At 48.7% G+C, this 138,263-nt stretch overlaps 4 protein-coding genes across 15 annotated transcripts; 2 read left to right on the forward strand and 2 right to left on the reverse strand.

Moving 5' to 3' along the window:
- Positions 1 to 15,086: 15,086 nt before the first annotated feature.
- FNDC5 (fibronectin type III domain containing 5) lies at positions 15,087 to 20,388 on the forward strand. The gene is given in 7 exon segments (XM_061186849.1): positions 15,087 to 15,159; positions 16,730 to 16,845; positions 17,318 to 17,516; positions 17,877 to 17,966; positions 20,050 to 20,205; positions 20,208 to 20,258; positions 20,261 to 20,388. Coding segments are annotated over 7 exon segments (813 nt in total).
- A 7,661-nt stretch (positions 20,389 to 28,049) lies between these two features.
- Positions 28,050 to 56,796, reverse strand: S100PBP (S100P binding protein). 6 transcript variants are annotated; one of them, XM_061186850.1, is made up of 8 exons: positions 56,583 to 56,725; positions 53,722 to 53,763; positions 50,698 to 50,814; positions 49,090 to 49,928; positions 48,016 to 48,101; positions 46,421 to 46,524; positions 30,844 to 30,931; positions 28,050 to 28,312 (listed from the first exon to the last, which is right to left on the reverse strand). In XM_061186850.1, exons 4-8 carry the CDS (start codon positions 49,924 to 49,926, stop codon positions 28,171 to 28,173), a joined length of 1,257 nt encoding a protein of 418 aa, XP_061042833.1. In that variant the 5' UTR covers positions 49,927 to 49,928; positions 50,698 to 50,814; positions 53,722 to 53,763; positions 56,583 to 56,725; the 3' UTR covers positions 28,050 to 28,170. The 6 variants fall into 6 exon arrangements, with proteins under 6 accessions (XP_061042833.1, XP_061042834.1, XP_061042837.1 ...); XM_061186851.1 differs by lacking the exons at positions 53,722 to 53,763; positions 56,583 to 56,725 and adding an exon at positions 56,739 to 56,796; XM_061186854.1 differs by lacking the exon at positions 53,722 to 53,763.
- Positions 56,797 to 57,013: 217 nt separating this feature from the next.
- YARS1 (tyrosyl-tRNA synthetase 1) lies at positions 57,014 to 86,890 on the forward strand. Of its 2 annotated transcripts, XM_061186857.1 has the most exons (13): positions 57,014 to 57,247; positions 60,474 to 60,620; positions 60,757 to 60,932; positions 68,519 to 68,648; positions 71,218 to 71,298; positions 75,098 to 75,190; positions 77,992 to 78,127; positions 78,603 to 78,688; positions 81,585 to 81,720; positions 82,499 to 82,596; positions 83,461 to 83,654; positions 84,195 to 84,336; positions 86,039 to 86,890. In XM_061186857.1, the coding sequence occupies exons 1-13, from the start codon at positions 57,191 to 57,193 to the stop codon at positions 86,147 to 86,149; spliced, it is 1,587 nt and encodes a 528-aa protein (XP_061042840.1). In that variant the 5' UTR covers positions 57,014 to 57,190; the 3' UTR covers positions 86,150 to 86,890. The 2 variants fall into 2 exon arrangements, with proteins under 2 accessions (XP_061042840.1, XP_061042841.1); XM_061186858.1 differs by lacking the exon at positions 60,474 to 60,620 and having other exon boundaries at positions 57,073 to 57,247.
- Positions 86,891 to 87,201: 311 nt separating this feature from the next.
- On the reverse strand, positions 87,202 to 115,528 carry NHSL3 (NHS like 3). Of its 6 annotated transcripts, XR_009700400.1 has the most exons (8): positions 115,181 to 115,528; positions 93,766 to 93,939; positions 93,625 to 93,680; positions 93,209 to 93,332; positions 92,518 to 92,634; positions 89,903 to 92,434; positions 87,634 to 89,472; positions 87,202 to 87,253 (listed from the first exon to the last, which is right to left on the reverse strand). XR_009700400.1 is itself a non-coding variant. In XM_061184531.1 (7 exons), exons 1-7 carry the CDS (start codon positions 115,410 to 115,412, stop codon positions 89,450 to 89,452), a joined length of 3,255 nt encoding a protein of 1,084 aa, XP_061040514.1. In that variant the 5' UTR covers positions 115,413 to 115,528; the 3' UTR covers positions 87,363 to 89,449. The 6 variants fall into 6 exon arrangements, 5 of the variants coding, with proteins under 5 accessions (XP_061040514.1, XP_061040513.1, XP_061040515.1 ...); XM_061184531.1 differs by lacking the exon at positions 87,202 to 87,253 and having other exon boundaries at positions 87,363 to 89,472; positions 93,766 to 93,936; XM_061184530.1 differs by lacking the exon at positions 87,202 to 87,253 and having other exon boundaries at positions 87,363 to 89,472.
- Positions 115,529 to 138,263: the final 22,735 nt, after the last annotated feature.

Below are 138,263 nucleotides of genomic sequence, written 5' to 3' on the forward strand. Positions count from 1 at the left end.
AATCTCCCCCCCCCCAGCTGTGAGACAGAGTGAGGGGGTTATTCCTTGTGTGTGCATGTGCACATGTGGGTGAGCGTGTGTAAGTGCATGTGCTCATGTATGCGTGTGTGTCCCTGGCTTCTGCCTTGCATTTGTCTCCCCGTGTATTTCAATTTATGTCTGTGCATGTGCATATATGTGCGTGTGACTAGGTATGCACCCATTACAGTGTGAGGGGCATGTACCTGTGTGGCCATTTGGGGGACCTGTGTGTGTCCTCAGCAGTGTGTCACATGCATGTTTCTGTAAGTTGGTTCCCCTCCTTTCTAAATCAGCCTCTTTTGCCCCAGGCTGAGGACCCACTGAACAAGTGTGTGGGAGGGCACTGAGGAAATGCCTGGGGCCGGGTGGCCGAATGTGTCCCTTAGTCCCCTCCTCAAGGTCCAAGGAACTGGGTCATCTGGGCGGAGGCAGAGAGACTCGCTGGGCAGGAGAGATCTTCCAGTGCCCCCTCCTCCCTGCACCCTCTGAGTCCCCCCCCCCCTCAGTTGGAAGACTTGGAAACGATGGTGGTAGAAGATTCTGCTGTCTCCGCAAAGACCCCGTCCCCAAAATGTAAAGGACCTAAGCTCGGTCTGAGAAACCCGCCTCGGAGACCCTCTCCAGTCCTCTCCCCAGCTCTCGCCCTGGCCCTCGCCTCAATCCTTTCAGCACTCGGGAAGCGCCAGGCGCGTGGCCCTTCCTGGAGGGGGCGTCCGGAGGCGGCCAGAACGCGACTCCCCAGCCTGGCCACTCGGCGGTCAGGACCCTGGAGAGCGCCACGCGTTTCCCGGCGGGAGCCCTACTCCCTGAGTCTCCGGAGGGAAAATTCCTGGGAGGCACGGGAGCGGCGGTGTTGGGGAGCCCTGGACGTGGCCCCCTACCTCCGGGATGCCCCTTCCTCGCACCCACTGGCCCCGGCCGAGCAGCCCCCACTCACCCAGCGACGCGGAGACACCGACTGCGCAGGGAAGGCGGCGCTGCTGCAGCGCGCGGCGGCAGAGGCGGCCGGAGGGGCGGGCGGGGGGCGGGGGGCGGGACTGCGAGGGAGACGCCCTGCAGCGTTAGCCCGGTGCCCCTCCCCTGGGGCGGGGGTCCCCGTTCCTCCCTCTGCCCTCGAGCCCTGATAGTGCGTGGAGCAAAGGATTAGGCTCCGCCCCCGCCCCTGCCCGGGAGAGGGAAGGGGACGCCCTCACCTCTCCGGCCCCCCTCCCGAGGGAGCACCCCGCCGGGGGAGGAAGGCAAAGGTCCCCATCTCCTCAGCCTCTCGACTCAGGTAGCCCGAATACGGTGGACGGTGGGGGTAGTCAGTGCCCAGACACCTCTTTCCTAAGCCGGGGACAATCCCCGACAGCTCCACCCGCCTGCCTCCCCCATCCCTACCTGGGCTTGGAGCCGCAAGTCACTCCGAGGGCGGAAATCGGATCCTGGGCGGCTCGATAGGTACCCTCCCTGCACCTGCGCCTCAACTCCGGAACTAACTGAGCTCTTCAGAGAGGGGGCAGCGCCCACTCCTCCAGTCCCTGAGGTCTTGGGGGGCAGACACGCCCCCTACCCCGCCTCTGCCTTAGAGAGCCCCACCCCCTTTTCCCGCCCGCCACACCGGATCTCGTGCCCAGGACCCCTCTCAGAATGAATTCCACCTCTTAACGTGGATCTAAATTGCTCCTCCCATTCCCCCCCACTCCAATCCAGAAGCCCTCTCCCTCCCTCCCCAGCCTCCCCAGTGCCTGTACTGGATTGCGATAAGTGAGGGCTGGGGAGCATCTCCAGCCTCGGGGGTTCTGAGGTGTGTAAGCCCCCTGCCTGCAAACAGGACAGCCCCTTTCCAGAGTCACTGAACTCTATCAAAGCTTCTCCTGCCAGGATGGGGGCTGCATCCTCCTTCCCACAGCCTCAGCAACAATCCCGACCTCCTGGGCTTGAATTTTGCTCTTTCTGTATTTCCGGGGGGGAGGGGGTTGATCCTAATTGTCCCCACTTCACAGATGAGAAAACTGAGGTTCAGAGGGGTTAAATGATTTTTCCAATGTCTGACAGAAAGCGAGTGGGCTTGGACTTGAACCCATGTGTCCTCATCCATTCATTGCACAAATGTTTATCAAGCATTAGTTCTGTGCCCAGCACTGTTCTAGGCAGTGGGGTTACAGGAGTAGACAGTAAGGCATGAATATAATATACAAGTCAGTTCTGTAGTGTATTAGATAAGTGTTTTGGGAAAAGTTGAGATCAGTGTGCGGAGGTTGGGATAGTGGCAGTGCTTAGGACCATGCCAAGGACTTTAGGTTTTATTCCAGGTGAGATGGGAAGCTCTTGGGGCTTTGAGCAGACTGGAAGCTTACTCAGATATTCTGTCCTCAACTGACTTTGAGGAGTGGGGTCCAGGATGGGATCAGGGGGCCCTCTCAGGGTGAGAGATGACCAGGGTGGCAGAGATGGGTCTGGTTTCTGGACCTACTTTGAAGGTGAGCTGACAGCACTTGTCATCTGACTGGACGGCTCCTCCCACTTCCTTGGCAGCAGCTAGGACCCTCCTGACTCCCTAGGGCTCAGACCTCCAGGTTCTCAGACCAAGCCTCTCAGGTGGTCCAAATCTAGCCTTAGTCTCTCCTGCTAGAGGACAAGCGGGGAGTCTCAACTGGAGGAACTGGGGAGCCAGGCCGTTGTGGGTGAGGGCAGCTGGACCCTCCAGAACATTAGTTCCTCTCTGTACCTTGGCTCTTGTGTTGGGACCCCCGGGGAGGCACCAGACGTGTGTGGGTGGTTCCCAGCTGCCTCCTTCGAGAGGACCTGGGGGTGGGGAGAGACTTGCCACTCAGGCCCCTTGAGTGACAAGCTCCCTCCCCTCTCCCCCCAGGTCTGGAAGACCGGCTCAGCTTGGGGCTGGGAGAGGGACCTGCCCCTGGCTCCTCCTCACCCTCCTCCTCTTTCCTCTATCCCCTGCCAGCAGCCTGAGAATCTTCCCAGCCAGGTCTGGATCCTCCTTTCCATCCTTGTGGGGTCTCAGTTTTCCCTCACTGGGGACTGCTCAGCCACTCTGCTTCCTCCTGCTTTCCCCCCTCTCCCCCCAGCTTCACCTCCTTCGGGCTGACTCCTGGGTTCAGCCTCTCAGGAGCCTACTTCCCCCACCCCACTGTTTTTCTTCTCTGTGCGAGTGACTCTGCTGCCCTGCCCTCAGGACCCCCAGTCTGCATTTCTGTCTCCCCAATAGATGGGGCTTCTGAAGACGAGGCCATGTCTTGTCCTCACCCTCGGTACCCCACATCCCTTTGACTTTCCATACCTCAAATGAGTAGGGTGGATGGCGGGGACAGGGCAGAGTTTGGGCTCTGGGAGCTCTGCTGATTACTTCCCATCAGCCACCTTTCCTGTCCTGGGGGCCTAAGAAGTACTGGGAGCCCCCCTGAGCCAAAGGGGAAGGCTTGGGGCTCCCCACACTGTACCCCAAGGCCACTGGCCCACGAGGTATAGCCCAGAAAAGGGGGGCAGAGGGCAGTTGTCAGAAGGCCTGGGTCCCTCACTTTGAACGACCTGGAGCAAGTCTCTTCCCCTTTGTGAGGAAAAAGGTTAGACAGGTGACCTGGGTGCTCTGACATCCCTATCAAAAACCCTAACCAGAGTACAGACAAGACAGGCCTCACTTACTGCCTCACTGGCCCCTGGGGGAGTGTGGCAACATGAGTTTTACACAGATGAGATCTCAGTGGCCCTGGAACCCTGCAGATTTTTTTTTTTTTTTTTTTTTTACCCTGCAGATTTGAAGGATTCTCTGAAGGCCTGTTGCAGGGGTGGAGGTGAGGGGTACCCTTGCTGGTGATACTCAGCGCCCCCCCAACCCAGACTGAGGTGTCTAGGAGGGAGGGAAATGCAGAAGCGAGTTATTGAGAGAATCAAGCAAGGGATGAGTGGAGCGGGGACTGCATATCTCTTGAGCACCTACTGTATGCAGAGTGCTTTGCCTACGTCACCTCCTTTGATCCAAACTAATCCTGAGGAGGCAGTAATGTGACTGCCATTTTACAGATGTGAAGACTGAGGCCCAGAGAAATGAAGTCACCTGTCCGAGGTAATACAGCAAGAAAGTGACAAAGCCAGAATTTGAACCCAGTTCCATGTGACTCAGGAGCCCAGGTCCCTCTCTGGAACCTCTCAGTGAGGTAGGTGAACCTAGCCCCTCCCCATCCCCCTCAGAGGCACAGCTCCCAGCCTCCCTCTTAGGTCCCAAATGGTTTGGAAAATCCTGATGGGACCAGATGGTGGGGACAGATGGAGGGAAAAGCATCTCAGGGCTGAATTACACAAACAAACATTGATAAAGTGATTAAAACCTCAAGCCACCCCTTTCCAAAGGGCCCTGCCCACCCCAGCCTGGAGCACAATGGACCCAGAGGTGGGGACCTGGGGGTCTCTGAATGCCCAGCATCTTAGCCCAACTGATCCCAGCTTCTGCTCACCTCCCTCACTGCCGGGGACCACCCCCGGACCAGAGCCCAGGGCGGCAGAGCTGCCAGGAGCACAGCCGGGAGGGGGAGGGGGCGGGCCTGGCTGTTCCCAAGGGAGCTGGGCTGAGAGGAACAGAAAGGCGGGAGGGTGGGGAGGGTGGGAAAGTCCTGGGAGCTGAGAACGAAGACCTGAAGTCAGTGGTGGGCATGGGCGTGTTACGGTGGGGCTGGCGTCCCTCAAGCAAGCCTCACTTTACAGATGGGGCTCAGCTCCCACTGAGCAGGGCCGAACCCTGTCCCACTGCCCACCCCCATGGTGGAGGGGGGCAAGGCCCTTCACCTGCAGAAGGTCTGGTCGGTTTCTCCATCTGTAAAATGGAAACTATAATATTAACACCTCCCTGGAAGGGGCTTGTGAGGATTAAGTGAGATGGAGCTTGTAAAGTTCAGGGCACTGGGCCTGCACACAGGCAGCACTCCAAGCTGCTAATAGGGCCTCCCTGCTGTAGCAGGATTGGGAAGGCCGGGGCTGGTTGGACAGTGTCCCTCTCCAGAGCAGCAGTCAGGGCTTGAAGATCCCGCCGCAAGAGCCCCTAAGGCTGCCGGGCTCTGCAGCAGAGGGATCCTCCTGGGTAAAAGCAGCTGAAGAGCACCAACTCCCTCCCGAGTAAAGGCAGCTGATGACTCTGCCCAGCCCAGAATCCAGGACCCCCAGGGAGAGAGAAAGGGGCTGCGTCTTTGCCGGTCCCTCTCTATGAAGGAACGGACTTCGGAGGGCAATACACCCAGGCTCAGATCTTGATGTGGCCCCTTCCCAGACTAGGGAAAGTTGGCAAAAACAACCCCTCTGACCCTCTGGCTCCTTCTCTGCAAAGCCTGCAATTCCAGCTGCTTTCTGGACTTGTTCCCGCAAACCCACAGACACCTCAGACTCAAGCCAGTCAGTATCCAATTCATCACCTTCCACCACAGCTTGCCCTGTGCCTGGGTCCCCCTCCATCACCAAACAGGCCCGAGATCCACCATCCAGGACCCCGCCCTTCTCCTCACCCCCACACCTGCTTCCTTTCCAAGTCAGCGTGTCTACTAGGGACATCTCTCAGCCCTGACCTCCTCTCTCCTTGCCGCCTCCCCTTCCCCACACCCTCATCGGGTTGGCCCTGTATGATGGCTCTGGCCCTTTTACAGCTCCTGCCTTCAGTTTCTCTAAACCTAATCCCCTTCCTCCCTGCTTAATAACCTTCCATGGCTCCCCACTGCCTACCAAAGTAAGTGGACATTCCAGGCTCTCCATGACAGACCCCAACCCTAGCTTCCCATCTCAGCTCTTCCCGTCCACTTTCCTTCAACAACTCCCCACCAGCCAGCAATCCTCTACCAGACTGTTGGGATCTCCTACACCAAGAGAAGAGATCTAGAGTCAAGGCTGGGGAAAGGGGGTTCCCCGCTCCCTGACCCCCCCCCCATAACGCTGCATATGGGTTTTAACCTAGTTGGGGGTGGGGTGAAGTGAAGCAGGCAGCTGGGATCACGTACCAGCCAACCCTTGTCTGCACAATAATCCCTCTGCTGGTTAAAGCAACTCCTAGCTGGAAGGGCCTCCGGCTCAGCCAGGGAGAAACAGTTACTTGCTTGTGGTCACCCTGCCAGGGCACCCTTTTGTCCCCTCCCCAAGTCATAAGTGACCCCTGCTGTGACAGCTTTCCTGACAGGTAAGCATTCAGATCTTTCTCACACATTTCCATTGCTGGTTCGCTTCTCCTGGTCCATCTCTGATGGTCTGAAATTTGTTGCTGGGTTCACAGCAAATAGAATGGTCACTCTTGGAAGTGGAATAAAGGGCAAGAGGCTGAGTGTTCACTTGTGACTTCATAAGCAGTTCTGCCTGGATGTATTACAACCTGCATGCAGGACATTTGAGACTTGAGTCAAAATCTAAAGAGTCAAGATTTCTTTTTTTAATTAATTAATTAATTATTTTAAAAGCTTTGGCTGCACCGCATGGCATGTGAAATCTCAGTTCCCCAGCCAGGGATCGAACCCGAGACCCCTGCTTTGGAAGTGTGGAATCCTAACCACTGGACCACCAGGGAAGTCCCAAGAGTCAAGATTTTTAAAAGGTGGTTCTTCCTCCACTGGGATCTGCCTCCCAGAAGTCTTCCAGCAGCCCAGCTCTGCCCTAGGGGGTTGCCCAGGCTGAAGGCTGCACCCAGCACCCATGGCCAGTGTGACTCTTCTCCCAGCAGACCTGACCCCACCACTGGCCAGCTGTGTCCTCCTAGAGCCCCGGTTCTACTACTGGGAAAAGCCTCCCTCCCTGAGTTGCTGTGAGCAGCCCACGAGACACTGGGAGGGTCGTGCACATGAAGGAGGCTACTCTGTGACACTCCAGGGCTCTGGGGTGTACACTCATACAACCTTGAGGGCAGGGGCCCCCAGTGAGAGGAAAGGTAACATTCCAGCTCAAGGATTCTGCTGGCACCTGCGATTATCCCCATTTTATAGAAGAGGAAACAAGCACAAAGAGATCGAGTTCCCTGCCTGAGCCTGTGCATGGGGTTAGAGCCAGATTCAAGATGGGGCCTGGCTCTGTTTCCTGAGCTCTTTCCAGTGGGCTGGGATGCCTTGGAGAAGTGAGAACTTCCTAGAGGGTTCAGAGGGACGCAGAGTTCCAGAACCCAACCCCCAGAGGCTGAGGTTGCCAAATCCCAAGGCCCTCATGCTCTGGATCTGTCTTTCTTGCTGGGAAGACTGGGTCAGCTCTCGTTTCTGGCACCTTAGGCTCTTCCCGAAGCTGGGGATTGCCTCTTTGTTTCCATAGTAACAGCGAACAGGGGGGCCTCCCGAATCAGTGCAGGGATACTGCACAGGTACTGGCAGGTATGCATGTGCCCTGGGAATCCCTGGGATGGACAGCCTAAGGTACATGCACACATACCCACGCACACCCTTGCACATGCATGCACACCCAGTGCATGTGTGTGCACACCCACTCCCCCTTGCACATGAAGGCACATGTACGATGTGCCCACTACCCGAGAAATGGGTCAGGACATCACCCTGCCTGACATGATCCACTCTCACAGCCACCCTGGCCCACTCAGGCGCGGGGAGGGTCTTGGGGAAATGAATGACTTCCACTTTATAATAATACATTTATAGATACTTACTATGTGCCCAGTACTGCATTTTCCTTTTCACATATAACATCTCCTATACTCCCCACACCACTCCGAGAGAGGTGCCTGGTGAGGAAACAGGCTCAGAGAGGTAGAGTGATTTGCCTGAGGTCACACAGTAGCCAAGATTTGAGCCGAGGACTGTTTGGCTCCTGCCCTCCCCAATAGACCCCTTGGTGCCAGACCCAAGAGCATTCACCCTGGGATCCACAAACACAGATGGGGGTGCCTGGCAGCAGGTGGAACAAGAGTTGAGGCCTCCCAGCTAGGATGCCAGGGTTCCTGGACTTGTGGCTCTGGGCACTGGGTTCCCTCTCTGGCCTCCAGCCATTCTTGAGACTGAGGAGTGAAGGGAAGCCCAGAGGACCGCGAAGGCTTTCCTTCCACTGATTTCTCCCAGTCAGCAGAAAAGGAGCTTTGAACAGCCAGAGAAAGACCCACTGGGAATCTCCTGCTGGTAAAGCCACCTGGGTTCACTTGTGAGCTCCCTGCCCTTCCTCCAGTGACAGGAATCCAGCTGCCAGGGTCCTGGCTTCTCGACCTCTCGGGCCTCTCAGGCAGAACTTGGGGAAATGAGGGGGCCTGAGGCTGGAGGCTGGGCCAACTGAATCATCCTGAATAGGAAGCTGGGAGGTGGGCTGTCTTGCAGGCGGCAGCTTTCAGCAAAAAGATGATGTGACAGTGAAAATGGGCTGCTGGGGAGGGAGTGAGCTCCCTGTCACTGGAGGCATCCCAAGTTGGTAGGCACTGGACGCTCCCCGGTTAGGAAATTCAAGATAACCAGTGACTGAGTGCTGCGTCGTTCTCTTCATCACTGCCATCATAGCACCACTGATTGGATACCCTTTGTGTCAGGCACTTTAAGATACAACTGCCACCACTGCTAATAAAAATAGCAGCTCCCGTGTACTCAGCCCTTTTGTGCTTGATCATCATTGACTCCTCACAGAACCCTGTGAGGCAGGCACTATCGTTAGGCCCATTTATGGATGAGGAAACTGAGGCTCAGAGAGGCACGGCAGCAAGATTCAGGCTCTGCCTGGCTGCTGAGTCTGTGGTCTGCTCACCTGGGAGCTGGCCTCCTGGCACCCAGGCAGAGGGAGCAAAGCGGGAGGCAGAGCGGCCTCCCCAGCTAGGGCTCTGGGTCCACCCCCGACCCCCCACCCCCGCCCCAGCCTTTCCTGTTCTGGGCAGCACTATGGCCCAGGTGGGCGCCCTCTGCTGGCCATGCCCTGGTTCTGCAGAGCCATGTTGTTTTCAGGCTGAGGGAGACCCTGGGATGTGGGAGGTGGGTGGGCTCTTGAACCTAGACCCTCACTTTAGATGGTGGTACCTGAGGTCACCCAGCCAGTCAGGGTCTGAGCTAAGGTTTGAATCTAAGCGCTGTCTGATTCTCAGCCTCCCGTCCTTCCACCCCTCCCTGGTGGGGAAGGAGTTTTACTCCAGCAGCCTTCGCATCCTGCCAACCCCTCCCCGCATCTGGACCCCCTAAAACAGAGCCTCTAGCCCCACTGCTCCTGAGAGATCTTAGTGACTGTGGTTTGTAGCTGAGAATCTGTCTCCAAAGGCAAATCTGGGGTCCATGATTTGAGGCAATTTGAGGCATGGAGATGCTACTGACTAGCTGTGTTACATTGGGCAAGATTCTCAACCTCTCTGAGCACTGTCAGATGGGAGTCAGTTCCTTTGTAGACTCTGAAGAACTGAAGAAATTGGAGGAGGTCTCTTTTACCCATTTAGAAGGCCTTTACTCAGACCTCTCCTCTACCTCTTCCCTCCTCCCCCCCTTCCCCCCTCCTCCTCCCTCCCCCGCCTTCTTTCTCTCTTCCTCCTCTTCTCCACTCTCCACTATCTCTTCCACCACTCTGTGGTGTGGATATTATCTTTCTTTTCAAGAGGAGGCATTTGAGGCTCAGAGAGCCCAGCGACACCCAACCAGGTGTTTTGGCTTAGAATCCAGACTTTGGCGAGCTGACCCCTCCCCTATTCCTTCTTCACTTCCTCTCTCCTCACTCTTTGCATCTCATCCATCAGCTCCTCCTACAAAAATTTCCCCAAATCCTCCATCAACTTCTCTCCTTGTCCCTTGCCACTACCGAGGCCAAGACCCATCTTTTCTGGCCTGGTGACTGCAGCAGCCTCCTTGCTTCCTCACAGGTCACTCGGCCTGGTTTTCTGCAGTCTGGCTTACACACTGGAGCAGGTGAAGTGACCCTTTTAAAATGTAAATCAGATCATATCACATCTCTTTTTGAAAGTTTCCACTGCAAGTGGAATAAATCTAAGCTCTATTCCACTCCTCCAGGCCCTGTGCTATTGATCCTAGCCACCTTTATTTCCTCCTTCTTCCCCATGAAGCCCCAGTCTCACTGGCTTCTTTAAGTTTCCTGACCATGCCAAGCCTGCTCCTGCCCCAGGGCCTTTGCACTTGCAGCTCCTGTGGCTGGAGCACCCTTCCTGTGATGTGTGTTGTGCCTGCCCCCCTTTCCTTCTTAGTTCAGACGTCGCCCCCTCAGACCACACTACCTAACATCTTCCCACTCAGCCTTTCTCAACCATATTCCCCCATTTTTGCCATAGCCATGTGAGTCTTTGAAGATATTTTACTGTCATTAGCTTCCTTGTTTCTTGCCTGTCTCTCCCACTGGAACATGAGATCCATAGGGACAGGGACCTTGTCATCCTGTCCACAGCTGTGTCCCCAGGACCTAGCATAGGACCTGGCAGTTAGTAGGTGCTCAATATGTGTTTGTTGAATGCAGAAAGCCCTCCCCAGCCCTGACTTCTTTTGCAAGCTCAGAGCAGTCTTTCAAATCCAATCCTACTTTTTCCTGCTCCCACTGTCACAGCCCAGAGCTTGTAGCAACCCCTCCCATCCCTCCCTGCCACCCTACTCTGCCTCCCTTCCTTCCCCTCCACATAGACACTATGCTCTCCCAGGCCTCAGGACAATGATTCCTTTTTCCCTCTGCCCTTTTTGCCTCATTTGACTAATTCCCACCTGACTGTCAATACTAATTAACTCAGGTGTCACCTCCTCCCAGAAGCCTTCCCTGCTTTCCTTTTGTGTTTTTTTTAAATTTTTTTAAATAATTAATTAATTAATTAATTTATGGCTGTGTTAGGTCTTCGTTTCTGTGCGAGGGCTTTCTCTAGTTGTGGCAAGCAGGGGGCCACTCTTCATCGCGGTGCGCGGGCCTCTCACTATCGCGGCCTCTCTTGTTGCGGAGCACAGGCTCCAGAAGCGCAAGCTCAGTAATTGTGGCTCACGGGCCCAGCTGCTCCGCGGCATGTGGGATCCTCCCAGACCAGGGCTCGAACCCGTGTCCCCTGCATTGGCAGGCAGATTCTCAACCACTGTGCCACCAGGGAAGCCCCCCGCTTTCCTTTTAAGTTAATACTCTCTCCTGGCCCCTGTAGATCCTTGGTCCCTCCTGGTCCATAAGGCAGTCCTCTCTTTGTATATTAAGAATATCTCTCTCCTTAAGGAGGTCCTCAAGAACTTGGACCAATCTGGTTCATCACGATGTCTTTGGCACCCAGCCCCAGGCTGGCCTGGCACAGGCATTCAAGAAACATTGAGCTGGGCTGGCCTCATCATTGCTGTGATGGGGACTTTGGGGGATTAGACCAGACCAGTGTCTCCCAGCTGTATGACCCATGGCAAGCTACTTTCTCTCTTTAAGACGCAGTTTCCTCATCCGTAAAATGAGTATAACATTCCCAACTTCTTAGGGTTGTGAGGATTCAAGAGAAGCTTCTCTAGTGTATGTAATGCTCTGGCACGTGGAAACTGTTGGGTGAGTGGTGGGTCCCTTTTCCAGTATGGACTTGGGCCTGGGCTTAGCAACTGCCTCTGTGAGCAGCCAGCCCCCTCAAGCCCTTTAGGGGAGGAAAATGTATATCCTCTAGTGAGCCCTAGGCCCAGGACCCCTGAGGAGCCCTCAGAGCTGAAGGGAAGATATAGGCAGACTGGATCAAGCCCTGAACTTGAAGCTGCATCACTGAATTTAAGACATGGCTCCATAATTCACTGGCTGTGTGACCCAGTGTGAGTCCTCACACCTCTCTGAGCCTCAGCTTCCTGATCTGTAACAGGAGCTAATAACACTTATCAGCCAAAGACTCAAAATAACATGGACAAAAAGCCAAGTCTGGGTAGGTGCTTGATTACTGGATCCTCAAAGCAATCTCCTTCCCTTCTCCTAATTCTTCCTGTGATTTGGGGTTTGTGTATCTAGGGGACCCCCTAGACAGGGCCATGACCATTCTAGGTGGCAAAGAGGAGCCTTCCCATTCTAAATGCTTACCTGCAGCCTGGGTTAGGGGCTGGGACTCTGGACAGCTCGGGACACTCAGGAGGATCCAAATGCTGGTGACCTCACCAGGTGCCAACGTGTAAGTGACCAGTCAGCCCCCTAGGAGGTGTCTGTGGAGTCCTCCAAATGCAGATCATCTTTGGAGGACAGAGGCCGACCCCTCATGCCCCCCATCCAGAACCCCATTCATGCATTTAATCATTCTTCCACTGCTGTATTTCCAGAAGGTTGCACAGAGCCTGGTACATAATAGGTCTCAATAAATATATGTTGGAAGAACAAGTTTTTATGTTCAACACACACTTATTGTCTACTGCTCTTAGCCCTGTGCTAAGAGATGGTGTACAGATGGTGCACACAAAGGAACTGGTCCTGACAGCTCTCTCCCAAGATCACCCAGGGGGCCTCTAAATCCTCCCAGCTCTTCCCACCCCAGACCCAGCTTCCACTGGTTGCCAAGCTCCAGGCATCAGGACTTTTCCCAGAATCGAGGTAATGCCCAAGCACCCCATGCATCATGGGGCCTGGGAAGGCTGCACACCTGCAGCCACAACTCTCCAAATCCTCTCTGTCTTTCATGCCCCGTCCTCCAGCCACGCTTCCCCATCCCTCTCAAAGCCTCAGATACAGCCATCTCCGCCCACCCAGTGCCCTACATCTACCTGGGGTTATACCCAACGTGGCCAGCGGGTGGCGCTGAGACTCCCCTTTCCCCAGCGCTGGACTGGACTCTACACCCCACCAGGACCCTGTCCCTCCCTCATTTTCTCCCCAGCACGGACACGAGCGGACTCTGTGACCTCTAACTGACCCCTCTCTTTCCTGCTGGCTCCTGCGATGAGGCCTGAGGAGACTCCAGTTGCTCCTGCAGGCCCCGGGTTGTCTTTTCCTGCCGGTGGGTGAGGGGGGGGGTCCCCAGGGGCTAAGCTGCAGCTGGTGGGGCGGGGCTGGGCGGGGTGAGGCTGAAAGCAGCTGCCGGGAGAGAGAAAGAGAAAGGAGAGAGAGAGAGAAAGAAAAAGAGACAGAAGGGAAGGAGAGGGAGGGAGAGGTGCTCTGGTTCCCTGGCTCCTATCCCAAACAGGTGGAGGTCCCAGCTGAGGCTCGCCCCAGGATAAGGTATGTGGCTGAGGAAACAGAAGGGGCCAGGGGTGTCAGCCTGCCAAGCAGAGCAGGCCTAGGTGTACTGAGGGGCTAGCGGGTTAGGTTCTGCTGCTCAGCAAGAACCCCTGAGCCCCCTCCCATCTCACCCCTCCCAAGGTGACCAAATAGAGACTTGGGGGGCAGTACAAGGAGTCGAGGGGTGGGCATTAGGAGACGAAGGCTCTATTGCTGCTCTGGACTCCATACGTGAATTTGCACCAAGCTCTTCCCGTCTTTGAACCTCAGTTCTTAATCTAAAATGGAGGCAGAGGCCGGGGGCTCTTGAAGATGTTTTGTGGGATAACTTTGCAAGGTGTCCCTTTTTCAAAAAGAATTCGTTCTTCCAGGGGCTTCTGAAGACCAGAAGGCTTTTAAGACCCAAAGGGATGCCCCCCTAGTGGTGGAATTTCAGGCAGTGGGGGGAGGGGGTCATTTAGAAAGATGGGCGGTCCCTCCATGTCAGGGGCCCTGAGGCCCTGGTCTGTGCCTCTCTCCTCAACCTAGTTTCCCTGACTGGGACTCAGGGTGGAGAGTGACACAGGGTGGCAGGTGGGAGCTTCCCCAGGTGTCTGGTGCTCCAGAGGTCCTCTCATTAGGGAGAGGGTGGTGGGCGCGGGGTGAGGGTATTTCCCTGCCACTCCAAGATCAGAAAAAGAGTGGATTAGGCAGCAGGGTGTGTGGCACCAAGGTAGGGACAGTGGTAGGCATATGGATGTCCCCAGGGTAATGAGGGAGGGGTCACCCGAGCCCTTTTTGAACTGTGGCTGCTGGCCACGTCTCCAGAGTCCCCTGCCCTTCAGAGTCATTAGCTCATTCACTGCTCACATCCTTCAACCAGTCCAGAAGGGTGGGGGCGGGGGGGGGGGCTGGAGCCATTCCTCCCTCACCCTGCTCTTGGGAAGAGATTGTTCCAGATTGTTCTCTGGCTGGGGAGAAGCTGGCACGGGCAAGTTCTAGGATCTCAGGGATCCCAAGGTGGGAGACAGTCCAGTCAAGTACATGATGGGGAGTCAAATCAGCCTGTGTTCAAATCCGGGCTCTGCTGTGGGTCCTTGGGGGAGTCAAGTAACCTCTCCAAGCTGCAGTCTTGTCCTGTGCAAAATGCGGACAACAGAGCGGGCCCTTACAGGGTTGCAGTGAGAAGCAGTCGACATGGTGCAAGCAAAGCCCCCAGCGCGCAGCTGGCACCTAGCAGATGCTGTTGCTCTCATTATGGAGGGAAAAATGGAGGCCCAAGAAGGGAAGGACTGGCCTGGGGTCACAGAGCTAGGCCCTCCAGTGAGTCAGAGCACCCTCTTCTCAGCCCCATGGCAAACGCTGAGCACCTACTGTCTGCACCCCAGCACCTACGGAGCACTCTAGAGTCACCCCCATCCCTACTAGGATTGCTCCCCTCTGCTCACTCCTGCCCCAGCCTGCAAGGCCTCGGGTCTGGGGCTGGGGCGGAGCGAGGGGTGGGGACCCCCAGGCGCGGGAGGGCAGGTCAGCTTTGGGGCGGGTGCGATGGGGGCCCAGAGGAGCGTCTCCGTGGCACTTGTCCTCCCTCTCCCTCGGGAAAGGGCAGCGGTGGCGGCCGGGTCAGGGCTGCGCGGCGGGGAGAGAGGCTGCGTGCGAGGCTGGGGCTGAGCACAGTGGGGCACGGAGAACCCCGCTCGGGCTCCGGCACAGGCGAGAGGGTGGCAGACTGGGTCGGCGAAGCCCCGCGGACCGGGTCATCGGGGGTGGGGGCGGCGAGGGGGCGGCGAGGGGGCGGTGAGGGGGCGCCCTCCGCCCCTCACCCCGCCCCCGCGCCTCTCCCCGCAGCGGGGGCGCCCCGCCCCTCGGGCGCCCGACGTGGACGCGGCCGCTGCCGCCGCCGCCGCCGCGCGGGAGTCGCTGTCCGCGGAGCCGACATGCAGGCGGCGCGGGGCGGCACGGGGCGGCCGGTCCGGGCGGGCCGCGGGCCGGAGCGCCAGCGCGAGCGGCTGCCGCACGCCGAAGCCGCCGCCATGCACCCCGGGCCGCCCCGCGCCGCGCTCCGCCTGTGGCTGGGCTGCGTCTGCCTCGCGCTGGTGCAGGCGGGTAAGGGGGTCCGGGCGCGGGGCGCGGGCGGGCATCCTCGGGTCTCTTGCCTGCTCTCTGGGGACCCCGTCTCAGGCCCGCTCACTGCTCCCCTCGCCCCACGCCCCAGCCCCAGCCCCTTTCTTGCTTGCTTGACCCCCAGACCCGACCTCCAGCTCTCAAACCCCTTCCCACCACCCCTGCTCTGGGATCCACGGTCTTGGGATTCCCCAGCCCCCTCATCCCATTGCCCTGACCCCAGGCCTTTCCTCAGGAGCCCTAGCTCCTTTCTCTGGCCCAGGGAGCAGCTGAGGACACCGGTCCCCCCACCTTGGGCCTCCCTCCTTGACCCAAAGCTCTGCAGGCCAACTCTGCAGGTCGAGCGGGATGGGGTCCCGCTGTGTGAGGGGGATGGGGGCGGGCACCCGAGGTCACGGGGACAGGTGGGGTGGACCCCGAGCCTGGAGTCTGGCCTGCCCCATGGGGCCTGGCCTCCTCCTCACCCTGCCCCTCCTGATGCCCTGTCCCCGTCCCTTCTGGCTGCTGCCACCTTGCTCATCTCTCCTCCTACCCATCTCTCCTTGGCTGCTCAGTGCTGTCTCCCTGCTTCCGTCCTGTGTCTGTCTCTGATACCCCACTTGTCTGTTCTCCGGTTCTGTGTCTGCTGCCCCTGTCTGTGTCCCTCTGTCTCTCTCTGACTCCATGTCTGGCTTTGTCTCCCCAGGCCCCAGACCTATGAGGTGAGGGGTGAGGCTCAGGCTTAGGTTTTCTTCCCCTTTAAGTGCCTGCCTCTTGGGGATACAGAAGCTGTGTGAGTCTGCTGCCCCTCTCCTAGAAAGTTCTTCCTTCCCTGACCCCCACCATCCTCATCACTCTCCTCTCATCTGGTCCCCTCTGTCCTCTCCTCCCATCCAAGAGGCCCTACCCTCTTCTCTTGACTCCACTGAGGGGCCGTGCTCTGAGTGACCCCATCTTCCTCTGCCGCCTTCCCACCTGCCTCTTGGGGCTGGCGGGGTGTGGAGAAGAGGCCTTTCCCCAGGCTTCATCCTGCCTGGGTCTCCACAGTACTGGGGCTTCTTTTCGTGGGCCTCACTCCCATCCCAGGGCTCACCCAGCTAGGCTCTTCTCGACCTCTGGGTCTTTCTCCTTCCCTCAAGGTCACTCACTTGACAGTGCAGTTCTGTAGAAAGAGCACTGGACTGGGGAGCCTTCTGATTGCTTTGCACCAGACTAACCTGGAGCTCCTGCAGCCTGGCCACCTATGTCTCCCCCATGCCAGTCTCCCCACCTCTCATTCCTCCTCCTTTAGACCTGGCCCTGGCCCGGGCTCATCAATTTTAGCTCGAAACCTAGTGCGGCCAGTTGTGGCCAGCAGGCGTTCCCACCCTGTTTACAAGGAGCCTGGGGCCTCTCAGGCCTGGCTCTTCAACCACTAACGAACTGAGACCCAGGTGCCAATCCCCCTGGAAGGCCTGGGTTTCTTCCTTCCCATCTCATGGCCATCCCCAGGTTATCTTGTCATACTGACGAGACCGTGGGCCTGGGCCTCACAACAGGGGGTGCTCAGGCTCAGGTGCCTCCCCACCCCCAGATAGCCCCTCGGCCCCAGTGAATGTCACCGTCAGGCACCTCAAGGCCAACTCTGCAGTGGTGAGCTGGGACGTCCTGGAGGATGAGGTCGTCATTGGATTTGCCATCTCTCAGCAGGTAACCCTTGAGGGTCCCTGGGAGGGAAGAAACACATCAAGAGAGAAGTGGTGGATGGGGGAGGAAGGGGTGCCGAAAGAGAAAGGAAAAAGGAACGAGGAGCAAGAGAGATGGGCAGAAAGCTGCACACATGGCTGGGAAGGGAGGCCCCAGAAGGGAATCCTTTGGTTGGAATCTGGGAATTAAGGGCATGATTTTGATCTTAAACAGATCTGAGTTTAGGACCTTGCTCCAGTTCTTGCTAGTTGTATGGCCTTGGGCAACTTCCCTAACTACTCTGAGCCTGTCTCCTTACCTGTAAAATGAAGATATCGATACCTACCCGCAGAGATGATGGGATGCTTGAGTCAGATTGTGGATGTCCGGGGTTTAGCATGGTAGCCAGGTGAGGCCTTATCACTGCTGGAGAGGTGGGCAGACGTGGGGTCGGGGCCTGGGCACTGAAACCTGGGGCCCGGCTTTTGCTCCACAGAAGAAGGACGTGCGGATGCTGCGCTTCATCCAGGAGGTGAACACCACCACCCGCTCGTGCGCGCTCTGGGACCTGGAGGAGGACACCGAGTACATCGTGCACGTGCAGGCCATCTCCATTCAGGGCCAGAGTCCGGCGAGTGAGCCCGTGCTCTTTAAGACGCCACGGGAGGCTGAGAAGATGGCCTCGAAGAACAAAGGCAGGCCCGGGCCACCGTTAGCAAGGGACGGGGTGCGGGGAGGGGCGGTCAGGGCTAGCGTGGCGGGCGGCTGGAGGAGAGCGTGAGCCCCCCATCCTCCCCCAGCCCCTGCTGCCTAGCCAAGCAGCCCCTGAGAGAGGGAGGTCCACTCTGGTCCCCCAAGCTATGGGATACAAACTTTCAGCTCTGGATTAAGTCCAGTCGCTGCCACCCAAGTAGCCATCAGCATGTTCTTGAATCTCTTTTTGTTAGATGTGTGGGCACCTGTAGAAATAAGCCCTTAATATTTTGCGCTCGGCCCTAGAAATGTGGCTGGCAGGGGCCCAGGGAGTCCTGGAGCTAGTGTCTCTCTCCACACAGATGAGGTGACCATGAAGGAGATGGGGAGGAACCAACAGCTGCGGACGGGCGAGGTGCTGATCATCGTCGTGGTCCTGTTCATGTGGGCCGGTGAGTCTGGCCCCAAGCCCTTCTTCACTTCACCTCGGGGAAGTGGAGGACCCTCACCAGACCCTTTACTCACAGAAACGAAGGGTGAGGGGCTTGGAGGCAGTGAGAGGACTTAGGAGCCTAAGTTCTGCTCTGGGGGCCAGATCTGATCCCTTCTCTAACTGACCTCTCACCAAAAAAATAGCAGTTCGGTAGCTGCCTTGTAGGATTATATGAGTGATTGCCCTCCCTAATGAGTGGCCAAAGCCCCTGGCCTTCCAGCCCTGGCTGCAGCAGCCTCTCCGTATTCTTCTGGGTTGCTGTGCCTCCAGGTGCTTCAGGCCTGGGCAGCTCAGGCTTGGGACACCCTCTTAACCCACTCATCCTTCTTGACACAGCTCAGAGACCGCCTGCGTGAAACCTCCCCAACCCATCCATTAGAATGTTCCTCCTGCCTCGATGCTCCCACGGCACCCCGTGTGCTCCTCTCTAAATTTAGCCTTTCTTAGCTAAGTTAGTTGGGTTCCTGTCTTTCTCTTTTCCCACTTGTCTGTGAGCTCCCTGGGGATAAAGACCATCACCTTTGTACTCAACTCAACCAGAATTTACTGAGCAGCCACTCCATTCCAGAGAGTAGTGCTACAGTCGTGACTAAGAAGAGCCATGTGCTTGTAAGGAACGCAGTCTGGGAGACGCCAGGCCCGTACTTAACAATAATTCAACGTGATGAGTGCTATAATAGCACCATGTATGGGAGCAGAGGACGGGGAATGAATTAATTCTGGGGCCAGGAGTAGAAATCAAGAAAAACACAGAGAGGAGGTAAATGGGGATTGAGCTTTGAAGGATGAGTAGGAGTTCACCAGGCAGCCAAAAAAGGAAGGGTATTCTGGGCATGGTGTGTTCAAGAAGGAAATTAAGCTCAGCCTGACTCAGTGCAGCTGCGACCCAAGAGAGAAGATAGAAAGTGAGGGGTAAAGGATGTTGAGGCTGTCAAGTGGATTGGAGTCCTTCTTGAGGGAATTAAACACCATGTCGAAGTTATATGAGCATCGTGGTTGAGAGGACAGGCTCTGTCGTAGAAGCATATGAAAAAATATGTTCCGTAGACACAAAGAAAAGCAGACACTTGAAAAAAAAAAAGCAGGAAAAACAAAGGATTGTACAAAAGGGGAGGTTTGCTTATGGTGCATTATTAGACTTGGCACAGACAGTATTCACATCATTGTAACAATATAAAATAGTGAATTAACTCAAAATTGTGATGTAATTCTGCTAGGATGATGAGGAAGGAAGTAGAGGGAGTGGTTAGGCTCTATCTGCCATGGTGGGACGTCAACAGATAATCTCTAAAACAGATCAGGAAATAGCACTATAGAGTTCCCTGTGGCCTAGTGGTTAGGATTCCGGGTTTTCACTGCTGTGGCCCGGGTTCAATCCCTGGTCAGGGAACTAAGATCCCGCAAGCCGTGTGGCGCGGACAAAAAAGAAATAGCACTGTAAATCAAGTATAGAGGTAAAAACGGGGAAAACACCTACGAGAGTTGGAGGTGGTTGCCTTAATACTATTGGACTTTCAAAAAATATTAGTTTGATAGCGATAAACATTTAGGAGAGTGCAGGCCCTGGAGTGCACACCCCCACTCCACCATGTGACCTTGAGTGAGTTATCTAAGCTCTTCATCGCTGTCCTCCCTCGTAACCTGGGGACGGTAATAACCAGTGCTCTCAGAGAGCTATGCGGGCTCAGTGAGATGGAATGTCAGGGCCCAGCACAGGGCCTGGCACATGCTAGACGAATGCTATTGTTGCCCTTTGCCCTAAAGGAAAGGGGAGCCTTCAGAGCTTTAAAAGAAGGGAAGGGAGGAGACACGATCAGAAGCATGTTGTAGGAAGATCAGCCCAGCAGCAGTGAAGGGGCTAGTGGGGAAGGGGACAGGTGGACACAGGAGCCAGAGGCCAGAGGCAGCCTCTTGCAGTAGTGCCGGTGAGAGGCCATCTGGAGCCTGGTACCCACGGGAGCTCGGCCTGGTCTAGTGGGCATGAAGTGGAGGGGCAAGGACTGGGGCTCTGGCCTCTGACTGCTCTCCCTTGTCCCCTGCAGGCGTCATCGCTCTCTTCTGCCGCCAGTATGACATTATCAAGGACAATGAACCCAATAACAACAAGGAAAAAACCAAGAGTGCATCAGAAACCAGCACACCAGAGCACCAAAGCGGGGGCCTTCTCCGCAGCAAGGTGAGGGCAAGACCTGGGCCCGGCGGGGGCCCCGTGGCTGGCACCCTGGTAGTCCTCGGGCTGCAGAAGGGGTCAGCTTGGGGCCTGGCATGGCTCCAGCTGGACAGAGCCAAGCTTGGCCGCTGCCCGTGTGACACAGGGGACACTGCAAATTGATTTTGGATCCTCTCCTTTTGCAGGGTGCCAGGAGCCAGTAGGGGTTTAAAAAGAGGGCAGTGAGTGGGGAGGGCAGAGCTCCTGGTAGGTGCGGGACAGCAAGAGTAGGGGTTCTGGGCTCATTCATGCTTCTGCTGTGCTGTGTGACCTTGGGCAGGTGCTTCACCTCTTTGTACCTTCATTTCCTCTTCTGTAAAACAGATATGAAAACCTTTTCAGTGCTTGCTTTGAGCACCTCAGAAGAGAGACATAGAGAATGGAAGAGAATCTCATGGTTCTGACGATGATTATCCAACAAACAAACATCTGGCTCTCTCTACATTTCCTCCTTCCTCAATCTCCTTACACCCTCTGGCTTACTGTCCTCTCTCTTGGCTTCTCTCTGGCGCTCTCCTGAAGCCTCTTATTAATCCACCATCTCCAGAAGCACCTCAGCAATGTCAGTGGCTGAGGCTACACTCAGAGGCAGATCTGCAGGATGTGAGAGAACCAGCCAGCGGGATGCTCGGCTAGGGCCCAGGACCCAGTCCTGGCCATTCAGCTGAGTGAAGCCGAAGGCTGGGTTTGAGAGGCAGAGAGATAAGCCATCCAGGCAGGGCTCCTCCTTTCCTTCCACCTGAGACAAGAGCCTCGCTTTTAGGCTGCAGCCCTGCTGCTCCCTTCCTTCTGGTGTCTTCTCCCTGTTTCCATCCTTGCAAGAAGTCTGTTCAATTTAGCCCTGGCTGCTTCTCTCATTTTTTTTTCCTCCCAGTTTCCAAACAAGCCCTCGGAGAACATCATCGAAGCATGACTGCCTGTCTGCAGGGAGAAGGATTTCATTTTTCTTCTCTGCTGGTCCCCAGGTCCATGGGCACAGGGAGAAAGAGGACTGCCATGGGGGGGGAGGCACAGCTAGCTGCACAGTTCTCCCTCTGCCCCCCGCCCCCCATCCTAGTCTGGTGAAGAAGGCTGAACTGCAAACCCAAATTCTGCAAAAAATAAGCCACAAAACTAAAAGGCCTGGCCCCGTTCTGGAAAAGGCAAAGCTGCATGAGACACAGCCTTCTTTCTGCCTCCTCGCCTCTCCTGGACTGGCTTCCTCTTTGAGAAAACGCACAAAGCTCCTGGGAGATGACAAGCACCTAGACTGACAGAAGCTGTGTCTTTCAGGGAAGCTGTGGGGCTGCCTGCCGGGCAGGGGCCTGGCTGCCATCAAGCCTTTGCTGGATCCAGCTATCAGGGACTTGTTTGTGGCGCAATGCACAACTTTGCGAGTGTGTAAGATGTTATCTGTTCTGTCTCTTTTGGAAAACACAACCGAAGGGCTTCACTCCAGAGGGCAGAGGGATTCCCCGAGCTGGTTGCCTGTGTCCTCTATCTTCTTTGGCCCTTATTTTGACTGTAAGATCATCAGTCTGGGGTCTGAAGGAGACAAAGTGGGAAAGAGACCTGGAAGGTACTGGCCCCATTTCTTTAGGAAAAGTCTCTTGGAGTTGCAACAGTGCTGGCTTGCACAACTGAAAAGGTACATCCACATGGGACACCCTGGGGGCTGCTAAATCACCCCCTCTGGGGTGGATGCTGCTGGAAGGTGGGCCCAAGCCATTCACCATGGACAGTCAGAGCAGTCCTGACCTCAGTGGTCTCCATATCTTACCATCTCATCCAGGGTTCGTGAAAGCTACCCAGGGTCCTCATGTCCTTCCCTAGAGCCTGAGTGGTGTGAGGTGACAGGTCTCTCCCTCCACTGCCTCTTTCTGGCTTAAAAAACAAATGGTGCTTGCTAAGGAAGGCAGACCCTTCCCTAGGACTGACAAGTCGCGGCTGCTGAATGCCTGCGTGGGAAGAGACGGACCTCTGCGTCTTCCATTCGTGGCTGAGGACGAGAGTGGGGGCGACTGCGCTTGGCACAAGCCTGGCACGCAGTCGGCGCCCAGTGAGTACCTGCTGAACTGAATGAGAAGTGCGGTGACCCCCAAGCCAGAGAGCTGAAAGCCATTCCCCAGTGACCGCCCCTTCTTTGCGGTCTACAAGAGCTCTCGGGGCTGGGGCAGCTGCCACTCTGCTTTGCCCGAGTGTGGAGCACAGAGAGGGAGGAGAGACAGGGTGAAAGGCAGATGTCAGCAACACTAAGGGCTTCCTCATGGGAGGGCATGAGGCTCCACTCATTGTCTTGTGACTTCCATCCCTGCTGAATGGGGCTGCAAGGCCAAGGCTCCTTAGGAGAGAGGTCCTTACCTCTGATCCAGTTAGAGCAATAATCACTTTTTAAATGTAAAATAAAAAGACAAATGAAAAGGCACATCCTCGTCTTCTGGTAAATGCCCAAGTGTTGCCCTCTTTTTCTGGCAGTTGGCAGCAAATCAGGACGTGTGGAGGAGGGAGTCAGTTATCTCCATTTTGGCCTGCAGCTTCTTAGGGACAAGCCTGCCAGCCAAGCTGGAGTTGGAAGGGAAATCTCGAACAGATGGGGGTGCACGTGTAGGAGGAGAAAATAGTTGCTCTATCATCCCATTACTGAGCCCCCCCACCCCCAAACCGAGCTTGGGCTGCCTCACCGCATAGGTATGCAGGCTGGAGCTCAGTTTTTTAAAACAAAGGGTTTTCCCCTCTGGATGGGGTTGGTGCTTTTCCTGGCCAAAGGGAATGCAGTCCTGCTTCTCCCAGCGTGAGGGGGAAGTAACGAGGGACTGCAGAAGCTGCTTGCTGCAGCTCAGGATTCACAGCATGCTGTTCGGGGATGTTAAAGGAACATCATTCTGATCCCGCAGCAGGCTGAAAGGTAGAGGAATGATGCCATTAGCCAATGAGCAAACCAGTAAATGGGGCACCTTGAACATTTCTGTCCAGAGCTGGGAGGAGCTTAGGAAATGTCAGGTGAGTGGGGCTTAGGGTAGGCTGTTCTGGAAGGTTCTGAGAGCAGAGGGGAGCAGGTCTTACAGGCTGGGTGGGAGAGTGGGTAATCGATTAGCACGCAGAACTGCCAGCCAGACCTCAGAGTGGTACTTCCCAGGCCCTCTGTGCCTGTCTAGTGCCAGATGATGGAGAAACTCCAAGTCAGCATCAGGTATAGACAGCTGTCAGTGGGGTCCAGGGAGTGCCACTAATGGGAGTTTGCTGTCTTTACCTTATCTGTGCCTGTAGCACATCATCTTAGGGTATGAGGGGAGTGGAGTGAACAACACGCCTCACTAAACTCCATTCCCTTTAATCACCTCCCTAAACCCCCAAGTTTTACAACTGAGCTCTTCCTCAATCAACTGTAGTGACACAGTGGAAGCCTACGGCTGTGACTTGGGCTGTGGTCCTTTCTTCACCCCTCACTTAGATCTGCAGATTCCCCACAGCTTGGGAAGGGCCCAGGCAAGTTGTCTGAGACTGAGAGACCCGCCCTGCAAGACCACAGCAGGTCTGTGGGAGCAACGCTGGACTGAGGCAGGAGACCCTCAGGCCAGTTACTTCTCTGATGGGGTCCTGGACTCCTTATCTGTCAAAAACCAAGGGGTAAGAACAGAGGATTCCCAGACCCCACCCACCACCTAGAGTAGGAGCCAAAGGGCTTCCTTATGGGACAGGAGGGAGACCCCGGGGTCTACGGAAAGGAAGGAGGACTGGTGTTTCTATGAGGCAGGAGTCTTTGCTCTCTCCAGTCCAGTCCCCTCAACCCCAGCTTTTCAGCATGGGCCTCCTTTCGAACCCACTTTTATGATCTCTAGTTCAACCCTTTACAGAAATATTTAACATCTCACCACCCCAGTCATGTAATGTTTCAGACTTCTACTTTCTCACCCTCTTTAAACCTATTTGACAGATTTTGGATTTTGCTTTTAAAAAGTAGCCTCCAAGAACAAAATGCTTTTGTAAATGGGACACCCCACCCCCCAAGCTCCATCGGTACAATACTCCCAAACCCTCAAATGTTATTTGAAGCTGAATTGAAGGAGATCTTTGTATACAAATAATTCCTTAGTGATACAGCATTTCAGGACTAGATGGCTTTAAAGGTTGTCCAAAAGATTACATTCCACCGCTTCCCAATGGGTGCTGGGAGGGTCAGATTTTTCTGTCTGTGGCATGTTCCAGTTGTCACAGGGGGAGGACAGGTGGGGAGGAGTGACAGGGCGGGAGCTTCTAGTTAAGGAATTCCACCGTTGGCCAGCTGATACTTCCTGTGACAAGTGGACATTTTTTTCCTGACAGGTGCTCTGGCCTACAAAACAAGCATACCCTAGAATCAGCTTAGGAATAATTGTTTTCTCTCAGAAAAGCAGGAAACTCTGCTTTCTAGTTTTAGGTGGTTGGGACTTTTTCTTCCTGTAAAAGTTCACAACAGGCTGGTAAGAGAATGAGCTTTTAGAGAAGGTCCATTTCTCCTCCTCCTCACTTCTCCACAACATAAAACAAACTGAGGGTAAAGGACACCACCAGCTCAGAGAATCCAGCCTGGTCTCTGAAACCTTTGAGGCCTACAATAACACATTGCTAAAAAGGAAATAAGCAATTACTGGACAAAGGAACACCTACACCTGAGAGGACAAAATGGGTATGTGTATGCATAGGTCAAGAGACCTCGGATTCAGACAAGAATATTAAACAGCTGAGCATTTAGAAAATTTATATTGAGGCTTTCACCTGTAGGCTACATGTTAAAAACTTACAGGACAGCAGGATAGAGAAGCCTATCCAAATATGTTGCTACTTAATGTCTCAGCACGAGCTGACACTGTAAAGCATTGGCTAATACAGGTGACAAGCTCTTACTGCCTTCCTTTTCATCTTTGCTCCTGGGGTAAGTCTAAGAAGCTTAGGTTCACAAAAGGGATCTAAGGAACGCTGTCTCCCACATCTACCCACACTTATCCAACCTTCACCCCAGGTTCTAGGAACAATTTCTGGAGAAGTTGGGTTAAGAACAACTATCAATTCTGGTTTCTCACATCCCTTTCAAAGGGAGAATGCCCCAGGTAGCTCAGTTTCTTCCTTATCAGTGCTGGCTCTGGAGAAGCAGAGAGACACAGGGGTCAGCCATCAGCCACAGGAAGGAATGCAAGGCAATGCCTATGTGATGGGGCTGAGCCATTTTCCCCCTCTGCAAAAACAGCAGCACAGTGATATTTAAGGCTCTCCCTGTGTCACGCTCCTGATGTGCACTATATGTAGCTGCAAATCCCAATCAATTTCAACATTTCTTAACTGCTGGAACGCCTTTCTTAACACTGTAATTTACCCTCAAAAGAACAGGGAGCACACACCCTCGCCTCCCCGGTACCACATTCTACTAACTGCCGCCCCTCCCACACCCCACTAACCTACCTGCACAAAGAAGGAAGGAACCCTCCTTCAGAGGCCGCAATAGACGGCCACGGTACATAAGCCACCGACAAGAACTTTTATTTCCTTGTAATGACATTAAACACAACTGCTACAAGGGGAAAAACATGATAAAGAGGAGGCACCAAACTTCAGTTTCATAATTGATCCTGACAACAACCAAAGTAAATTGGGGTCTGCATTAGATGCAAAACTACGGTTATTTCAGGCTGTTTACTTACAAGTAAACTATGTAAACAGCCCATTCCTACTCTGCATTGTCAAGACCCCTGTGGCGAGAATGTCAACACAGATAAAGAAAGCTAGGTAGGCAGTTAAATGCACACAACCCTTATGTAAATAAAACAACACGGCAAGAATTCTACATGAAAATTAGACTTAGAGGCCAACACCAAATGTGAGATATGTAGCTTTTAAAAACAGATTAAAACTCCAGATTCTACCCACTACCATCTTTAAGGCGAACATGCCTGATAATGAGTTTTCTTTGGCTTTGTTTTTCTTCTTAAAGAATACCATGTTAACCGCTAGGGAACAGTTCTCTCCTCCCCCAGTCCAACAGATTTAATTAAGCTGCTAAAGCTTGAAAAACAGAATTATTTGAGCAAAGAGGAAATGTGATTGTCACATTTTCTCGTTAACCCGTCACTCATTTGATTTGGCAAAGGCGATGCTCCCATTACACATCAGTCTTAAACCCTCCTGTACCAGGGAGGCAGGAGCATGAGTCTTAGACTTTTGCCTAAGCAAAAGGCTGTCCCTTTACTCCTTGGTTATCTGTGGGGAACAAGACAACTGCAATGCTAATTATTCTAGCGACAATTAATTCTAACTATGCTATAGTTCCAAAGGTGGATGTTTGTCCCACTCCATCAAGCTAATTTACGGAAACCTGGAGAAGTGACTGATATAGGAAATGCCAACTGAAATAACAGATTTTGACTCTTGCCTTTGAACAGAACTTCTCCTTTGCATTTTGGTCCCAGACTCTAAACCAAATGTCGAAGGAAAAGAGAATCCTTGACTGGATAGAAATAGTTAACACTTAGGGACGTCCATCTAAGTTTATTGGTAACTATGACCAAGTTTCTCCCAAGTCAGTTTCTAAAGCAGGGTAGGATGTTTAAGATGGGTTACTTGCATACAAAGATGGGGCTGATGGAACAACAAAACCAGACAGAGGCAGTGAGCCCAGTATCACAGGCTATGCTATAGCAACTAGGTACAACCTTCACACAGAGTGAACAACAACAGCACAAATGCCAGACTGCAAAATCTCCTAAGAGATGTCTAGAGCTGTCTGTAAAGAGAATAACAAACTCCTAAGACATCCATTAAGATAGCTGCATATAGCATTACCCTTAAGATCAGGTAATGCTTTGTGCACAGGCTTAATCAAAACTATTTTAGATTCACTTTAGTAGTTCTGTAAAACTGTACATCAGAGGTTTGACCAAGTAAGGAGATGGTAACATCCTGGATCAAAAGGCACCTCTTATTAACTAATAATGGAGACAAAAGACGGCTTCTCCAAAGTCTCTCCCACAGGATGGAAGCTCACTAACACGTCAACTCATACTTGAATTGGAGTTCAGCAGATGAAACTGAAGACCAACTGACACCTCTCAATAGCACTGCTTTCTGGCCTGTCCTAGAGTCAAGACTCTGGGTGGGCGGCTCTTCAATAAAGAGAGCAGTAAGGCTGTTCTTAAGAGGCATACCTATGTCTAACAGGATACAGGAATATGCCGGTAGAGCCCTAAGGTCACTGGGGAAAAAAGAAGGAATATCCTTGAAGAAAGGCAGAGAAGGCAAACAGTCACAAGATCACAAATCAACAGGGGTTGTTAGTCACCAGTCTTCTGTTAGAGTTAAGATGTACAAGATTTGTAAACACTATTGTGCAAAATAAATTTAATGAAGAATGAAAAAAAAGCCAAAAAATAAAGGCAGCTAGTAGGTACAAAAAGAAGAGAAGATTTACACTTCTAATTTGTCCTTTCAACTACTTCAGATGTCCTGGATTACCAACTTTAAAATACTGACAGGTATTCGGAGATTCAAATAAAAAAGGTAAGAGGGGTTGTTAAAAGTGACTTGTATCCATTTATAAGTCATCAGCAATAATTAACACTGGCTTGCAGCCTGATAAAGAATCTCTTCCTCATAGGAGATTAAAAGATGATTTCTTTTGGGCACCAGAAGTAGACTTCACCTCTGCATAGAGGTGGGTGTTTTGCTTGAGCCTGGGTGTTTTGACTTAATGCTGGCTTTCAGGTGGCAGCCACCTTCAATTTACATTAAAAAATTAAAACTATATCAACTCAACACTGTTTAAATGCATACACACACATAAACAGGAAGGACCTTATACAAAAAATTTCAAGTCAGCAATGGGCATTTCCAAAAGGTGACAAGTTCTTTAAATTAAAATGTTGTGAAAAATAAATTTCAAAATCTACAAAGCACGAAACAGCAGAAGATGAGATGCTGCTCTGGACAGGACCCTGGATAGGGACCTTCACTGCTGATGGGAGGAGACAAATGGACTGTACGGGAAATCTGGTAGACGCTGGAATCGATGGTGGCTTCGCATGTTCTGGTCAACCCACTGAGTCAGACTGTATCTTTGCAGAGATTTCTGTCGGAACCGGGCGTAGTTTCTATCAGCAGAGAGGGAAAATAAAAAGAGGATAGATGACGGTTTCAGCTGGAATGGTTATTTGTATACAAAAAAGGCCAAGAAAACTATTTAAAGAATATTGTTACTTTTGGAAATTGGATATTCATTTTATATTTCGATTCCCATAATTTTAGAAATTTTATATTATTTTCCTTACATGAAAGTCACACTATAAGTTCTATTTCCTTCCAATTTCCAAAGCCACCTAATTCCCATACAGGTATTATGGTGATATGGTCCATATACACGAATGTTCTAAGAAAACCCAATGTATAATGTATAATAATGTTTAAGCAGGAAAAACCCATTTTCTCCCTCTGGAAACATTTAGAACAGGATCTATATTTTATTGCTTGCATCAGACCTGTACCTCCAACAGGACTTCACTGTCTGACACAGCTCAAGGTTGCTCAGGACACAGCAGTTAAAATTAGAATAAAATTCCCAGAGAAGGTAAGCATCACGAGAATCACACTGCGAGTTTAGAAACTGAACAGACTCAAAGTTTCTTGAGAGCCTCCTTTAGTCGTGTACTGGGCTGGGGTTGTGAGCAGGACCCTCTGAGATAATTTCATCCCATTCTCAACTCCAGCTGGTCCTTATAACCACCTGAGAAGCTTTAATTTAAAGATATAGATTCTTGGCCCCTCTCTCCACCCTTAGACTTAATAACTTAGAATCCCTTGAGTCAAGCCCTGGACATCTGCATTTTTAGACATCTCCATAGGTGATTATGGGGAATAGCCCAGGTTGAAAATAATTTTAACAGTACCTGGTGTTTATCTAGCCCTATATGCAAATACTTGCTGAATTCTTTAAACATCTCACACCATTTAATCCTAATGACAATCCTACCACAAAAGTACTCTCATTAACTCCTTATACAGGATAGGAAACTAAGCCTCACGTAAAATAACTTCCCCAAGGTCGTAGAGTGGAGTAAGTAGAAGAGCCTGGATTTGAATTCACATCTGACTGCAGAATTTAATAACTATTACACAACACTGCCTTTCCGAGTACTGCTGTCATTTTGGCAACTATAGAGAAAACACTAAGTTTAAAGGCCCTGATGTGGGAGCACGTCTGACATACTTGAAAAACAGCAAGGAGAGACTTCCCTGGTGGCGCAGTGGTTAAGAATCCACCTGCCAATGCAGGGGACACTGGTTCGATCCCTGGTCCAGGAAGATCCCACATGCTGTGGCACAACTAAGCCCGTGCACCACAACTATTGAGCCTGCGCTCTAGAGCCCGTGTGCCACAACTACTGAAGCCTGTGCGCCTAGAGCCCGTGCACCGCGACAAGAGAAGCCACCGCAATGAGAAGCCCAAGCACCGCAATGAAGAGTAGCCCCTGCTCGCCGCAACTAGAGAAAGCCCGCGCACAGCAACGAAGACCCAATGCAGCCAAAAATAAATAAATAAATAAACTAAATAGTATGAAAAACAGAAGTAGCAAGGAATCCAGTGTGACTAGAGCAGAGTGAGCAAGGTGAATAGTAGAGGAGATGAGGGTGGTGAGCTAACCAAGTCAGCCTAGACCAAAACATATAGGCACTTGTGATCATGGAGATGGGAAGCCACTGGAAAACTCTGTGCAAAGAAGAGAATCTGACTTATGCTTTAAAAGAATTTCTCTGGGGCTTCCCTGATGGCGCAGTGGTTGAGAATCTGCCTGCTAATGCAGGGGACACGGGTTCGAGCCCTGGTCTGGGAAGATCCCACATGCCGCGGAGCAACTAGTCCCGTGAGCCACAGCTACTGAGCCTGCGCGTCTGGAGCCTGTGCTCCGCAACAAGAGAGGCCGCGATAGTGAGAGGCTCGCGCACCGCGATGAAGAGTGGCCCCCGCTTGCCACAACTAGAGAAAGCCCTTGCACAGAAACGAAGACCCAACACAGCCAAAAATAAAATAAATAAATTTAAAAAAAAAAAAAAAAAAAAAAAAGAATTTCTCTGGCTGCTTGAGTTGAGAACAGTACACAGGCAAGAGCAGAAGTAGGGAGACCATTTAGGAGACTTGCAACAATCCAAGTGAAAATGATTGAGAAATGATCAGGTTTGGGATATATTATACGTAGAGCTTATAGAATTTGCTAATGCACTGACTGTGGAGTAAGAGAGAAAGGAATCACAGATGACTCCAAGGTTTCTGAATAATTGGATCAAGTAACTGAATAAATCTGTAAAACCACACTGCATCAAGAAACCAGAAGATTTCAGAACTAGAAAGGCTCTTTGACATCAATTAGTCCCATATCTTAATTTTACTGTTGTGAGGACCAGAGAAGTGAAGTGATTTGATCAAAATCACATAGCTAGTTAAAAAGTGCAAAGCCAGTATTAGAACCCAGGTTTCCTGAATTTCAGTCCAATTCTTATTCTATTATACTATATCACTTCTTTTTCTACCTCTGGAATTAAACAACAATTACAGCCCTACCAAAGCTCTACCAAATTTCTCCTGTAGCAAAATTCTACCCTTTTCTTCCTCTTCTAAACACCCACTCACCGCCTGGTGAGGTCCGAAGGATGCTGCCATTTTGGGTTCTGCATGTGATGAACTTGACCCATCAAGGCACACAGCTCCCCCAAGGCACCTGTGATACAGAGAGATCAGTGGTTAGGAAGCAGCTCAGTGAACTACCATGTCAGCCTAGGTCAAAACATGTGCTTTCAGGGAAAGAGAAAACAGGCACTGGTCCTAATACTATCTATTTATGATTATCACAAGCAGTCAGCACAAAAACTATAAGCCAGAGAAGGGAGCTTGCTCTTGGATGATATGATGATGAAGAAGCAGCAATAATGACAGCCACCATTCATTCATTCAACATTAATTTATTAGCTCCTATAATGTGTGAGAAACTTTACTGGGTCCTAGAATATGGTACAGACAAGACACTGGACCTGCCCAATGAAGTTTATACAGAAGACTGGCAATTCCAAAAACTTTGATAAGTGTAGTGACAGAAGAAATACATGCTGCTATGAGTACAGAGACTGGGGAGTGGGGGTTAGAGAAAGTCCCCTCCAGGGGAAGTAAATTATAAGCAGGGATCTAAAGGATGTATAGACGTTAGTGGGAGGGGTGGGAGGTAGGGGTATCCAGTAGAAATAGCTAATATAAAGGCCCAGAGACACAAGACAGCAAAATACATTCAAGAAACAAGAGAAGTTGAGAATAGAAGGCGGGTAGGGGCTTTTTGCTTAACAAGAAAAATAACTGGAAGCAATTTTTCAAACACCTGGGAGCCAGGCAAGGTGCTAGGCACTTTACATGTTATCTTACTAATTCTGAAAAAATATCTTGTATGGAGATAGATTTTTATTAACATCATTTTAGAGATGGGAAACTATGGCTCAGGGAGGTGAACTTGCCTTAAATGATTATTAAACTGGACTCAAAACTGGCTCTTGTTAGATTCCATGCTTTTGCCACTATTTGATAATGCTTATTTTGCACTTAAGGGCTGAGACTTAGGCTGAAGCTCACAAAACCAAAAATTATGGTTAGAGAGAATAATTCCCCTAGACCAGTGGCTCTCAAATTTTAACATGCATCATAATCAGCTGCAAGTATAAAACAGGTTGCTGGGCCCCAAACCCAGTTTCTGATTCTGTAGGTCTGGAGTGGGACATGAGAATTTGCTTTTGTAACAAATGCCCAAGTGATGCTACTGCTGCTGCTGGTCTGGGAACCACATTTTGAAAACCACTGCCCTAGACAGTGGAGACCTTTCTTTCAGCTGGTTTACATACTTCTCATTATCGTATCTACTCTGCTCTCAGGAACCAAGAGCCGTCAAACTAGGCGACACACCATCTTTTCATGTTCTGGTAAAAGATATTTACTTAACTTTTAGGACTAGTTTAATTTATTTGAAGCCTCAAGAAGCCCAACTCTGTAGAAAAAGTATATACTTTGGAGTTTAGGCAGACTTGAGTTAAAATTCCAATCCAGCCATTAACTAGCTCTGTGACCCTGGGTAAATCATTCCTCTTTACTTATCTATGAAATGTGGACAATAATAATATTTTGCTTGAACTTAAATATTAAGGTACATAAAAGACCTAGCATATCTTCTGGCACTCAGGCAGTGTGCAGTAAGTGGTAGCTATTATTATTATGGTGTTTCAGCCTCGGGACTATGTTAGCTTGCAAAGACTCTTGAAAGCCTGTGACAATCAATCACCTAATTTATAAGGAAAAAATGCTTATTAAATGCATCAGTCTACATATAAACTATGACATGCTTTATAACACTCAGCAGAAATTCTCTAACCATAATGAGATGATACTTTTCAGCAAAAATTTATAGATTCATTACATTAAAAGTTTCTATGCAGTTAAAATAAAAAAGCACAACCAAGGGTAAAAGAAGACAACTGACAAAATGAATAATGTACCTGAAACGTATTTGCAAGGGTTTACTGTCCTTATTCTGCAAAGATAAGTCTCCTCATCAAACAAACAAAACAAAAGAGGTCAAGGACGTGAATAGGTAATTCTCAAAACTAATACAAGTAATCAATAAACATAATGAAAAGATGTTCAATCTCACTAATATGGAAATAAAACATATTAATCTCACTTCTTGAGAAGGAAATACAAATCAGAAATGAGTTTTCCCTTTAAGAGAGAAGTAGCTTTTGATTAGAAAATCCCTTGCCTGCTTGATTTGTTAAGCTAAAATCAAAGGTCTCTACTCAAATTGCTTTTCCTTTACCATACTTTCATATCACTAGCATCCCCCTCCCTCTAGCCCCCACAAAAAGGACATTTCAATGGTGAGGAAATCAGCTTCGCAAGAATTTCAAGACACATTTTTCCTGCCAAAGCATCACCAAAGGAGGGCTGGCAAGATATGGAAAGTCTGGTGTCCAGTCTCAAATGGGACAAGATTATCTGCAGACCATGTCCTTCAGCTCACTCATCTCTTACCATGTAGACTCTATAAAACTGTCTTGACGATGGAGACTAAAGATATACCTATAAACCTCCTACAAAGAAACCTATTCACTTTAAACTAAAAGAAGAAAAAGACTGATTGATTAGGCCCAATAAGGCTTCAAGTATTCAACTGCTAGGCGTCATAATCTAGCAGCAGCAACTTACATATAGCATTTACCATGTATCAGGCAGTATCCTATGTGCTTTACATATATGAACATATTTATTCCTTACAATAATTCTACGAGGTATTTCCTCCAATTTACAGATGAAGAGGCACAGAGAAGTAACTGGTCCAAGGTCACACAGCTAGTGACAGAGCCCAAATTCCAATAACAGAATACCATCATAGGGTTGAGTTTCCTGAAAAATTTTCTAGGACTGACATTTCACTGTGGGGATTAGAAAGCAAGAATCATATTGCAATATGTCTTGTATACCCAGTTGGTACCTCAGCACAACGCTGAGTAAACAAAGGCTCAATAATTATTGTCTTGGCTTATGTACCAAGAAATGTTAGTTTTCATTAGCACTAAGAACTTACTGATGTACCAGGGTAACCTTTATTATTAATAAGGGTTATTGATCTAGAGATAATGGGAGCTAATATTTATCAAGCATTTATTATGTGCCAGGCACTCTGCTAACTGCTTTGCATGTATCCTATCACTTAATCCTAACAACCACATGAGGCAAATACCATTATCTCCATTTTATTCATGAATAAACTGAAGCTTAGAAAAGATACTCATCTATCATCTAGTAAATGGGAAAGCCAGGATTCAAACCCATGTGGGGCTATTAATCCAAAAACCTTATTTCAGCTCATAGCTTCAATCTCTTCTTCCTCCAAATTTAGAGATGCTAACAAGAATAGAAACATTTAAATTTTCTCTTTTCATAGTTTCCAACAGATGGGCTTTCTTGGACCAACAATCAGTACCATGGGTTTATTTTAAGTTGTGGCTAAAAGGTGGTAAAGACTGTCCTTTGTTTTGTGGCTAAGAATGAAATTCATCTAAGAATGAAATTAGGAGGAAAAAACCTCAACATTTCAGAGATGAGATCAGCGGTTCACCGAAACAATCTATAAATATGCAGCTGACTGATTTGGGGAAAAATCCAGTCTAGTAACTATCCTTAATAGGTTAAAAGTAAATCAACTGTTATAAAGGAGGAGTAATGATAACGCTGAATGCTTGCTATGCCAATGGCCCTTCTGACAGGTCTTATACATCACCATACTTTGTACCACATGACCAAGAACAGAGACTCTCTCTGCTGGCTAATGACCTAAGATCTGGCACCTGGCCTGGCACCAACAGGTCATTAAGTGAATCAATCAGATACTCTCCCTTGGAATGTGAATGTGAGCTTTAATAATGAGAACAAGAGAGAGAACAGCACACAGAGGCAGGGCTCTAGGAGAGGACAGACACTTGAGATAGCTAATAGAGAGCATCAGAAGCACTAGTCATAGAGATAGATAAGATTAGAAGTACCAGAATCACTAACTCAGCATGGAAAACCTATTGAAAAGGGAACAAAGGCATCCATTTCTGAAGGGGCCTGGCTCTATGGTTGATTCTTTTTATTATGAGGCCGAGCTATGTTGTTGAGCCTCTAATCTTCATCTTTTCCTGTAAATCCTTAAACTCAGTTACTTAAAGGCAATCACAATGTCTTTATTCAATGCAATCAAAAAACTACCTAATACAGGGGAGGGAATGAAGAGGGAAGGAAAGAAAAAAAAATGTGCTACAGGGGTATAGGCTACTGCTTTTACAAAAAGATTAATAAAATAGGAATAGGGAATTCCCTGGCGGTCCAGTGGTTATGTCTCCATGCTCTCACTGCTGATGGGCCAGGTTCAATGCCTGGTCGGGGAACTAAGATCCCACATCCCACAAGTCGCACAGTGTGGCCAAAAAAAAAAAAGGAAAAAAAGATTAAGTAGAAAGCCAGAATGCAAACATCCAGGCCAACAAAAGTGTGATGATCTAGTACAAATCTTGACTGATTTTTTCCATGCATATAAGGCAAAAAACAAAAGAAAGAAACAGGAATTATTATATAACTCATTTCTGCAGTGTTGTATTGTATAGGGGATACTGAACAATGTATGAATGTTCTCAACAGTAATGGCAAATGTAGAAACAGAATTTACATAACCACTGCTGCTTATGGTCTTCAGTAAAAATCAAAGCAGACTTCCACTTCTAATCATAATGAATGGGCATACCTCCACTGTAAGCAACTATAGACTGGGCAAAATGTATGAAACAACTGTATTCAGACTGCTCAGAACTGTAATCCCTAAGGGAAGGGAAACAATTGAGGTGAGACTCAAAACTTCTTATGAGTCTATGAGTTTATAATTTTTCAAAATAAAAAGTTTTTTTTAATGAAGGCAAAACAAATATAAAATAAGTAAACAAAAGCAGAGAGACTTCACAACAGCAGACCTGCACTATAAGACACTAAAAGGAGTTCATCAGGAAAAAAGAAAATATGAGATGGAAAGGAATCAAGAGCACTGGAAATGGTAACTATGTGAGTAAATACAAAAGCCCTTTTCTCATTTAAAAAGTGTCTTTAAAAGATAACTGTTTAAAGTAAAAGCAATAATCAGGGACTGCCCTGGTGTTCCAGTGGGTAAGGCTCTGCGCCCCCAATGCAGGGGGCCCGGGTTCGATCCCTGGTCAGGGAACTAGATCCCACGTGCATGCCGCAACTAAGAGTCTGCATGCCGCAACTAAGAGTCTGCATGCCGCAGTGAAGATCCCACGTGCCACAACTAAGACCCGGAGCAGCCAAAATAAATAAATAAATATTTTTAAAAACCAAAAAAATAAAGTAAAAGCAATAATGTATTGAAGAATTTATAATATATGTATATATAATATGTATAAAAACAGTAACAAAAAATGGAGATTTGGAAGGGTACTATTGTTAGGGCCTTACAGTATATGTTAAGCGGTATATTATTTGAAGGTAGACTGATTAAAGTTAAAGATCTGTATTGTAAACTATAGAGCAACAGTTCTCAAAGTATGTCCCAGGATCCGTGGGAGTCCTCAACACCCTTCTGAGGCTTCACAAGATCAAAATTATTTTCATAACAGCACTAAGATGTTATTTGTTTTTACTACTTGCAATCTCTCAAAAGCATACTGGGGAGTTTTCAAGAGGCTACACAACATGATACAGAACGCAGAACCACATGAGAATCTGGTAGTTTTCTATTAAGCCAGATGTCAAAAGAAATTTGCAAAAATGTAAATCAATGCATTCTTCTCCCTAAAATTTTGGTTTTGTTTTGAAAATTATAGTTATTTTTAATAAAAACATTATGTTAACATGCAATGAATTATCTTAAAATATATTAATAAATATTTTAACAATTTACCAGTTATAACTTTTAATATGGTTGCGTATAGATAGATAGATACAACGCAAACAAACAAAAACATTTTGGGGTCCTCAATTTTTAAGAGTATGAATAATCTGTAAGAGTGTAAACAAGTCCTGAGACCAGAAACTGTGAGAACTACTACCCTAGAACAACCACTGAAAATAAAACAAAGAGGTATAGGTAATCAGTCAAGCATGGAGATAAAACGGAATACTAAAAAATACTAAAAAAAAAACCCAAAAAACCACAAACGCAGGAAAAGATGAAAGAAGAAACAACGAACATATAGACAAATAGAAAACAAGTAGTAGGGGCTTCCCTGGTGGCGCAGTGGTTGAGAATCTGCCTGTCAATGCAGGGGACAAGGGTTCGAGCTCTGGTCTGGGAAGATCCCACATGCCGCGGAGCAACTGGGCCCGTGAGCCACAACTACTGAGCCTGGGCGTCTGGAGCCTGTGCTCCGCAACAAGAGAGGCCGCGACAGTGAGAGGCCCGCGCACCGCGATGAAGAGTGGCCCCCGCTCGCCGCAACTAGAGAAAGCCCGCACACAGAAACGAAGACCCGACACAGCCAAAAATAAATAAACAAATTAATTAATTAAAAAAAAAAAAAAAGTAGTAAGATGGTAGATTTAAATCCAACCCTACTGATAATTACATTAAATGTAACTGGACTAACACTTGAATTAAAAGACAGATTGTGAGACCAGGGGGAAACAAGACTCAACTATATGCTGTCTACAAGACATCCACTTTAAACATATAGATAGTTTAAAAGTAAAAGGATGAAAAAAACATATCATGCAAACACTAGTCAAAAGAAAGCTCAAATGGCTATTTAAATCAGACAAATTAAACTCTAAAACAAGGAATATTACTAAGAGTAAAAAGAGACAGTTCATAATGATAAAGGGGTCAATTCTTCACGAGGACATAATATTCCTAAATGTATATGCATCTAATGGCAGCGTTTCAAAATACATGAGGCAAAAATGACAGAACTGAAAGGAGGAACAAAAACATCCACAACTAGGGTTGAAGATATGAACACTCTTCTTTTAATAAGAAAATCTGTAAGGATATAGAATTGATCACTACCATCAACCAACAAAACCTTATTGAAATTTATAGAACACTCTACCAACATCAGAATATACATTTTCAAGTACACATGGAACATTCACCAAGATAGACCATATGCTGGCCTATAAAGTAAGCCCCAGTATATTTAAAAGGATTGAAATCACACCAAGTATATTCTCTAACCACAACAGAATTAAACTAGAAATTAATAATAGGAAGATAGCTGAAAACTCCTAAATATTTGGAAATTAAGCAACACACTTCTAAATAACCCATAGGTCAAAGAAGAAATCACAAGGAAAATTAGAAATTGCTTTGAACCAAATGAAAATGAAAACACATCAAATTTGTGAGATGCACCTAAGTAGCGCTTAAAGGGAAACTTGAGACTTAGAAAGGTCTCAAATCAATGACATAAGTTTCCACATTAAAAATCTAGAGAACAAGAACAAATTAAACCCAAAGTAAATGGAAAAGAAATAATAAAGTGAAGAAAAGAAAATAGCCAACAACATAGAAATATGAAACTAGAAACTTACTTTGGGGAAAAAATTAATAAAATCGATAAACCTTTAACTAGATTTGTTTAAGGAAAAAAAGACAAATTACCAATATTAGAAATGAAACAGTGAACATCACTACAGATCCTACAGTAATTAAAGGAATAATAAGGAAATTTTTAATGAATAATTTTATGCCAATAAATTCATCAACTTCGATAAAATGGACAAATTCCTTGTAAGACACAAATTACCAAGATAAAGAAGATAAAGAAATTCTGAAAAGCCCTGTATCTATTACATCTGTAGTTACAAACCTTGCCAAAAAGAAAACTCCAGGCTTTATTGGTAAATTCTACCAAACATTTAAAGGAAGAAACAATACCAATCCTGCACAAACTGAGAAACTGAGGAGACAACAATTCCCAACTAAATTTATGAAGCCAGCATCACCATGATACTTAAACCAGAGGAGGACAGTACATACAAGAAAAATTGAAGACCAATATTCCTCATAAACAAAACATAAAAACCCTTAAAAATACTAGCAAATTGACTAAAGGATAATTCATCAAGACCCAGTGACTTTATCCCAGGAATGCAATTGGCCTAACAGTCAAAAAACATCAATAAATGTAGTACACCGTGTTACAAAATAAAGGAGAAACACAGTATGATCCGAATAAACGCAGAAAATTCATTTGACAAAGTTCATCATTCATTCATGATAAAAACTCCCACCAAACTACAAATAGAAGGGGAATTTCCTCACCTGATAAAGAGCATCTATGATGAATCTACATCTAATATCATACTTAATGTACTAGAGATCCTAGTCAGTGCTGTAAGGCAAGAAATAAAAGGCTTATAGATTGGAAAGGAAGAAATACACTGTCCTTATTTGCAGATAAAGTCATGTTAACATAGAAACTTCTAAGGGGTCTATTAAAAAGTTACCAAAAGTAATAGAAAAACTTAGCATGGTTGTAGGACACAAGGTCAACATAAAAAATCAACTGTATATCTATATGCTAGCAATGACCAGCTAGAAATTGAAAATTAAAAATTATCACTTACAATACCATAAAAAAGCATAAGATACTTATGAATTAATTTAACAAAATATGTACAAGACCTGTACAAAAAACTGCTGAGAAATTAAAGACATAAATAAATTGAGAACTATATCCTGTTCATGGATTGGAAGGCTCAATATTGTTATGATATCAACTTTCCCCAAATTGTTCTACAGATTCAACACAATCCCAGTGAAATACCCGACAGGTATTTTTTTAACAAATTGACAAGATGAAATTGATTTTAAAAACTTATGGAAATCCAAAGGACCAAACAATTTTAAGACTTACTATAAAGTTACAGTAATCAAGACAGTGTAATACTGACATAAGAAAACACACATGTATTAATGGAACAGAATAGAAAAGTCAGAAATAAACCCATGGAAAGAATAATTTTTTCAATAAATGGTGTTAGAACAACTAGATATTCATATTAAAAAAAAAAGAACCTAAGCTTTGCCTTACAAAAGCCATAAAATAGTATAATCACTTTGGAAAACAGTTTAGAAGTTTCCTATACAGTTAAAAAAAACACATACTAAACGACTCAGCAATTTCACTCCTAATTATTTTCCCTAGAGAAATGAACACATGTTCACACAAAAAACCCATATATGAATGTTCATAGATGCTTTATTCATAATAACCAAAAACTAGAAACAGAAATGTCCATCAACAAATGACTAAACTGTGGTATATTCATACAAGGAAAAATTCAGCAGTGGACGTATAGAACTATTGATACATGCAACAACATGGAGTTGTTTCTTGTTGTTTTAAAAAACTACTCCAGGTAATAGAAAACAAACACAAAAGAGCACATACTGCATGATTCCATTTATATGTAACTCTAGAAAAGACAAATCTAATCTATAATGACCAAAAAGAAATCAGTGCTTTCCTAGAGCTGAAGTGGAGGCAGGGACAGATTGACTGGATGGAACACAAGGGAAATTTTTAGGGTGGTGGGAATGTTCTATCAAGCTTGATTGCTGTGATGATCTCACAAGTGCATAGTTCTGTCAAAACTCACCAAGTACACTTAAAATGGGTGCATTTTATTGCATGTAAAACATACCACATTAAAGTTGATTTAAAAAAAGAAAAAAAGTTAAGGCATACTTCCAGATAAATATAGCAGGTTGACTGCATGACTTTATCTCTTCTTGCTCCTAACATCCCTCACTAAATTAGAAAAGGTCTCAAATGAATGATCTTAGCAACCGTCTAAACAATCATTTGTAGTTTAAAAAAAAAGTGAGGTAATTAACGACTCCAGAAAAACAAATAATTCAAGAAAGAAAAATGAAACCATAGTAGTACACTACTTGGCTTTGCAGTAAACAGTATTTACTTAGTTGTAATACAAATAATGAATACTGATTTAACAATCATTAGGATAGCTACTACCAGAAAACAGAAAATAACAAGCATTGGTGGGGATGTAGAGAAACTGGAACCCTTGCGCACTGTTGATGAGATTCCAAAATGTACAATCACTGTGTTAAACAGTATGGAAGTATCAATAAAAAATTAAAAATAGAACTACCATATGACCCAGCAATCCCACTTCTGGGGACATAACCAAAAGAATTGAAAGCAGGGTCTCGAAGAGATATCTGCACACCCATGTTCATAAGCAGCACTATTCACAACAGCCAAGAGGTTGAAGCAATCCAAATGTCCACTAAAGGAGAAATGGATAAACAAAATGTGGTATATATACATACAGTGGAATATTATTCATCCATAAGAAGGAAGGAAATTCTGGCACATGCTACCCCATGGATGAAACTTGAGGAGACATTATGCTAAGTGAAATAAACCAGTCACAAAAAGACCAGTACTATATGATTCCACATATATGAGGTATCTAAAGTATTCAAATTCATAGAAACAAAGAATAAAATGGGGACTTCCCTGGTGGCACAGTGGTTAAGAATCCGCCTGCCAATGCAGGGGACACGGGTTCGAGCCCTGGTCTGGGAAGATCCCACATGCTGCAGAGCAACTAAGCCCGTGCGCCACAACTACTGAGCCTGCGCTCCAGAGCCCGTGTGCCACAACTACTGAAGCCAGCGAGCCTAGAGCCCGTGCTCCGCAACAAGAGAAGTCACCGCAGTGAGAAGCCCGCGCACCACAACAAAGAGTAGCCCCCACTCACCACAACTAGAGAAAGCCCACACGCAGCAATGAAGACCCAATGCAGCCAAAAATAAAAAAAAAAAGTAGAATGGTGATTACCAGGGGCTTTGGGGGAGTGGCAGGGGAAGGCTAGTTATTTTTTAACGGGTATAGAGTTTGAGATTTGCAAGATAAAAAAGTTCTAGAGATCTGTTTCACAACAATGTGAATAAACTTAACACTACTGAACTATACACTTAAAAATGGTTAAGATGGTAAATTTTATGTTACTTTTTAAAATCACAATTAAAAAAAAAAGACTAATGGGGTCATGTCAGAAAACATAGGAGCCCGCTTGAAGGATTTCTCATTGGTCAAAACTGGGACACATTGAGCATCAAAAAGAATACTGACTATAATTGATTAGAAGACATTGATTTTTTTTAATTCATGAGGTAATAGTGATACTAAAAAAAAAATTGAAATCTTCATACAAGTATGCAAGCTAGTAATTGTAGAAGAAATGATACATTTAGAAAACAAACATTTTCTATGCAACTCTCTGTGTAGTAGCTGATTCGGGCAGAGATCACCAATGAATGCTCAAACCATTAGGTGAACAATTGTTGTGGAACAGGATATTCAAATGGTACCAAGGAATCACCCCACAGATGACTTACTAATTACAAAGGGGAAAATGTACCTTAGAATGGAAAGATATGGCAGTTAACACTTTAACAAAGTGATCAAACTTAGCATCACTATTAGTGGAACAATCTGTCATTAGGTGGTGCCTCCTTATTTGATATGGGATGAACACACAATGGCACCTATGAATTATTCCAGCTTATCTTAAACGCTTAGTCTGAATCTAATCCCTCCTCTAGACCCAACTTCCAGTTTACAGAAAATACAGGGGATGGAGGAACAAGTTAAACAACGCCACAAGGAAACAATCAGACACAATTCAGAAGGTGGGACAAACTACAAACCAAGTGACCTAGATTAAGAGAGACTAAGGAGACAATAACTAACACATGAACCTTGATTAGATCCTGTTTGAACAATTTACAAGAAGACATTTTTGGGAAAACAGGGGAAACTGGAATATTGACTAGATATTAGATAATTTTAAGAAATTATGATTAAATATAAATTGCCAAGAAACATGTGAAAAATGTTTAACCTCATTAATTATTAAAAAAAAAAGTTAAAATTTACCTGTCAAATTGGTGACAAAAATTAATACAATTTTTTTGGGCAGGACAATCTGGTAACGTGTAAAGAAAGTTTTAAAAATGTTTATATACTTTACCCAGCAATTCCACTTCTAGGCATTCATCCTATAGAAATAAGAGTTGTACATAAACATTTATGAACCAGAATGTTCACTGCAGCATTACTAATGAAAATGGACATAACCTAATTATCAAGATGGAATAATAAATGATACTTCATAATCATTAAAATTCTTAATTTGAGATATTTAACATGGAAAGGTCCCTAATACATTAAGTAAATGGAAGAGAGTAGTTATTTTTTGTGATCCTAGAGGGCAGAACTAGGAACTACCACTGGAAATTATAAGGAAGCACAGTTTGGCTCAATGTAAGGACTAATTTTCTAACAATTAGAATTTTCTTAAAAGAATCTAAAAAGGAATGAACATATGTATATGTATAACTGAATCACTTTGCTGTACACCTGAAACTAATACAACATTGTAAATCAACAATACTCTAATTTAAAAAAAAAAAATTGTCTAAGCAATGAATGGTCTGCTTCATGAGGTGATGAGTTCTGCACTATTAGACTCTAAGCAAAGGCTGAAGAGTCACTTGGCAAAGATATACAGAACAGATTTATATGTTAGGAGATTAAGGAGATCTTAATGGTCCTTTCCTACTCTAAGAATTTATAATCCCATATAAAGTTATCCATTAGCTGGGATGTCAGAAAGGAAGTGGTTGGTATTTCTTTGTAAATGCTATTAAAGACCCATGTGGCACTAAACTAAAAAGAGATTATACCTATATTACAATAATAGAGTTGAAGAATGATTTACATTATTGTATTCTGTTATCAATAATATATACATTATTGATAAAGTGAAAGAAGATGATTGATTAACCTAATGGAGAGGATTCAAACTGAATTGATAGGAACTAATTTTGAAACTGCCCCCTATTAATTTCTCTGTGTCTAATAAGAAACCTGAAGAGTTATACTTTTCCAAGGTGAAATAGCACTAAACATCTCAAAAAGAAGGGCAGGAGACGCTCTGCTCCTTCTTTTTGCTTCTAGCTGCCCAGTAATTCACATATAAAGAGAGGAGAGAAAGAATATGCCCACACCCCCCTTGCAATATGGTATATAAAATCTTTAAATGTTGGATGTATGACTATTAGGCAGTGGAAAGTGACACAGCATTTAGTATCACACTTGGTTCCTGGAAGGCAGAAGCAAGCACTGGAGGCCTATGAAGGTTTTAGAGTAACTGGTAATGTTGAAAATTCTTAGATGTAAAAAAGAAATCCCCTAAAAGATGCACTTAAAAAACCAAACAAACAAAAACCAACCTTTTATTATGGAAAATTTCAAACATACACAAAAGTAGAGAACAGTATAATAAGCCTCCCCCTCCCCCCCAATCACTCAGCTTCATTTATCAACGTTTTTGTAAGGCTGTTTTCTCTAATCTTTCAGGTTGAGTTTTTTCATTTTGTTTTGTTTTTAGATTTAAAAGCAAACACCTAACATCACACTATTTTTACCTATAAAAACTTCAGTATGAGAAGATACACTTTCTTGCTAATAATACTAAATATTTAATAAATGTTAGTTGCTATGGCTAGGTACTGTTCTATGCATTATACTACTACTTACACGTATAATTTTCACATAAACTAAGCCTCATTGTTATCTCCATTTTATAAATGAGAAAACTGAGTTTTTACTGGCTCAAGGTCACAAAGCCAGTAAGCAGTGGTGCTAGGATATGAACACAGAAGTTAACTCTAGCCCAGACTTTGTTTTCCCGACCACTAAAGCAGGCTGACTTTTCTCTATTCTAGTTATTCTAGCCGTTCCTTATGGCATATAGATTGTTGTGATAAAGTGGAAGAGGGACTGCTGAATGAGGAAGAGACTGGAAAAGATGCAATAATATGAGCAGCTGCTCACTGCTCTTCTTGTGAAATTTTCTTTTCTAAATGCCCCAAATGAGAAAGAAAAATGTGATTGGATATCGTCATCGTCAACTGCCTAGGATACAAAAGAAAGTAAGTCACCTCACAGAGGGAAAGCAATGATCAAGTCTCTTCCACAGAGGTTGAATATAGACGAACTTCTTTTAATTTGCCCCTCTAATGAAAGCGGGGGTGGGGATGGGGGTGGGGATGTCTCTAGTTCCACAAGTCCTTTAGTTCAAGCAAAGTGATCTCACACGTAGAGGCCGAGCAATCAGTATGAGTAGTATTTGACTGCTTAATGAAATCTCTGGGTAAAAAATAAAAGGACCCCGGAATATAAAATTCTTCTGGCTGATGTCTCAGAGTTCTAAACCTTTCACTCACAGCCTTATAAAAAGAAAAAAAAAACTACTAAGTAATTCAAGATTTGTCAAAGAAAGGGGAGTTCTCCTTTGATCTTCAGCCAAAAATTCTTCTAAAACCCTCTCTACTGATTTACAATAATCTTAGAGTAACTGAACTACATCATCTTCTCTGTGGAGCCTACACACAAGCACAAACAGAAGGGCTCCTTCCCTGCTCCTACTGCATTTTATACATAATTCTACTAGAGCACTAATCAATACTGCAGTGTAATTATCTTTTCCTCTCTGGATTATCAATTCCCAGAGGTCCAAGACCCTACCTTACTCTTTACATTTCCAATCCCTAATCTTCAAACTGAGCACCACAGAAAGTACTCAAGAAAGGTGTGCTGAATGAATAGAGAAAAAAGCTAAAGATGATAGAATATGGAGTGATCTTTATGAGAAGGAATTCTTTCACCAGTATTTTCTAATCTCTACACCTTCAGTACAGTTCACAAGCTTCCCTTTAGGAATTTTCCCATCAGCCAATAGTTTAGGATGAATGAATGGAAACATGGACTATAGTCTCTTGAGGGCTGGAGAAAGAATTCAGCCATTTTGGTTTGCAATAGCTTTTAATGAACTAGGGAGAACTCAGACTGAAGGATCTGGAAGATAGTCAAAGCCTTTCAAGAGCTTTTATTCAGATGCCAAGATGCAAGATGGCATTTGAAATGCCTGCTTTTTACATTTAAATGCTGAAGGCAACAGGGAAAATAATTCCAAATAAAAAACCAGTGATTACCAAGCAGTGCCTGGTCGTCCACTTATACTAATTTTTAGACAAAAGAATCCGAAGCAAAAAAATCCCTAGCAAAAAAGGTCTGGTTACAGCCCTCAGCCATGGGGGAGACACTTTTCATGTACTGGTATGAGTCTCCTTGGACCCCTCTCTAATACTGGTTAGCCAAACCACTTTGAGGATTATCTGGTTAGGCAATCCTTTGAAGTAAAAATCTTTGGGTAAGAAGTTATCTTTGCTCTGTTTTGGAGAGAGATGTCCAGGAACAAACTATTCTTGATCATCAGGTACTGAGACTGTCAATACACATATGATATTCTGGAAATGCTTTCTGGAACATGACATTGTAATTGTTACAGGAAAATAATCCTGCGCGCAGGCTTCAAAACATTTTGAAAATAGTCCCTTTTGATGATCTCTGTTTAACATTTTTTCTTATTAAATGAATAATCTGCATTTCCTCCACAAAAAAAAAAGTTATCTTTCTCACCAATTTACAAAAATTCAAGACAATCTCTCAGTTTAAGCTATATTACACTGGAAAAAAAAGTCTCATCACATTTTTTATACGCCATTCTTTGATTACTGTGTTACCTTGGTTAGAATCCACTGGGTCTTCTATATGAGCAATGACATTCCTGAGATAACTTTGCTTCTGCTTTTCTAGATCTGATGGTGAAAACGTCGGAATATTAGTCCTTGAACAAAGCAAACCAGGAGGAAAAACAATCAGTTAGAACCATGAATATAGTGCTTTGTACAGAGAAGACATATACAGCTGATGGATTAGAACAACTAACTCTCAAAACACTCTCTAAGATCCAATGACAAAAGACAGTGTTAGTCACGTAATATGAAGCTGCAACCAAGTATGGAGTTGAGAGAACAAAGAAATAGATATAACCTGCTGTTAACAAGGCATAGGGACTTCCCTGGTGGTGCAGTGGTTAAGAATCTGCCTGCCAGTGCAGGGGACAGGGGTTTGAGCCCTGGTCTGGGAAGATACCACATGCCGCAGTGCAACTAAGCCCGTGCGCCACAACTACTGAAGCCCGCGCGCCTAGAGCCCGTGCTCCGCAACAAGAGAAGCCACCCCAATGAGAAGCCCGTGCACCGCAACAAAGAATAGCCCCCACTCGCTGCAACTAGAGAAATCCCGCGCACAGCAACGAAGACCCAACGCAGCCAAAAATAAATAAATAATTAATTTTAAAAACCAAAACAAAACAAGGCATAGCAAAGCGAAGACTGCTTACTCCATAGAGAGAGAAAGCATTTGTTGAGTAATTCAAGGTTAGTCAGGAAATAGCTAACTTCATAGAGCCACAGAAAAACTGAGTAAGATAAAGACCAAAAAGAACCAGCTGGATCTGGCAACTAAAACATTGGTGACCTTGGCAAGAACAATTTCTGGCCCATGCTCACGCTGATTACACTGTACTAAGGAGTCTGTGGATGAGATAGTGAGTTTATTACTGCTCCAAGTAGCCTTAATTTCCACTGTATGCAATTCACAAAGTTCCTTCAAGTAACCAAAGCAAAACAAGAAAAAAAACCCAGAAAACTGGGATTAGGAGTGGTAGGAATAAATTTAGTATCTGTGTAATCAAAATTTTTAAAAGAATCTCATTGTAAGGAAGCCAATCTGACTCAGCCTAAAAAAATAGCTTTGCTAATTGAAAAGGCCCATGTAGAGATACTGCCATCTCCTGGCAACAAGAGAACAGATTGAAAAGGTGACCCAAATCTGCAAACTCTATAAAATTTTCTCCCCAAGGACAGTTATATGCAAGTTGGGAGAGATGATTAAATGATTTTCTACATAGTTATATCTTAACATTTTTGTAAAAATTATTCTAACATCCTATATCTGTGACCAGGCTTCCCCACACGCAGGAAAAGAAATCTTACATTTATACAGTGCTTTCACTAACACGTCTTTTTTTCTCTTCAAAATAACCCTGTGAGGCAGCAGGGAAGGCATCATTAGCCTCATTTTATTGACAGAGAAACCAAGGTCAGAGAATATTTGACTTGTTCAAGGTCACACAGTTATTGGTAGTCCCAGAACTTCAAGTATGCTTACTTCTGGTGCAGGGCTTTTTCCCCACACTAAGGAGAAACTCAGGAGAGGAAGAAAGCAACTGAAGAGAACCAACAGAAACCAGAATACTTCACTATACCATTACCTTGTTTTGGTTTGCAGAACAGGAATGACTTTGCCTAGTCTTTTTTCATGGACCTTCAGCTTCCCAGAATCCTCGTCAAAAACATCCTGCATTTTTTCAGAGCAGAAAGAATGAAGAAGAAAAGACGGCCCTTAGTCATAACAAAACATCATTTATGGAAATATTCTTGAACTAACGGCTACATAGGCATACTCGTGAACCCTAGTGTGTACCGAGCACTAACGGAGGTGCTTTAAATGAGATAGTGACAGTAATCTCAAGAAGAAAAAAACAGAAATCCCAAGCGGTATGGATTGTTACACCCATTTTTTTTTTTTATAGATTTTTTTTTTTATTAATTTATTAATTTATTTATTTTTGGTTGTGTTGGGTCTTCCTTTCTGTGCGAGGGCTTTCTCTAGTTGCGGCAAGTGGGGGTCACTCTTCATCGCGGTGCACGGGCCTCTCACTATCGTGGCCTCTCTTGTTGCGGAGCACAGGCTCCAGACACGCAGGCTCAGTAGTTGTGGCTCACGGGCTTAGTTGCTCCGTGGCATGTGGGATCTTCCCAGACCAGGGCTCGAACCCATGTCCCCTGCATTAGCAGGCAGATTCTCAACCACTGCGCCACCAGGGAAGCCCTGTTACACCCATTTGACAGATAGGGAATCAGGCTCAAAGAGGTTAGGTAAATTGTCCAAGATTTTTCAGCTCTTCAGTGGCTGACTCAGAGCTGTTTTATCTAATATATACAGCGTGGCAACCAAAGATTGAGACTTAGGCTGAAACCCAAAGAAAGGAGAAATAATAATAAAATCATCATCATCTTAGTCTATTCAGTAAATGGTTAATTTAGTATTATGTACCAGTTACTGTCAATACATTATTTAATTAATCTTTACTATACTGTAAAGTATCATTTACTCCAATTTATAGATAAGAAATTGTGAGGGAACAGAGAAGCTAAATAATTTGCCCAGGGTCACAGTGCTAGTCGGGATTCAAACCCCAATTTATTTGAATACAAAGCTCTGCTATACAGCTTCTGAATGAAAATAATTTCATTCCTCTCTTCACCTTGAAAAATATACTTACTTCGTTTGATGAACTGGAAACAACCGGAAACCTCATTTCAAAACTTGATTTATGTGATCCATTTCTCCAGGATGACCCCGTATTAGGAGTCTCTGAATGGTCCAAGATCTGAGAGAATACAGGTGTAGGTTTCTTACTGTCAGACATATTTTTATCAGAGACAGTTTGTTGAAAGTTACTGTTTGAAGAAGGGAGTGGGGGTCCATCATAGGCAGAGTTACTGAGGCTGATCCCTTCAGATTCTGTGCAAATTGTGCTCTCATTTAGGCTAAGACCATCTTCTCTCATCTCTTCTCCAAGGGAGGAGGGTTTTTCAGTAACTTCGGATGTATCAGTCTTGTCCTTATCAAGTACATCACAAACTGTTGGATCAAATGGTGCAACTGTAACTTTTATAAGATTCTTTTCTAGTGCAAAGCGTCTGTTCAATGGTTTAGTAGGAGTTGGTCCATGACCAACTGATGTATTTAGTTGAGGTAGTTTGAAGAGGCTAGGGGTCTCAGCTTCTGGTCCCAAGCTGTACAATGAATTTTTCTCTTGGGGAGTATCAAGTGGAATTTGACTCCCTTTCCCTCCCTTCTCAACATTCCTGCTGTCATCATTAGGCAAGCCTCCTCCCCAAGAAAAGTGCTCATTTGATAGGTCATCATCCTTCAAGAGCTCCTGAATCTCTTCCTCCGTGAAACTGAAATGGCCATCATCTTCCCCATCAGACAGCTCCAGCAAGGAGTCATCCAATCCGTCCTCATCCAAGGAATCCCAAGAAAATGGGGCATTGTCTTTAGGCAAGAGAGAGGTACCAGAAGACTGTTCAGAGGGCACTAGTGAGCACGGCATATCTGGAGAAATAAAAGGCAGTTTCGCTGAGGAACGGGAAATACCCTTATATCAATTCCAATCTGCTCTAGAGAGTGGTGGTGTCTTAGTATTTCAAATTCTTTGCACTATGACTTGTAACATGAGAAAGTTTTAAGATATTTAAGCTTACCAGAATCATGGAAATATATATCAGAACAATGAGATACTTTTTTTCCTATCAAAGTGGCAAAAATTAAGATGACCCAGTAATCTAGTTTGGTGAGAATGTGAGAAACAAGGATCCTCACACACTATCAGTGAGAGTATAAGTCCGTACAATATTTTGTGGAGAGTAATTTGGCAACAGCATTTGACCCAGCAATTTCACTTCTGGAAATTTATCTCGCAGAAGTACCTGTACAAAGGCACATAGATACATTTACAAAGATGTTCAAAGCAGCATTATTCAAAACATCCAAATATTGGAAACAACCTAAATGTCCACCACCAGAACTGTTCAGTAAAATCATGGTACATTCATGTTATAGAATGCTTTACAATTATTTAAAAACACAATGAAGTGGGTCTGTATATACTTTACAATTATTTAAAAACACAATGAAGTGGATCTGTATATACTACCATGGAATAATATCTATAACATACAAACAAAATAAATATGTATGAAAATGTTTGGATTTTCACAGTTTACACTTTTTAGAAAGCAAACATGTATTACTTCTGAAAATGAAAAACAAAAAACAAAAAAAACTTTAAGCATACAATAAGATAAAGAATTGTCTTTCATACTGTGTGGAGCTGCTGGTGTGATCTTTGCCTTTGCCACGAGACCAAATGGAAAAAGGGTTCAGCTCCTGCTAGCTGTTCGTTTCAGGAGACTTGTCAAAATGATTGACTCCCACCTTCCTGCAGGCACAAAGAAAATTAGAGGATCTTCTCATCACTTTCAACTCTGCTAATTACAAAGTCAACTGCATTATGCTTTAAGGTGCTCCATCTATTAATTTTGATCTTGATTTTTTTTAAATACCACAAAGTTGGATTTCGAGTCAAGAACATCAAAGAAAAATCTTTAGAGGAAAAATTATGCAACTAAGGAACTAATTTTCCTCCTCCCAACAATTTATACTTTCTTAAGAATATCATTTGCTCTAGTAGGATGAGTACTGTCTTGAGAGTCCTAAGACCTGGGTTGTTGTCCTGGTTCTGTCACTAACCAGCTGTGATAATTTGGGCAAGCCACTTAACCAGGGACTTGTTTCCTCATTTACAAAATAGGGAAGCGATTGAGAACAGGGATTAGGTGATGTCTAAGATTCCACCAAGATCTAAAAGTTATTATTATGACCATACATAATACATACAATATATGTATTATGACCATACATATATACATATATAATTATGACCATACATTTTCAATACATATATAAACGCAAAGAACAGGTCTGGAAAAATACAACACAAAATTGATGACTGTCATAACCTGCAGGGGAATCCTGAGAGGACAAGGGGAGACTTTAGTATTTTACTTTTTTACTTGAATATTTATATATTACTTGTATAATTAAAACCTAGTTCTTAAATAGCTAATGACGGACCTAATCTCTAATTATTTTCTAGATGGCAAAGGTGATAGAAAGCTGATATTCACATATCACACATCAACAGCTAAGAAGCTCTAAGAAACACTTAATCACCAAACTCAGTAATTTGGAAAATTCTTGTAGCCTTTTAACTGTGAATTCTCCCCCACCCCACTTCCCTCCCTGAATTTTAGTTTTGGTTCATGCATTCTTTCAGGAAACATTTTCTGAGCTACTACCCTCACATAGCACTGAGCTAGATAATTTGTCTCTATAAGATTTCTAAGAAATAAAGATAGGGTTTCCACCCTCAAGGAATGTATAATCTTCCTACAGAGACAACACTGAAAGTTACGTACCAATATGAGAAAATATAAAATGCTATGGACAATAAAGTACTAGAGAAAGAGGGAATTCCCTGGTTGTCCAGTGGTTAGGACTCCATACTCTCACTGCCGAAGGCCCAGGTTCAATCCCTGGTCCGGAAACCAAGATACAACAAGCCGCGCAGCGCAGCGTGGGGGAGAAAAAAAAAGTACTAGAGAAAGAGTTAGAAGGAAATGGGAAGGATTACAGAATTTTAGAATTAGAAGGGACCTATGTAATGTATAGCATGGTGACTATAGTTAACAATACTGTATTTATTTTAAAGTTGCTAAGAGAGATCTTAAAAGTTCTCATCATTAGAAAAAAATTCCTAACTGTGTGAGGTAATGTATGTTAACTAAACTTATTGTGGCAACCATCTTGCATTATGTACATATATCTAATCACGTTGTATAACTTAAACTAATACAATGTTATATGGCAAGTATATCTCAAAAAAACTGGGGGGAAAACAAGTTTAAAAAAAAGGCTTGTCCATCTTAGAGATGAGATGGGACAAAAAGGGAAGAAATATTAAGCACCTGTTATAAACTACGCACTGTGAGACACATTTTACAACTCTAACCCCTCAGTATAACTCTATAACACAGATCTTATCAAAGAAACTAAGCTGTTATATTTAAACTTAAGAGTTGCCATGGCTTTTTATCTTATTTTACCAATATTTCAGCAATTGGGAGACAGTTCTAGGCACTGAAGCAGGTGTCTCTATGAAGAGAAAAGTAATTTCTCTGCCCAGTGACTGGGTTATATTAGAGAGTGAAGTTATTTCTTTAGGCAGCAGTAAGAAAAACGTTTACTTTTGGAAAAATTTTTCTTTTACTTAATGAAGTTTGTGGGTGTCAAACACAAGTATCACAGGCACAGGGGTTAAGCAGCCACATTTCTGAAAGAGAAGCTCTTTCTGAGCCACCACCCCCACTCTCCAACTCCTTCCAAAAGGTCTAGTCCTGGGAGTTCCCAGGCAGTCCAGTGGTTAGGATTCCGCACTTCCACTGCAGGGGGCACGGGATCCCAAATGCTGCATGGTGCGGCCAAAAAGAAAAACGAAACAAACAAACAAAAGGTCTAGTCCAAGCACTTGCTTAACCAAATGAAGAGTTCAATACATTTTCACTTTTGGGAAACTAAAGTTCAGAGGCATTTAGTATACCAAGTATACAGAGCTAATATGCTAGAACAAGGATCCAAGCCCAAGCCTAATTCCAAAGACAATGTTTTTTCTTGTTTTTTTTTCTACCACCCTTGTGATAGACTTGCCCTGGATCAGTAAGCAAATGGCAGAGCCTTCTACATTCAGTACAATCTCTAATATACTACGAAGAATGCAGACATCAAAGAGGACTTTTGGTCCCTTGGCAAAAATAATTTAAGCCACCTTATTTTGCACAGGCTTCCCTTGATTTCCCAAGTGGAAGGGAATAACATGAGAAATAACCATGAATGTGGCCAAACCCCACTGGAAGAAAAACATCATTACTTGCAAACTTTACTGTGCACACAAAGGACCACTATTCTTCATAACCACTGAAAGCATCAATTCCTATGCCACATGACATCCACAGGCACAGAGCTGGCTCTTCTGAGCTTCTCTCATAGAATGCTCCAATAGGTCTAGGAGCAAAAGCATGCAGAACAATACCATATACATATAACATTTAACTTGCACAAATCATTCTCTTCACAATTTTATTTCCTCATATTTAAAAATACTTTTTATTATAATTTAAAACATATACAAAAACAGCGTAATAGTATAATGAATTCCCACATACCCATCACACAGCTCCAACAACTATCGACCCATAGCTAACCTTGCCCCATCCACTTCCCCCTTTACCAGATTATTTTGAAGCAAGTCCCAGGAATCACATCATTTCATCTGTAAATAACAAGAATTCCTTATCATAAAATATCCAGTTCATATTTCCAGCTATTTTATGTCATATTTTTTAAGATTAAAAAAAAAATCAGTATCCAAATAAGGGCCATATATTGCAATCGGCTGATAGGTCTTGTAAGTTTTTTAATCTACAGATTCCCATCTTCTTTTTTCCTTACAATTTATTTGTTAAAGAAACAATAACATAAATTGTGTATGGATACATATATATATCATTAAATAGGAATAAGGAACACCAAGTTCAGGATAGTGACTACCTCTGGTGGTGGGGTGGGGGAGAGGAATGGCAAGGGGGTGTGAGTAGCTTCAATTCTATCTGTAATGTTTTATTTCTTTAAAAAACATTAATAAGAAAAGACCTAAAACAATAAAGCTGGGTGGTGGGTATAACAGTATTTGTTATTGTTACATGGTATAACTATAATTTTTATATGCTTGAAATATTTAATAATAAAAACATTTTAAAATTAAGTCAGTGGGGAAAGATACAATGATTACATTCTGAAGTTTCAAATGTCCTCCCTTGTAAAATAGGGACCATCACAGTACCTACCTCATAAGGCTGTTGCAAGAATTAATGAGATCATGAACATCAAAGTACTTAGCATACTACAGGCACAAATGTAAAAGCTAAATAAGTAGTGGCTGGTTATTATTTTACCCCACCATCATCATCTCCCTGACCCCTGAAGAGTCAGTCAGTCTTAAGAGAAGCACAGTAATGGTAGGAAAAGATTTTTAAACCGATAGGAAACTTCCCCTGGTCCTTGCTTGTTAAGAAATTATTCAGTATGCTCTAATCCCTTCTAATTTAACCCAGCATCTTGTCAACCACACTGTCACAATAAATTGGTTAAAGATGAGGCCGTATGGACATCTGAAATATCAGGTAAATTCTGCAAATTAACGGTCACTGAAGTGAGACACTGGACTAAAATTCAGAGACCTCTGTATTTCACTTGAAGTCTCTGAACCTCAATACAGATGAGAACACCATTCTGAAAAATGGGGGATAATTAGTCACTGTTAACTTCAAACACGGATTATCATGAGGATCAAATGAGGGGATGTTTATGAAAGCATTCTAAACCTAAAAGCCTTATACTAATGAAAGTTGATATTTAATAAATCTGCAAGGGAGGAAAAAAAATCTCGGATAAAACTGAAGTTCTAAAGTGAAGTTCCACAAGACAGCCTTAGTACTTCCCTGTCTGCCATTCCACCATCACCTGCCTTTCTTGGCACTTGTTTTGTAGTGATCTGAAATATGAGGATCTCCTTATTTTTAAAGGAAAAATATTTTCCCCATCTCCCAAGTCTATCTCTTAATTCTCTGCTCCCCATCCCTTTTGTGACCCTATTCTGTCCTTCCATGTCTCTCTCACCTGTCCACCCCCCTCTTCACACTTCAGTTTACCACCCCCTCCCTCTGTTCTCTAACCTCCTGGTTGCAACTTCAGAAATTGGCTCCCTTTCTATTTTTATCGTACCTAAGAAAACCTACTGCCTTAAAGCACAAAGTCTTATTTTATTGAGGCCACGAAAACTGCAACACCAGACACAACCCCACATCCCTCTTTCAAGGCTCTAAAGCCAAGACCATTACCAAGCTGTATCTGACAGGTATGGCCAAGGGAAAGGATTATTTCCAAGAGACGGGACTTCCCCAATGACCTTTGATTTCCAACCTTTCCTACATGCAATACATGTGAGACATACAGCACTAAAGGCACTCAGTAGGCTTTATCACTCCATGAAACGGCCATAAAGTTTAATCAAAATCAAACTGAACTGAAATTATCTGTAAGAATTCTGCAACGCCCTTTGCCGTAAACACTGCAGGACAGAAAAACGACCCAGGGCTGGAAATCTCTGCTTGAGGTAACGTTTCGCTTAGATAAGGTTGCCAGGACTTTCCTCCCACATGGGCATAGAGACCAAATACTTCCCAACTGCAGCAACAGGTTTCTTTTTAAAAAGAAAATGTCTTTGAAATGATTTAGACAGGTTTGCTAAAGCTTGAAGCCTTTAACAAATCCACAGGAAACTGGAGGTCAGGTTGGGGCAGCAAGTAGGCAACTCAATCACTTCCTCTCCGGGGCCCACCCTGCAGTGCCAACTGCCCGCCCTCCAGCCCAGAAAGGAACCGGTGCCGCCTCCAGTCCTCGAGCGCTAGGAGGAAGGGGGATGGCAGTTCACCCTTCGTAGGATACGGCTTGGCCGCCCCCAGCTCTCCCTCTGAAGTGCTACAGCCGCGACACCGCATCTCCCTCGGGGCAGGGCCTTCGCACTTCCCTCCTCCGGCTTCCCTCCTCCCAAAAGACCAAGAGTTCCCGCCTCCCGCGAAAGGCGGGAGAAGCGCGGGGCTTGCTGCCCACCCCTCCCCCAGCAGGAGCGAAAGCGGCCCGCCAGCAGGCCAGCGCAGTGCACCCTCACCCTGCGCGGGGATGGCTGCCCACCCCACACCTCAGCTGGACTCGGGCCTCTGCTCCCCCCTGGGGCGGCTCAGTCTCTCCACCCCCCACCCCGCCGCTCGCAAGGTGCGGCCGGGAAGACCGCGATCTTCTGCCTACCGACACCCTCCCGGCCCCGTGGGGTAGAGGGCAGAGGCACTCCCTCCACCTCCACCTCCACCTCCAGCCCCCCCAGCCCCACTGGGTAGGGAGAACGGACCTCACTCCCCCTCTCGGGTAACCAGACGGCCTCCCTTTGCCTCGGCAGGGTGAGGGGCATCTATCGCCCGCCGACGTGGAGGTGGGGGGGCAGAGACACTCCCCCCGCCCCCCCGCCGCCATCACCTCAGAAACGAGAACGAGCCCTTCTCCCGCCAGGGTGAGGGCCTCTCAACCCCTCAACGGGGCGGACGGCTTGCGCGGCCCTCTGGAGAAGCAACAGGCGCCCCCATCCCCCTCCCAGCCGAGGAACGCCGACCCCCTCGTCCCTCGGCTGTTCACCTCCAGAAGCCGGGCCCAAGCCTAGGTGAACGACTGCACCTCACTCCGCCCCCTGCGCCATTTTATCGCCCCCTCCCCGACCTCCCCCACCCCGAGGCTGCCGGGCCAGCGCCAGGGGGAGGGCAAACAGGCAGTAATTGGCAGGAAACCGCCCCGCCTCTCAAAAGGTTGCGCCCCGCGCAGGCGCCGCAACCCCGCCCTCCGCACCGCTTACCCCACCTACTGGCTCCACCCCTTTTCGTCTCATCGACCCGCTCGACTCTTCGCTGCTCCTGACTCTTTCCTGGCTGCTGGTAGGAGGACAAGGGTCCAGGACGAGCAAGCCGAGCGACGAGTTCAGCTGATGCAACCTAACTGGACCTGCGTGACAGTTCCCTGCACGCGGCGGCGGCGGCGACTGAGAAAGGGGCGCGAGTGCTGGGCTGAGCGCGGGAGACGGAGGGGACAGAGCCATGGGGGACGCTCTGAGCCCTGAAGAGAAGCTGCACCTTATCACCCGGAACCTGCAGGTTGGGCCTCGGGGTTGGAAGTGCGCCGTTGGGGACTGGGGGCCGGAGGTCCAGTGATCCTGAGCCCCGCTACGGGCTCATAAGTGTGTGGGGCCGGGGACTCCGCGCCGAGGCCGCTCTGAGAGAGATTGCAGTCCTCCTGCCCGTCGGTCAGTACCGCAGAAATCACAGTAGGCTCACCTCCTATGTGCAGTTACTTGTGTTGAGCCAGGCTTCGAATCCAGGGCTCCCACCCCACCCACCCTATTATGTGCCAGGCGCGGTGCTAGGCGCTGGGGGATACGTCAGGACCCTGCCCTCCCAGAGCATGTCTGGAGGAAATCAGACGTTTAAAATGACCCATAATCCAAACATTTAATTACAGTCTAAACGAGTACTGGAAGGTACTTTACGCGGAGATCTTTCTTGAAAGGAAGTTACGGGGGAGGGCCGGGGGGAGTGTCAGGGAAAGCTGAGGAAGTGACCTCTAAACTGCGCCCTGAAGGATGCGGATCACTTCTTCACTCCACATATGTTCGTGCTGGTTCCAGGCACTGCAGGAGTAGAAGTTAACCAGAATAATGGGGGCTAAAAACGTGTCAGGTAGAAGGAACCCAGGTCAAGATCCAGAGGGGAGAAAGAACCCTGTGGTTCAGAGAGAGGGCTAACTTGGCTGGAGTAGAGGAAGCAAAATGCAGATCAAGCACTTAGGAAATATTGCTCATTCCCTTGACTCTTTCAGGCCTCTACTGTCACACTGTCTGGAAGGCCTTTCTTGGCCACTTTATTTAAATAACAAACCCCTGCCACCAGAACTGCCACATCCCTTGCTCTGCCTTTTTTTGTTATTGTTTCTCCATAGAACTTACCACCATCTGACATCCTATACATTTTACTTGTTTGTTTAGGAGGCATAGGCAGGGACCAGGTCATGAGGGCCTTGTAAGCTATGTTTAACATTGGGCTTTTAGGGGCTTCCCTGGTAGCGCAGTGGTTGAGAATCTGCCTGCCAATGCAGGGGACACGGGTTCGAGCCCTGGTCTGGGAAGATCCCACATGCCGCGGAGCAAATGGGCCCATGAGCCACCACTACTGAGCCTGCGCGTCTGGAGCCTGTGCTCCGCAACAAGAGGCCGCGACAGTGAGAGGCCCGCGCACCGCGATGAAGAGTGGCCCCCACTTGCCACAACTAGAGAAAGCCCTCTCACAGAAACGAAGACCCAACACACCCAAAAATAAATAAATAAATAAATTTAAAACAAAACAAAACAAAAAAATATTGGGGTTTTAGAAAGGGCAGTGGTTACATTGGTTGGGCCACAGCTTATTTTTCTCTTTTTATGAGATACAATTAACATATCATAAAATCCACCCTTTTAAAGTGTACAATTCAGTGGGTTTTGATGTAGTAACAAGGTTGTTCAATTATCACCATTATTTAATTCCAGAACGTTTTCATCATCAAAAATAACCTGTACCCATTAACAATCACTGCCCATTCCTCCCATCTCCCCAGCCCTAGGGAAACACGAATCTGCTTTTTGTCTCTAATTTACCTGTTCTAAACATTTCATATAAATGGAATCATAATATGTGGCCTTTTGTGTCTGGCTTCTTTCACTTAGCATAATGTTTTCAAGTTTCATCCATGTTGTTGCACTTATCAGAACTCTATTCCTTATGATGGCTGAATAATATTCCATTATATGAATATACTACATTTTGTTTCTGCATTTGTCAGTTGATGGACATTTGGGTTATTTTCACTCATAATTTGATCTTAACCAGAGATTCTTGCATGCTTCCCCTTAGCCAGATCCTTTGTTTCCTAATCTCTCTCCATAAAATAAAGAGAGGTTGGGAAGAAATGACACACAGAGCTAGTGGGGCATTGACTTACTCGGGTTTTAAAGGGTAAGTGATATGACCTTTCCTTGAGTAGTGAAAACTCTCCAAGTATCCAAATAGTCAGGGGTTCAGAGGATCAGCCTCCAGCTGGCTTGGAACACAAGATTTTAACAAATCCTACTAATAGGTGATTCAAACCAGCAAAACAATTTTTGTCTTTCATGGCTTCCAACAGCCCCCCACAAACTGTCACCTGTAGAAACACTAAAAGCTCTTATCAGCAGCATACTAGCCTATTAGGATTTTTCCAATATTGTCTTAGGGCAAAAGGAAATTATTATTAAAGTATTTAAATAGGTGAATGAGTTAATCAAATTTTGGTTTTTAAAGACCTCTCTGGCTTCCTTTTGGGACATGGATTGGAGAGAACAAGAGTAGATATGGGAGACCTGTTAAGAGGCTATTACGGTTGTCTTGGTGTGATCTCTAATGATGGCCAAGACTAGGTTGGTGGTGTAGAGGCGGAAAGAAGTAGGAGGACTTAAGAGCTGTTTCAGAGTAACTTATGCAACTCAGTGAATGATAGTATCATTTATTGCCCTGGGGTGAAACTAAGTGAAAAAGATGGTTGGGGAGTGAGGTAAGAAGGTAAAAGCATGAGTTTAATTTTGAACATGTTGTGTTTGAATTAACTGGGTTGATAACAAGTACATGTATATAGGTGTGAGCAGGAGATCTGGTAGTTACTAGCTCATAAGTAGTAATTGAAGCAACTGAAGAGGATCAGTTAGGGAGAATGTAGAGTAAGAAGATAAGAGATAGGGCCCCAAGGATTGCTATTATTTAAATGATTAGGAAGAAGAACAGCTGCAAAGAAATCTGAGTCCCAGCAGCCAGAAAAGTAGGAGGAAAACTAAGACAGTAAAATAGAGAAAACCAAAAGAGGAGATTGTTTCGGGGGGAGTGAGGACTAAAAAGTATTCACTGAATTTAGCAACATGGAGGCCATCTGTGATCTTAGCAAGAGCATTTTCAGTGGTGTGATGCTGTATGGAATTCAGACTAGAAGGGGAGATAAGAAATGGAGAGCAGGAGAAGAGACACCTTTCAAGAAGTTGGCTGTGAAAGGAAGGAGCATGAGCTTAAAGTAGATGGAGGGGAAGATACGGTTAGAGACGTGCTCCATTCCCCTAACGTCAGTGTCTCTGCACTGTAGTGGTACTGGCAACAGCACCGGCTTTATTTGGCTCTCACTCAGCACTGAGAGCCTGGCTAGACCTCCCTGCTGGCTCTGAGCCTGGACCCTCAGTGAAATATACCTTTGTTTTCCTTGTCACAGGGTAAAGGATGAGCAAGGTGGGGCACTGGCATTAAACCAGCTCTTCTGCTTCCACAACAGGAGGTTCTAGGGGAAGAGAAGGTGAAGGAGATACTGAAGGAGCGGGAACTTAAAGTTTACTGGGGGACAGCAACCACAGGCAAGCCACATGTGGCTTACTTTGTGCCTATGTCTAAGATCGCGGACTTCCTGAAAGCAGGATGTGAGGTAAGAACTAATGGTATAAAGCAAGCAGTTGCCTTTGGGCAACAGCCAAAAGAGAGACTTAACAAGACTTACCTCACTTGTTTGGAGGTACTTGGACAAATTCACATTTTGATGGCTCCTTATCTCTTATGTCCAGGTAACGATTCTGTTTGCGGATCTTCACGCGTACCTGGATAACATGAAGGCCCCATGGGAACTTCTAGAACTCCGAACCAGCTATTATGAGAATGTGATCAAGGCAATGCTGGAGAGCATTGGGGTACCCTTGGAGAAGCTCAAGTTCATCAAAGGCACTGATTACCAGCTCAGCAAGTAAGTGCTCAATCATCCACCCTCCTTGTGGCTCTGGTGCTTCTAGCTAGTTACAGGCCTGGGGAGTCAAGGATTAGAAGCTGTTGGGCTCTACCTGTTAAGAACCATTAAAAATTGTATACACTTTGTCCTTTTAATTCATCCATCAAAAATCTACTGACTAGTAAATGCCTAGGTACCATACTGTTTGCTGGAAATATAAGTGTAACCACAACAAAGTCCTTGGCCTTGCAGACTTCACAGCATATGGGAGAGTGGTGAAAAACTCAGCCTCACTTTCTCCTTCCAGCCTCAGCAAATAATGATAAAAGAAATGTGAAAGAAAAATTCATATTTGTAACATTAACATATAATTTTATGCCCTAATTTTTTAATCTATAGTTTCCTAAGTAACTGCCACCCACTCCCCCTATCCCCTGGCAGCTGCCTCATAGTTTCCACATTCTTTAATTTTTTTAACCTCTCAAATAAGCCATGTATCACTCTAATGGTCACTTTTGCATTTAAACCCTTAGAACAACTTTTTAAGGTAAGCATTGTTCTATCCTATTTCACAGATAAGGAAATAGATTCAGATTTAACTTTCCCAAGTTCATGCAGCTAATAAGTAAAAGGACTGATGATGTGAACCCAGATCTTGCTTACAAGTTGATTTCTCTTTTTACTTCATCTAACTTAATTTTCTTTACATTCCCCACTGTTGGACATTTAGAGTTTTCAATAAAGCATATACCTGAGAGATATTGCAGGTTTGGTTCTAAACCACCTCAATAAAGTACATATCACAATAAAGGGGGGTCACATGAATATTTTGATTTCCCAGTGCATATAAAAGTTATGTTTACACTATACCGTAGTCTAAGTGTGCAGTAGCATTATGTCTAAAAAAAAAATGTGCGTGCCTTAATTTAAAAATACTTTGTTATGGGCTTCCCTTTTGGCATAGTGGTTGGGAATCCACCTGCCAATGCAGGGGACACGAGTTTGAGCCCTGGTCCGGGAAGATCCCACCTGCCGTGGAGCAACTAAGCCCATGCGCCACAACTACTGAGCCTGCACTCTGGAGCCCGCGAGCCACAACTACTGAGCCCGCGCACAAAGAGCCTGTGCTCCGCAAAAGAGAAGCCACTGCAATGAGAAGCCCATACACCGCAATGAAGAGTGGCCCCCACTTGCCGCAATTAGAGAAAAGCCCTCACGCAGCAACAAAGACCCAACGCAGCCAAAAATAAAATAAATTTTAAAAAAATTAATTAAAAAATAAAAACACTTTGTTGGGGCTTCCCTGGTGGCACAGTGGTTAAGAATTCGCCTGCCAATGCAAGGGACACGGGTTCGAGCCCTGGCCTGGGAAGATCCCACATGCCGTGGAGCAACTAAGCCCATGCGTCACAACTACTGAGCCTGAGCCCTAGAGGCCGCAAGCCACAACTGCTGAGCCTACGTGCCACAACTACTGAAGCCTGTGCGCCTGGAGCCCATGCTCTGCAACAAGAGAAGCCACGACAGTGAGAAGCCCACACACCGCAACGAAGAGTAGCCCCGGCTCACTGCAACTAGAGAAAGCCCGCGCACAGCAACAGAGACCCAACACAGCCAAAAAATTAAAAAAATTAAAAACTAATAAAATAAAATAAGATAAATAAAATTTTAAAAAACCACTTTGTTGTTAAAAAAATGCTGACCATCATCTGAGCCTTCAGCAAGTCATAATCTTTTTGCTGGTGGAGGGTCTTGCCTCGGTGTTGATAACTGCTGACTGATCAGGGTGATGGTTATTGAAGGTTGGGATGGCCGTGGAGTTTGTCACATCAATTGACTCTTTCACAAACAATTTCTCTATAACTTGCAATACATTTTCATAGCATTTTACCCTCAGTAGAACTTCTTTGAAAATTGGAGTCAGTCCTCTCAAACCCTGCCAGTGCTTTATCAACTAAGTTTATGTAATCTTCTAAGTCTTTTATTGTCATTTCAACAGTCTTCTTAGCATCTTTTTTTTTTTTGAATTTTATTGTATTTATTTTTTTATACAGCAGGTTCTTATTAGTTATCCATTTTATACATATCAGTGTATACATGTCAATCCCAATCTCCCAATGCATCCCACCACCACCCCCCTCCCACTTTCCCCCCTTGGTGTCCACATGTTTATTCTCTACACTTCATAGCAACTTCACCAGGAGTAGTTTCCATATCAAGAAACCACTTTCTCTGCTCATCCCTAAGAAGCAACTCCTCATCTGTTTAAGTTTTATCATGAAATTGCAGCAATTCAGGCTCCACTTGTAATTCTAGTTCTCTTGCTGTTTCCACCACATCTGCAGTTACTTCCTGCACTGAAGTTCTGAACCCCTCAATTTCACCTCTGAAGGTTGGAATCAACTTCTTCCAAATCCTGATCATGTTGATATTTTGACTCCTTCCCATGAATCACAAATGTTTTTAATGACATCTAGAATGGTGAATCCTTTCCAGAAGGTTTTCAATTTACTTTTCCCAGATCCATCAGAGGAATAACTGTCTATGGCAGCTCTAGCCTTATGAAATGTATTTCTAAAATAATGACACTTGGAAGTTGAAATTACTGTTTGATCCACAGGCTGCAGGATGGATGTTGTGTTAACAGGCATGAAAACAACATTAATCTCATTGCGCATCTCTGTCAGAGCTCTTGGGTGACCAGATGCATTGTCATTGAGCAGTAATGTTTTGAAAAGAAACTTTTTCTGAGTAGTAGGTCTCAACAGTGGGCTTAAAATATTCAGTAAACCATGTTATAAACAAATGTGGTGTCACCTAGGCTTTGTTGTTCCATGTATACATCACAGGCAGAGTAGATTTAGCATAATTCTTAAGGGCCCTAGGATTTTTGGAATGATGAATGAGCATTGGCTTCAAGTTAAAGTTACCAGCTATATTTGCCCCTAACAGCCTGTCCTTGAAGCTTGAAGCCAGGCACTGACTTCTTTCTTGCTATGAAATTACTAGATGGCATCTTCTTCCAATATAAGGTAGTTTCGTCTTCATTGAAAATCTGTTGTTTAGTGGAGCCACCTTCATTAATTATTTTAGCTAGATCTTCCAGGTGACTTGCTACAGCTTCTACATCAGCACCTGCTTCTTCACCTTGCACTTTTATGTTATGGAGATGGCTTCTTTCCTTAAACCTCATGAAGTCTGAAGCTCGCAAAACCCCTATTGATGTCACTATGGCAAAAAATTTCAGCTTGTTGAAGGCTCAGATGATGGTTAGTGTTTTTTAACATTTATTAATTAAGGTATGTACATTTTTTTAGGCATAATGCTATTGCAAACTTAATAGACTGCAGTATAGTGTAAACATAACTTGTATATGCACTGGGAAACTGAAAATTTGTGTGACTCACTTTATTGCAATATTCATTTCCTTGCAATCGTCTGGAACTGAACCCACAATATCCCCAAGGTGTGCCTGCAATATGAAAGATCACTGATCACAGATCACCATAACAAATATAATAATAATGAAAAAGTTTGAAATATTTAAGAGTTACCAAAATGCGACACAGAGACATGAAGTGAGCAAACACTGTTGGAAAAATGGCGCCGATAGACTTGCTTGATGCAAGGAAAGTTTGCCACAAACCTTCAATTTTTAACAAACAGTATTTGCAAGGCACAATAAAGTGAAGTGCAATAAAACGAGGTCTGCCTCTACTAAGAAATTCACCCAGAATACAGTCCAGAGAGATGGACAAAAAAACTGTAAACGTGGGCTTCCCTGATGGCTCAGTGGTTAAGAATCCGCCTGCCAATGCAGGGGACACGGGTTCAAGCCCTGGTCCGGGAAGATTCCACATGCCACGGAGCAACTAAGCCCGTGCGCCACAACTACTGAGCCTGCGCTCTAGAGCCCGTGAGCCACAACTACTGAGCCCGCGTGCCACAACTACTGAAGCCCACGCGCCTAGAGCCTGTGCTCCACAACAAGAGAAGCCACTGCAATGAGAAGCCCACGTGCCACAACAAAGAGTAGCCCCTGCTCGCTGCAACTAGAGAAAGCCTGTGCGCAGCAACGAAGACCCAAAGCAGCCAAAAATAAATAAATAAAATAAATTAAAAACAAAAAAAACACAAAAACTGTAAGCGTGGTTGAGATGTGGATAAGAACTTTTGTTTCCAGCAGTCTGGCAGACTAGGTACTCTGATCAACCTTCCTGCTGAAAAGCATTTTTAAAATGCTGGATAAGGGACTTCCCTGGTGGTCCAGTGGTTAAGAATCCACCTTCCAATGCAGGGGACAAGGGTTCAATCCCTGGCTGGGGAACTAAGATCCCATATGCTGCAGGGCAACTAAGCCTGCCGGCGCTTTAGAGCCTGCATGCTGCAACTACTGAGCCCGCTCCCTATGGAGCCCGCACGCGCTCCACAACTAAAGAGAAGCTGGCGCACTGCAACTAAGACCTGATGCAGCCAAATAAATTTAAAAAAAAAAATGCTGGATGAAATATTTTTAAAGCTTCCTAGATGCTTCAAATAAATGAATTGGCAAATTAGTCAAGAATACTCAGTGGCGGGCTTCCCTGGTGGCGCAGTGGTTAAAAATCCTCCTGCCAGTGCAGGGGACACGGGTTCGAGCCCTGGTCTGGGAAGACCCCACGTGCCGCGGAGTAACAAAGCCCGTGCGTCACAACTACTAAGCCTGCGCTCTAGAGCCCGAGAGCCACAACTACTGAAGCCCGCGCGCCTAGAGCCCGTGATCCGCAACAAGAGAAGCCACCACAACGAGAAGCCTGCTCACCGCAATGAAGAGTAACCCCCACTCGCTGCAACTAGAGAAAGCCTGTGTGCAGCAACAAAGACCCAACTCAGCCAAAAATAAATAAATAATTTGTTTATTTATTATTTTTTTTAAAAAAAAGAATACTCAGTGGCCAGAAACCAAGTGAAAGTGGAAATACAAAGAGATTTGTATTTCAGTTAATCTAAGATGCTTTAAAAAATACTGCTAATTAGGGACTTCCCTGGCAGTCTAGCAGTTAAGACTCTGCACTTCCACTGCAGGGGGCACGGGTTCAATCCCTGTCAGGGAACTAAGATTCCACATGCCATGTGGCACAGCCAACAAAATAAAATAAAAACAACAACAACAAAAAATATTGCTAATTAATCTATGACATACCTTTATTTTAAAAAGTCACCTAGATTTCAGAGATGCTCAGTGTTTAAAAAAATGTGTCTTAGAATCTGTAAAATACAAGAAGAACACTGAAGACTACATGTACCTTGAGGGAGCTCGTTGAATTGTACGCGCTTGAATTTTGATTTTTGTGGCCTCGCAGACCACAATGGGGAAAAAAAAAGGAAAAGATAAAACTAGAGTACTAGGCCAAAAGGTCCAATATTTGAGTAATAAGTGTTCCAGAAAAGAGAACAAAGAGTCAGAGAGAAGGAAATGAAGTACTTATTTAAGGACAATTAAAGGACATGAGTTTCCAGATTGAAAGGGCCTGTCGAGTGCCTAATACAATGAATGAAAATAAACCCACACTAAAGTACACTGTCTTGGGACTTCCCTGGCAGTCCAGTAGTTAAGACTGCGCTTCCACTGCAGGGGACACAGGTTCAATCCCTGGTCTGTGAACTAAGATCCCGCATGAAAAATAAATAAATAAAGTGCATTATCTTGACATTTTAAAGCACTGGGGACAAAAAAAAGTATTATACAAACTTCCAAAGGGACAAAAGAAATCACATACAAAATGTCAGGAATTATAATGGTTTTGCGTTTCTCCAAAGGAACAGTGAAAGCTAAAAGGGGATGAAGCAAAACCTTTAAAATTCTGAAGGAGAGGAATTTCCAAGCTAAAAATCTGTACCCACCCAAACTACCATGCAAGTGTAGTGGTAAAATATCTGAAAATATTTATTGAAAAAAATTATTTTCATGTTTTTGTTGGCTATTTGTGTTTCCTTTTCTGTTAATCAAGTATCTATGCGAGTGTTTTGGCCCGTTTTTTAACTTTTTTTTTTTTTTAGGAGTTCCTTGTGTGTTCTAGATACCAAGTCCTTTTTCATTTATATAGCATGAGGATAGAGAATTAACTACTGGAACAGAATAAAGAGTTCAGGAATAGATCCTCACAAATATGGAAACCTGATATATGCCAGAGCTGGCATTGCAGGTCAGCAGAGCAAGAATAAACTTTTTAAGAAAAAATGGTGCAGAGACAATTGGTTATACACATAGGGAAAAAGATGATCCCTTCATTCCAAGTAGATTAAAAATTTAATTGTAAAGGCCAAACTATAAAACATATAAAAGACAATGTATAAAGCTGTCCTATGATCGCAGGTCAGGGAAAATTAAACCAGACACACCAAAAGCACAAATCACAGGAAAAGATTGATGAATTTACCTTCATTACAGTTAAGACCTTCAGTACATCAAAAGTAAGATAAAGTAAAAAGACAAGCCACCAACTGGGAGAAGATATTTATAACATATATAACTGACAAAGGAGTAATGTCCAGTATTATATGTCAAAAACTGCAAAATCAGTTGTCAAAAATGAATCAATCCAGTAGGAAAAACTTAAATAGGCATTTCACAGAAGAAACCAAACACCCAGTACATTTTTGGAAAAATGCTTAACCCCCTTGGTTATTATTCAAAGAAATATAGGTTAAAATTACAGTGAGAAACCATTCCTGCTTACCAAATTGGCAAAATTTAAAATAGTGAGAGTATTAAGTAATAAAATTGATTAAAAGCCACTCTGTAAAATAGTTTGACATTATCTTGAACTGAAGTTCAAGATGCAAATTCCCTATGATCCAGAAATTCTACTCCTAAGCATATATAAAGGAACTTGCACATGTATACCAGGATACACATATGAGAATATTTATAGCACATTGTTTAGAGATACAAACATAGTATAAAACAGGAAAGAAATACAAAAGTTCAGGCTCGTGGTTGGTTACTCTGGAGAAGGAAGAAGTGGGATCGTGGAGGGGTGCACAGGAGCTTTACAAGTGATAGGTCCCTTTTCTTAAACTGAGTGATGGGTAATCTATTCTTAATATTGTTCATTATTCCTTACATGTGTTTAAGTTAAAAGAAATAAAAAAGACAAGAAAGATAGACTGAGAAATTCTGATGTTTATTTAATAGGCATTCCAAAAGAAGAGAGTAGAGGGGAATGGCAGAGAAGCCCTATTTCAAGAGATAAGCAAAGAAAAAGATTAATTAAAGCCATCTTCAAAAAGGACAAACAAAAAAATAAAGTAGTATTTATTTTTTAAAAGAACATCCTTTTTTCTGGCTGTGCCACATGGCATGCGGGACCTTAGTTCGCCAACCAGGGATCAAACCCAGGCCCCCTGCAGTGGAAGCTCGGAGTCTTAACCACTGGACTGCCAGCCAAGTCCCGATAAAGTCATATTTTAAAGGAGAGGATGGACTGCTCACGTTTTAGAAATTACCAGGCAGTGTGCTCTCTGAATGTCTTAAGATCGGGAGAGTAAATTAACACCGCACTTTAGGATTAAACTGAGGCCTGGGCCCCGTCTTACAGCTGTCCCCTCTTGTCTCTTCTCAGAGAGTACACGCTAGATGTGTATCGCCTCTCCTCCGTGGTCACACAGCACGATGCCAAGAAAGCGGGAGCTGAGGTGGTGAAGCAGGTGGAGCACCCTCTGCTGAGTGGCCTGCTGTACCCAGGGCTGCAGGTACCTGGGAGGGATGGAGTTGCCCGATGACCTTTTCTGCTCTAACTACTGGTCACAAAGCTCTCTCTCAGCCCCAGTCAGACCCATATACTGGCTGTTCCTTCACCTTGCCGTAGGCCTTCCTTCCTGTCTTCCTTCCTCCCGCTGCCCCTCCCCCAGGCTTCCTGGACCACTCTTTGACTTCTTCCCCTACCTGTCTGTCCTTTAAAACACTGCTCATCTCACAGGTCTTCTTTATGGGTAATCATGATCCCTTAATTGAAGAACATTAATTTCAGAGTGATAAGTGAAAATAAATTTTAAGCATGATCTTATTTCCCATTAAGCAAAACAAACACATCATATTTCCTGTGTGTGCATATTTGTATGAGCATGGAGAAAGCATGGAAAAATTCAAGCCAAGCTATTGATACTGGTTATTAGCTCAGGAAGGTAGGATGAAAATGTCGGTAGACTTAGCTTTTCCTTTGTATATTTCTCTAATGTTTGATATAAGAAAATCAAGTCGTACAAACTACTGTATATAAAATAAACAAGGTCCTACTGTATAGCACAGAGAACCAGATTCAATATCTTATAATAAATTATAACGGAAAAGGATCTGTAAAAGAATATATGTACGTAATATATATTATATACGTATGTAGAATATATATATTTTTATATACATATATAAAAAAGTGAATCACTTTGCTATACACCAGAAACTAACACACATTGTAAATCAACTAAACTTTAATAAAAAATTTATTTAATTTAAAAAATAAATTTTTTTAAAAAACTTGAAAGAGAGAAAAGAAAATCAAGTCTTCCCTTGGTCAGGCACTCTAGATCTACAGTGTCCACTATGGTAGCCTCTTGTCATAGTCATATGTGGCTATTGAAGTAATTAAAATTAAAATTTTTAGTTCTCCAGTCACACTGGCCGTTATTTCAGTTTGCTCACAAGCCACGTGTGGCTAGAGGCTAACCTGTTGGACAGCACAGATATGGAACGTATTCATCCTCACAGAACATGCTGTTGGACAGTGCTGTTCTCACATTCTAACTGCTTGCTCACCTTCTCTTCCTCTCCCCCTGAATCCAATCGGACACTAAACGTTACCAGTTCTATTTCTTAAAAATCTCTTAAATTCATTCTTGCTCTACATCCTCACCGACTTGGTTCATCGTTATTTCTCACTTGGCCTCTCACAGCAGCCTTCCGGCCGTTTTCTTTATCTCTAGTCCTCAGGCCACCACTCCACACTCTGCCGTCTCACTGGTGTGATTTTTCTGCAGTGCGTGAATCATGTTTCTTCCCTCCTTAAAATCATTCACTGGCCAGGATGTTGCTAGGCACCCTCACATGACATTCAGGGTCCTTACCAACTTTTCTTTTCTTTTTTTTTTTTTTTTTAATTAATTAATTTATTTATTTTTTGGCTGTGTTGGGTCTTCATTGCGCGGGCTTTCTCTAGTTGCGGTGAGCGGGGGCTACTCTTCATTGCGGTACGCGGGCTTCTCATTGCGGTGGCTTCTCTTGTTGTGGAGCACAGGCTCTAGGCGCGCAGGCTTCAGTAGTTGTGGCACTCGAGCTCAGTAGTTTTGGCTCACGGGTTCTAGAGCGCAGGCTCAGTAGTTGTGGCGCACGGGCTTAGTTGCTCCGCAGCATGTGGGATCTTCCCGGACCAGGGCTCGAACCCATGTCCCCTGCATTGGCAGGTGGATTCTTAACCACTGTGCCACCAGGGAATCCCTTTACCAACTTTTCTAACCTCATCACTCACCATTTCCCACACCCCTTGGAGTTTGTGCTTTTGCAGACTGAATCACTCATAATTTGCCTAAACACTTCACACCTCTGTGCCCTCTCACATTCTGTTTCCTCTGCATGGTGAAAAACATCTATATATTCTTCAAAACCAAGCTCAGCCCACAATCTGATTCTAGGAAGCCTTCACCACCACCAGTCTGAACAGAGATAATAATTTCTTTCTTCGTGTTAGCATGTTCCTTAAATGAACATGTAAGTTAGCCCTTGGCATGCTGTATAGAAATTACGTATTCACACGTCTCTCTCCCCAGCTAGTTAATTGGCTTCTTGAAGGCAGAATCTGGGTCTGATTCATCTCTGCATCCACAGGACTGGCAGTAGGCCTGACATCTAATAAGTGATAGTAACTGTTTGTTTATACTAGTTCAGTCTTGCCCCTTTTTTCTGAGCTCTCACAGGACTTCCTTCTTATGCCAGTTATTTGACACTTGTCACAGGCTGCCTTATTCATTGGGTACCTTTGACATGACTATGATATGTCTTCTCTCCCTTCCTCACTGGATTGTGAGCTTCCTGAGAGCAGAGACTCTTCTTATTTTTTTACCCCATGACATCCACATCGAGTACTGTTCACTGCAGGCACTCAGCAAATGTGTATCTAGCTCTTGAAGCCAACAGGAAGGCTGAGTGCTGCTTATTTGCTTCCTGGTTCTACCTTCGGAAAATTTTAGTGGTTTTCAAAAGTTTCTGATTTCTTAGACCCATACAGAGGAAATACAGTAGGAGTTTATGCTCATGTGTTTCTTTCCACAGGCCTTGGATGAAGAGTATTTGAAAGTAGATGCCCAATTTGGAGGAGTTGACCAGAGAAAGATTTTCACCTTTGCAGAAAAGGTTAGTGTCCTCTTTTTCCTATCTTTTTTTCCTTTGACCCGCAGAGGTGTGCATTAAAGTTTCTTGAATGTGCCAGTGCCAGCAATCATATGGTATGGTAGGTATTATTCTCCTGTTTTGCAGATGAGAAAGCTGAGGGTAGAGAGAGTAAGAAAGCTGTCCAGTATCACACAGTTAGTGACTGAGCAGGAATTAGCATTCAGATCTGTCTGACTCAAAAGCCTGTGCTCTTGCTGCCACCACCAGGAAGCTGCCCCCAAAGCTGTTGGATTTGCTTTTTTTTTTTTTTCTTCTTTTTTTCTTCTTTCCTAATAGCTCAGTTTCCAGGGAAAGGCAACACCAGTCAGAACTACTGTTCTTTCCCAGACCATTTGGTCCATATTGCTCTGGATCTTAAATAAATGACTCATCTCTGAGATGAGGTTTAACAGGGTTTAAAAGAGGAAGTTAGCACAAACCCATAATACTTCTTTTCTGGGAAAGAACTTGAGTAAGTTGAAAGGGGCTATTGAGAAGTGGTTGGTATTTTTGAAAGCTTCTCAAAACCTCGTATTGGTAAGGGAGTAGAGAAAACACTGCTAGTAAAAATGTAAATTCCTGATGGGTGATCTGATGACTCTAAAATGTTTCTACCCTTTGTCCTAATAATTATACAAATGTGTCCTCAAGATATAATTTTAAAAGTGCAACTTGGGAGTTCCCTGGTGGTCTAGTGATTAGTATTCGGCACTTTCACTGCCGTGGCCCAGGTTCAATCCCTGGTGGGGAAACTGAGATCCCGCAAGCCATGTGGCGCAGCCAAAATTTTTTTTAAAATTTTAATTTTTTTAATTTAAAAAAAATTAAAGTGCAGCTTGACTTACGTATAAAAGTATTTGTTATGTTATCAAATTAAATCAAAATCTAGGAAATAAACTTACATTCAATGGCAAGGGATTGGCTAAATACATTATGATAAGTCCTCACAGTGGGATTTTTTAAAATTAATTAATTTATTTATTTATTCATTTATTTATTTTTGGCTGCGTTGGGTCTTCGTTGCTGTGCGCCGGCTTTCTCTAGTGGCGAGCAAGGGCTACTCTTCGTTGCAGTGCGCAGGCTTCTCATTGCGGTACCTTCTCGTTGCGGAGCACGGGCTCTAGGCACACGGGCTTCAGTAGTTGTGGCTCACGGGCTCAGTAGTTGTGGCTCATGGGCTCTAGAGTGCAGGCTCAGTAGTTGTGGCACATGGGCTTAGTTGTCCACGGCACGTGGGATCTTCCCGGACCAGGGCTCGAACCTGTGTCCCCTGCATTGGCAGGAGGATTCTTAACCACTGCACCACCAGGGAAGTCCCCTCACAGTGGGATATCATATAATATTTCAAAATGGTTTTTGGATATATTTAATAAATGGGAAAATGTTTACAGTCCATGTGTTTTTATTATTATTCAGGTATTTCTTATTCCATTTTATCTCCTCTGTTAACTTTTTAGTTGAACCTTTTATTATTCTAGCAAAGATATGGCCTATGGCCTGTTTTTATATGACTCAGAAGCTCTAAGAATGTTTTTTATGCTTTTTAAGGGCTATTAAAAAAAAATGAAAACGAATATGCAGTGGAGACCACATGTGGCCCACAGAGCCTATAATATTTATTATCTGGCCTTTTACAGAAAAGTTTTGCCCAGCCCTGCCCTACAGATTACAACATCTGTCTTTATAATCTATTACAGTTTGTTAGATATTTTTACCACTTCCCAACAATGCAAGAACCTACCACAGTTTACCCCATTTAACGCCCTCCTCCCCTTTGTGCTGTTGTCATATATTTCATTTTTACATATATTTTAAATCCCAAGGACTTGATTATAATTGTTTTTTAAACAGTCAATTTTCATGTATATTTACCCCCACTTACCCTTTCTGATACTCTTGATTTCTTCCTGCGGTTCTGTGCCTCTGTGCTTCCCTCTGGGATCATTTTCCTTTGGCCTAAAGACCCCTTTGTGTTTTGTGTTTGCAATGCAGGTCTCTTGGTAATGAGTTCTTTCAGCTTTCTTTTGTCTGAGGACATCTTTGCTTTCTTTTTTGTTTTTGTTTTTTTTTCCCTTGGCTTTCAATGGGTATAAAATTCTAGGTTTGCAGTTATTTTCTTTTAGCATTTTAAGGAGTTGTCCTGTTGCCTCTGGCTTTTATAGTTTCCATTAGAAAGTCACCTGTAAGTATCATTGTTTCTCCTTTGCAGATAGTATATCTTTTCTCTGGTTGCTTTTACGGTTTTCTCTGCCTCTGATTTTTAGCAATTTGACAATGGTGTTTTTAGCTTTAGTTTTCTTTGTATTTATCCTGCTTGGATTTTGCTGAGCTTCTTGAGTCTATGGGTTGATATTTTCATCACATTTGGAAAATTGTCCCCTACTATTTCCTTTAAATATTTTTTCTGTCCTCTTCTCTCTCTCCTCTTGAGACCCTAATTTTACACAGATTAGACCTCTGGATCATGTCCCACATGTCTCATAGCCTGTTCTGTTGTTTCCCTCTGTGCTTTAGTTTGGTTATTGTCTATTGATTTTTCTTCATGTTCATTAATCCTGACTTCTGTTAAATCCATCCAGTATTGTACTGTGCCATTTTAGAACTTCCATTTGATTCTTTTTTATATATTCCAATTCTCTTGTATAGTTCTCCATCTTTTATCCATTTTGTCCATCTTTTCCTCTGTTTCCTTTAACACACCAATCATAGTTATTTTGACATCCTGATCTCCTTATTCCAGTATCTGGATTGTTTCTGTGTCTGCTTTTATTGACTGTTTCCTCTTGACTATCAGTCATTTTTTTCCTGCTTCCCATTTCTAGTACTTTTTAGTATATCAGAGACACCAGAGATATGCTGTAGAGGCTCTGAATTATATTTATAGAGTGCATGTTTTCTGTTTAATTACTGACTTATCACCTTGATTCTGTCAGGGGTGGGTTTTAGGCTTTGTTAGAATAGGTCTATTTCAGTTTGCTCTTACTCCTATAATATGAACCTTATCTTAGTATGTGGCCTTTCTGGGGTCTCAAACTGAAATCTCAGGGTATTCACAAAGCCCTCTCTGCTTTGATTGGACCTAAACTTCAACTTCTGTCCCCCCAGCACTGTGGAGCCCCTAAAATTTGTTCAGGTCTCCAGCCTCCCAGAGCCTGTTCTCTGCTGGGCTTCCTGCTGTCTCTCCGAATGAATGCACAGCTATGAGTCAATCAAGAAAGCAATGGAGAACTTTGACCTAGATTTTTGGAAGGGGCTCCCTTCTCTCTGGAACCCTCCCCAAATCCTAGCCTCCTGGTAGCCCTGAATTCCAATCTCTATCTCCTCTGCTTAGTCAGACTGCTGCTCTCTGCTTGGTCTCTTTTTCTCAGCACTCAGTTTGAAAAAAATGCCATCAAGGAGAAAGCCAGGGTGGATGTGGGGTCACCTAGCTCCCTTCTCTCAAGATTTGTAGCCCTACACTTGTTGCTGTCTAATGTCTGCAAATGGTTATTTGCAGCTTATAGAAATGGAATATTTCTATATTTCCAGCTTTTAGAGTTGTTTATGGTGGTAGGGTAAGTCCAATAGCCTCACAATGTAATACGAATAGAAAAACAGTAGGAAAAAAAAACCCTTGTTAATATTATGATCACCACTGAAAAGTTATATATTCAGTAGAAAAAAAAAGATTGGCAGGAATATATCAAACTGTTATGTGGCAGGCCAGATTAGATGAGATCGGGGCACTGAGGAGGAATTTATACTAATATCTGCTTTCGTGTGTTTCTTTCTAACCCCCTAGTACCTCCCTGCACTTGGCTACTCAAAACGGGTCCACCTGATGAATCCTATGGTTCCAGGATTAACTGGCAGCAAAATGAGCTCTTCAGAAGAGGTAGGTTGTCAGCTCTGACTTGAGTCGAGAAATCTTCAGCAAGAGATGAAGAAATTGAGGACTAGAAAGAACAGTAACCTGGCTAACTAAAATTCTCAAATATCTGAGCTATAAGAAATCTTAAGTTATGTAATTAATTCCAGTGGTTCTTGAGTATTGAAGGACCCAGGGAGCAGTCCTGATGAGATCCAATCATAATTTTAAGTTTTACCGCTGCTGATAAAAAGTACAAGCAAAGGGACTTCCCTGGTGGCGCAGTGGTTAAGAGTCTGCCTGCCAATGCAGGGGACACGGGTTCAAGCCCTGGTCCGGGAAGATCCTACATGCCGCGGAGCAACTAAGCCCGTGCACCACAACTACTGAGCCTGCGCTCTAGAGCCCGTGCGCCCCAACTACTGAAGCCCACACTCCTAGAGCCCGTGCTCCACAACAAGAGAAGCCACTGCAGTGAGAAGCCCATGCACCGCAACGAAGAGTAGCCCCCCACTCGCCACAACTAGAGAAAGCCCCCGCACAGCAACAAAGACCCAACGCAGCCAAAAATAAATTAAAAAAAAAAAATGTACAAGCAAAAGTAATTTGTTCACCCATAGAACTGTGATAAAAGTCAGCCTTATTAATGAGAAGGCTGTGGTTGCATTTCACCAATTAGCATCTTTTTTTAAAATATTTTATTTATTTATTTATTTGGTTGTGCTGGGTCTTAGTTGCAGCCGGCAGGCTCCTTAGTTGTGGCTCACCGGCTCCTTAGTTGTGGCATGCGAACTCTTAGTTGCAGCATGCATGTGGGATATTGTTCCCTGACCGGGGATCAAACCCAGGCCCCCTGCATTGGGAGCTCAGAGTTTTAACCACTGCGCCACCAGGAAAGTCCCGAGCATCTTTTTTTTTTTAATTTAATTTTTATTTTATATTAGAGTATAGCTGATTTACAATGTTGTGTTAGTTTCAGGTGTACAGCAAAGTGATTCAATTTTACATATACATATATCCATTCTTTTTCAAATTCTTTTCCCATATAGATTATTACAGAATATTGGGTAGAGTTCCCTGTGCTATACAGTATGTCCTTGTTGACACCAGTTAGCATCTTGATTCTTAGGGTGATGTTTAATATAATGATTTTGATAAATATGATGTCTTTTAATATTTAAAAGTCCTGCTTGGGGAAAGTGCAGTTTTGTTCTGATCACTAAGGCACAGAATAGAAGAATTAGTGGAACTCAAAGATGTGAAAGGTTGGGTTCTGAGTTCCCAAACATGGCTGATCTTCAGAATCAGCTAGGGGACTTTTAAAAAAGAGAGAGAGAGTTGATTAAGGCCCTGTCCTTAGAGATTCTGATAAAGTGGTTCTGGGGAACAACTCAGGAATCTGTATTTTCTTTCAAAGCTTACTGGTTGATTCTGATTGGAGTCATTTTTGGACACTCATCTAGTGCTTTAAGTCTGATTTCTAGATCTTTGTCTGATCATGGATTGGTAAATATAGGCATAGAAACTGTTATTGTTATTTTTTTTTTTAAACATCTTTATTGAAGTATAATTGCTTTACAATGGTGTGTTAGTTTCTGCTTTATAACAAAGTGAATCAGTTGTACATATACATATGTTCCCATATCTCTTCCCTCTTGCATCTCCCTCCCTCCCACCCTCCCCATCCCACCCCTCTAGGTGGTCACAAAGCACCGAGCTGATCTCCCTGTGCTATGCGGCTGCTTCCCACTAGCTATCTGTTTTACATTTGGTAGTGTATATATGTCCATGCCAATCTCTCACCCTGTCACATCTCACCCCTCCCCCTCCCCAATGTTATTGTTATTTTTAAAGGAATAGACTCGTTCCTTTTTCTCTCATTAAAATGCCCTATGTGTCAGTTGTTTCTCTGACAAAGTCTACCACTCACCCTGTTTGGTAACGTTCACCATATCTTTATCCTGGACATCAGTGCCAGCAGCAGTTCCTAAATGTGACTGCAGCAGAATCACGTGCAGAGCTTTTTAAAATACAAATGCCTGGACCAACCCCAAGAAATTTTGATTCATTAGGTTTGGGTGGAGCCGGTAATTTATGTTATTTTAAGCACCCCAGGTGATTCACATACAGTCATATGTTGACCAGAGCTTGGTAACCACTGGACACAAATGAGCGTTGAGTTCACTCACTCCAAAATAAGAAACAAAGCCTGCTACCCTAAAACGGACAAATGGCTCTAGATAATACCTAATACCTGGTGTTGGTGATGGCTGTGAAACAAGTATTCTGACACACTGCTGATGGCAATGTCACTTGATATATGCCTGTCAGAGAACAGCTTGGGGCCTAGCAGTTTTTGGTAGCTATAATCCTAGAGAAGGCAAAAGGACCTCTGCAAAGATGTTCATCGTAGCATTGTATATAGTTTGTAAAAATGAGAACATAATCTAACAGTTTAGAAATTGCTAAATAAATTATGTTGTCACTAATAATTGGGAATATAATACAGCATAAAAATTACAAGCAAAGACTAGGTAACCACTCAAAAGTACTTATGATACAGTCTCAAGTGAAAAAACACAGGAGGTTTATTCTCCAGCTACAAATTTGTAACGATTCCATATGCTGCAAATAAGGCCTGGGAAGAACAGAGAAAAATTAAAGTATTTTTATTTAGTATTGTGAGTGGTCCTTCACTCCGATTAATTCTGCTTTTGTTAAAGTCATTTAATGTTTAAATCTTTGTCCAAAAAAATTAAAATACAGATTAGTTGAGCATATTCTCATTTTCAACCACAAGAGGTCCTCCTCTCCTCCCTGGCTTCTAGGAGTCCAAGATAGATCTCTTGGATCGGAAAGAGGATGTGAAGAAAAAACTGAAGAAGGCCTTCTGTGAGCCAGGGAACGTGGAGAACAACGGCGTTCTGTCCTTCATCAAGCATGTCCTCTTTCCCCTCAAGTCTGGTAAGATACTGCCTGTTTTCTTCTCGGAGGCCAGGCTGAAATAACAAAACCAGTGCTGTGATCATACTTGTGGTTTGTCACAGTCTTCCTCCAGGGGCTGGCTTCCCTGATTCTCTGCTCTGATTTCTCATATATTAATGTATGATTGAAGTGGGGATATCGTTGAGTTGTCTGTGTGTTTGTTAACAGGGTAGGTTCTAAGTGGGGTGTCAGGGTGGGCAGGGGTGGTAGAAATGAAGGGGTCAGGCAAGTGGACTAGAGGAGTACAAAAGAGATGTAAGACACGATCGTTCCCCCAAGCTTGGATGCTAGCTGGGTATCCAACATTGCCACTCATGCAATTTAAAAACAATAAAATGCCATATGATGAAGTTCAAAATATATGGCAGAAACTACAGATACCCATACCTTTGGGCCAGGAATGCTGACTTGCCATTATCAGTGAGTTTGTTGGCATGGATCCTTTTTCTTATAGAGTTCGTGATCCTTCGAGATGAAAAATGGGGTGGAAACAAAACCTACACAGCTTATTTGGACCTGGAAAAGGACTTTGCTGATGAGGTAATACCAGAGGAGGAGTAATCCCCACTGAACTCATTCTGACAAACCTCTCCATGTGGCCTCGCCAGGTTTCTTGTTACGTGCCACAGGGCTCTGTCATCATGCTCTCGGGGCCGTATATTTTGTATTAATGGCTTAGATTCACGTGGTTCATGGATTAGATTAGCAAATGGCACAAAGCTAATATATTGGTGTCCTAATCACACTCCAAAGGACTTAACCTGGAATGAAGGCCGACAAACTCAGCAAGATGAAGCATTTCAGGGACATGTACAAAATCGAGGTTCAGAAAAGAGACACAACTATAAAAGAACAATAGAGAATACTATTCATTTCGACAAACAATTTAACAGAAGACTCACTCGGTGCGCGTGTGTTTGGCACCGTGCTAGGGGCTGGCATTACAAAGAGGATAAACCCTCATGAAGCTCATAGTCCCTAGGAGAGGCAGACATGTGAATAAATAATCATTTACTGGTTACTGTACCAAGCATACATGGTCCAGAAATAGAACAGGAGGAAGTGATTACCTGGCTGGCTGGGAAAGCTTTGTGGAGGGGACAACATCCAAACACGGTTTCACTTGAGGATTAGGAGTTCATGAGGAAACCTTTGAGGGAATGCTTTGTGCACAGATGTGGTAAGATGAAAACAGCGTGGTATCTAAGGAATCACAAGTGCTTTCATCTGACTAGAGTCTACAAGGTGATGGGGGGCACTGTGGGAGAGGGAGGCAGGGCCAGATCATGAAGGGAAGGAGTGATGACAGTGTGTATGGGGAATGAAAGGCGGGGTCTTGACTGACTGAATTTGGGCTGAATCGTCAATGTGACAGGGCTGTCAGAAATGTTCATGAGGTCTTGGCCTCAGTCATCAGAAATGTAGAGTCTGGAACCAGGGAGTTGATCGTCCATTCAGTTCTACATTGTTCTGAGTACCTTTGGGATTGTGCATTCAGCCCTGGACTTCAATTGTGTGAGGTTTATTTGACAATCTGGGGTGTGTTGGTGGGGAGAGGAAGGATGCCATGATAGGGAACAGACTGCAAACTGTGTCACAAAGCACAGCTGAAAGAATTGGGCGTGTTGAGCTGGGAAGCAAGTATGTGTTCACCCATCCTTGAACACAGGAAGGGCTCTCCTGGGCGAGGGGTGAGGTTCCTTCTTGTGGCACCAGACGGCTGAACTGGGGCTGCGGGTGGGGACCACAGGGAGGCTTGTTTAGGCTTGAAGAACTTTCTAGTGGCCTCAATGGTGTGGTGATGGGCAGGGCTGCCTGGCCTGACCTTGCATTCCCCATCACTGAGATGTTGAGGCAGAGGCCAGAGGACCACTGGAGGCAAGGTTGTATGAGGGTTTGAGCATCAAATGGAAGAAAAGACTCAATGACCTCTGAAGTCTCAGGGCACTTAAGGCCCATTTTTTGGACATTTGGCAGCTATTGCTCTGAAACCCTTCTGTCTGCCATCTGAGGCAGGCCACAGAAGCCACACCGCACTTCTCAACCCTGTGAACAGTCCTTTGTGGGACTGATGAGACGGAATAGAAGAAACGCTTCTGAAGACAGAGCCTGACAGCGTAACCAGCAACACTTTCTGTGATGGTGGACATGTTCTATCTGTACTAACACAGTCGCCACTGGCCACATGCGTCTGTTGAACCTCACAATGTGACCAGTAAACTGAGGAACTGAATTTTAACTCACATTTAAATGTGCACATGAGGCTTGTGGCTACCATATTGGACAGTGCAGATTTAAAGCTTTTCTATTAAAAATGAAACATTCGGGACTTCTCTGGGTGGCACAGTGGTTAAGAATCCTCCCGCCAGTGCAGGGGACACAGGTTCAAGCCCTGGTCTGGGAAGATCCCACATGCCGCGGAGCAACTAAGCCCGTGCGCCACAACTACTGACCCCGTGTGCCACAACTATTGAAGCCCTCACACCTAGAGCCCACGCTCCACAACAAGAGAAGCCACCGCAATGAGAAGCATGCCTACTGCAACAAAGACTAGGCCCCGCTTGCTGCAACTAGAGAAAGCCCACGTGCAGCAACGAAGACCCAACGCAGCCAAAAATAAATAAAATAAATTATTTTAAAAAGGAACTGAAACATTCCCGAGGAAGCGAAGGAATAACATCAGAAACAAAAACATAGGCATTGTTTTATTACATGTATTCATACCTAGGGGACGTCCCCTCAGAATATCTTAGAAGATCCTTTGGGGCCAGATTTGGGATGTAAAAGTGGTAGTCACAGGACATGAGAAGAAAAAATGGAATTACTGAGCTCCTACCATGTACTAGCACTACTCACCATTTTTACCCATGTTAAGTGATTTAATCCTTATTCTGACTCTAGGAGGTAAAGGTATTGTTATTTTCACTTTTTAAGTGAAGAATCCAAAGCTCAGAGGGGTTAAGTGCCTGGTTGGGAGTCACCCAGCTAGCTGGGACTCTCACCCCAGGCTCTAACTCCAAAGCCCTGTTCTTCCTTCTTGCTCACTCAGCTCCCCCCTCAGGCTGTCTCTAGCTCCTAGGTTCCCTATGTGAATGTTTCCCTACCTGTAAATAACACGTGCTTTACGCCACTACTCTGAGCATAAATGGAGGGACTAGAAGAAGTCAATTAAAAACATTCAGCCTCTAAAAACCCTCAAGTTAGTATGGAATTCAGTGTCAAAAGACCTGGGTCTTGGACATATTAGATAACCTTTTGAACCTATTTCCCCTTCTCTGCTCTACCAGCTTCACAGGCTTGTTCTGAGGTTCAAATAAGACTCTGCTCAGAAAGCACCCTGCATCCTATATGCACATTATTCTTAGTAGATTCAGGTGTCCTATGCCCAGTTCACCTGTTCCAGTGCCCCTTCTCACCTGGCCTTGTACACTTGCAGGTTGTGCACCCTGGAGACCTAAAGAATTCTGTTGAAGTCGCCCTCAACAAGTTGCTGGATCCCATCCGGGAAAAGTTTAATACCCCTGCACTAAAGAAACTGTCCAGCGCTGCCTACCCAGATCCCTCGAAGCAGAGTAAGGCCAGCTGGGGAGGGGTCGGGCTGGGGGCGGGGGGGGGGTGTGACATCATCAGGTAGAGAGCCTGTCAGTGGGCCTCAGAAAAGGGTCTGTCTTCAATTCAGGCCCAAGAAGCTGGTGGTGGGGGCGTGGTCTGAAGTGCAGGAATGTCATGCCCCGTTGACTGGTGGAATGGAACTCCAGTCATCTTGAATTTGGTTTGGTTGGTACTATGAAGTGATTACATCCTGCTGTACCAACACTGCTGTGAGTGCTGGTTTGAGACATGTACTTTGATCCTTTCACAAAATCCGCCTCTTCAGTTAAGGAGACCGATTGGGTTAGACCATGAGGGTAACACAGCTGCTCGGGCAGGGTCTGCACAGCATCTCAGGGAAGCTCATCTCTAGATTTGCCCAGTTCCCTTCCACGTGCTCCTGACTGGTTCTTAGTGGGCCAGCCACGCATCCACGATGCTGAGATGTTAACATTGAGAGTCTTGTGTGGCCCTGCCAGAAAAGGAGGAATGGCTGAATGTATGTGGAATGCCCGAATGGTGGCAAAGCTACACTTGGCCCCTCCGCTCCCCTCCAGCCCAATACCTGAAGGAGAGAGAGATGAAATCTGGCATGTCACTTTTCAAAGGCTGCCGGCTCTGTTTTAAAGAAGGTGTAATTCAGTGGGTAGATTCTGGGGATTCTGCGCTAAGTCCTGCTAGTGTCATTTGGGGGAATCAGCAGCTGACCTGTCATGGGAAGGAGGAGAGTTCTGAGCCTTGGGTTCTTCTCATCTCCAGAGCCATTTGCCAAAGGCCCGGCCAAGAATTCAGAACCAGAGGAGGTCATCCCATCCCGCCTGGATATCCGTGTGGGGAGAGTCATTAGTGTGGACAAGGTACTCATTTTCCACCATGTCCCGGAGAGGCAGACAGGGGTCAGGTTTGTCTGCTTGCATCTGGAGGAAACCTGGCCTGGGATGGGAAGTAACATCCCTGAGGTCATATTGCGAGTCAGAACCCAGGCATCTAATTCCAGGCGTCAGGCTTTTCCCTTTGCTATCTCTGGACCTTATTCAAACAAACACAGCCAGGAACTCAGAATACGGAGGGATGTTAGTCAGAAGGAGCTTGTTTATCCATCAAATCCAGTCTGATTGACTCACCTGGTCTCTCCCAGCTTGTCTGGACTAGCCACAGGCCTTATCTTGGATCAGCTACTTTGTCCTTCCCTCTCCCCACCCCAGAAAATGGTGAAGGGAGGACTTCCTTTTTCCCAGAGGCAGATGGCTATGCAACCGGTGGCCTGGGACCAGTGGTCTGGGTATTTTTTTCTCCCAGTATTGATTTGCTTTTCACCATATTAGACTAACCACCAAAACTACCTTGAAATAGCTGCTGATGCTCTTGTTTCGGATGGTGAAGCCAGCAGCTGTCTCCCATCTTCCAGTCCCCCCAGGACTGGGATTGATCTGGTGCACACATGGCCATAATGGTGGCCACCCAGGCAGTCCAGGCCATCTTAATCTCTGTTAGAGGTTCCTTCCACTTCTAACACAAGTAATTAGGCTCATGTTACTCAAATCTGCCTCTTCGGGGCCCCTTCTCATGTCTGCTGCCTGGGACCTGGAGAGTTAGCGCTAGAGGGTTCCTCCAGGGCCTCAGTAAGGAGTGGATGCCCCTTTCTGGAGTCAGAGGGTTCACCAGGCCCCATGATCTATTCCATTATGATGCTCTCTGAGCCTGATATCTCTTGCTGGCAGCACCCAGATGCAGACAGCCTGTATGTGGAGAAGATTGATGTGGGGGAAGCTGAACCACGGACTGTGGTGAGTGGCCTGGTGCAGTTTGCGCCCAGGGAGGAACTGCAGGACAGGCTGGTGGTGGTGCTGTGCAACCTGAAACCCCAGAAGATGAGAGGAATCGAGTCCCAAGGCATGCTCCTGTGTGCTTCTGTGTGAGTGAGGACTTGGGGGGTGGGGAGCGCAGGGCCTGGGGAGGCCCGGAAGAGGGGGGATTAGCCCACATGCTGCCCTTCCACATGCCAGGTGGAGGCCCTGAGAACACTACCCAAAATATGGTGCATGGAGGGATTATTTACTGTACAAGAGCCGTGGATGAAGCACTTTACCTAAAGTTAGCTTTATTAAAACAGAAATTGAAGATTCTAAGCTGTGTGCATGCTCAGGTCTTTCTACTAGTAAGAGGTGAAACCAGGATTCAAACCCAGTTCACTGGCTGTTAGGTCATATACTTCCTCCCCTAAAAGCCCAGATTTTGGAGTCTCTCCTGACAGAATTTCAGCTCAGCCCTGGTTAACCCAGTGCTGGTGATATCCAGAGACGTAGTACAGCAGTGAGGAACTCCTAGGGCCCTGGCATTGAGGGTTCCCTAAATCCCATTAGGCCCCTAGGAAAAGGCCCCAGTGCTTTGGCCTCCATGGCAGCTGGGGACAGTCCATAGCCTCACTCTTATCTTGTCCTGTGTGTCTTCCCAGAGAAGGGGCAAGCCGCAAGGTTGAGCCTCTGGACCCTCCTGCCGGCTCTGCTCCTGGTGAGCGAGTGTTTGTGAAGGGCTATGAGAAAGGCCAACCAGATGAAGAGCTTAAGCCCAAGAAGAAAGTCTTTGAGAAATTGCAGGTAACAATCTGCACTTTTTCCCTCATACCAGGGCTGCCTGGACTGTCTCCAGATTGCTCTGTTACTGAATCCACACCTGCCCTTTTCCCAGCTGGGCCTTCCTGCATCTAAGCCCTTCTCTTCCTTCTTCATTCCAGACCTGTCAAATGAGGTGCCTGAGGAGCCTGTGGGCCCTCGCAGATACTGAGCACTGACAGACTGTTTGAGGCACTGTGTCAGGGACTTGAGACATTTCCTCATTTGACCTTCAGTCTGTGATAGATTATCCCCAATTTATCTGGCAGGATACCTGCCAAGGCCACACAGGGTCACCGGAAATGATGGAGCCAGGATCAGAGCCCTCCCGGGGTCCCTCCTGCCCACCTTGATCTGAGAGCACTCATTCTCTTTGCTTCAGGGGCATTGACTCACATGGCCTGCCCCGAATTCATTCATTCATTCAGCACCCTAATATATGTGTCCGGCACTGTTCTAGGTGCTTGGGCTACATCAATGAATAAAGCAGCAGAGATTCACTCTCCTCGTGGAACTAATACTACACGTGTGACTTTTTGTAGTTAGTCACCTTGTTTCCCCAACTAGACAGTATTTCTGGAGGGCATTTAGAGTGGTTTCTACCTCTCCATCCTCCTGCAAGTGGCAAATGGCTTTGTCCCCTCCCTCCTTTCCTAGTTTTCCAGGCCAGTTTTTTGAATCCACTTTTTTTCTAGCTATAAAATAGATTTTCATTGTAGAAATGGCTAAAATGTAGGGGAAAATGAAGAAAATAAAACATCCATAGTCCTGCTACCTAGAGGTGCTGAAAAATGTCGTTAGTGATTATTTCCTTCTGGACTTTCTCTATGCATAGTGATAATATATTTATAGTTTGAGTCATACCATGTTTATTGTTCTTTTTTTAAAATTATTTATTTATTTATTTGGCTGTGTCGGGTCTTCCTTGCGGCATGTGGGATCTGCTCGTTGCAGCGCGCAGGCTGTTTGCTGCGGCGCGGGCTTCTCTCTAGTTGTGGCCTGCGGGTTTTCTCTTCTCTAGTTGTGGCACGGGCTCCAGAGCGCGTGGGCTCTATCATTTGCGGTACGCGGGCTCTCTAGTTGAGGCGTGCGAGCTCAGTAGTTGTGGCGCGCAGGCTTAGTTGCCCTGCAGCATGTGGGATCTTAGTTCCCCGACCAGAGATCGAACCCGCATCCCCTGCATTGGAAGGCAGATTCTTTACCACTGGACCACCAGGGAAGTCCCTCTTCTTCTTCTTCTTTTTTTTTTTAATTTAACTTTAGGCCTCAAAGATTTCCCCATCTTAAATATTGAGGGGGGAGAACCATACACACACACACACACACACACACACACACACACATATATACATACATATATATAGTATTATATCATAATGATCATAATTTACCCCAAACCTTATTAGACATTGAGGTGGTTCTCAGTTTTTCACTCTTAGAATGCTACGATGGATGTCCTGGTACCTAGTTCTTTGTATTTATTCATGATTATTTTCTTAAACTAAAATCCCTAAAATGAACTTACCTTAGGCAAAAGATAGGAATACCTTGAAATGAAAGCTTTTCGCAAACTGCCCTCTTAGAGAAGTTGAGTCAATTTACACTACTAGTAGTATAAGAGTCTTTGTTTGCTTGTAGTCCTGCCACCATCACTATAATCACTTTTGTTGTTGTTTTTCTTGTCCAGGCTGACTTCAAAATTTCTGAGGAGTGCATCGCACAGTGGAAGCAAACCAACTTCATGACCAAGCTAGGGCACATCTCCTGTAAATCACTGAAAGGGGGGAACATCAGCTAGTCAACCTGGCATCTTCCTCCCTTCTCTCATCATCCTGAGTCATCTGCTGTCTCCTTAATTTGCTCCATCCATCATCTGCTTACCCATCTCCCAGGACACTGAAGCAGGAAGTTTGGGACTGTGTTAGGTGCAAGACTTGGTGAGGGGCAGCTCAGCCTCCCCAGGATCCAGGATCCCCCTGTCTGGCTGCAGGGAGAGGCTGACCTCCCGGGTAGTGATGAGCGCGGGGCAGTGCAGGGAGTGCAGCCCTACCTTCTTCCCTTGGCAGCTGACCTGACAAATCTGGTTTCAATATAACATAACTCAGAAAAAGTTTATGCCATAATCCTTGTAACTGGAAAAATATTGGTTTCCAGTTTTCCTAGCGTTATCCCAGCAGCTGTGCCTCTGGCTGGGATCTGGTGCCTGAACTGGGCTAATTACAGCCTCTCCCCAACAGGAAACTGTGGGATTTGAAAGGGAAGGGAAGGGAAAACAGAGAACCTAGTGGTCTACCAAGTGGTTGGCAGCTTTCCCCAATGCCTGCCAACCCTGAGGCTTGTCGCTGGGGGCAGAGCCTGCCCCAGGACTCCTGGATTGCCCTTTGATCCTGCTGGGGGGACACTCCCTAAACCAGCTGCGTGTTGTTGGATGGCACAGCCTGGTTCCTTCTTCAGGGAGGGTGCGGTACTTCTCCATAAGGCATCTCAATCAGGACCGCTAAGCATCATTGTCATAAATTCAAATAAAATGTCTGAACAAGGGTGTCTGGATGGGACCTGTCTGTGAGCTGCACCATCTCAGGAAAGGAGAACACAGTGTGTAGCAGCTTCTGGGCCCCTCACCCAGCCTCGGGCTGTTTGTATCTTGGACTTTTGACCCTGTAATGGGAGCGGGGGTGGACTAGGCTGGATGGCAAGACACCTTGACTTTCCCTTTAGCAGTGTTAAAAAGAAGAGGCTCACTTTACGGTCCAGAACATTGTCCTTTCTAAATGTGGGCCCAGACCACCACCTTGACCCACCCCATTAAGAAGCAGCAGCCACAGCGAAGTTTGAATCATTTAATTAATTAACATCTTCGAATGAAACCCACGCAGAGCTTTTTCCATGTGTATCACTCCAGCTTCAGGGCAGAGAGAATAGATTGTATAGACATATCAAAGACTCAGAAACTTAAAGAAATATATATATATATATATATATGTGTGTGTGTGTGTGTGTGTATATATATATATATATACACACACACACACACACACACACACTTCTCTAACATGTTTATGGAAATTAAAAATCAGAGGCTTTTGGTCTCTCCGTGTGCACTAGGTCAAGCTCATTTACCCAAGAGGACAAAAGGATTGCCTCTTGGAGATCCTCCCTTCTCCTTTCTACTCTGTCCCACCCAGTGGGGAAACAAGCTCAGAGGAATCTAACTGAAGATAAGGGGCTCCAGTAACATAGGGAGGGGAGGGAAAGAAACACAGAAGGTGGGCTCCCTCCTACCTCCAGCAGCTCTGAGGCTGCTGCCAGGGCCTGGTGTCATGGAAGCTTTGGCCTGTTCCTGGTTCCTGGTTCCCGGTTCCCGGGGGGTTGAATCAGGAGCTCTGAGCAGAGGAGTGCTTACTGACTGTCCTCTTTCCCCAACTCACTGGGCAGGCACAGCACATACCCAGCAGCAGCTCTCCATTACCCAAAGGGCAGGGAAGAACATTGGTTTATAGCTACAGAGAGAAGAGAATAGTGAGAGAGGGCCATAGGAACCTGGGATCTCAGACCACATCCCCTGTGTTCCCAGCTCTTTTTCTGGGAGGGGGTCAACCTCTCTCCTGGGTGGAGGAGAAGCAGCTAAAAGCAAGGTCCCTTGCCCGGCTCAAGCCTGAGTCACTGTTGAGGAAAGAGGATCAAGACAGAAGGAGCGACCTGGTGACAGCCATGCTGCAGTGGAAGGAGGCACTAGGGCCACCCCCGTGGAGCCACCGGGGCCAGTGAGGAAACCAGCTTACCGAGATAGGTGGCACAGGTTGAAAATGGAAAGGTCAGTAAAATTCCTGGAGGAGAGATCAGTAGCGGAGGCTGATGTCTAGGGGGGAACCACCCAGCCCGCCCCTAGGAGCGCTGAGTTCCCCCTCATTGACTAGGGAAGAGTCTGTAATAGAATGCACCTTTGGCTTCCCATCCTGTCACTCAGCGTCAGCTCCCCCCAGTGGAACCACCTGTGCTGAAAGACAGCTGCAGAAAGGACGTGCTCGGAGCAGAGTAAAGGTCAGAGGATGAAATCCATAGGGCCGGGTCTGGGCCCACTGCCCAAATAGGCTCTTCCCTGCCAGACCCACCCCTCCAACCATGTCCTCAGTACTTCCTGTCGAGCTGAAAGGAACCCAGCTTTGCCATGGCCTGTGGCTCCTGCCTCTGAAGAGTCGTGCCCGCCCACCCCAACCTGATCAAGTAAAACAGGGCCAAGTGCCCCATGACGTGACTCTCTATTCTCCCACTCTCTGAGGGCAGAGAGAGCCTGTGGACCTCCCCTCTGGTTCTTTCTCTCCCACCCATTTGGGCCCTGGCAGTCTCCCACTTCCTGTCCCCTGCATGGAGCACCTGGCAGAACTAGAAGGCAGGAGGCTGGTTGGTGGTAAGTTGAGGCACAGGAGGGCTAACCCCCGCTGCACCTTTTGTGCTTTGGAATTCCACAGCCCCACTCCTACCTCCAGCCTGGAGAAGCCTGTGGGAATACAACGACTTGCCTACCTCCAAGAACTAAGAATAGTTGCAAACTGGATCGGAGGAGGGGGACAGATTAGTCCCAGCCATGGGCTGGCTGCTGGGGACTGATGCTGCTGCCATGTAAACAGGCCCCTGGAATGTGGCTTCGCGGGCCCTGGAGGATGGACATGCAGCCACTTTTCAAAAGTGCTTTGATTCTGGACTACAGCGTGTGCATGATTTGGACATTAAAAAAAAAAAAGGAAAAAAAAAAACCTCAAGTGAGGTGTTCTGTTCCCAATTCTGTGGCCTTGAGGCCAGCAGGGGGCACAGACACCCACTCCCACCAGCTACCTCCTTCAAGATGAGGCTAAGGCCAAGACTGAAGCAGCAGCTGCCAGAGGCGAATCCATTCAGGAAAAGGCATGAGAGCCGGATGACTTGGAGGACAGGAGCCACACCAGGCTTGCGTAATTACTGAAGGCCGTGGAGGTTAAGGCTGCAGGCGTCCTCCCTATTAGGTTAAGTGTCTGCCGTATCCTCTCATCCTTGGAGCCGCTCAGGTCCCTGAGATTGTATTCCTGGGATGGGTCAGCAGTGCCAGCAAGGTGCCTGGTGGTCAGACCAGCTCTTTCTGTGGGTCTGTGGAGAGAAAAGACGGGACACTCAGCAAGGGACCCCCTAGCTTGGTTCTGACCACTAAGAGCCCAGGGCACATCCTCACCCCCTCACTTTACTGACCACGACAGCAGCACTGGGCTGGACGTTTTACAAACGTTCCCTCTGCCACTATAATGTATCGTTGCCTCACACTTTACAGTGAGGAACCCGAGGCTAGGATGGGTAGATAAAATGGCAAAGTTGGAATTCAAACTTCAAATTTCAGTAGGTCTGACTCCAAAGCCCCACAATCCATGCTCCTTCAGTGCAGCTCATCAGAGGTGACAGGTCACCCTTCCCAGGCACCCCGAGACCAGAATCCAAGAGCAAATCCCTAATGGCAGGACTTCTGATACCTGTTTCCCATGACCAGTGATGGGACCCACACCCCACCCCTCCCTGCCCACCGTACCTGTGCCAGGCAGGCCCAGCTTCTCCTCTGGACCCACCCGCTGCAGGACACCTCCATTCTCTGCCAGCTCCTCCTTAGTCCTGTCCTCGGCATGGGGGAGCCCGTTGGTGGGAGGAGCAGGAAGGGGCTCAGCCCGAGGAAAGCTGGGGGAGGTGGGGGGGGCGGCTCCCCCAGAAGGCTTGCGGGCCACAGGCGGGGGGGCCTTAGGTGGCTTCTTTGGGGCCTGGGGTGGCCGTTGCTCTGAGATGCTCCGAAGTTCAGCTATCAGGTTCCGCTGGAGGTCAGCCTGGGTCTCAGGGGACACGGGCTGCTCCAGCTGCAGCTTCTTGGTGCCCTTGGAGAAGATGAAGCTGGCCGTAGAGGCAGGGGACCGCGGCTCTGCCTCAGGTGGTCCATTGGGCTGGGCACTCACAGGGCCCACGCTGGCAGCCAGATTGGAGGCCTTGAGCCGAACAGCAGCGTGGAGCCCTGAGGAGGCAGGCGCTGGGCTGGCCCGCCCTGACAGGGCCCTTCGCAGTGGCTTCTGGGGGGCCGACGGCCCTGACGCTGGAGTCGGAGCCACTGTGGGAGTGCCTACAGAGCGCAGCCGAACCATCTGCAGGAGTGAGGGTGTGACCAGGGGTGCACCAGCATCCTCCCTGGGAAGGCCGCCACCCTTGCTGCAGCCCCCTGGTTCCCTCCGAGGGACCTTGGCCTGAAGCCCTGGGACAGAACCAGCAGCAGATGGGGCTGGCAGAGCTGGAGGAAGATCTGGGGTACCACAGGGCTGGCTCTGGAAAGAGACAGTAGCTAAGGAGGGCTCCGGGGGGCGTGAAGGGTCTGCAGGCTCAGGGCCAGCCACAGAGAAAAAGGCCTCCTCGGGTGGAGGGAAGTCGGCCATGGACAGGTCCTGTTCCTCCAGTGCAGGAGGCGGGGGTGGGGGCCAGTTGGGATCTTGGAGGGCCTCCTCAGCAGTCCCCGGGGCAGACAGGGCCTCCTCAACCACCTCTGGCTTCTTAGTGGGTGGGGGGGGTGGGTGATAAGATGGGGGTGGGGATGGTGGGGGTGACTGGTCTTTGGAGGCACTGGGAGATGCCTGAGGTGGGGTTAGGGATGTCTGGGGAGTAGGTGGGGACTCAGGGCTGGCAGCAGTGGTAGAGATGGGCCCAGGGACCACAGCAGGGGCAGCTGGAGCAGGGGCAGCTTGGTTTGGGCTCTTGGGCTTAGAGGGAGGTGGGGAGAAGGGGGCAGGCACCTTGGGGTGAGGAGGTATGACAAACCTGTCACCCAGGGTGGTCGACATGTGCGGACCAGAGCGGTCTGAGGGTGCCGGATCAGAGGAGGAGGAACATAGAGACGTGAGGGAGGAGGAGACGGAGGCCCCGGGAGATCGAAGGGAAGTGACACGCTCTGGTTTAGGGGGTTGGGCCTTGCCTGGGGAAGCAGGGGCCCCTGTTAGACCCTTGGGAGGGAGGGTAGGGGTACCACTTTGGCTCGAGTATCCACTGGAGGGTGAGAGTGTCCGTTCTGGGGAGCGTGGGGGACGCCGGGAGCCACCTGGAGACAAGCCAGGCACCCAGCTGCCTGCTGAGCTGGATGGACAGGGTGCTGCCCCCATCCCTTCTGACCCGCCAGTGGTGGGCGGCCGGGGCAGCTGTTGCTGCTGCTTCCGCTCAGGCTTGGGAGGCAGCCCCAGGGGCCCATCATGTGCTGCTGAGCTGCGCTGATGGAGCGAGTGGGTCCGGCGGGGAGGTGGCGGGGGCCGCTTCAGCTTACGTAGGGACACACTCCGGCCGGACAACTGGCCACCGCTCCGAATGCTGACAGTGTCCGAGGCCTCGGCAGTGCTGCCCCCGCTGGGAGAGCCCCTCCCGCTGCCCCCCAGGGGAGGGGGCACCACGTTACTGTTGGCCACAGAGCCCTCTGGCCGGCCCTCTGAGCCACCCTTAGAGGAGAGGGTGGAGCCGTCAGACACAATGGTCTCAGAGGACTGAGAGTGGCTCCAGGTGTCACTGGAGGAGGAAGGGTGGCGGCTGCGGGGCCGCGGGCTGGAGACCGAGGAGAAGTGGCCCAGCGAGCGGATGGAGGCCGGGCTGGCTGAGAGCAGGCTGCAGCGGCTCAGCGTGCGCAGGCTGCAGCGGCCCAAGGCCACCACGTCCACTGTGGGCGGCAGCACGGCGTGCGGGATCAGCTTCGACAAGTAGGTGGCCTGGGGCGAGATGGACATGGCCGGGCTCAGGGGTTCTGGAGGCCCTGCCCCTCCGGTCAGTCCGGGCACTGCTAGGGACATGGGCCGGGTCAGTGGCAAGGGCCGGGCCCCCGTGGACCGGCCAACGAGCGTGTCATCCCGGTAAATGCGGTCGATGTGGCGCTGCAGCATGGCCTCTGCCTGGGCACCGGCTTCGGCCTCCGCCTCCAGCGCCTGCAGGGACACCCTGGCCCCTGGCCCTGAGGCCGGGCCTGCCGGATGGCCGTCCACCGTGGGGATGCGGACAGCGTCCCGTGGACCAGGAGGCCGAGGAGTACCTGGTGCCTCACGTTCATTCCGCAGGCCTGGAATGGACAGGGAGGGCGTGGGAGTCAGCAGAGGGGGCGGCCAGGGCTGCCCGCCCACAGCCTCCTCATCAGGCGCTCACCGAGTTCCTTCTGCACGTGCTGTGGCAGTCCCAGCACCGTGCTCCGCCGCTCCCGCCGCCGGCGCCCTGACTTTCCAGATGATTTGGGAAATGAGTCATGCGGTCGGAAGGTGGAGCCTGGGGGCGAGTCCAGGGAGAGAAACTGTTAGAGCAGGTCTTGGGGCACATTCTGCAGAGCACAACTTTTATAGAATATTAGTAAGAGCTCTGTGAGAAAAGATTTCCACAGTCAAGTAGGCATGGGCAAAGCTGGGTTAAACGAAGCTAGACGCTTTTCTGCAAGCCTTCTGGAAGGCTTTACTAGGTCAATAATGATGATTTCCATTTAGCGAACACTTATTATGTGTTAGCATGCTAAACACTTGGCATTCATTCCAATAAGGTACGTATTCTTATCCTCATTTTTATAGAACATCAAACAGAAGCACAGAGAGGTAAAGGGTTGGCCCAAGATCACAGAGCTGTAAATAGCAACACTAGGCTCAAAACCAGGTTTCTCGACTCTTCACTGTCCTGCTTTTTGGTTAATGCTCATTATGAACCTCCAAGAGGACACAGGGTACTATGTTTCCTGAATCCACTGAATCACAGTCTTGGGAAACACTACATTAGGAGGAAAAGGGAAAGCTGCAGGTGCTGGGTGCCCACCACCCCCTCTCCTGCCCAACAATCCTGGCTGGTGAGTGGGTACCTTTGCGCTGGATCATCTCAGAGCGGACGGAGAGAGCATCCTCTGCCGTGGAGCTCTCAGCTGTGTAGGACGTGGTCTGGCTGCAGAAGGAGATGCTATCATCATCTGGCCCGGTCCGGGAGGACTATTGGGGGAAGAAGGATCAGCCCAGAGGCGTGAGTGGGGCTTACCTTTGCCTCCTCAGGCTCCCCTTTGTAACTTCTGACTCAGATTCACCCCCCACCGACCTGCCCCAGCATCACCTAGCACTGAGCAGGCATCAGCTAGAGCTACCCTGGACCAGCCCTTGGGGGTATCTCGTCTAGCCTTTCATGATACAGAAAGGAAACAGATCCGGAAGGGTTCAAAGACATACTTGTCAGAGGTCAAGCAGGGAGAGAGGAATACATCAAGACTGAGCTGGGGGCATGGCTCACCTGGATGCTCTGGGTGTCTCCATGGTCCCAGGCACCCTTGTTCAGTTTCTGTTTTTCTGAAAGGCATCAGAAAGGTATGTTGAGCTAGGCCCCTGACTTTGGGAGCTGAAAGTAGCGCTGGAGAGAGGAGGAGGAGGTTACCTTGGTGCTGGAGGGAACGGAGCCCCTCCTGGGCCTGCGTGTGCAGCTCTTCCAGGTGAGGCGGTCGCCCACTGGGGAAGAAGACATTGTCCTGGTGCTCATCCACTGCAGACCCTAGCCCCTGGCCTGGCCCCACACTTAGTCGTTTGTCGCTCTCAGCCTTGGCAGAGCCTGCTGGGAATGGAGGAGGAAGGAAAGTGAGGCCCAAAGGTATCTGGGCCCTGGGAAGGCACAGGCACTGCAACAAGGGCACCCACAGTCCCCAGAGTGCACAGGGCACCTGCACATACATGCAGTGCCTACTTCCCCCAGTCTGTACTCACAACCCACAGTCCTGGGGTATACACTCAATATACACAGCCCCCAAGTACATACACGAGCTATAATCCAAGTGTACATATATCTGAGCACCCACACCACACAAAGGGCCCCATATAGGGCATCATACCCAGGGCACACATGCCCACCATACATGCACACAACACCCACAGGCTTCATTCAATATGTATACAAACACATAGCATCCAAGTAAAACCACATCTGTGTACCCACACCAAAAGCACACCCAGCCGCCACATATACACATGACACCCACAGTCCCCATTCTGTATATACACAAACAGTACCCAAATATACACACAACTGTCACTCAGGGCCCCATGCAAGACACTCCAGTGTACACATAGCCCATAGCAAATACATTTCTCTTGTCTCCAGATCCTGAGCTCCACTTTACAGGAAAACAAACCACCTCTTTGTACACCCCATTGGCCCAGGTCCAAGAAAAAGACACATGGGACACTAGGAAGGGGTGGGCACTAGCAAAGGTCTTAACCAGATTCCCAGGAAGTCCTGGGGTGTGGGCTAAACCAAGGATATGGCCACTTGGGTCCCCTACTCACCCATGCAGCTGTCCCTTAGTGGAAGGATAGGCTGGGGAGGGGAGAAGAGGGACCCCAGCCATATCACTCCCCCTGAGGCAGCTCCAGCCTCTCTTGGGGAACAGTCCCAGGTATCCCCCTCTCCTGGAGGCCCAGGGCCCTGGTGCAGAGGAGCCAGGGGTCCATTACAAAGGATACTGTTACAGGCCCTGCCCATGGAGGAGCTGGGCATCTAATCCTGGGAATAGGGGCTGTGTCAGCACTTTGCAGCCCCAGCCCCCCTTTAAACGGAACCCACAACATAAGCAAAAGCTCTGGCAGGGTCATGTGACCTTGGCAGCACCTTGTGGAGGGACAGGAACAAAACAAGCCCTTTAAAGGGCCATGCCCCAAGATCAGGGTCTTCAGTTCAGACACCTGAACTGCCCTTTCCACCTTCCTCAGCGCATTCTTCAACAGCCAAGCTCCTGCCCAGGGAATCCTCAGGAATCCCACAAGGTCAGAGCTAGGAGGTCTCTCAGTGATCCTCCTCTCCCCAACCTCCTGATTTTACAAGTCCACAAACAGGCTCAAAGAGGAAAGGTCTTGCCTAAGGTCACCCAGCAAATCGGAGTCAGAGCCAAGACTAAACTCCAGGTTCCCCGAGGGGACTCCTGAATCACACTCAAACTGGGGGCCCTCTGGCCCCCACATCTTAATCTAGGCCTGAAAGCCCAGTTCCTAGGAGGAGGAGGGCATAGCGCCCCCCCCTCAAAACTTCACCCCCAGGCCTCTAAACACGATTTCCCTGATCTGCTCCCCAACTTCCAAGGGTACTACTTTCCTTTCTACTCTGCTCCCCACATCCCATCCTCCCACACACACTGAGCTGACCCCGGAGCGGGTGCACTACCTCTTGCAACTGAGGTATTGGGGTGTACCCAGTAAAGCGTGAGTACCCCTGGAGGAAGGCAATCTTGCCCGAGGACTGCAGGCTTCAAGGTCAGAGACACCTAGAGCCATCCTCTGAAACACAAGCAGAAATCAAACAAAGGCAGTAGGAAAGCTGCTGGACAAAGGCACTGAGGCGGACAGGGGAGTCTGGCCTCATTACCAGCCCTCATCCCCCACCCCATTGCCTTCCCCGGCCTTGATCCCCCATTCTACATAAGGGTCTGGCAAATGGGGGTGTCGGGGATCCCTTAACTCCCCCCCAGCCACACCCACTCACCCTTCTTCTTGAAGAGCCCGAGGAGCGCCGGGAGGTGGCGGCCCAGGAACACCACCATGACTGCCGGCGCCACTCGGACCGTCCCCTACGTTGACCTCTCCAGAACGCCGGGCGATGCCTTCACTATAACCCAGCGCTGAGGGGATGAGTCTGCCCGCCCAGCTGCCGAGCGCCGGCTCCAGGCAGAGGAGGGGGAGGGGCTACTCTCCAGGTCCTCCTCCCACCTTCACCACTGATCCCGCCCATCCACCGACCCCGCCCCTCGAGTGCAGAGCAGGAGCAGGCACCTTCCCAGACTCCGACAGGGAAACCGAGGCCCGGAGTCTCTGGGTGCTCGGCTCGTGTGCAAAGGATGACTAGGAGGGCCTAAGATACTCAATTCCAGGGGCAGCCCACTACCCCGTCCCCAAGTCCTTTTCTAAACAGTCATGAGCCAGAGCTAAGGCAAGGGTCCCGGCTGCCAGATGGTGGGTGCAAGAGCCACTACACTAGACTTGGCATGGTGCCCACCCCCAAGTCCTCCTGGCTGGTGAGGGTGATTCCCTGGGGAAGGAGCTCACAGCATGGAGCAGCCAGGCAGAAGCCCAGGACTGCCTGGGCGGATGGCAAGGACACTGGCAGAGGTCCCTGGAGGAGGAGCCAGCCCAGGACACAGTGCTGGGAAGCCAGGGAGATGCCCAGAGCAGAATCACAGTGGCTGGTGCTAACAACCCCTCACACGTATGTCCAGCCCCAGACTTTCCAAAGGATTATCTTCCCACTTTAGTAATGTAACATCAACAGCCAGAAAAGCACTGTGAACTCTCCAAGGTCACACAACAGAAGCAGGCCTTCAACACAGACCTCTTGCTCCTCCAGCCCAGGATTCTTCTCACTGGTCTCACTCTGTGACTCAGTGACTCTCTTGGATCACCAGACAGGGAGAAAGGAATTAGCCATAGGTGAGGGCAGTAAGAGTGGGGGGCAGGAGGGAAGGTACTTGGAGGGAAGTCAGGTCCAGGTTCAAATCCAGCTCCATCACATACAAGTCATGACCTCACATGGAAACAAGGCTAATAACTCCTCTTTATAAGATTGTTGTATCCATTCATTTAATCAGCAAATATTTATTAAACTAGTACTAGGGGCTACAGCTATTGGAAAACTTTTATCTTGTTCACCAGTATATCCCTAGTGTCTGGCACATACTATGAGTTCAATAAATATTCGATGAATACACGAATGAGGTAAACTGGCAAAATTTTAGATAGTGAGGGCTGAGGAGATGTGACAGGAAGTGGGTGACTTTAGGGGGCATCAAGGAAAGGCTATTGGAACTGAGACCTAAAGAAGGAGCCAACCACGGCAAGTGCTGGGCATACAACCTTCTAGAAAAAGGCAACAGCAGGGACTTCCCTGGTGGTCCAGTGGCTAAGACTCCGCACTCCCAATGCAGGGGGCCCGGGTTTGATCCCTGGTAAGGGAAATAGATCTCACATGCCGCAACTAAGAGTTCGCATGCCGCAACTAAAGATTCTGCATGCCGCAATGAAATCCCATACGCAGCAACGAAGATCCTGCGTGCCGCAACTAAGACCTGGCGCAGCCAAATAAGTAAATAAATATTTAAAAAAAAAAAAAAAAGAAAGAAAGAAAGAAAAGAAAGAAGCAACAGCAAGCATAAAGGTCTTGAGGCAGGAGTGATGGGGTGGTTTTCCCAGAACAGAGAGGAGGCCAGTGTGGCTGGAATATGATGAGCAAGGGAGAGAATGGCAGGAGATGAGAAGAGGCAGAAGCCAGGTCAGGTAGGGCCCCAGAGGCCTTGGCAGAGTCTGGATTTTATTCAAAGAACCCCAAGAGGTCAGTACTAAAGGTTCAGCTGAGTATTGACGATGTTAAAAGAGATTCCCCCTGGCAACTCCAAAAAGAGTAGTTGAGGGACTTCCCTGGTGGTCCCGTGGTTAAGACTCCGTGCTTCCACTGCAGGGGCATGGGTTCCATCCCTTGTCGGGGAACTAAGAGCCTGCATGCCATGCTACGCACTGCGGCCAGAAAAAAAAAAAAAAAAAAAAAAAGAGTAGCTAAGACTGTGGAAGAGAAGGTCTGTGAACTATAAAGTGCTGTCCCCCAGACTCACCTGAGGACACCCCTCTCTCACAGCACCTTTCTCTCTCTCTGAGTCCCTAGGGATCTAAGAATTCACAATGGCTCCCATGCGGCAAGATCCTCCTACTAGTCCTTCCCCATTTGCTGTGCCACTTCTCAGGGACCACTCATGCAGAGAGCTGAGCCTTCGCTCTCTAGAGAACAAAATTCTGTGGGGCTAGATAGTATATATCCTCAGATCATTGAAATCTAAACAACACTCTTAAGAAGTAGGCACATTTTTTTTTCTTGGCTGTGCTGTGCGGCTTGCGGAATCTTAGTTCCCCAACCAGGGGTTGAACCCAGGCTCCCGCAGCGACAGTACTGAGTCCTAACCACTGGACCGCCTGCGAATTCCCAAGAAGTAGGCACTTTTATCTCCATTTTACAGATGAGGAAATGGACACCAGAGAGGGCAAGCACTATATAAAGCTGGTAAATGGCGGGACAGCATTCACACTCAAGACCACTTGAATCCAAAAGCCACGTTCTGCCCACTGTGCCAGCTACAAACCTGATCTCCCCTCTGAAGAAGGTTTGGATGACCCTACCATCCCCCAAAATTTGAGGTTTCTTGACCACATCCTCCCCTCTTCCCTCCCTCTTAGGCCAGACCCATCCATCCCTCTTATTAGTCCCACTCAAACAGAAAAGAGCAGTAGACCGACACTTGTAGGGTGATTAATTCATGCCAGGCACCATGCCAGGCGCTGGTGGAAGGCAGTCTCTACCCTCACAGATCTGACAACAGTCCTTCGAGGCAGGTACTCAAAGATACTCTCCTGGTAACTGACCTGTGAGGCTCACAGAGCCAGGTGACTTCCCAAGCTCTGGCTGGTTCCGAAACTGGAGCCTTCAGCCATGCAGGACAAAGGCATGCTCAGCTTCTCCCAACCAGGGAAACTAAGGGCTGAGCTCTGCTAAGTCAGGGGCGGGGAAACATCAGCTCATCAAGGTCCCAGGCCCATAGCTTGCAGTCAGGGTCACAGCTGCAAATTCCCCAGCAGGATCCAAGGCTCTCACACTTGATAACATCTGGTTCCCCCAGCAACACCCGTCCCACCGCCCCCAACCCGCGCCTTGGCCAGAGCCTGAGGTCCCTCTGAGCCACCCCAGGCGCAGGTCTACACACCTGTAGCTTGTTTGGGGAGAGACTCAGCAACCCGAGTCTCGGATGGAGAGCATGCACCTCACAAGGAAACTGAGGCCCAGGGAGCGGAAGGACCTTGCCTAAGGCCACACTTGGAGTCCGTGTTCCAGGACCTTCAGCCCCAGCACAGTCCAGAGGTGCAGCCTGGGACTGAGGCTCACCACGCAGCCTCCGCCTCCCCTACCTGCCCAGGGGAGGAGGCTTCCCGGATCTGAGAAGACACCTTGCTCCAGGCCACGCAGAGCACACCAGGAAGCACACCTGCAAGTTCTGGAGGGAGCTGAGATACAGACCACCAGCAGAAGTGTGCAGACCGCACCTCCAAAAAGCCTCACTGGGGCCATCCCCCACAGGCGGGCACTCTCACCACCACGTCCACAAAGCACACCCACGCCTCCCTAGTCCACGCCCTCCCCACACCCGAGCCCCACTGCGCAGATTCACGCAGGGCCTTACTGGGTGGCTGCGCGTACACTAGGGCAGATGCATGTACCCACCGCTCTGGGGCCCCCGTGAGCCTGGAAACAGAGAGAAATAGGAAAGGGAGCCCCTGCCCCCGCCCCCCCAAGGCCACGTGCACCTGTGCGCATGCGTACACACTGTCTTGGCAACATCCTCCACGGGATGAGGCCTCAACCTGCCCCATTCCAGAGCAAGGGGCGGGGGCTGCGGCGCGCCCTGCAGCCAGGCCGGCCTGACTCAGGGGAGAGGAATGAAGGGGGAGGGCACAGCTGCCCAGGTGGCCTTGCTCTGGAGCCAGGATTCAGGGTGTTTGGAGGCCCCTAAGTCTCAGCCCCTCACTCTTGTACTGGGGGGCAACAAGGCCCAGAGGGGACCCGGGCCTTCCCATAGGAGCAGAATCCAGAGCATGCGTAGATTTTATTCTCTTAGAGGCAAGACAAAAGGAAGTGAATATAACTCTCAGGCGCAGGCGCTTTACAGTTCTCGAAACACTTTCCTCTTCTACTGTCTCGAAGAAAGCGAACGAGAAACCTGAAAGGTAGGTGTGAGTTCCCGTCTTACAAATGAGCACAAGCTGGAGGGACAGTGACTTGCTCAAGGTCACCCAACCAGGAAGTGGCCGAGCCCAGAACCTGGGTCTCACTGCAAACGCCTTAGTGACCCTAAGTCTCAGGAAGTTAAGGGGTTGGCGTGGGAGGGAGGGGGCCATAGCCTCAGTCACTGCCCAAAGTGGGGGAGCTCTGCACCCCACTTCTGCACGAGGGGAATCTCCCTCCTACCTCTTCTCACTGCGAAGGCCCAGCCTAGCCAGGGCAGAGCTGACAGGCCGGTTCTAAGGTAAATATTGGGGGGTAGGGAGGCCTGGGACAGGAAGGGGAGGATCCCATCCTACAGGCGCCTGGGGGAACGGGCAGTAACACAGGGAGGAATTAGCTACCATAATATTAGTAAATGTCATAATGAGTTTCCGGGTCAGTATCTGCTGCCGACAGTAACGTAATAATCTCTTTCGGCCAGGGTGCGATCCTGACTTTCCAAAGCCCTTTCCTTTGTTCCTTCAAGGCATGATTATCCTCATTTCATAGATGCCGGAGAGGCAGCCACCATGAAGCCAGGAGAGAAAAAGCCTGGGAGTCGGAAGGTCTGGATTCCAGGCTTTGGACAAATGAATCAGCCTCTCAGGGCTGCAGTCTCATCTGTAAAGTGGGACTAATACCCACCTCACAGAGTGCCTGGGAAAGTTAAAGCCACGCAACCAAGTGTAACCACAGTGTTGTCATCAGAGGGAGCCTCTGCCTATCCAGGTGTGGGGGCCTTTTCACTTTCAACGATCATAAGCCAGCATTTGCTGAGTGCCAACTGACTGAGACACACATGGTCTCACTAAATCCCCCTCACCATACAGAGGCACTCCCCTAGGGTTAGTGACTAGCCCAAGGTCACACAGCTAATAATGGCCGTGAGCCCAGCTCATACTGGCTGCTGTTCTTCCCATGCCCCTAGAGGCCTCCTCTCCCATCCACTTCTGGAGCTCTCTTCAAATCTCAAGTGGAGTTGAGAACCATTATTAAGATAAGGTCTGATAAGGGACACTTAACATCAGCTTCCTATCAGCTCCTCAGTGACCTAGCCCTATCTGGCAGCCCTAACCGCCCCCTGTTTGGGAGGAAAGGGAATTCGGAGCCCACGCCAGATATCCCACTGCCCTGGGAGTCAGAGGTCCTAGGCCTCAGCTCTCACTGCCCCTCAGTTGAAGCATGATCCTGAATCAGGCACTGCCTTCTTCTGGGCCTCAGTTTCTTCATCTATGAAGTGGGACGGTTGGGGAGATGATCTCTAAGGAGCCCTTGGCATGTATGATTCTGCCGCTAGAAGGAGGGGAGTGGTCCCTCACTTTGGGTCAGGACCTGGGGCAGCAAGGGGGTTCAGCTTATCTCAGATCCCTCAGACCAGAGAGGGCTGGGCCAGCCCCTTATCTGGAAGCCCAGGGCTCCCACAAGCAAGTCTAGACATACAGTTGGTCACAAGTCTCCCCACCCCAGTAAAGGAGAGGAAACGGGAAGAAAGGGGGCAAGGGAGGTAACAGGAGCAGGTCTTCTCCCAGCTGCGGCCACTGGTGCTCTAGGTCCAGAGGCAGGGCAGAGTCTGACTCCACCAATGACTTAGTCCCTTCCCTCAATCTCATCTGCAAAGTGGGAACAATAAACCCTATCAGGAGGAGGGCCATGTGTGTAAGCCTGACAGTATAATGCATGGGAACAGGAAGAGGACAGAGTGCTGGGGGTGCTCCTTGAGCTGCCAATTCACATCCTCCACCAATCCTCCATACCTCCCAGGACCAAGTGCCCAGATGGCCTGGGGCTGGGAGGGTTGAGATGGATTCCTGAGAACCAAGGCCAAACAATCCCAGCAGGTTACAATGTCTTTGCAGCAGTGAGGAGGCCTCTCCCTATTCACCCTCACCCTTCTCTATGGTCCAAGGGCATTTGTAACATGGGACCAACTCTTCCTTGAAACTCAGTTTCCCCTCCCACTGCCCACCAGCTCCCTCTCTGAGCTCTTGGCGGCTTCAGTGCTTAGTCCTCAACCCCTGCCCTTCCTCCACAGTGCTTCCTCCACCTGTGCACCATACGGAGTCCAAATCCCCCAGGGCCTCAGGCTTTCTTCACCCGGAGGACATGCAGGCCCCTCCATCATAAGAGGATATCCATCTACACCTAAAATAATTAAGAGCACAGGCTTTGGAATCTGACAGGCTTGGGTTTGAATCCCTGTTCAGCAACCTCCTTGCTGAGTAGCCTTGGACAAGTGACTTAACTTCTCTGAGCTCCAGCTTTCTCATCTGTAAAATGGGAAGAATAGCTTACAGCTTGTAAGACCGTTGGAGGACAAATGAATTAATCAAGGTAAAGGGTTTAGCATAGGGTTTATCTCTGCTGCCACCCCCAGCCAAGCAGCCTCATGCATAGAGCCTTCACAGCACTCTCTGGCCCATACTCTCAACATCTGATTAATCCCAGGTCCTTCCTATCACTTCTGCCACCTCCTCCGCAGTGTCTCTGCAGCTGCCACTCCTCTCCACTCCCACAGCCCTCAACCTGTCCCCAGCCCTCACTCCATCAACCTCTCCCCTGGATTACTGCAACAGCCTCCAGACTGTTCTATGAGCTTCCACTCTCACCACCCCACCCCCCAACCTGTCCTGCCTGCACTTGCCATCTTCCTAACATACCACTTTCATAGGCTCCTCACTTGCTCAAACACCTTCACTGGCTCCCTTTGGCCTGTAGACTCCAGCCCTCTCTGCTTGCCTTGCGTTCTTTCCCCCATCCTTTCACAGACTAATCAAACGAGTAAGTACTCAAGCCCCAGTCCCATACCTGGACCTGTGTCAGCAGAGGCTGAAGCCAGGGAAGCCTTAGAATCCTCAGCACAAGTAAAAACAAAGAGATTGAAGTTTTACATTCACTTTTTCTCCTCCCAGGCACAAGGAAGAAACCTCAACTACTTTGCTTTCCAGCCTCCACACTCAGTCTCAACCCCATGCCTTTGCTCACGACCATACCCCAGAGCTGAAATGCATCCCTGGCCAGGTTCTCTTGTCTAATCAACAATTCAGGACTAATTCCAACCCTACAGTTACTTCTTTAATACCAGCTTCCCAGTTTCCTAAAACTGACCGCAACCCAAAAGCCTTTTAACATATAGCCTAGAATATTCCCTAGCCCCCACGCTTTCTTCTATGTTGCCTTGACATTGCTTTCTGGGTTTTTAGGAACACCTTTAAAGCCTGGTTGACCCTTGAGTTGCAGCAGGAACTGGAAGAGCACAAGAGATGCTAGAAGCCCCAGGCCTCTTCCGTAAGGGCTGGCGGGCAGATTATAAACACAGCCCTCTTAATCTCTCTCTTCCCCACCACAAATGGTCACAAGTCTGGATCCACAGTTGGTTCTCAGGAAACCATCAGATTAGAGTGGCCATACGAGGGCAGATGAAGATTCCCCAGCCCCAGCCCCACCCCCTTGGTGCCGATTCCAAGAGGAGAGACAGGTGGGCACAGCCCAGATTTCAGGATTACTGGGACAGGGAGACTACTGGAAGGTCCAGAAGTCTCTCATCAACCCAGCTTCTGAGGAACCTCAGAGAGCCTACCAGCATTTAATTAATCCTTCTCCAAATAGTCATGATTATTCTTCAAACCACTTCAGGCAATGACCTTGGACAAGCCCACCTTCTCTCTCAGTCTCTTTCACGACTGTAAGGGTCCCAAGAAGTCACCTAAGCTAAGCTGCCCTAATTTCACAGACAGGCCTCCCTCTAGGAGCCAGGGAGGTCCAGAGAAGTGAAAGCAATCTGCTCAAGGTCACAGAGCCCATACCAGAGCCACACTGAGAACCCAGACACCCTAAATCCCAGCCTAGGCCCTTTCTATTGCCCCCTGCATGGAGGGATGAGATCATCAGGCTCAATTCAGAACCTCTAGGAATGTAGGCCATCCTGGGAAGTCATGGGTGGATTCTCCCACCACAGGAGGGAGGCCCCCCAAGCCACCTTCTCCGGGATTTTCTCATTCCCCAAAACCAGCAGATACCCGACTCTGTTGGAGACCCCTTATCTTGTGGGGTGGGGGGTGGATCACCACCCTGCCCCTACCCCATGTTTGGATTCACCAGGCGGAGGAACTAGGCACTCTAGACAGCCCCTCCTCTAACACCCCTTGGGACCCGGGGATACCCTGAACCGCCACACCCGCTGGGGGGAACCAGGAATCCTGGCTCCCAGCCTTGGGGTTGGAGGCCTTCCCAATTCTGCCCCCTCCCCCCGACTTGGAGGATGGAATGTGACCCGCGGACAGATCCCGCAGCACGCCGGGAAGGGCTGCGTTCCAGCTCGGTGGCTGCACTGAAAGGGGGGGATGCGGCAGCGACCACGGGGACCGCGGGTGGGGGGGGAAGGGGGACAGAGTGAGGCAGCGGCGGTGCGGATGGGGGTGGGGAGGGAGCCCAGAGAACCAGTCCGACTCCCGATCAAGCCAGATGGAGGCGGCCCGAGTCTCCAGCCCCTGTTTCCTGCTTCTCCCCTCCACCTTTGTCTCCCCTCCCTCCTGCAAACTTTCAGCCTGTGCGGGCTAAAGCCTGGGGAACAAATGTGCGTGCGTGCGTGCGTGCGTGTGTGTGTGTGTATAAGTGCTTTAGGATCTGGCTGGTTATGCAGTTTTGAACCTGTGTGTACATACGTGTGCCTAAGACGATGGGCAACTGTACCTACATGAATGTGTCTGAATCTGCCACTGCGGTGGTGTTCGTGTGGCTGGGTAAACCGTATACATAGGTATATGTACCTGTATCTCAGGATCTGTCTCCCACAGCGATCGTGTGGGTGTGAATGTGTATGTGATTTTGTGTCTGCATGTCCGTACATCTGAGTGGGTGTTGTGTACGTGACTGTAAATTGTGAACATGTACATGTGCCCGCCCGCGGGTATTCGTGCGTACATGTGTCTCTGTCTGCATGTGAGGGGTGGGGTCTGTGCGGGGGATTCCCGGCCCCCCAAACTCACACCCAACAAGCCCCAGGAGGGGGCAGCAGCGGCGGCGGCGGCTGCGGCAGGAAGACCCTCCTCCCCGCCTGCCCCGCCCCCACCCTCAGCCCCTACCTGCCGGCCGCCTCGCCGACCGCCCGAACCGCCAGAAGCTGCGGGCCCGGGGGCCGCTGGGGGCCTTCCTCTTGTGGTGTGAGTTGCCCATGGTGGGCGCGGGAGCCGGCGCGGGAACCCTAGCGCAGCCCTCCCAGCCCGGCAGCCGGGCCCGCAGCCACAGGAGGGAGGCAGAGAGAAGCGCGGGCGGCCACCGCAGGCGCCCCCAGCCCCAGCTCGGCCACGCCCCCGGGCTCTGCGGCCAATGGCCGGGGCGAGGGAGGGGCCAGAAGAGGGGCGGGGCCTGGAGCACATCCCGTAGGCTCCACCCCTCTGAGGATCTGGGAGACCTGCTGAGCCGCCCCGCCCAGTGCTCTGGGAAAGGCCGGGCCTGTCCAGGTGGGGCTGACGGATCGCTCGCTCTCCCAGGCCAGGGGCTGCCTCTCAGGACTGCAGTGGAACCAAGAGAACTAGGGGCCCAGGCTCCAGACAGGCGAGGTCTGGAGCCTTGCTGCTGCTAGGGCCCACCAACCACCACCCCGTGAGTGTCACGTGTCTGTGTATCGCCTGTCTCTGCTTGTTTGTACAAATACATCTATCTGACTGTATTTCTGTAGTAATGGTGTTCAAAATAACAATAGAACCCTTTTATATAGCGCTTCCTATGTGCCAGGCACTGTGATAACTGCTTTCATGCATTACTTCATTTCACCCACAAAACAATTCTGTAAGGTAGGTACTTTTATCATCTCCATTTTACAGATGGGAAAATTGAGGTTCCATGAAGTCAACTGATTAGCCCAAAGTCAAACAGCATTAAGCTACAGAGCCAGTACTCAAACCCAGACTGAGTCCAATACCCACTGCTCCAGGCTACCTACCCCACCACTTTATCTGTGCCTCTCCATGACCTTGAAGGAGGGCATGTAATTGGGCATTTGTATTTGCGTTCTTGAATGTGGCTGTGTAGTTGTGTATCTGTGACCCTGAACATGTGGGTTCCTCTCTGTGTCATCACCTGTGTGTGACTGCATGCCTGTATCCATATAATTGAATCTGTTTACATAGGTTTGGATGTGTGCTTTTGTATATTTGCCTATATAATTGTGACTCCCTCAAGCTGGCTGAATATCACTGCTTTTTGTGTATTTGAGTGTGTAATAGTCTGCTTGAGTGCATGTAAGTGCATGTAAGTGAAAATGTTTGTCTATAAGACTGTAATTGCATGTGCTTTTCTGTATCAATATGACTGTGCAACTGCTGATATACCCATATCTATCTACCTTTGGGGGGCGGGGTATGTATAAGTAATGGAGCATATAGGTAAACATACATGAAAGCACATGTCTGTGTGCATCTAACCCTAACTCTCTCTCATCTCCCCTTAAATAAGTCTTTGTTTTTCAAAGCCCAGGCCAAGGTTCACCTCTTCTGAAAGCCTTCCAGGTTGTGCAAGGCCCCCACATCTTTATATTCTCACAAGTGCCCTGTGTCCAGGGACCTGCCCAGGACCCCACATACTGGGCAAGGACTCTCCTTTACGATCACTCTGCCATCTCTCCAACCAGGGGCAGCATGGTATAGACAGAGAAAGAGCACTGGGCTGGAAGTCCACGGCCCTCAGTTCTAATCCCCTTACGGCTCATCCTTTCTGCCACCGGGGCAAGCCCCTCCTCCACTACACCACGATGCCTCTTATGCCCAGTGGCTCCAAGACACCCTGTTCCCTCCCTGCAAAATGGGAGAGTTAAAGCTGAACCACACCCTCCCTGAGGCCCATCTCTTGCTAAGAGACTGAGGTTGACAACAGTGCAGTCTTTGAGGGGCTGGTATTTTATTCATCCACCCAGAAAATACTTGTTGAGCATACACTGTATACCACGCTGTGTGCAGCAGGCTCCCTGCCTTGCACAGAAAAGAGGGTCCTAGTGGCAGAGCTGGATGAGATCTCAGAGATCTGCTGGCCCAATTCCCTTAATTTACAGGTGGGGAACCTGAGGCCCATCAAGGGGAAAGGTGGTATGGGGGGGGCAGAGAGAACACTCAAGGGTAAAGTCCAAATCCCTCGGCATGCATTCAGTGAGGACAGGCATGCAAAGAGCTTAGAAGGATGTCCGGAGTGTAGCAGGTACCTCGGCCTTCACAGGAGACCTTGCAGGAGCTGCCCCCGCTCACCAGTTCAGCCTCATCTCTGACCACACCCCTTTCATTCTCAGAGCTCCAGCCACACACAACTGCTTCCTGCTCCCCAGTGCACACCTACAGGCCTCACACATGCTCCTTCCTCTTCCACCTCTGCCTGTCCTCAAGGCCCTGCTAGACAGTGTCCTCCTCCATGTCCTCCTTGACCCCCCCTCCTCCCCCAGCCCAGTTCTTGGGGCTCCCACAGGCATTAATGCTGTCCGCTGATACAGTACTGATCACACCTCAGGGCTGCCCGGCACCCTGTGTAACACCAACCCAGCACTTGTCTCAAGGCAACAGTTTGCTTTGGTAGCTCCCTTTCCAACCAGAAAACAAGTTCCTCAAGGACACTAATCCTCTCACTCCTCCTAGTAGCCCCAGGCTCAGCTTAGTGTCTGGCACACAGTAGGTATCCCTACGTGTTGAACAGAAACTGGCAGAGGTGGTGATGATGGCACCTTGAGCACTAATGGAGGTGAAGAGGCACAGGCAGGAGAGTCCAAGGCACTCTCCCAGTCTTACCTTCTTTCACTACAAAGGCTATGCTTGCTCCCAGATCCAAAAGGAAGAGTATTACCAACGAGTCAAGTGCATGGGAGAGCCTGGGAGAGCCTGGGGTAGGACTGGTGGGAAGAAGTAGGTGGTATGGTAGGCATATGGACCAGAACTCCTGGAACCACAAGGCAGGGCTTGAGTGTCTCGTGACCCTCCTGGAGGATAGTAGTAAAGGCCTCGGCTGGCTAGGGGCTTGGAGGAGAGGGTATCCTTAAGCAGGCAGGAGGTCCTACTTGGAACAGACCCCACCAGCATCCTCCTGGGAAGCATGCACTTTGCCAGAAGATTCAGGGTTTAAACCCTTGGCAGGCTGAGCTGTCTCCATCTCCCCTCCATGCCAGCACAGAGCACCCCGTGAGTGCAGCTGACAGCCTTTGGTGAAGCGGCCCCCAGGACAGCGGAACACTAGAGCACAGAGTCCTGGGGAGTATAGTCATGGGGGAGGTGGACAACGAGTTCATCCCTCCTGCCCAAGGAAGCTGCTTCCACCCACTTCCTCCCCCAAATCAGCCACAGGACTGGAGGTGGCCGTCCGTGGGTTCTCCAGATGGGAGGCAGAGGTGTGTATACCTGCTCTCCCCACCCCGCCACATTCACTGCGGCCTAAACAATATACAATGCCTCCTCTCATTAGTTTTCTTCAGCATGTGACATGCCAGGAGCAGCTGAGACAGCTTTGAGGGTTTGGGGAGAGGGGAATTTCCGAGGGGCGGGTGGGGGAGGGGAGGCGCTCCCCCTGCCCTCTGCTGATGACAGATTAGAGATTTTTCTGGCCACAGGGTATATCCGCCCCAGAGCAGCAGACCTCGCTGGCGGCCCTGCTTCAGGGGCAGGAAAGGGAGAGTGGTGGGGGGAGGGCCCCCCAGCCTGAGGGGGATTTCCAGGAGAACCTGGGCCCTGTGCCACCGGTGGGGATCCAGGGCCTCCGTGAGGAGGGAGGGGGAGAGGCAGCTGGACTGGGCCCCTGAAGGTGTCAGAGGTAAGGGAGGGGATGGATGAGGCCTTCTTGGCCTCGGCTTCCTGCTCCTCTCATCCCACCCCTGGTCGAGGCCCCTTTCTGGGACGGGATTTTCCATTTGAAGTCAGAACAAAGGAGTGGGGAAGCTGAGGTCAGCCTGGCAGGTGTGGGCTCCTGTTCCGCCTCCAACACTGGTTGGCTGTATGACCTTGAGCAAGTCACTTCCTCCTCTGGGCCTCAGTTGCCCATCTGTATGTACCATGAGGGCTCCCTGTGACATCTCAGGCTATCAGCTCTGAGCGCCCAGGATCCGGAGATACCCATGCTCTGGGGGCCCATATCAGATTACCCACCTATCACCCAAAGCCACTTAGTGCCAGGCCCTGTGCTGGGCAGGGCAGAGGGAAAAGACAGTCAGCCCAGGGCCTGCCCTCAGGATGTTCAGAACAGTGAGGTATGGTGATGCCTGTGCCCACGGAACCTGAGAGCCAGCTGGTCCCAACCCCCAGCAGGAGCCTTGCCTGGTTCCAGCTCTGCAAATCCCTCAACCCCAGCTTCCCCTCATTCTTCCATTTTAGCTCACGTCACCTCTTGGGGAAGCCGTCTTTGATCGCCCCCTGGGATCACTCTGTTCCCTCCTTAGTCACACTTCTTGACCCTTAATTACTTGTTCAATGTCTACTACCCCCCTCAAACTGTGAGGTTCACAAGGACTGGGACCTTGTCTTTCATTCATCCCCAGGACAGAGTCTGGCACATAGTAGGTACTTATTACCTAATATTAAATACTTAATAAGTATTTGTGAAATAAATTAGTGAGACACCCTCTCCCATCTGGACCCAAGGCAGACAATGCTCATCACTTCAGAGGGGCCTGGAGAAGGTGGACCCAGACTCCCTTACGGAAACCACTCTCCCACTGATGTATCCCACAGCAGAGGGAGCCCTGCCCATATCACATCAGTCAAGGCCCCAGGCTAAGGACACTGAGATGCCCCTTCCCAAGAAGCAGGTGACCAGAAAAGCATATCCTGGGACTTCCCTGGTGGTCCAGTGGTTAAGAATCCACTTTCCGGGCTTCCCTGGTGGCACAGCGGTTAAGAATCTGCCTGCCAATGCAGGGGACACGGGTTCGAGCCCTGGTCCAGGAAGATCCCACATGTCGCGGAGCAACTAAGCCTGTGCGCCACAACTACTGAGCCTGCGCTTTACAGCCCGCGAGCCACAACTACTGAAGCCCACACGCCACAACAAAGAGTAGCCCCTGCTCGCCGCAACTAGAGAAAGCCTGAGCGCAGCAACGAAGACCCGGTGCAGCCAAAAAAAAAAAAAAAAAAAGAATCCCCCTTCCAATGCAAGGGACAAGGGTTCAATCCCTGGTCGTGGAACTAAAATCCCACAGGCCGCAGGGCAACTAAGCCCGCGCGCCGCAACTACTGAGCTAGTGTGCTCTAGAGCCCGTGCACCAACTAGAGAAGCCCGCGCATTGCAACAAAAGATCCTGCATGCCGCAGCTAAGACCCGACACAGCCAAATAAATAAACGAATAAATAAATATTAAAAAAAGAAAGAAATGCATATGCTGTTCAGCTCCAAATCTCTTGAGCACCCTGCTCCAGAGTCTGGGGGCAATAATTTCCCCAGGAGTATCACAGAGATGATAACACTGGACCAGGCACCAAATCTCTTGAGCACCCTGCTCTAGAGTCTGGGGGCAATAATTTCCCCAGGAGTATCACAGAGATGATGACACTGGACCAGGCCTTGAGGATGAATAGAAGTACTGGATAGAAAAGGGAAGGTAAACACATACTAGGTGGGGAACAGCACATGCAATGACACAGAATGTGGAAATACATGGAGTGTTTATTGAAAGGCAAACAGATACCACCCGGACCTCAGAGAGGCAAAGTGACCACTAACCAAAGTGCCTTTGGGTCCTCACTTTGCTTCAGAGCTACACAGGCCCCTTCCTCAGCAGGGAGAGTTGGCAATATCCACCCTGCATTCTCCTCACCCACCTTCCTATGACATCCAGACCACTGGGTCCCGATGTCGTGTCCATCTGACTGGCCAAAGGTAGGCTCTCCTTCCCTGAACATAGCTCCCACCCCCAGTCCCCCTTCCAGCTTGCTCCTCCAGACCATTCTCAAACTCAGAGAATTCTAGAATGAGAAAGGGCCACTAATGGTCAGAGGTCATTAAACCCCATCTTTATTAAGACAGACAGTGTCATGCCAAGAATGGGGCAGGACTTGGCAAAGCAGAACTCAAACGCAGGATTCTCTCCATAACCCCATGCCCAGCACAGCTCTCCCTGAGTGAGTGGCCAACGTTCATGGGGTTAAATCTGCTGAGCCTGGCAGGGTAGCTCCTAAATTCTCACTATCAGTATCAGAGCCATCCCCAGCGCCCACCCCCCAGCCACTGCCCACTGCCTGAGAGAAACCTTCGGGAGGGCTGTATACTCCTTTCCCCAAAGTTGATCCTAAGCTCTACAGCAGTTACTCCCCTCCAGAGTCAGAAACACATCCAACCTCATATTATCTTGTTTGGAGAGTATGGCCTCTGGAGACACATTGAGTGGCTCTGTCAGTGCTACGCTATGTTCATCATGTCCATGCAAGTAAGAACCTTGCCTGTCTTGTCCCAAATATTTGCATTACCCTGACCAGTGCCTGACTATATAGTAAGGAATATGTCTTTCTCAAATGAATGAAGCTGAATGACCTTGACCAACTTACTTTCACCCTCTGGGCCTATTTTCTCACCTATAAATGGTTGTAACTGACCACCTCCCAGGTTGTTGAGGACAACAAGGGAAAACATTCATGAAAATGCCCGGCCAGGGTCTGGCACATAGCAGCCTTCATGTTCCCCTTCAAATTAGCCAGCACCCTGCCCTCCTTCCACACTCTGCTCACCTCCTCCAGGAAGCCTCCCCCGATTATCTGCCGGGTTCCAGTCCTGGCATCTGTCCCAGAAACACTTCCTCCCCACACACTTGTCTAGAGTCCACATGATATTTCTGAAAAATATGGATTCCTGCTTGTTTGTTTGTCTGTTACTTTTTCTGTGCCTGAGTCCTCCGCTGGACAAAGGAAAGACTCCACCTTCTGTGGATCCCCCCTCAATAATCATCATCATCACGGGTATCTGAGGTGTAACCAATGAGTTGTTTTCCAAACATGAATCAGGATAAACTTAGCTAATGCTCAAGTCCTCAGCATCACAACAGCAGCAACCTGCTCACATCTGGGCCATGCTCCACAGTTCACAATGCACTTGCATGTCTGTTTTCTAATTTGATCCTTGAAACACCCCTGTAAAGCCAGGATTTGTTATCTCTATTTTACAGATAGCAGAACTGAGGCTTGGAGGGGTTAATAACCTGCCGGTGTCACATGGCCCGAGAGGGACAGACCAGGGCCCAGGACAGAGTTGTCCTGTCAGCTTCAAAGCCCATTCCTTCCAGACTGGGTCCTTACAACTCAGGTGAATAAACTCACAAACACAATAACAGCAACCCCTTACATTTCTATGGTGACTTCACTTTCAAATAATTTTCACATCCTCTTTTGTGAGAATCTTGGAAAGCTCACAGAAAGCTCACAGACCTATCAAGGATATGTCCAGCCGGAAGGTTACCCCAGTGAGAAGGTCCCCTCTCTTCCAAGAGACAGTAATGGAAACAGTGAGGCCACAGAGAAGTTGCTTGCCCAGTGTCACAGGGCTTGCTAACCGCTGGGCCAGGATGTGAACTCTCATTAATTTGCCTGACTCTGATACTCTTCCTACTCTATCAAGTTCCCTCACTTTTCTCTGGGCCTCTTCCCATCTGTACAATGGGTTGGATGAGAAGATCTTTAAGCCTTACCCCCTGGTCTATGTCCTTGGGAGAATCATGAAAGCAGGACCAGTTTTGGAGTCATGATTTGAGTTCAAATCCCAGGTGGGCAAATCAATCGCTCACTGTCCCTGAGCCTCAGTTTTTCCATCTGCAAATGGTCGTAAATGATAATGGAGGTAAAGGATGCAGGGCAGGGGGGCGGTGGGGGGGTTCCGGCACATTCAGAAAAATAAATGTCAGACTTCCTCTCTTTCCTTTCTAAGTCTGTGCAGGGCAGTGCGGGGAGCAGGGGGGTTCTGGAAAACAGAGGCTCAAAATCTATCCCAAGCTCAGTTTTCCCTTTTATAGTAGGAGACTCAGATTAAGGAAGCCAAGACCTGCATCTATGGGTCTTTGGTTCAGCAACTGGGAGCGGGGAGATAATGACCTCCCTAGCAAAGGCCCCTGACCTCCCAGGAATTTTCTGTGTGTGCCTCCTCCCCATTTCCCCCAATCTTCATTCTAAACATTTTCCCCAGAAATAGTTAAGCCTTCTTCGGGCTTCCCCTTCCTGACCAGCGGTGCCAGTGGAGATTAGAGAGATTGGATTTATTTCTCTTAATAAACAGAAAAGAAGTTTGGCCAGGCAGGTGACAAGGAAACAATTGGAATAATAGGAGGTTGGAGCAAAAGGAAGGACTTCCTCCAGACATACCTGCGGCCACCCCCAGACCTGGGGAAACAACAGCCAGGGGCAGGGAGGTGTTGCCCATGCACGTGGTCCCAAATCAGGTCGACCGGCTGCCCAGAAAGCCCAGTGCTACCCAATACCAAACACAAGGCAGGGGGAGGCCTGCCACTGACCCAATGACCCTTAACCCAGACTGTCCGAGCAGGGACCTACAGAGTCAGCTTTTCCAGCCCCTGCCCCCAGGCTGATCTCCCAGGGGAAAAGTTTCCACTGCCCTGGGGTACGCCACTAGCCTTCTATCTCTAATCCTGACAGTCTGACCACAATCCATCCTGCTGCAATTCTGACCCATGCCCCCTTGAGTGTGACAGGGATGACTTCTGACTGAATCCCAGTGGGGCAGCCCTGGGACAGACTTCATGTATTGTGGGGACTGCAGAGCCCTTGGAAACACCCCTCATGCAAACCTTCCCATGGGGCCTGGCCCAGTCATCTCAGCCCCAGCACCCAACTTGTTTGTGGCTGGGCTGCAGGGGAGCAGGGCCCATATCCAAAAGGAAGATCAGGCCGGATGCAATCACACAAGAGGCCTTTCACCCTCTTCCTGACCCCTAAAGTGTTCCATCTAATTATCCTCCAGAGGAGGTGGTTAAAGGACACTGGGCGGGTAAACACAGGTGAAATGGGACGGGCCTGCACACACCGCCATTTCCTCACCTCTAGCACTGCAGCAGGAGCACAGGAAAGGTAGACTTCCTAGGACGGCTGGCCCCAAGGGAGCCCCACCCTCTTGCAGAGACTCATGCCCTCCCCCTCAATCAGGAGACAGAAACAGAGAGGAAGATGAGGGAAGAACAAAGCAAGCGGCCAAAAGAAAAGTGATTCCAGTAGGGATGGGCCAGATCAGCCACCCCTCCCCTCAGGCTGCCCATCCATCAGGCCAGAGGGAGCCTAGAGGCAGGGAATTAGCTGTAGTATACTTCAGGTACCCACCGCTGCCCCAGGTACAGCCTCTCCATTAATGGGCCTGTTTCCCCCATTTGCAAGCACACTTCCAACACAGGACCGTTTCTACCACGGTGGGGGGAAGGAGTGGTGGGTGGGGCAGTTGGCTCAGATCCTGAGCTCACCACCCCAGGAGGTGGATGTTTGCGGTTTGGCCCAGGTGAGTGGTGAGGGGGGCCAGGTAGGAAAAGCTAACACTGCTAAGAACCTAAAGCATGTTATGCTCCGTGCTGGGTCCTCTGTGGGGCTGGAAACCCAGATCCACTTCGATGGCTGAAACACCTTTTGAGTGCAGCTGGCTTTCCAGACCCAGAAGAACCCCCCCACCAGAGATGCAAGGCCACGTGCCTCTCCCATTGGCCCCAGGCCAGAGTCAAGACTCTGACCCCCTGACTCAGCAGCAGAGGGCAGAACCTGAGTGAGCCTGGGGGAGGGGGCACCGCCTCACCGTCCCAAGAGCCGGGCGCCAGCACTTCCTGCTTAAGCCAGGGGATTCCTGCCCCCTTCGGGGGGTCCTCTCCATCTGGAGCGGGGCAGGGCTGAGTCTGGGAAATTCTGGGGGCGGGGCGGGCCAGACTGGGGGTACTCGGACTGAGCCCCGGGCTCTTCGCTCCCCAGGCAACGGCGCCTAGGGAGTCACCACCTCCGACACGCCGTGGACCCCCAGAGGAGCCACCCAGGCCGCACCCTCGGCGCCGCCCGGCGCCTGCCCAGGTGCCCGGCCGCCTTACCTCGGCCTTTCCCCTTGGCCCTCCTGGCCTTGTCGTCCGCCTTCTTGGCCCGGGGGGCGGCCGGTTCGGCGCCCTCGGTCCCTGCCGCCTTCTTGCGCCGCTTGCCCCGCAGCCAGCTGAAGGCGCGGCGGAGGCCAGACACGCCGGAGCGAGACTTCTTCTTGCGCGGGGGACCGCCCGGGCCCCCCGGCTCTTCGGCCGCAGGTGCGGCGGGGGGCGCGCGGGCCGCCATGGCTCGGCCGGGGGACCCGGCGCGAGGGTCAGGCCCCCTGAGGCGGGGCGCCCATGGGCCGGGGGCGGGGGGGCGGGCAGGCAGCCGCCGCGCGGAGACGCGCCCGCAGAAAAGTTTGGGCGGCGGAGGCAGAGCGGGCGAGGAGCGGGGCGGGCGGCGGGAGCGGCGCGGGAGGGGCCACGGGGCGGCGGGCGGGGCGCGGAGGCCGGCCGGGACGGACGGTGCCGGGAGGGAGCGGCCGCGGGGCGGGGGCGGCGCTGCCTGCGGCCCCTCCCCGCCTCCTCCGGCCCTCCGGCCGGGGTCCGGGAGGTCGGGGGCTAGGGGAGGGCGAGATCCGGTGCCGAAGGAGGGTGGTCCCGAGCCCCCGAGCCGCGCCTGCGGGCTGGGGCCGAGAGGGCGGGGTCGCGGGGCGGGGCGGGTCCGAGAGGGGGCGGTACCGAGCTTCCGACCCTGCGGGGGCACTGAGGAGAGCTGGGTTCGAACAGAGAAGTACGGGGCCGAGGATGGGGGTGCGCAGGGAAAGGGGGGAGAGAGCTGTTGGGGTTGGACCCCAAGAGAATCTGGTGCCCTGAGTTTGGTCCGGGACGAGATGGGGGATTCTGGAATTCTTCTGCAATAAGGGAATTCTGAGAATGCTTTCCAGGACCCGGGCAGTACTGGAGGTTTTACTCTAGAGACAGACGTCAGACCCACCCGAGACCTGTGACCGACAGTGGGTCTTCCTCTCCCATATGGCGACTGTGAGTCGTCCCTTCGCTCCTTTCCCCTTCCTCACCCCACCTTCCCCCAGCCTCCATCAGTCCTCGGTGTGGAGCTGGGACCCATGCCTCCTGGGTTCCTGCTTCATCCTTGGGTGACTGGGATGAGGAGAGCCGTGCCTCGGTTTACTCTTGGGCCAGGCTGGGAGTCCCCAGAGCACTCCTGCCTGGGTCTGAATTTTCCACTGAGATGCTCAACACTGATTAGAGCTGATCTTGGATTGAACTCACAGCTTTATAAGGTGCTTTGAGATCCTCTGCAGGTGACAAGTGTGACTGAGGAAGCTGGTAGGGAAAGGAAGCCTTTAAGAATCATGAAAATGCTGTGCTTGTTTCCTCCAGGCTTCTGGCTCTTTATTATAGCTGACCAGGCACTTTCATATCATCTGATCCCACAACAAGCTCTGAGGAAAGCAGGGCAGGGAGTGATACCTCCATAGTACAGAAGGGAAACTGAGGACAGTGATTGCCCAAGAGCACAGAGGTGGTCAGAGGCAGAGGAGCTAAGATCGACAATCTAGGTCTTGTCTCTGCCTGGTCCCCAGGAGCTAGAAATTGCCCTAGGGTCCAGCTGTGGGTTCAGGGCTCTTAGACTCCCTCTCTGGGTCCCCAGAAGGGCATCATGATTACCCCACTGGTTAGAATTTGTCTTCATCGCCCAACTTGACCCAGGTCAAATAGCTTTCTCCTGGTTCTCACCCAGCCCAGTCAGCCCTGCTGTAGTATAGACAACACTCACTATATTATAGAAGGATTAGAGTGTGCAGTGTGACCTCTCTAACCTGCCTTAGCCCCCGAGTGCCCCCAGGGGCTCAGCTGTGGCAAACTTGGGCCATCACTGACACCTCCCCCCCTACCACCTGGGGGACCTGGGGGACCTGGGGCAGATCACTGTCCTTGCTGGGCCTCAGTTTCCCCTCTAACCACCATTCATTTGGTTTCTGCCCAGCCCAGCACTATCCCTAAGGACCCTACCTCTCCTTCCATTGGTGAGTATCAGAGGAAAAGTGTTATAGGCAGGGCTGAGACTTGGAGAGAGAGCGATGCACAGGGCCTTGGCCTGTTGGATAGTCTGGATGCATTGGTAGGGAGGAAAGAGGAAAACAAACATACTCTGGCTTTTGGAAGGGGCGATCAGGAGAGGAATGTTGGGCAGTCTTGCCCACCACCAACCATTTCAGCACCTCCTTTCTTCCTGGTGGCCAGACTGGTTACACAGTTTGCAGAGCCCAGTGCAAAATGAAAATGCAGGGCCTTTATTCAAAATTTATTAAAAATTTCAAGAAGGCAACGGCAGAGCATTCAACCAAACATGGGGCCTTTCCGAGAGCAGGGCCGTGTGGACTATGCCCATGAAGTTGGCCCTGCCAGTGGCTCATATAATTCCTCAGCGAAAGCTTCCCTAGAAACACAACCCCGAGGAGTCAACTCACAGATTGGGTCCCCTGATTGGGAGAAGAGGAGAGGAAAGGGGAGTGGGGAGAGGTCAGGTCTGTGTTCCCCTCACTGCTCCTAACTCCAACACCCAGACATTCTCACCTCCCATCTCCAACCACCCGTCAGACCAGCAGCCCAGCTTTCCTGCTTGTCCCCTGGCCTAATGGACAGGCCTGCTTCTGAGCCCCTCAGGGCTAGCTGGGAAGGGCTAGCCTGCAACGCTGCTCTCTGGATTCATGATTGCTCAGCTCAGCTACATTTCTTTGCTGGCCCTCTGGGCAGCTAAGGAAACTGACTTCCCAGCAGCCCCTGTCGGCAGGGCCCAAAGTCCATCCTGGAGCCAGGCTGTCTCCTGACCAGGAAGGAAGCTGCCAGCCTGTCCCCAGGGAGGAACCAGCAATAACCAAGCTTGGGGCTACAGCCCCTGAGGCCATCCAGCTTTGCTCCCTCTGTTTTTGTTTTTCTTTTTTCCTTTTTCTGGCTGTGCCACACGGCTTTCAGGATCTTAGAAGTGCAGAGTCCTAACCACTGGAACGCCAGGGAATTCCCTGCTCCCTCTGTTTTTGGAAAACCCAGGACCACCCTATGTTGCCCTCACACCCATCCTACACTTCCTGACCCCCCTCCTTGGGAGACCTGCCTCCCATAGGCTCCAGCTTTGTCCCCTGCTAGGCCTGGCCTCCACCTACAGACTCCAGACTAAGCAGCCAGGCCGAGGTATGGCTGAGCCTCCCTCATTTTACAGGGAACACCAGGAAGGGAAAGAGTCTGTAAATCACGCAGCTGCAGGTGGGAGCACCTGTGGCTTCCCTCAGTTCTTAGACCAGTTGGAGGGCAGAGCAGTTCTGCAAAGTCGAGGATGTTGCGAGATTAATAGTCCTCGTATTCCATGGATAAGAAAGCATAAATAGAGGTGGAGTGACTTGCCAACAGGCACACAGCTACCTCTGGGCAGAGGTGAAATTTAAAACTGATTTGTGTTGTGTGTGTGTGTGTGTGGGGGGGTGTTTTCTAATTGATCACTTGCTTTGTGCCCCTGTCCCACCCCTGCTGCTTTCAAGGGTTGGCAGTTAAGACCCTGGAAAAGCAAAGTATTTATCCTGGGGCCACAGCTGGGCCTCCAGGAACCTCCAGAAATGTTCTGCTTAACTTCAAATGCACCTGTATGCATCTTTTCTGGGGAAAGGGTCCACAGCTTTAACAGATTCTCAAAGGGGTTCCTGTTTCAGAATGAACTAAGAATCTACGCTTTGATCCTTTTCAGTGGGAGAAGATAGAAAGGGGCTCCTTGTGTCTGATGCCCTCTACCTCTTTCCTCCCTAACCTGGGGGCAGGGGAGACCCTGCAGGTCTCATCCCCACAGTGGACACTCCTGTGCCCCCTACTCTGTGGCTCCTGGCATCTGTGGCAGCGCGTCAACATTTCAAACAACCTCCCTGCTGAGGTCTTCTTTGATCCTCCCAGCATCTCTTAGAATCAGGCCCCAAGCCTAATTCCACCCATTTTCCCTGCTGGGTTGAGAGGTAAAATAATGCCCAAGGTGTTAGTGATGTGTGTGGAATGGAGATGGAGTCTTGTGGGCTCTCAGCTCTGAGTTGCTGCCAGCTCCTAGGAGGCTGAGGGAGGGAAGGAAAGAGAGAGAGGAGGGGGAGACAGAGAGAAAGGAAAGGTTGCTGTTGCCACTGCCCAGTCTCCATTGTGGAATGAATTCTGATTCCTTGCATTCTTTCAGCCACTATCTCCTGAGCACCAGCTCTGTGCTCCAGGCTTCCAGACTGACCAGCTATTCTGTGATCAGACTGTCACTCTCTGAGCTGTACACAGTGTAGAAAAGTGGGTTTCAACCTTTTTCTTTTAGCAGTGGAACTTTTACTTTTCCCCGCAAACAAAAGCCCCCTGAATTTTATCTGACAGATAAAAGCAATGCTTTATACATATGAATTTATTTTTACAAATCAAAATGTATAATCTTTACTTAACACAAAATAAATCAGCAGGAACAATGCCAACATTTTGATGGACTAAAAATTTGAAATCCTGAGTTACAGGTGTGGTTATTGTTTTAACAGAGAGCCAGCGTTCAGTTTATTTCTGCAGCAGTTTCTTTTAGTCAGTAATTAGAAAATACTACACTTCATAGACAAGCAAGGGCAAATGGTAAGAGTTTTAACATCTTGGTAGCAATGTCAGGAGAAGCTTTATCTGAGGTCCGCACAGAAATGAGTTATCCAGCCAGCCCAACCTAATGGCTTGTTAAAAGTTAGCCTAACAAGTTTCTCATCTCGGTCCTGCCACTAACTTGGTGTCCTTGGGTAAGACACTTGCCCTCTCTGGGCACCAGTTACCCCCATCTGAATATCTGATTTCACCTAGAAAAGGAGAGTGTGAGTGGAGGTACTGGAGTGGGTTGGGGTGTGTGGGGTGATGCATCGAGCATATATGGAAACTTCATTACTCATCCTCACCGCCCACCCCCATCCCAGTGCCAGACCTGAAGAAGGAGCCACAAAACCACTGAACTGCCCAAGTTCAAAGGCAGAGGCGAGTTGCCATGGAGACGTGCTTTGTTTCCCAACTGTCTGGCTGCATCTGACAAGCACAAAAGCTGGCCAGATGGACACTGACCTAGGCTGAGAGAGCCAGGATTTCCTGACCCCCAGATCCACAGGGCTCACTGCTCTCCAAGGAGGGAGGTCAGTTCTCAGTTCTCACCCCCGAAACAGGGGCATGACCAGCCTGGTCTGCCAGCTGATAAGGCTTCCTGTTGGGAGCTGCTGGGTGGGGACTCCAGGTGTTTGCAGACACCCACTCCACCAGTCCTGGGCAGCAAGGCTGGCCCTGTGCCCAAGGGCAGGGCTAGGCGGGAAGTGCCCACACTCAGGGCCTTCTGGAAGCTGGGAGAGGGGTCAAGATGTATGGGGCCCATGATCGGAAGGAAACAGCTGGGTGTGGATTCTCAGCAAGACCCTCCACGCTCACCATCCACACAGGGGCTACACAAACACGCCGAGACACAAACACAGGTTGACAGATCCACATGCACACCAGTTTACCCTGGCATACTCAGATACATGGACACACACCAAGACACAAACCCAGATACACACTGACACCTCTGAGTACCCATAAACACCCAGGTACACTGAGACAGCCTGATATCTAAACACATGTAACCACACACAGGTACAGAAACATACCCAATTATACACAGACATGCTGACACACACACATACATACACAAATGCTCACATTCCCAGATGCACAGACACTCATACTGTCATCCACTGATACAAAAACAACACACACAGATACCCACTGGCCCATAAATCAGAGAGAGATATACAGAAGGCCTTGTCACATAAATATAAACAAACAGTTACAAATAGCAGCACCGATGCACAAAACCCAACACAGATTCAGGCAAGAGGAAGCGAAGGGAACTAATACTTGGTGAGGGTCCATTCTGCATAGGCAGCATGAAAGGAGTTATATCTGTAGGATCTTCTTAAAATCCTTCCAACAATCTGTGAAGTTGGCATTGTTATCCCCTCTTTTTACAAATGCAATAACGTAGAATATATGTGTCTATAAAAGGCCCAAACAATGCAGAAATAAATAGGGTAAAATGTGAAAGTGCCTCTTCACACATGTTCCCCACCTCCACCTCACCACTGTTAGTGTTAGTGGGCAGTATGCATATATTTTTTCTATGCATTTACATACAAGCATTTAAAAATACTACAAGTCTGAACATTTCCCACAAAACCAACTCAGAGTGGTTAAGAAATGTGACCAAGGTCATAGAGCCAGTTAGCAGAATCAGGATTTGGATTTAGCTCTGGCTCACTCCAAAATACTCTTTCTGCTGCCTCAGCCCACAGACAACCACAGAGACACAAATTCACAAAGGGGAGGCCCAGGGCAGGGGGAAGGGCTGCACCTCAGGGCTGGCCCAACAGGCTTTCTGTCTGATTGCTCTGGGTCCCCCGGGTGGTTCCTCTGGCTAAAGGCGTTGCCCCTATAAATTCCTGTTAAGGAGCAGATGTCTTCCTGGGATAGGAACCTTTGAATCATTGACCCCAGGTGAGCACCAGGCAGGTGACTAAGTGATGCAGGCACAGCTCCAACCCCAGCTTCCCCCAGTCTCCTAACCTCTCAATCCCTTCTCCACACACCCCAGAGGGACCTTTTCTGATGCTATATCTGGATCTTGTCCCTCTGGCAGCTTAAATCCCTTCCTGTTGACTCCAGTGTAAATCCCAGCCTCTTGGATACCTAGGGCCCTTCACTCTCCAGCCTGACCTCCCTCTCCTCATTTTTGCATTTGGCAAAGTACTTGTCCTTCAGGACCAGCCCAAATGCTCCTCTTGTTGAGCCTTCCCTGACTCCCCCGTGCAGATTCCCCCCCGCCCCACAGTGTGCTCAGCAGACACCCACCATGACTTACAATCATCACTGTTAAAGCATCTCCGCTGATGGACTGACCAGCTTCCAGGGCTTGCCCTAAGTGTATTATATAATTGCCTCCCTTAACCTTTACAACAGCCTTAAAGAGATAAGAAGTATTGTCCCCATTTTACAGATGGTTAAATGGAGGCCCAGAGAGGTTGAGTCCCTTCTCTAAGGTCTGATTTTCTCAAAAGTCAGTCCTTGGCCACATCACATACAACCACATTATAGCAAGCATGTTTCCATTGCCCTCCCAGCTAGAAGCCCTGGAGAGCAGGTTTCCTCGTCTCTTCCTGGCCTCCTTCGTCTCTGAACCTCTGGTGCTGGCACAGGCTTGGACAGTGGGGAGGGGCTCAGTGAACGGTTGTTGAATGAGGTCCCCATCCATTTGCTGTGACAGAATAAAGAGGATAGGAGAGGAGACACTGGGGTACCCTGGGAGGACCCCTGCTAGATGGGATTCCCCAGGAAGTCACTGAAGGCAAGAGTTCCCGCAAGATTGGGATGTGTCTGCCCCTAGATCTCAGGGACATCTGTGCAGACCCTGCTAGGGGAGCAGGTGTCCTCTGGCTCCTCCACATGTCCCTCCCGTCAGGAGCTCTCAGCCAATCTGTTATTAAATATTTACTGTTTCCCACTCAGCTTGGTGCCAGGCCCTGGACGAGGGGACCAGAGAACAGGGGACAGGGAACTATACAGTTAATGATCACCTACCAGGTGCCATGGAATCTTCCCAACAGCCCTGCAGTTAGGTTCTCAACCCTATTTTTGCAGCTGGAGAAATGAGGCTTAGAGTAGGGAAGACACTGGTTCGAGGTCACACAGCCAGTGAGCCAAGATCCAGAGACAGCTGTGTGCACATCTGCTCCCCTGCATCCTACCCCCTACCTCAGAGCCAGGGAGGATGTGGGCTGACTCAGAAAAGACTCAAGGAGGCCATTTTTGAGGTGGGGCGTGGCTGGAACACAGCCTGCCCTGGCGGATATTTTACAACAACAGCTTGCATTTGTCCAGCACTTTCCCTTCCATTAGCTCATCCAGCCCTCCCCAACATCCCCTCGGGTGCCTATTATTATCTCCATTTGACAGATGAGGGAGGGAGGCTCCGTGAGGTCAAGTGACTTTCCCAAGTTTGCACAGAGCATGCAGAGCAAAGCAGGGGTAAACTTTCAGACCCTAACCCTCCTCCTGTGTCTCCCTGCTGCCTCCACTTCTGTCTCCTCCCAGCAGTCCTCCCTGCTGCCCCAAGTGAGCTCTCTAAACCCAACCGTGGGCAATTCCCTGGCGGTCCAGTGGTTAGGACTCTGTGCTTTCACTGCTGAGGGCCTGGGTTCAATCCCTGGTGAGGGAACTAAGATCCCACAAGCCACATGGTGCGGCCAAAAATAAAATAACTTAATTAATTTAGGGACTTCCCTGGTGGCTCAGTGGTTAAGCATCCACCTGCCAATGCAGGGGACATGGGTTCGAGCCCTGATCCAGGAAGATCCCACATGCCACGGAGCAACTAAGCCCATGCACCACAACTACCGAGCCTGCGCTCTAGAGCCCGCAAGCCACAACTACTGAGCCCACATGCCACAGCTCCTGAAGCCTGCACGCCTAGAGCCCATGCTCCACAACAAGAGAAGCCACCGCAATGAGAAGCCCGCGCACCCCAACAAAGAGTAGCCCCCGCTCGCTGTAACTAGAGAAAGCCCACGCGCAGCAACGAAGACCCAACACAGCCAAAAATAAATTAAAAATAAATAAATAAATAAAAATTTTAAAAAACTTAATTAATTAATTTAATTTAAATAAATAAACCCAACCATGAGCCTCCAGCTCTAAGGGCCTGGCCATTCTCTGCTCTCTCGTACCTCACACTGCCGCACCTTTGCCCGTGGCTGGTTCCTCAGCTCTCCCTGACTCATTCACCTTTCAAGCTCCTACTCAGCCTGCGAGTGCCAACTCAAATGCTCCCTTCTCTAGGAAGGCTTCCTGGATTGTAAGGATTTGTTTGTATGGATTTCTCCATACAAACCTCTAATAGATCTTATTGTATTAAATTGCTTGTCTCCCTTCTCAGACTATGAGCTCCTTAAGGGCAAAGACAATGATTTTTCAAGTCTGTCTTCCCTGCACATAGCTTTTCATTGAATGAATGAATGACATCCCAAGGGCTCGGCCCAGTGGAGGATGGTAGGGCTCTAACAGAAATAGGGACATTGGGACTTCCCTGGTGGTCTAGTGGTTAAGACTCTGCACTCCCAATGCAGGGGGCCCGGTTCGACCCCTGGTCAGGGAACTAGATCCCACATGCCGCAACTAAGAGCCCACATGCCGCAACGAAAGATCCCACACGCAGTAAAGAAGATCCTGCGTGCCGCAAATAAGACCCGGCGCAACCAAATTAATTAATTAATTAAAAAGAAAAAAAAAAGAAATAGGGGCATCAAGAAGAGAAGCTATAAATAAACATTTGTTATTATTTTTATCCAAAAAAAAAAAAAAAGAAGAGAAGCTAGTATTTAGGGAGGAAAAAGAAGGGATGGGATTTTGCTTTTGGCCATTTGGAGTCGGAAGTGCTACTAGGGCATTCAGCTGGACATACCTACTAGGTAGGAGTTGGGGTGGGGTGGGGAGGAAAATTGACCAGGAAGAAAAGATATTAACAGCAACTGCCAGTAACTGAATACTGACTAGTGCCAGACCCAGTGCTGAAAGCTTTTTTTTTTTTTTTTCCGGCCACGCCCTGCAGCATTCTGGATCTTAACTCCCAGACCAGGGAGGAGCCCATGCCCCCTGCAGTGGAAGCTTGGAGTCCTAACCACTGGACCACCAGGGAAGTCCCTCAGCGCTGAAAGCTTTATGTGCCTTGTCCCATTTGATCCCCAGGAGATAGGTAATATCAACTCATTTGATGGAGGAGGAAGTTGAGGCTCAGAGAAGTAATTTTCCAAAGTTACATTGCTAATAAAAGGCAGAGGCAGGATTTGAACCCAGATCCACACGATGCCAAAGTCCACGCACTTAATCCTGCCTCCATATGGAGACTATGGAGGATTGAGTTTATAGAACACATACCTTTAAGGGGGAGAGTAGGAAGCTGAGATCAGAGAGGGAACCATTCAAGAGATAGAAGGGACACCAGCAGGGTGGTGTTTGAGGCCAAGAAAAGAGCTCCAAGAAGGGCCAGGTCAACAGGGCTTACCGTCCCTGGAAGATCAAGGTTGGGCGAGGGATTTAGCAACTAAGAGGCAACCTTCCAGAGAGCTGCTTCCACATGCTTCGGGGAGTCCGTAATAGGACCTGCCTGAGTGGGAGGTGAGAAAGTGGAGGCGGTTGGCTAGAAAGAGAAGGAGAGAACCGGGAAGGAAGGGAGCATCCCATCGGTATGCAGGCCTAGGAGGGCGGGGCAAACAGGTTGGGGCTGGCCTGGAAATATTGGGGAAGGGATGCAAGCAGGTGGGGGGGGGGTGAGCATATGAGCACTGTAGGTTGAGTCAGCAACTAGCCTCAAGGACACCCTTAGTCTCTTCCTTGACAGCCCCGCGATCAAACCCTCTCCTCCTCCATCCCATCCCCATCTTGCAGGCCAAGCTACACTAGCCTCATTCATCCTTTCCTCTCCCTCCCCCACCCTGTCCTCACCGCTCCCCTGAGGTTGTTCAGGACCAGCCATCCCCACCTCCAATCTGCTGTCTCACCCTCCCTGGCCCAGCCTGGTGAGGCAGGCAGGGAGGAGCTTCCAGGCAGGAAAGGGCTGAGTCACTCGGCCACACATCTGGTCTCAGATCTTGATACCCAGCTGAAAGGGGCAGGAAGGAAGAGGGCTCCTCCCCGACAAGCTCTCCTGGCCAGTCCTCACTTTGCCAGCTGAGAGGGGCAGGCTGGGAGAGGAGAGCCCTTGTCACATTAACAGCCAGCATTTGCTGAGCTGCTTCACCCACTCCAGCTGGGGTCCTTTGCTTCTATGCTTGCTTTTAAAAAGTAGGGTCTTGCCTGAAAAGTAGGACCTGTCACCTCCATTTCACAGGTGAGGAAACTCAGAGAGACAAAGTGACTTGGGCAAGGTCACACAGATTGGAGGGCTGGTCCATTGGTGTCCTCATCCCATGCTCTGGGCACACAGGAAGGGATAGTGTTTGGAGACAGTGGACAAGGGGGCTGAGGGGCTCAGGCATACCAGTGGGTGACGCCTTCAAAAGCTGGGTCGGGGGAAGCATTAGGCCCATGGTCCTGCCAAAACAGCCTCTTCCCCAAGCCCCAGGGGAAGGCAGACCCTCCTTCCTCCCCACTCCCTGCTCTGCCCTTGCTGTTGTTGGCTCAGCTCTGAGGCACCCCTATCTCATTCCTCAGCATCTTCCATCCTCTCCTCACCGTGCCATGCTGAGAGGAATAGCAGGGACCTTGGCAGGCGGTGTCCTACCATCCTGCACTCTGCCAGGGCACAGTGTTCCCATTGTCTTGAGCAGCGAGAGGTGTCCAGGTCCTGGGGAGGAGCGGGGGATCATGCCAGGCCTCTACTCTCTCCTCAGGCTGCTCAGCAGCCTTCTCTGGGGCCCAGGCTGTTTGTCCACACAACAGTGGACAAATACTGAGTTCGAGAGTGACATTGGGCAAGTCACTTCCCTCCTCCTGAATGGGGCAGCCCATGTAGATTATACAGAAAAGCAAGCCAATCAGCATTCTCCCATAGACCTGGACCATCCCTGATATTAACTTTTGATTGATTCGATTGCATTTAATGTGGCTAGAGTCACAGATGTGCCACTTGCTGTGTGACCCTGGGCAAATTTCTAGACTTCCCTGAGTCTCGGTTTCTTCCTCTTTAAAACAGGAATAGCAATAATAACACCTCCCTACCAGAGTGGTTGTCAGGGTTGATTTAGATAATGCCTAAAGCAGGTACCACATAGTGTTTAAAAGAAAAAAAAAAAGAGAGATACTTAGTATTATTGGGAGATATCTGATTACAAACTGAATTCATGCTCAAAGAGAATCTGGGAAATGCAGAAAAGTACAAAGTTGTAAATCAAAATCACCTGTAATTCCACCCAGAAGCACCTTTTTGTGATGATTTTCTTACACAGAGTGGAGTTGCCCTCCCTCACCCTCCAAGAGAATGACCCATGTGCTTCCAGGGAGGATGGGTGGATAAATTTGCATTTTCTGCATCCTCTCTGGGCCTCGGCTTCCCTGTCTGGAAAGAATAGGGTTGACGTAATCAGGGAAGACAAATAGATTTAATTTCATATGCTAACTGCTGCCTCAAATGGCTCTGGGTTCACAGTGCCGTGATCAGTTAATCATATCTGCCATGGATGCAGGGGATGCAGAATGGAGCAGTGGTAGTATATGTACCCTGTGTAGCCACTGTGTAGAGTCTAAGAAATCCCTAAGAACCACTTCAGTTTTTAACATTCTAAGAACCTTTCCCCCTTTTCATTCTACTCTCTGTTCTAGATCCTGGCTTCCTCTGGGGAATGGGGAGGGAATCCTTGCTTCTTCTCCCACCCAAGGCCTGTCCTCAGCATACTTCTGGGGTCTAGTACCCAAACTAGTTCCTACTTAACATTCTCCATAGTTGTACCTTCTCTGCAGAGCCCAACTAAGGCTCTCCCCCAGTCAGGCTCCAAACAGGGGAGCTGGGGAGGGAGAAGGGTTTGGGTGTTTTCCTCACTAAAAAGGAAATATGCAGATAGCATGCCTTCTAGCAGTCATTCCTCACCAGTCCAAGCTTGGGCATTTGAATATTAAATGATCCCATGCAAATGAACACATCCTCTCTCCTTAGCAGCCCTGCAGTTCTTTGGGCAATAGGGCTTCAACCCAACCTGAGTGGATGGGTTCAGGGTCCAGATAGCCCTCTCTGCAGGTGAGAAAGGACAGTGCCTGAAGGACTCAACTGAAAGATTTACCAGCTCCCATTCTGGCGGCGTGAGGGCTCTGTGAGGCGGACCTGAGCTCAGTAAGGGGACAGAGACTCAGAGAAAGCTAGGGACTCTCTAGGCATGGGGATGGGCTCCATCAAGGGGGAGGTCCTCTGTAAAAGAGAAAGGACTCAGTGATGAGGAGGGTGCTGAGGAGGGGGACGGAGGGTGGGAGTTCACTGAGGTGGATAAATCTCAAGAATCTGAGGTGTGGTCCCACGGCCCATCCCTTTCTCCCCCTCCCAGTCCTGCAGGCTTGCCAAGGGCTATAACCTGAGGGGCCAGTGGGGTGGTCCCTGAGATCCCTGAATAGGGCCATCCCAGGGTTCCAAATGTCTTTCTGGAAGCTGCCTCCAGCCTAAGGACCCCAGAGGTGGGAGGAAGCTCCCAGGAAATGAGAAAACCTGGGAAGGCTCTCTTGTCCCCCATGGCCCCAGGCCAGAACTCCCTCTCACTGGCTTCCAGGGCCTTGCTCTCAGCCCTGGCTCCCTAGCCCCTAAGGCCTCACAGTTTGTTGCTGAGCACTGTTTGGTGTTGCCTGCCTGAGCCCCCATCCCACTCACTGAGCTCCATCCTCCCCACTGAGCCCCCAGGCCCCTCACTGAGCCCCATCCCTCTCACTGAGCCCCCATCCCCTCACTGAGACCCTCATCCCTTCACTGAGACCCCCACATCCCCTCACTGAGCCCCATCCCCCTCACTGAGATCCCCATCCCCCTCACTGAGACCCCCCATCCCCCTCACTGAGACCCCCCATCCCCCTCACTGAGACCCCCCATCCCCCCCACTGAGCCCCATCCCCCCCACTGAGCCCCATCCCTTCACTGAGACCCTCATCCCCTCACTGAGCCTCCATTCCCCTCACTGAGCCCCATCCCCCTCACTGAGACCCCCCATCCCCCCCACTGAGCCCCATCCCCCCCACTGAGCCCCATCCCCCTCACTGAGACCCCCCCATCCCCCCCACTGAGCCCCATCCCCCCCACTGAGCCCCATCCCCCTCACTGAGCCCCATCCCTTCACTGAGACCCCCCCATCCCCCTCACTGAGCCCCATCCCTTCACTGAGACCCTCATCCCTTCACTGAGACCCCCCATCCCCTCACTGAGCCCCCATTCCCCTCACTGAGCCCCATCCCCCTCACTGAGACCCCCCATCCCCCTCACTGAGCCCCCATCCCCCTCACTGAGACCCCCCATCCCCCCCACTGAGCCCCATCCCCCCCACTGAGCCCCATTCCTTCACTGAGACCCTCATCCCTTCACTGAGATCCCCCATCCCCCTCACTGAGCCCCCATCCCACCCAGTGAGCCCCCATCTCCCTCACTGAGACCCTTATCCCTTCACTGAGCCCCCATCCCCCTCACTGAGCCCCATCCCCTCACTGAGCCCCCAGGCCCCTCACTGAGCCCCCATCCCTTCACTGAGACCCCCCCATCCCCCTCACTGAGCCCCATCCCCCTCACTGAGCCCCATCCCTTCACTGAGCCCCCCATCCCCCTCACTGAGACCCATCCCTTCACTGAGACCCCCCCATCCCCCTCATTGAGCCCCATCCCTTCACTGAGCCCCCATCCCCCCCACTGAGACCCTCATCCCTTCACTGAGCCCCATCCCCTCACTGAGCCCCCAGGCCCCTCACTGAGCCCCCATCCCCCTCACTGAGCCCCATCCCCCCCACTGAGCCCCCATGCCCCCCACTGAGCCCCATCCCCCCCACTGAGCCCCATCCCCCTCACCGAGCCCCTCATCCCTTCACTGAGACCCCCCATCCCCCCACTGAGCCCCATCCCTTCACTGAGCCCCAACCGTTCACTGATTCCTTATCTCCCTAATGGAGGCTTGTTGGTAAACCTTCGTTTCCTGGATGAGCCACTGCAAACTGCAGCCCTGAGACCAGTGTTGCATCTACCCAGTCTCTGGTATACCCATTTCAGCCACATCCTTGGCTTTGTCATGGCCCAGGGCCCAGGTCGTGAGATGGAGGAGCCAGAGGCAAAGGGATCAGTAATAGCCTGGAAGGAGAGCCCAGCTAAGGGCCTTCTTGGTCAGCTTCCATGGTGGCTCTGGACCCCGTTCTGCCAGTGGCACGGATGTTGAGATGCTGCTGCTGCAGAGAGGCAGCTCCCCCTCTGGCTTGCCAAGACTCAGGCCAGGCGCTGGAACAGAAGAGCAGGCATCCGTCCCAACCCGATCCCTGAACAAAGCTGCACTGTGCACACCCTCCCATCCCCTCCACCCCTCCGCTCAGGCCAGGCCAGGGTCGGGCAGGGCCACACATGGAGGCCGGAAACAGAAGGACACCCAGGCAGCGAGGGGGCAAGGGAAAAAGGCTGTGAGCTCCAGGGTCAGGGACACAGAGTCAGACCTACAGGCAGAGAGGCTGTGGCTTACAGCCCTGAGTCTGGAGTGGCAGGGGTGGCTACCGGGTGTTCCAGGCATCTCCAGGACACAGAGAAGCAGACCCATGGGAGGGAGACCCAAGTCCAGGGAGGTTGGAGGTGATGGTGATCTTGAGTGTCCTGGACAAGGGCATAGGAATTGCAGGCCCCACTGCACAGCCACAGCCTTGGCCAGAGCCCCAAGGCTCCTTTGTTGACTTCACTCACTTGTGCCTCAACACAGTCGCCACAACTCAGCCCTGCCAGCCCTGTGTGGGGCACTAGGAGCATGAGATGACAAGGCACTGTCCCCAACTTCATAGACGCAGTAGAAATCAGGGTCTGGACTCAAGGCGGTAGTTTATGCTCTAGATGCCTGGCTCGCCCACAGTCCTTTCTAAGGGTTTCTTAGGTCACTATACTCTGAACCGAGTGGCCCAACTGCCCTGCCCCTAACTGGACCAGAGGTGGGCCTGGCCCTCACTCAGCTGGCCAGGGGCCCATGAAGTGGTCTGGCTGGAAACTGCCCTCCAGGAGTCAGATTCATTGAACGAGCAGATCCTCTCTCAGGGAGTAAGCGAGCGACTCAGAGAGAGCCACGCGCAGTATCATGAGGCCGCAGGAGCCAAGCCCAGCAAGGAGTCTCGGCAGGCAAGATGTGCAGGAAAGACAGCAGTGAAGGCCCAGAAGGACCGAGCCTCTGTGACTCTAAGGGCCAGACGTGGGAGCCTGCAGCTGTGGCCAAGACGAGACTCCAGGTCAGGGGAGCTGTTTGCTTCCTGAACACCTGTGGAGACGTGTGAGGCCCCAGGGGAGGGGCACCTCCCCGTCTTCCTTCAGCCCCGTCTCCTGAAGCAGAGGGTGAGCATTCCCCTGGTCCTTCTCATCCAAAGGAACCAAAGGGACACCGCCTCTCCATCCCTGCCTCTCTGGCCTCCTCCCAGCTGATCCAGAGGAAGCCACAAATGGTAGCAAGAGCCCTGGACTTGAATTCCAAAGATGAGATTTGAGTCCTGTTTTACCAGGTATCTGCCTCTCAGAGTCTCAGTTTTCTCCTTAGAAATATGGGAGTAAAGCCTACCCCAGGGGCTGTTGGGGAGAGTGAAGTGAGGCTGTGGTGAAGAGCCCGTTTCAGCCTCCCCAGGGGTCCACCCTCCACACTCCCTCTGGGCCCTTGTCCTGCTTCCTTGCTCCCATCCCTGTTCCAGATGGGCATCCAGGACTTCCATCAATCTGAGACCCTCATTCCAATCAGACTCCCTCAGTCTGCAAGGTGGCTCCAGATACCTCCCCTGGAGCTGGGGGTTCTGGTCTAAAAGGGGAGCCTCCAGGGGACAGAGGTCAGAGGAACAGTGGAATTTCAAACACTTGTGACCAGCCAGCAGGGAGTTTGCTCAAGCGGGCCCACTTAGTCACGTTTTCCCTCAACCCAGTGGCTCAGTCCAGGGGAAGGGGCCCCGAGACAGGGAGCCAGACTCAGGTTAGAACAGGAAGTCCGGCTCAGCCCCCAGGGCTCATGTGAGACTGTGTCATCTCGGCTCTGGGTGTGATGCCACATGGGAACCGTCTCAAGCCACCTTCCTCATTTCTACTCATGTCTCATCACCTTTGTGCCTTTCTGTCGGGGACTAATGGCCAGTCAGCCCCGGACTGACCCCTCACCCCTCAACACTGTCCCTAAAAGTATGAGCTCCAGAGCTTGAGAGACCTGGGTTCAAATCCTGACTCAGCTACTCCCTGACTGTGACCTGGGCAAGCTGCCTCACCTCTCTGAGCAAGACTGGAGCGAATGAAATGACAACACGGGAACAGCCAAGCAAGTGGCTGGGGGTCCCCGAATGTCAGTTCCCTTTCTCCTTCTCAGAGCCTTGGACTGGGACCATTGATGGGTCTGGAGGAGGCCAGGGGTCCTACCCTGAGTTGTAGGAGTCATGGGGTCAAATTCATGTGCCCACCATGGGACCTGCAGTGCTTTGAGCCCACATTTTCATTTGTCAAGTGGAGGTACAACTGCTTAGCTAATGTTAGGGCTCCTTTTCTGGTCACAGAAGGCTCCTTGGAGGAAGTAACTGAGACTCCCTTTGGGTGGGAAGAAGGGAAACTGGACAAGAGAGGGACTGCCCTTCAAGGCAGGAGGTTGATGGGTGGGGGTCAGGGGTGGCAGGGAGGTGAGTCACCATGAAGGAGCGAGGCACAGAGGCTGGGCTTTTCTGAAGGGTCAGGGGTCAGTGGGAGGAGGCTGCTCAATGTGGACTCACAAAGGTTCAGACCTAACCTGAGAGGCCTCTGCTTGCGACACACACAGTCACACGCGCCGTTGTCCACGTGGCCACACGAAGGCACCCTGGAAACATTCACATACTCCTGTACACTCAGGACATTCAGAGTCACCCCCAGACACAAAGACACGCTCAGAGACATTCACAAACCCATCCACACACGTTTTTACCTTCAAGTATATCCACACCTTCAGACATATTCACACGAGCACCTGTCCACAACGTCCACACAGACAAAAGGGCAAACCCAGAGCTATCCGCACAGACACAGGGGCACACAAAGACGCGCTCAGGGACACTCATACATTCTTGCACACAGTCTTGCACACTTGAGTACATGCTCACAGTCAAAGCCACACACGTTGTGTACACACTCCTGTATGATCTGAAGCATTCACAGACATTCCATCAGGTACAGCACGGTCAGGTACATGCACAGGTACATGCACACGCGTCTCCCCTACTCACCCGTGCGGCCACCCCGCCCCCTTCCAGCCAGCTGGGCTCAGTGCTCCCTCTCCACCCACTTCCCACCGTCCTCTGGGGCTCCCTCTGGAGCTGGGGGAGGGAATGGGGCGGGGCTCACCCTGCTGATGTGGCAACTCCGCTCACCTGCAGCCGGCCACACCCTCCACGGAGAAAGGCTTAAAGGAGCAGGAGTGCCGGCCACGGTCCCCACCAGGTCTCTGCCCTGGTTCCTCTGATGGGAAAAGTGAGGCCCAGAGAGGGGTCAGATGATGAATGGGACTTGAAACCAGGACTCCAGTACCAGGAGCCGACTGGGGAGGGGATGCTGTTGCTGGGAACTGGGAAGACTGGGTTCCAGGCCTGGCCCGCCTCCTGCCTGCCCTGGCCGGCTGCCTGTGGAACCTGCCTCTCCTCACTGTTCCCGGTCTCCCTACCAGGCACTCCCACTCCTGGCAGTCCCATCTCCGTAGCCAGCTCCACAGGCCCAAGCCAGAAACACACACACAGTCACTGCACCCTGCTGACTCTACCTCCCCAGTGTTCCTCAAACCTGGGCTGGAAGGAAGCAGCCTGTGCAGTGGGAAGCCCACCTCTGCTACTTCCCAGCTATGTGACTTAGGGCAAGTCACTGCTTTTCTCTGAGCTTCAGTTTCCTCACCTAGAAACGTGGTGATGATCACACCTACCTCCCAGGATTGGACCGGTGAGAGAATTAAACAAGATAATAGATGTGGTGGCTGCAGGGCCAGGCCCAGGGACTTGGGACGGGCTTGGTGAATGAATGGAAGACACGTGAAGGACTTGCCCAGATACCCTACACTGGGCCAGGTCCCCCATTGCTGAAGCCTCCCTGATCCCGTCACCTCCTAGGGGATCCTGTAGGACCAGCCTCTCCCAGGTTTGCTGTTAGTTTTGCTGCTGCTTCCAAAGCCCCAGCAGCCCAATCCAGCCCCAATCACTGTACCATGGTGGGAGGAGGGCCTGGTGGGTGGGCAGGTGGCAGGGGTGGAGAGGGGTTGGGAGGACACAGCCATGCCCGTAGGAGCCACCAATCTGATGGGGAAGATCCAGCTCAACACTGCTCCTGGAGTACCCAGCTTAATCAGACCCAGTCTGTCCTGAGGGCCCAAGAATAGCTAGTGGGGGAGCTATGGCCCCGTCCCAAGGGCTCCAAGTCTGATGTGGGAGACAGCCTAATCCAAGAGCACCCAGGCTGGTAGGGAAGACACTCCCTGGCCCAGCTCCCCAAACTACCTGGGGAGACATACACTTCCCCTGGGATTCCCAGTCCAATGGAGGCAATTCACTCTCCCTAGGGGCTACCAGGCTAGGAAAGGAGACACAATTCTTGTTCTCAGGGGCCCCAAGTCACAATAGAAGAGACTAAATACATACCTAGGACACAAAGGTACCCAGACACAGAGAAGCAGAAATGAGCACAGATGAATGCGGCTTTGTGCATGTGCCTCTTGTGTATGACTGTGACTCTATGCTTGCATGTGACTCTGCATGACTGTCGCCTCTGTTTCTGTGACTAGGCATGTGCCTCTGAGCTGAGGCTCTTGAGAAGGCTCTGTGAGTGGACCCAGTTGGGTCTAATCACTCATTCAACGGACATGCATTCACTGAACATTCACTTTGTCCCATTTGCTGGGCCCCACTCTGGGATGCTATGGAGCCTTCAATAGGTGTGGTTTCTGCTTTCAGAGGCATCACTATGTAAAGGTGGTAGATGAAGCACTAAATAAGCAGTCCCCTATGCTGCAACCTGTTTAGAAGCACAGGGGGCTGCAGTAGCATAGGGGAAGTGGACTTCCTGGAAGAAGTGATATTTAAGCTGTGCCCTAACAGGCTTTAGGGCTGAGGGAAAGTATGTTCCAGCTAGAGGCAACAGCATGTGCAAAGGCTGTGGACCTGGGGGGAGAGAGCCCAGGAAAGGTTTTCTGGAGGAGGTGACTGGATGGGGTTTTGGAAGAGGTAGGTAGGCATGGAGAGGGGGCTTGTAGTGGGACCAGCCAGAGGAAGTCTACTGGCCTGAGCCGTTACCTAGGCATGGAAAGGCAGTGTCCAGAGGAGCCTGAGGGTCTGAAGTAGAACCCGCACCTCCAGAGAGGAGAGGAGACACTCCTGAGTGGTGGGTTTAGGCGGTGAGCTCCTGGACTGGCCTGTGGGCTGTGCTAGGAGAGAGACCCAGCGCAGGGAGCCTGGGAAAGGCCCCCCAAAGGATCCTCAGCTGTAAAGGCAACTTAATAATAGCTCCCTCACAGGGTAGAGGTGAGAATGACAATAAATGCACGTTCCCAAGTCGCTCTCGGATGAGCTCTCCAGGAGCTCATTTATTCCTCTCAAGAACTATATTATTGGGCTTCCCTGGTGGCGCAGTGGTTGAGAATCTGCCTGCCAATGCAGGGGACACGGGTTCGAGCCCTGGTTTGGGAAGATCCCACATGCCACGGAGCAGCTGGGGCTGTGAGCCACAACCACTGAGCCTGCGCTTCTGGAGCCTGTGCTCCACAACAAGAGAGGCCGCGATAGTGAGAGGCCCGCGCACCGCGATGAAGTGTGGCCCCCGCTTGCCGCAACTAGAGGAAGCCCTCACACAGAAACTATGACCCAACACAGCCAAAATAAATAAATAAATTAATTAATTAATTTTAAAAAGAACTATATTATTATGGTCCCATTTGAATGCTGATGAAGCAGGCTGTGAGAGGCCCAAGGCTACAGAGCGGAACGCGAGAGTGGGCTGTCTGGATTAGAACGCAGCCTGAGACTAAGCCTGGCTCCTTCCCTTGAGTCCCGCAACCTCCCTCCCAGCACGCGAATGCGCCTCTTAAATCGGTAACAGCTGATGACTGCTGGATCCGGTGCCGTTACTATTATTATTGTCTATTATTATCACTGTGATTCCCGAAGAACATCCTTGGGTTCATCGCGGGCTCGGACCTCCCCGCCGCCCGCGCGCCCTCGGCCCCTGAAAACTCCGGGCCCAGACGACCCCGCGCGGCCGCGGTGAGAACAGCAACCCCCGGGACCCGGGGGGCGGGGGGATGGGGTGGTCGGTGTGGTGGCGCCCCCTGGAGGCAGTGCTCGGCGTTGCCGCCAAGGACGACCGCCGAGTGCGGCGTCCTCTGAACCCTTGGTTGGCTGCAGACAGGTGGCTCCCACACAGCGGTCCGAGGGGGCAGGGAGGAAGGAGGAAATAATGAGAATAACACTTATCAAGCGACTCTGGTACACTGGGCAAAGTGCTGGGCATTTCCAACACATTTTCTCATTTAACGCCCACCCAATCTCATTTCCCAGAAGTGGAAGCTGAGGTTCTGGGAGGTTAAGTAACTCGCCAGAGATGAAAAACTGGATTTGAACCCAACTCTGCCCAAGTGTGTGGCCATGCCAAGGGCCCCTCTGGGGTAAGTCCGAGGAGGAAAAGGCCATTGGACCCTCATTGGACTATAAGCCTCTGGAGGTCAGGCATAATGATAACGATGATAAAAAATAATTCAGTCATTAGTGGAGGCAGTATGTTGAATTTGAGTACAAGCATTTCCTACCTGTGACTTTGGTCATCTAACCTGCTTAACCTCTCTGAGCCTCAGTTTTACATAAACATCAGTAAATGAGCTTTATGCTCATTTATGCTTTAGGGATTATGCTCTAGGACTGTTCTGAGGATACACGGCAATAATGCAGACAAAATGCTTAGCTTAGGAATTCCCTGGCGGTCCAGTGGTTAGGACTCCTCACTTTCACTGCCGAGGGTGCGGGTTCAATCCCTGGTTGGGGAACTAAGATACCGCAAACTGCATGGCGCCCCCCCCCAAAAAAAAGGTTTAGCTTAGCACCTGGCATGTAATAGGTGCTCAAGAAAATAGCTAATACCATTTGCTCATATGGCCATTATTTATTTAAAGCCTAGGGGCTAGGGATACAGCAATGAAAAAATACAGATATTTTTCTTGCTTTAATGATTTCCTAGTCTTGTGTTCCTAGGATCTAGAACATTGTCTATCTTAATAAATGTTGAAATGAATAAATGAACTAATAAAGGAGTGAATGAATGAATGGACATATTGCAGTAAATAAGTCCCTGGTTGCAGTTTCAGGGAGAGTAAGAGAGAGAAAAGAGAGTTTTTTAAATAATAGCTACTATTATTTGGGCACTTACATTGTATCGGGTACTTGACTAAATGCTTTTTGTGTTCTCAGTTCGTCCTCACAGCAAACCCATGAGGTCAAAAATGTTATCTGATTTTATAGAGAAGAAAACAATCTCTGTGAGATAAGAGTGGTTTTTCCTAAGGTCACACAGTAAGTGCAGAGGCAGGTTTTAGGCTCGGGTCTGCTGCCTCCAAAGCTTGGATTTGTACCCGGCTCCCTTGAAGCAGTGGGCTGGAGGGCCCGGCTAGGGCATCTTTCACCATCCACCTCCCCACGTCTAGTTGGTTTGCTGGAGCTCTTGGCATGCAGAAGAAACTCAGCAGAATGGCCTCCACCTGCATCAGTAATAATGGGGAATGTGCTACTCTGAGCTTCCAAGAAGCAAGTTCACTTCCAATTACTCCTGTGCTGAGCCTCATGTTTAATTACTTTTCATGACAGTCCTGTGAAGACGGTATTAGTTGCCTATTTCACAGGCAGGGAACCGAGGTTCAGGGTTGCCTTCCCAAGCTTACGTAGGGTGTGCTCTGGGGTCTGGTGCAGATGGTTGCCAAGGCTCCCCTCCCTGCTGCCCTCTGGAGCCTCTCTACTTCCCAGCTCATCCCTCTGCCAGTTATCCCCCCAATCCTCCCCACACGCTGAGCCCCTCCCTGACCCGTTCTCCTGGTCAGGGTAACTAGAGGCCTAAGTCCGAGTAAGGTGAGCTAAGAGGGACCTCTTGGGTTGGGACCCTGCTCGGAGTGGTGGCCAGGAGGTCACTGTTCACCTAAAATGGGATTTTAATCTGTTTGCAACTTTTTTTTTTAGTAGAAAATTTTTTAAAAATTGAGATATAGTTGATGTACAATATTATGTAAGTTACAGGTGTCCAACATAATGATTCACAGTTTTTAAAGCTTATACTCCTTTTATAGTTTTAAAATATTGGCTATATTCCCTGTGTTGTACAATATATCCTTGTACCTTATTTATTTTATACACAGTAGTTTGTACCTCTTAATCC

The sequence above is a fragment of the Eubalaena glacialis genome, chromosome 3, assembly GCF_028564815.1.
Source record: "Eubalaena glacialis isolate mEubGla1 chromosome 3, mEubGla1.1.hap2.+ XY, whole genome shotgun sequence".
Classification (NCBI taxonomy): domain Eukaryota; kingdom Metazoa; phylum Chordata; class Mammalia; order Artiodactyla; family Balaenidae; genus Eubalaena; species Eubalaena glacialis.

Bases quoted from the DNA above. Each gene is read 5' to 3' on its own strand.
- YARS1 (XM_061186857.1), top strand. From the start codon at position 57,191: ATGGGGGACGCTCTGAGCCCTGAAGAGAAGCTGCACCTTATCACCCGG. The intron at 60,933-68,518 runs GTAAGTGCTCAA...GTCTCTTCTCAG, and splicing joins ACTGATTACCAGCTCAGCAA to AGAGTACACGCTAGATGTGT. The intron at 75,191-77,991 runs GTAGGTTGTCAG...CCTGGCTTCTAG, and splicing joins AAATGAGCTCTTCAGAAGAG to GAGTCCAAGATAGATCTCTT.
- S100PBP (XM_061186851.1), bottom strand. From the start codon at position 49,926: ATGCCGTGCTCACTAGTGCCCTCTGAACAGTCTTCTGGTACCTCTCTC. The intron at 46,525-48,015 runs GTAATGGTATAG...GCTTTGTTCAAG, and splicing joins GTTCTGCAAACCAAAACAAG to GACTAATATTCCGACGTTTT. The intron at 30,932-46,420 runs GTAACACAGTAA...TCTGTATCACAG, and splicing joins CCCAGTGGATTCTAACCAAG to GTGCCTTGGGGGAGCTGTGT.
- NHSL3 (XM_061184530.1), bottom strand. From the start codon at position 115,412: ATGGCGGCCCGCGCGCCCCCCGCCGCACCTGCGGCCGAAGAGCCGGGG. The intron at 93,333-93,624 runs GTGAGCCATGCC...TTCCCCCAATAG, and splicing joins GAGACACCCAGAGCATCCAG to TCCTCCCGGACCGGGCCAGA. The intron at 89,473-89,902 runs GTACGGTGGGCA...TTCTCTCCACAG, and splicing joins GCTGGGCCTGCCTGGCACAG to ACCCACAGAAAGAGCTGGTC.